The sequence below is a fragment of the Lissotriton vulgaris genome, chromosome 5 (genome assembly GCF_964263255.1).
Source record: "Lissotriton vulgaris chromosome 5, aLisVul1.2, whole genome shotgun sequence".
Taxonomy (NCBI): domain Eukaryota; kingdom Metazoa; phylum Chordata; class Amphibia; order Caudata; family Salamandridae; genus Lissotriton; species Lissotriton vulgaris.
In genome coordinates, this window is record NC_141693.1 from 755717619 (window position 1) to 755861797 (window position 144179).

Consider the following 144179-nt stretch of genomic DNA (forward strand, 5'->3'; position numbering starts at 1 on the left):
TTTTACTGGTGGAGGCAAGTTTCTCTATGGTAGAAACTGGGCAGGCTGTGTTGTGTGTGGTGTTGTTTGGTGGAATTTCTAGTTGAAGTACTGGACAGTGTAGCCTGTGGATGTAGGCTGCATTATTTGTCTTTAAATTCTCTCTTAAGTGTCTTTGCAGTTTCTGCATGATTTGACAACTTAAGAGATTATTTTTGATTGCCGGGGTCCACGCACATGGGCGGGACTATTCACTAGATTATGACTATACACAGAGATCCCCTACTACAGAAGCCATTAGACCGCTGTTAACCAAATGCCTTTCTATATTATTTCATCATCTGGCGTGAGACCAGCTCAGCCATCAACCATCATCTTGCTGCAGGGCTTTCCAAGTAGTGAAGAGAAACACATTTTAGTCCAAATTTGTTAAGCATTATACATGCAGTCACTCAAAGATTAATTTTTTGCCTCTGGTAAACACCTAGAATTTCTTTTGCAGCAGTAAATGGACTTCAATACCCAATCCAATTTCGTTCATTCGAAAAAGGCCAATTGATGTCTATTTCTCTGCTACATATACCCGACATTGCCAATACTTTGTAAAAAGACAGTACATTTGCTTAAGCTCCGGAGTTTGCCTGAAATAACATACGTTTTCTGTTTTTGCTTTTTCATAAAATGTGAGCTCCTTAAAACAAGTAACACTATTCCAGGTTCCCAGCATATTTCTATATCACGTCCTGTGTCACTACATACAGTTATGTCTATATGTCCATGATATCAAAAGTTAAATCCTATGTTATGTGCAGTCCATTTTCTGCCTGATATGAGATAATTCCATTCAGTTTCTACTTTCAACGTGGTTTTGTATTCTGTTTCAAATGTTGCGGCTCAAGTGTGTTCTAAACCAGCATAAAGGTGCGTTTGCATCTAGGATTAATTCAATGTGCAAGAAGGGTCCCCATTGGCTTAACACCATTTGGAAAAGGTTAAGAGTAGTATTGAGAATGTTTGTGCGACATATTTCTCTTTGAGGAATACAACCCTTTAGGTGTACTGAGCTACCCTAAAAGTAATTTAAATTTTTGTAATTCATATGAATATTTGTCACATATTCAGATTCATTTTTAGGGAAAGCGTTTCAATATTTCTGAAATATATAACAAATTATTTTATTGTAAGCCAAGTACTGTAGTAGAATACTTTGCTCAGTATACTAGTAATTAAAAGTTATTTGGTTAATAGTATGGACTAATCCTCACCCGAGAATACCAGAAAGACAGGACTAGAAATAATAATTTGAATCTATGTATGACCATCTTCATCTGGCTTTGGTTGTTATTTGTGCTTGAGAGATGCCCCACATCAGTGTCCTCACTGACTTGTGACCTGAGACGATGAGTGAAAGGAGACTAGCGGTGGTCCACAACCTCTGGTAAGTTCACAACAGAGCCTTCCTCCCCACCAGGCTCTGGATCATGGCAGTATCCCGGCTTGCAAGATATTCTCAGATAGTCCCATATACGCAGGCACCAGTCTATGTGCATCCAAGGGTCATGAGATAATGCTCACACCAAAAAACTAGACATGCAGTAAGAAAATGTCCAGATAGCCCTCGGCACTAGGAGGCCATACCTGTGGCAAAAATAAGTTATAAACATTGTTGTTACAACACGATTACATAATGGAACACCCGGTCAATATTCATCTTAAGAAGGCTATGTGTCCATATTTTATGAACAGCAGCTAGCATTTGATGGGTTCTCTATTGATCTTACATCCTTCCCATTTAACACTTGGCATTAGTTACTTCCACAGTTGCACTGTGTCTTTTTCTACATGCTGAACAAGTGAGGCCCTTTCTGCGCAGGGCTTCACATTTTCTGCTTGCTTACGTTAAATTGGCCACCTCAGAAGGACCTTGGTGAACTGCAAGTTAAAGTAAATGTTTTTATAAAACACTCAACACTGGAGTTAGTGTATTTCTTCCCGAACGCCACTGGAGTGTCACTTTTTCTGCTGCTCCGGTGGCGTTGCGACATTCCCCATATTTACAAGGTGTTGCTAAGCCACTTAATATGGCTTAACTTCACCTTGCAAATATGCCCCTTTCCTGCCGCAGTCTGCTGCAGAAAAGGGGCAGGCAATGGGTATTGCAGTGGGCGTTCCACCACAACACCCATTGCTTTTTGACGCTGCCCCTGTCTTAAAAGGCTGGAGAGTGAATACCTGGTCTTAGAATGGCGATGAGAGAAGAAATTATTAATTTCTCCTTGTATGTGTGCTGCATTCTGCAACACACAATGAAAGAACAAATCGCCATTATTGATTGTTTATGTGCAGGAAGGTGGGGTGGGATTAATTTAAATATTTTTTTTTTTTAACTTACCTTCGCCTCCGGTCACGCGTCGTGTCTCCTCTCTGGACTGCTCTTTGGAGGAAGCAGGCAGCCTCCCTCTCATCACCTAAGCCAATCACAATGCTGCAATGGAAGAGTTGTGATTGGCTGAGAAGCCGCCCCCACAGGAGTCTATGGGGAGGCCATTTTCTCTATGCAGGCCAACCAAACAGTGCCCACAACATTGGGCAAGCCACTCTAAGCCCCCCCTTGCCTCTGCCTGGAGCAGGACTGCCCACCCGCTCTCCCCTAACCAAACCCTGCCTTCGGCTTTCTTGCAGTGCAAGAAGCAGAAACATAATATGGTATTCATAATATGACTAAGTTTCTGCCTCTCGCACTGCGAGAAAGTAATGGAAGCCCACGCGGAGGTGCCGCCTCTAAAACAATCGCCCCTACAGCACAGGCACCCTGGCACTAGGCAGCTTTTTTAGAGACAGCGATAGGGTAAGCACAGGGGTGTGTCTTATTATTGTAAATATGGCACATCCGTGATTTTTGAAAATGTTGGGACGTGGCGTTGCCAAATTTGGACTAAAACTGTGCTCCGGTATTTTCTTGTAAATAGCAGTAGAGTTTTGTCAAATAAGAAATTATAAGGCAGGGAAGCAGGTTTTCTGTTTCAGCAAACCATACTTTGGCTACTGAACCCCATACCAAACCTGAAGCATATTACACACACGGTCCAGGACTCGTAGGTCTGGAGAAAACAGATAATCACAAAATCAATGATTAAGACTTCTTTATTAGGTCAAAAAAACATTACGATGGCAATAACAACCACATGAGCCACTGAGGAGAACACTGGTGCCCCCAGAAGAATGCTTCTGTGGCTGTAACAATCTTGGCAACTCTGCTGAATGTGATTGTACAATGGAGCACAACGGAAAACAAACAGATTTTCATTCTAAACAAAAGCCTCAGAAAAATTATGCATTTTTTTAAAGTGCTGCTGCAATATCAATCTTGTTAAAAGCACCTGATGTAGTGTCTTCGTTTTATAGCAAAACTCAATTATACCATTTCGACACTTTCTCTGTTGTAAATAATATTCAGGACTGATTTTACGGAAAAATAATGACATGTAATGAATCTCCATCTACAATAGAATAACTTACATTCTGTTCTCCCACAAAGACTTGCAGACACTATTTCAAAAGAAACAAACATCAGTTTTCCTGCAAACAGGAGAAGCGAACAAATTTTAAAGGTCCGAATAATATTAAATCTTCAGTGTTAAATGCGGTCACAGTTTGTCAGAAGAAAGCGTTGTTCTGTAGTAAACCTTGGGAAGGAGGTCTGAGCTAGTATGAAACGCAATAAATACTCCAGGACATGAACCAGATCCTTTTTCAGAGCTCAAATGGCATTATAACCCACTGGCACTCGTACAGGCCCTTTCATTTATGATCTGTGTTTGATTCATTGCCGAGAACCAGTCATCAATATCTTCTGTAACCTGGTATCATATCTCTCCAAAGCTTCTAACTGGACTTTTTTTTTGGTAATCTCGAACTAGCTCCTTCAGTTCATCTCCGAAGGGATCCTGCTTCGAGCTTGCGTGTATTAATCTTCAAGTGACTCGATTTTTAAAAACGTTATTATGGATTTTTATTTTGTAACACATTCCATAACTGTGCCAATGGCAGGTTTGTTCTTTTAGGCTTTCCGTATATATCTCATGGTCATGTACACTTTTTTCCCTTGTAACAGAGCGTTCACAATCAATTCACCTATAAGATCTTCGCTCCCCACTCTCTACCAACATCGCTGTCTCTTCCATCCCATCCCTGCAGTCTTGCGATTGTCTGCATGAAGGTTTGTCTCTCTTCCTATCCCCAGGTAATCTGTTCCCCTGCATACTACATGCTCTCTGTCCATGAACTCATATTTTGTGAAACTTATATAGACATCCTCTTGCCTCAATATCTCTTTCAGCCTTCATAAACATATCCATCCCCTGCCTTCATTGCTCCAATGTGGAGTTGTTGACTACCCCAGCGTTTTCTAATGTCAGCTTGACCTACCATTAGCCTCAGTAAGTAGAATACCATCTTGTATCTTGTTATTCCTTCCTGTCCTGGAATCCCAGAAAGACATCTTTTGGTACCAGTTAGATTGATTTGCCACCTACCCCTGACCTCTCTTCCCATGCTTGTTCCCAAAAGTGTTGGATCAACCTGGCTCCCCTTACAATGTATGTGCTTCCCTGTTCCCTCGTACATGTGAGGCAGGTACCGGTTGCAGACCGACCAATCTTATAAAGTCGACTTCTAAGAAAATATGCTCTATGTAATATTTTGAGGTGAATCAGTCTGATATTGGGGTGGATCGCTGCCCCTCTTAGATGCCTCATTGCTTCCTCCATTTCACATTTTCAAAATCTCCTAGATCTTGCCATCTCTCCCACGCTTTTGTATGCTATCTCGAGTGTTGTTAGCAAGTATATCAAAGATTAGCTAAACAACCCCCTTCCCTAGTGCTTCTCTAAAATCCATTTTCTCTTATAGGGGTCTCATCCGAAATTAATGTCCAGTTCTCATTTATTGTGCCCACTGCCTTTCAGTTGCAGCTATTGATAGTACTGAGAGGGATATAGTTTGTACTTTTCCTTGGGTTGGCTACATGCTTATATTCCCTTCAACCCTAAGATGTCTCACAGTAGACCATTTCTGGGACCTCCATAGTCCTAGTCTCCTACCTTGTCCGCTATCCATTTTGAGATCTTCTGGTTCTCACCTTTATACATGCAAAGGCAGCCGTACCTTTTTTCTCTACAGTGGTAGCCTGTGGTCAGGGCCATCTTTAGGTTCCTTGCTAAGAATGCCTCCTTGTCACATGCAATTCACTTCCCCGATGTCTAACTCCATCTTCGTGAACACTCATTCGTGCTGTAATGGATCCCTCTTCTACCCATGTTTCAGTCCTGAACATTGTGGACTTCTGCCAGTTTTGTACCCAAGCTGGCTCGGATGTTGTTGAAAATGTCCAGCAAGGTCAGTATTGCATAGCTTGAATTAGCTCCATAGGAGAATACGGTCTGCATATAGTGAATGTTTTCTCTTTTTGACCTGAATCCCACATAAACCTCTCTAGGGTTTTCTTGATCCAACAGGCTAAAGACTCCTCCATCAGGCTAAAGAGGAGAGGTTATACGAGTCAGCCACATATGGGTCCCATTCTCACCTGTGGTCACACCTTTAAATTTAGTCCCCAAAGGATCCGTGTAAAACACAGATTCCATAGTAAAAACCTTTATCATCTAGATGAGGTATTTATAGCTTATGGACCAAAATGCAATTTTAGCATATGGATAGAAGTACCCTCCTTCCCACTTCCTACAACTAATTTTCCATCCATTTATGTACCCTTCTCAGGTCGAGTCTGGAGGACTTGTTCGGGACGATTCCTGTTTGATCTGGCTATACTAGTCTTGGCAGTAATATAATTCGCCAGAATTCTAGCTGGTATTTTCACCTGCACATTGAACAACTGATTTCATTTTTAAGTTATTTCCTCCTTCGCCAGAGTGGATATTTGGCACCATAATTTTGAGCACAGAGTCCGTAATCATAACTAGGTAAATCTTTTAACGAACAGAATTATTTAGCCACAGTTCCGAGCTCAGTCTGTTATGCACTTCTGCAAGTCAGTAACAAGAGCGCAACTATTTCATCCCCGAGCTGAGTATCTTAAGTGTGAGAAGACACCATTGTCATATACCTCTCAAGACACACAGGTATTGTATGAACTGTTAACCAAGTGCTTGCAAATAAACAAAAGTACAAGCTTCTAACTAAAATGTTTGTAATTGTAACTGTGCTCCACAAGAACTGCTTTGTGCAACCCAACAGAAATGTTCTATTGAAAATAGTTACCACAGTGGGAAGTTTGGCATCAGCTGTCGGGTGACAACTGGAACATGTACAAATAGAGGGAATTAATGTTCAACACCTGGACTCCCAAGTATCCCAAAAATGTACCTATCCAATAGTAGCCCTTAGACTACTTAAGAGACTATTATAAGTTGCCACAGTGTTTCCAATAGCTACCAATGTACTGCTATATATTTTTATTTTTTAATACAGTTTATAATGGAGTATTAAATCATAATACCAAACGTCTGTAAGAGCCCGTAGTGGAGGGCTAGTGTTTACGTCAGTAGGAGGTAATGCTTTATGTGCAGAAAAAGGTTAAACTTTGTCCAGCTAGTGTAACTCTAGTTTTTTTTTTAATGGGGGCAAAGGATTGAGGGCCTTGGAATGAGAACATTCGCGAAGAATCACGTAGATGGAAACTGCCAACCTAGACAATGGTTGGAAGAGGATTTGGAGTTCTTGGGCTGAGGGGTTGTTCTATTCTGTAAATTAGCTGGGCCTCACAAAGAACGTGCAATGTCCTGAACCTTGAAAATGGAATTTAAGTGGTTGCATGATGAAGCAATACTCTCTAGCTTCAACAGTATGTATGCTCCCAACCGTGGAAATAAAATATACAATTATACGGTGGTATTCTGGGATGGACAAATTCAGAAGCAAGAGCAAATGAGCTCCCTGCACGCTTTGTTGTTTTCAGGAGATTTCCCATTTCAGCCTTTAGTGGGGCGAAAACAGAGAATGCCTCATGGGACATGGGGGTAAGGGTGTCCCACTTCAAGGCTCTACCTGATAAAAGCAAAAGTTAGCAGAGATGCTTAAACAGGGCCGGACTATCTGTAGCGGGCATAGCAGATTTTCCAGGTGGGACAGAAGGGTGGGGGGCATTTTTCGACCGGTGGGGGCGGTTTTTGTTACTGTTGGCCATTTTGCTGCAGTTATACAATATCGACCCCCTGTTTATAAAATTTTTTTTTTTTTTAAACAGCAGCGTTTCTCACCAGCAAACCCCCCATCCCCCCTACACCCCACACCCCACCCACCCACCTTCCAGGGGCTGGCCCGACATTATTGCCAAGGCTGGTTTGTGTTCTCAGTTCGGCCCTGTGCTTAAATACGACCCACTCTGTGACTACACCATGAAAAGAGCTATTATAGATGGTTATAACTGATGAGGTTTAGACAATGAGGACGGCCATAGATTGGACATTATCTTTTTTAACTGACAGTAGGTGCCCGATGATTATAGAGTAAGGGCTGACATTCTGCATTAGGCATGTAGGGCATGCTTTATTTCTGACCAATGCATATATGATCATTGGAATATAGCCCTTGCATAAGGCCATCGTATTTGCTGTTTGTATTTCAATGGCCACAGAGAACCCATCGGGATTGGCCTCATATCTCATTTTCACCCTAAAACATTGGGTAGTGTATAGTGGGGTGCCCTTTACCTATTTATGGGAACTCTGCCTCTATTCAAACAACTTTGTCCCAAGACGCTGGAATGTACAAATATTAGGTTGTGTATCAAGCTTTGCAAACATGTAACGTACCTGTTGATTAAGAGCCTATAATAAAGTTGCTAGTATGGAGTCGGAGCCTTCTGAAACTTAATTTGTGTTGTTGGATGCAAGAAATGAATAGGAAGAACAGACATCAGTCACGTCCCAAACAGAAATCACCTATGTGATTTGGGAAGTGAATTTCATCATATCCTGATTCAGGACTCTTCCGCTGTCAGAGGAGGTTTGATCAAATCTATTACGCAATATGGCAAATAAAAAAGGCGTTCCTAAGGAGGTGTGTTTTTGCGTGCATTCAGATATGAAAATGATACAAAGTCTGGTCCCAAACGGATTAAGATTTTTTAAACGGATTTAGATAGTGGTTCTCAAATAACAACAAAAAAACATGCAACAAAACCATTGTCTTTACAGGATCTCACAATAAGAATCTCACCAAATTCTTGTTTTACAGACATCATTCAAAAGTTACTTTCATAAAGATATCAATAGCCCTGATGATAGCCCAAAAGTTTCCACTAGTCCTTATATCCGGACGGTGTTTATTCGCAAGGGCTGGACATTCTTGCCATTGGCATGGCTCTGGCCAGGGCTGAAGTACGAGCACAGTTTGCCAGGAAATTTCTCCCGGAATGTGTAGAGCCAGGACATGTCATCAGCATTGTAGAAAATGAGCAGTCCCTTGTCATAATCCAGGAATACTCCTACCTTCTCCAGCTTGCCCCGTACATTCAGCCGTGTCCAGGGCTCAGTGCAGGCGCTATACTGGTTGCCATCATGCATGACTATGCAGTAAAAGCCACGGCTTGGCTGGATCTGGATGCTCCCCTTCCGACTTACAGCCTCATGTGCCAGGCCAATCATCCACTGTGTTTTCTCAGAGACCACCACCTCCCAGTAGTGGACACCACTGTCCAAAGCTTGTGTGCCCAGGACCGAAACCTCTACATCAAAGCGTTTCGGAGAATCTTGAAGAGGCTGAGGGTGCAGGTTTCCATAGGCCACGATGGTGCAGTCGTCCGACAGGATGAGGCGCTGATGGGCAGTTTGGGGATCAAGTGTGAGTGCAGCTGGAACTGGGGAACCAAGATATAACAGTTTTAATAAAGATGAGAAAAGCTTGTCCCAATCAACAATAATTTAGGTTTTTTACACTAGGGTGGCCATATTATGAAACAAGCATTGGCATAGCCAATAGGTCTCACCTTTGGGGCCTTATAAGTGTTAAGCTAGAGCTATTGACTTTGCCAATGTCTTCAAGCTGTGCTATAGAGAAGTGTGGCTGCTGTGCAGCATGCTGAAAAGTTATGATAAAAAAGTGTCAGAAGCATTTTTGTTATCTTATATATGTACCAAGAAAGCATTATGTACAACTGAACGACCATATTAAAAAAAGTATTTACAATAAAAATGTCCTCAGTTTTCCTTTATTCTTGCAATGCTGGCAACTTGTTTCTGCCTATTCCAATGGTTGTTTGTTAAAGCTTTTTTTGAGGGGGCATAAACAATCGGATGATGAAGGTTGGGAACTAGTACCTGTATTATAACACTAGCAGTGGCCAGACGCTAGCGGAGAATCAACAGATGCCAGATTCCAAGAGCAGGCTGAGGTGGTGCTGAGTGATGCTGAGTGATGCTGAGGGGTTAGTGGTGGTGGCGGTGTGGACTGGTGCGAAGAGGATGCTGAGGAGGTGTATTAGTGCGAAGGCGATACTGAGTGGCGCTGCGGCGGGGCGCAGAGTGGCGCTGCGGCGGGGCGCAGAGTGGCGCTGCGGCGGGGCGCAGAGTGGCGCTGCGGCGGGGCGCAGAGTGGCGCTGCGGCGGGGCGCAGAGTGGCGCTGCGGCGGGGCGCAGAGTGGCGCTGCGGAGGGGCGCGGAGTGGCGCTGCGGAGGGGCGCGGAGGGGCGCAGAGTGGCGCTGCGGAGGGGCGCAGAGTGGCGCTGCGGAGGGGCGCAGAGTGGCGCTGCGGAGGGGCGCAGAGTGGCGCTGCGGAGGGGCGCAGAGTGGCGCTGCGGAGGGGCGCAGAGTGGCGCTGCGGAGGGGCGCAGAGTGGCGCTGCGGCGGGGCGCAGAGTGGCGCTGCGGCGGGGCGCAGAGTGGCGCTGCGGCGGGGCGCAGAGTGGCGCTGCGGCGGGGCGCAGAGTGGCGCTGCGGCGGGGCGCAGAGTGGCGCTGCGGAGGGGCGCGGAGTGGCGCTGCGGAGGGGCGCGGAGGGGCGCAGAGTGGCGCTGCGGAGGGGCGCAGAGTGGCGCTGCGGAGGGGCGCAGAGTGGCGCTGCGGAGGGGCGCAGAGTGGCGCTGCGGAGGGGCGCAGAGTGGCGCTGCGGAGGGGCGCAGAGTGGCGCTGCGAAGGGGCGCAGAGTGGCGCTGCGGAGGGGCGCAGAGTGGCGCTGCGGAGGGGCGCAGAGTGGCGCTGCGGAGGGGCGCAGAGTGGCGCTGCGGAGGGGCGCAGAGTGGCGCTGCGGAGGGGCGCAGAGTGGCGCTGCGGAGGGGCGCAGAGTGGCGCTGCAGAGGGGCGCAGAGTGGCGCTGCAGAGGGGCGCAGAGTGGCGCTGCGGAGGGGCCGAGGGGCGCTGCGGAGGGGCCGAGTGGCGCTGCGGAGGGGCCGAGTGGCGCTGCGGAGGGGCCGAGGGATGCTGCGGAGGGGCCGAGGGATGCTGCGGAGGGGCCGAGGGATGCTGCGGAGGGGCCGAGGGATGTTGCGGAGGGGCCGAGGGATGCTGCGGAGGGGCCGAGGGATGCTGCGGAGGGGCCGAGGGATGCTGCGGAGGGGCCGAGGGATGCTGCGGAGGGGCCGAGGGATGCTGCGGAGGGGCCGAGGGATGCTGCGGAGGGGCCGAGGGATGCTGCGGAGGGGCCGAGGGATGCTGCGGAGGGGCTGAGTGGTACTGTGGAGGGGCTGAGTGATGCGCGCTGCCTCAGGCGAGACCTAAAAATTAATATGTCTTTGTGCAACGTAACTGGTCCTCATGTAAAGCGCTCCGCAACCTTTGGGTCGAGTTTGTGCTATAAAGCAGACGGGCTTAGAAAAGGGGGCGGAAAGAAGAGATGGACATTGAAATGGAAAGACAAGGGAACAGCTGAGGAAAGTAACTAAACAAGGAAAGTAAAGCAAGGAGAGAGTCAACGTGATACAGAAAGAGAAGAAACAGGAATACAACATGCTTTTTTAAATAACTATATTTTCCAGTGTTGTTCCCCGAAGGAGTAAACATAATATTATGCCACTTCCAGTGCATATGTATTCATCTCTTCTGTAGACAACTGACAGCGATGACAGCTCAGCCCTCCTTTCTCCATGTACACAATGAGCATCTTTGTGGGGTTCAGACCCTTGCACTGTAGATGCCCAGATTCCAGCAGCCATCTAATGTCAGGCTAAACGCTTTGAAGCCGCCCCCAGAAAATGCTTTCTGGAATTTTTCAAGCAGTTGAGCTTTAATTCCAGACAGAGCACAAGTGTAACAATTGTACATAAAAGTAACTTAAAAACTCACCTTTATACCGGCCCATCTTTTTCAAAGCGCACATTTTACCACCTTCTGAGAGCCAATGACATGTCTGATAGGAATCTGGAAATGGAGATCTTGACAGCAGAATGGAACTGCATTCTAATCTTTGTGCAAACCATTCCAACTCCCACTGTGATCTTTCACCAAGAATGGTGTCTCTTCTGATGCCGAGGAAGAGATAAGAAAGGCCGATGGCGAAGGCAGGTGGCGGCTGCGCGCGAGCGGGAGGCCAGGAAAAGCTTGTGGGTAGCACTTTGAAAATCCCCTTACTAAAAGTCGAGCAAACAGCGCATGTGCTGCTCTAGGCTCGACCTAAAAAGGATGATAATCGAAATTGGAAATGCAGGAGTTGTTAGCTTTTGACCCTAGTATCTATTGCAATAAAAATATTTATAAATCAGGATGTACCTTTTCTAGTTAAAAAAAAAAAAAAAAAAAAAAGACAAATCGCCCCACTAGTTACAATGCCCCCAGTGAACCATAAAATGATAATAAACATTACCATTATTTTCCATTGACTCTGCAAACTCCCGTACAGAGTCTCAGGAAGGAGGGAAGAGTGATGGGCTGTTCACTTTAAAGTGCACATGTCTATTTGGCCGGCAATCTTGAGACGGCCAGCCAGACATGCACACTTTATACCTCTCATAACAGGAGAGCAGCTTAAGGATGGGTTAGGGGACTTGGCTATGCTCACTGGAGGCAAGAAGAACACCGGAACGAGGACAGAGCTAAGTGATTTTTAAGCGTAACCGCGAGCACAAGCGTACAGAGTGCTGAGAGGTGGTGCACCATGAGGTGAAAACATCCTTCCTTGCCAAACAGAAGTGCATTTACGAAGCGGGCAAAAAGGCAGGGAGACTGCTGGTTTGGATAGGTAGCAAGGAAAGGGAGGGCATGCATATTTGGGAACTCAGACTGGAGATGGGTGAGAATGTACGAAGTAGTAGACAGATAGTGGAAGCATTCGCAGTATACATGGCTACATTTGGTGAACCAAAAGCGAAGACCTTGGAAGAAGAGGCCAGACACTGCGCAAGACTCCACTGTGAAAACCCTGAAAACAGATCAGAGGGCTTCACTGGAGGCGGAATTAACAGAACCTGAGATTGCCCTAGAGTTAACACAAATGCAGACAGGGAAGGCTCCCGGCCCAAATGGGCGGCCAGTAGAATTCTCCTGCAAAATGTCCGGAAAATTGTCCAACCATTGCTGTGGATGTAACTGGACGCCTTCTGCTCTGGAACCCTACAGACTGATATGCAAACAGCGACAATTTTCCTCATCCCAAAGGCGGGGAAATTGAAAAATGCATGCAAATCCTACAGGCCACTCTCACTGCTTAATGTGGATACGAAAATCCTTGCAAAAGTGCTCGCAAATAGATTACGCATAGTGGTGGCAGATCTGGTCCACGAGGAACAGACCGGAATCATGCCATGCCAATCAACTAGGCTGAATCGGACATGCTGCCACAACAGTGTTGGGTGTGGATAGAGCACCACGGGGCAATGTATCATTAGATGTCAACAAGGCATTTCATTCAGTGGAATGACCCTTTCTGTTTGCAACCCTTGAAAGACTAGATTTTGGGCCCGCTATATTAAGTGGGTCAAACTACTATAAAAAATAAAATAAAGAATCAATCTAGTTTAAAAGTCAATGGCTGCCTCTCCTAAGGCTTTCCAGTCGGGGGAGGGACAAGGCAGGGCTCCTCAATTTTGAAAAAGTTGTTCACATTAGGGGTAGAACCCTGGCAGAGCAGATGACAATATACAACGGAATCTTGGGATGGACTGGCGGTTCAGACTGAGAAGAAAGACGATCACTATATGCGGATGACATACTACTATCCTTGACTAAGACGGAACAAATGCCGGCCCGCATTGGTGAAATATTTCAAGTGTTTGGTGAGTTTTCAGGATTTGTGAATGGTTTACTCTTACAGCTAAGAAATGCTCTCATTTTCTTTTATCATGGGGGTGTGAGTCTCGGGGCCACTTAGTATATCTAGTCAAGCTTCACCTCGGCATTTTCATCACACAGAAAGGAGGAAAACTAGCCAACCACAAAGGCTTGCAGATCAAGGCCTCTGGTAGGTACCAGTTCCTGCTATTTTCTTGGCCAGAGTGATTTTTGCAACTCCTCACACCTCAGTAGTGCTCTCAGACTTAAGATTTCAAGTTCCTTTATTCCCGTCCGTTTTGCAAAGCTATGCCTATCTACTCTGGTCTTCCATCTGATCAATCTTTCATCCAGGAAGTCCACATCTTTCCTCATACTGTCTAACTTGGGTTCCGGTCTTTTAGGAGTTCTTCTAAACCTTTTGCCATATCCACCCTCAGATCATTTCTGAAGTAGGCCAAGCAGTCAGAAGATGGGCCTTCAAGGTGAGCCATGGCCAGGACTTGGCCTCTAATTTGTGTTATGGCACCAGAGGGTTATGAGCCAATGTTAGTGGTTAGAAACACTGATGAAGTAGAAAGCCCAAAGAAGTCACAAAGATCCTTTTGAAATTTTTGTTCTTATTTTTAGGCAGCATGAACAAATGAAAGTTGACCTTTATCAAGCATACGCCAACTGCACCAATCCTCTCCCTTAACCATTTAAAACAAGAAAAATTGTATTTCAAAAGGGATGAAAAACGATAAGGGAGGCTACCTCTCAGTAAGTGTCACCCATGCTCTCGGTCTGGAAGATCAAAAACCGTTTGTGCAAACTACACATCCAATAACTCATGGGTACAATCTCTGCAGTCCGTACTGACTGCTACTAATGTTGCGATTATTTTTAATCTATAAAGCACTGCATTTGTAACAGGGTCCAAAAATAACCAATGCCCACTCCAAGCAAATGAGGGGTCTTGCTTCACCGAAGCAGTTCAGTTTTGCCAATATCCACACGCTATCGATCACTCCCATTATCCGGTTTGGAGTGCTCCTAAATTCTTCCAACATCTCCGTTTTATTCTCCCTTAATGGGTTCTACCACCACTGCTCCTTAGGGGCTCCTTCTATGTAGCTGTGGATCCCTCCAATCTTGGAGTGGTGCTCTACGAGTGGCTATGCTTAATTGGTCCTATCGTGTCGATGACTATGTCGTCTTCTGCATTTCTTTCTAACACTGCAATTATTTTCTTTACTCTTAGTTCAATATATGCATATGAGTCCACCCCTCATTGGCCTGGAGTTGACACTGTGTTACATAGGTCTTAATCCTAGTCTGATCTCAGGCATAACGTTGTATGTCCTGATGATGATCCTAATTTTTCACTAAGCATCGCAACGTTGTTGATTATGATACCTTGACTCAAATTGTTATAGTTGTATACATCAGCATGAAGGGGTTGATCCTCGAGATATAGACAGGATGTGTGGAATACAGGATTCTTTGCTGAAATAGGTTATCCCTCTAGAGTCCATAGCATCTGCAAGACTACTGAATAAGACTGTTTCTTCTGGGATACATTGGTCTTATTATAAATGCAAAGAAAAGTGCTGGCAGTGAAGGATCAAGGGTTCTGGGCTATAATAATCCACTTGGTCTGAGTCAAGGATCGGGCAGGAATCAATTTTAGCAGGGTTTGGCAGTCTATGCAGGTTAGGTATTAGATGTTTCGAACTCCATTGGCGTGACCCAAAGTAAACAAAATGAGAGCAAGGGATTAAACCGCTGAGTTTTCAAGTTCCTTGACAAGGCTAGTTGCTAAAGGACATCAATATGCGTCATATTGGCTGCTAATTGCTTTCTCAATCAGAATACATAAAAAAGCTCAGGTTCCTTACCTGGATGGATATCCTGGAAAAGAGACTTCCAGATTGTGTACTGTAAAGGTCCAGTGTACTTGGAGGTAGGAAAGTCTTCGTAAGTCAGGTTTGTCTCGTGGATCTTCCCTTTGAGCCTGTAATAGAAACTAAATATGTTAACAAGCATCCCTTAAATCTTCATGAAGCTTTTGCCAACAGGATCACGAGTTCAGAACACACCTACGCTGTAAGATGCACAGGGACACTGAATCAGTTGGGTTCAATAAAGAATATTTGAAACTGGGTTACTGATAAATGTCAGAACGGATTACTCACCATTCACTATAGCATACACCAATCCCATGAACCACTGAATACCTCCTGGCACCCTCCCCTCACTGATTTCCAATTGTAAAGACAGAGTTGGGGGGGGGATTAATAAGAATGCAGAAAAATGCAAAAAAAATGCAACAGTGGGAACCTTCAAAAGAAAAACCAAACCAACTACAATAGTGGTGGGAGAATGAGAATCAGACCTTTGGGAAATACAGTGAGCACATGTGTACAGGGGAAACTCAGGAAATGGGTATAATTATTGTACAAAACTCAGAAAGAATTGGAATACCTTAGCTGAGCTAAATAACATGTCTAGCCACACTTCTAAAAAAAGTGAAGGTTACTCTAGATTAATAGCAACAAATACACAATGGGTTATTAACAATTTACATCAGCAGTGCAATAAACCACCAACACCTATGTAAGGAAGTACCAAACCTGTGAAATATGCGGTTCCTACAGATCCCAAGCAGCAGTCTACATTTCCAAGGTAGACGTAAGCTAGGCTGAGGGTCAGAAGACATGCACGCACACTGTGATACACCCTGCAGAGACAGCCCAAACAAATAAATCTCCATAACGTCACAAGACCCACACATCATAAACATTCTCTCTGCAGTGAAAACACTACAATAATTCGATGTTACAATTACTGGACAAAAGGCATTCACACTGTGGGGCCCTGCCCCAGGGGCAGGCCCGCAACCACATACAAGATCTGTATCAAAACACCAAGGGAAGTAGTAATTGGTGAATGTGCACTATAAATAAATCATGTTCTATAAAGTTATAAATAAAAAGAAATTTGTGACTTGGTGCACACAAACCAAGTATCACAAGTAAAAATAACATAATTAATACAAATCTATAAATAAACAATTGGGTGCTCAAGGATGAAGGAAAGCCACCAAATGTTCTTCAAACAGGACAATGTCCATGAAGAGAAAGGTCAATCCCTGAGCACTCCAACACACCATTCCACTCTTATGTAAACAATCTTCTTGTGTTCCTTATTCATCAACCACAAACGTTGTATCTGTGTTGCAAATTTCGCCACTTGACTAGCAAACACGTGTATCATTTCTTGCATAATATCCCAGCGGACGTCTTTGGGGCCAACAACAGAAAAGTATTCAGATCACCAACATCTGATTTCAAACACAATTCGTTGTGTATACAATATTCAAAGTGACCAAGCAATATATAAATTTGTTTAGTATATTGAAACAAGTGGGAAAGTACTCAACTCTGTAGCTTCCGTAAATTTATATATTGCTTGCCCACTGTGACTGCTGTATACACAACCAAATGAGTTTTAAATAAACTGTTGATCAATACTTTTGTCGTCAGCCCTGAGCAAATCAGCTAGAATATATTTACGCAGAGACGAAACACACGTTGGCTAGTCTGTGGCGAATATTGCAACACAGATGCAATGATTGTGGTTCATGAATAAAGAACACAAGAACACTGTATTTTGTAAAATCGTTTCTGAAGAATGAAATTCCCACATGACAAGAGCGTCCAAAATACCCCTACACAGCAAATAAACTGTGATGAAATTAAGAGTTAAAGTTCCAAATCTCCCAAAAAGATATTTATAACTTACAGAATTTGGGATGACTGAGAAGCTGAGCTGGCATTTTATTAGCTAGTTGTCTAGATATGATTAGATTTCTACAGATCACAGCATAAGATGTGCGGACACCACCAGCAAAAGTTTGTAAAAGAGTCCAGAGATAGCCCAAAGGAAGAACCTCGACTCTTAAGGGAGCCTCAAAAACTTCCTTTGAAATTTGACGACGGGGACTGAAGTAGTCATCCTTTAGGTCTAAATACATTCATCCAATGCAGATCATGCAGTCCTATGCATGAGTATGGTGTGGCAAACAAAGAAACAAGTAACATCAGATGATCGCAGGACTAAGGTCCTGAAAGCGAATATCTTCCACAAGGCGTCCATTTTGTTTACGATCATTTTTTTGTTAACATCAGTCAGAAGAACATCATAGCGCAATTTCAAATATATAAAAATAGCGTTAAATACAGCTTAACCAGCAAAAGGGTTGCATCCAATTCCTAATCTGTATTTGGTTTACCTTAACTTATTTTGGCTCGCACATTAAGGCTCTTTGGAGCCAAATTATCTCACAAGTACAGAGACCAGTAAGAGCTGCACTGTAATTCTTTGACGCAGACATACAAACTGAGGGAGCTGAAAGATTCAGATGAAGGTTCCTTCACCTAGTTGGCTAATGCCTTATTAAAAGAGAGGTAATGTTCCTTCCTGCTACCTATTAGAAGATATTTTTTTCAGCCACTTTTTAAACACTGTTTACATTCAATGTCTCATCAGTTTTACCAATGAGTATTGCTTAGTGACCCTGGTCAAGAGAAACAGATCCTTCTGGATAGGAAAATACAGTGTCAAGGGGCACATTAATCAGTTTGCACTTCTCACATTAACTAAAAGCCTCGGGCTTGAATCAAAAGGTGACAAAAAACAAACTCTTCTGAAGAAGCAGATTCTTGCTGAATAGTAAAAAAAAAAAAATCAACTTAAGTCAACATCGTGCACTCAGAGCACATCATCTACAACACCAACCTCAGACAAGATATCACCTGTGCTTTGTGAGCAAAGGAACATCACAACCAGAGTTGCCGAAGGCGAAGAGCCATCTATCAGCGCCGCATACTACTTTACTACTCTCCTTGGGAGCCTACAAATGCTTCGAGGGGAGGGGAGGCAAACGATTTTTACAGAGTATCCTTCACCCGATTGATCCAAACACCAGAAGATGGGAAACTACCCCCAAGAATAGGCAATGTCTCCATTGAAGACACGCGCTTACATGTCTCTCTTCTTCCTTTGATATTTCTTCTCTATCTTATGCCCAGGGGCGTAGCTTGGTCAATAAGACGTGGGGGTTGGCTTCATCCTCAAACTAGATATGGTCTTAAATTTGGGGTGGAAGCATCCTTGGGATTTTTAAAGGAGGTAAGCATCAGTTTAGACTGTCTCTCCACAAGTGCTTTTAGATGCATCCTTTGGCAGTGGTCAACCCATGAAGGGGCATCATCCTGATCAAGACAACACAAATACAAAGGGTGTGGTTCAGTCACAGACATTGGTTTCCTAGATGTCGTGCAAGAATTAAATACTGAATACTTCCGAAATGGCAATGAAAAGAATTCATCAAAACCAGCATTAAGAGTTGACAACAATATATGGCTCTGGATCCATCTCAGAACGTTACAAGCACATATGATGCCTTAAAATGGCATGACAGAATTGAGTTTTCCCCTGAAGAAGGGTTCAGCTCCGAACCCGATATGCATTGGGATTGTTAGGTCAAGAATTTTTTTGTACATTTCTATATTCATGTGTAATGTTATGGTATTGATGAATATCATGGTGAAACACTTGTAAACGTGAAATTTTACTACTAGTATGTATAGAATACCTGTAGTTGCTGATCTATTTTTCATTGTTAAAATGATGATTCTCATTTGATAAAAAAATGGAGCATTTGACTAATTTTTGAATCAATGTTTTTTCAACTTCTACATGAGACATCTTTTGTCTAACTAGCTGTGTACTGCCTTGGCTGTGGGTACCCCACAGTCTCCTGTTGCATTTTTACTCACTGAGAAAGAATTGGGTCTCTACTCATACTAAGGTAGTAGCACGCAATCTTAACCAAGTGATTTAGAATTTATGGTACACGTAGAATTTAAAATTGATACGTAGGAGTGCAGGCGCACGTTCTATTTTTTAAAATGGCATTTGACAGGTCACTTCTAGTGGAGGTGCAAGGCACTGATAACACTGTACAAAAGCCAGCAGCACTGATGGGAAAATTTCCTGAGGGAGAGTGTTAAGTGACCTATGCACAGGAGTGGACATCCATTATAAGCTTTGTTCCCTCAGGCAGGGAGGGGAAACAGCAGATAGAAGCAATTTGCCGCAGGCAAGATAGTAGGGAATGACTCCCTGAAGAAGCTCCTTTGAAGATGTACTAAAGTGATGGAGCAGAAGGTCTTCTTCGAGTTGCCGCAGATGAAACAACATGGGTCAAAAGGCATGTCTTCCTGTGTCAATCATAGAGAAGAGAAAACTATTTCAATGTGGCACGGGGTAAAATGGAGAGACAAAATATCTCTACAGGAGGAATGATCTTCAACTTGTATGGTTTATAGCATTGTTTAAATTAAAAAATGTTATTCTTTATTGGGAACATCTTCTGATTCTTTCTTTAGAATATTTATATAAAACCTCCAAACATGCTCCAAAGAAGGGAGTACAGAAAGTGTCCTTTAGCTTATTTATAGGACAAGAGAAATATAAGGAGCGATAATATTTTAGAGAGTAAATAACGGATGAGCTAATGTCCTTTGGCGTGCCTTTGAGAGTTGAGGATGCAGTGCATAAGTAATTCCTTTAATAGGCTCCAAGGAGAAAGATGTGTGGAAGAGGGATTTTCTTAAGAAAGCTTTTGAAAAAAAGGATTGCTGGGAACATGTTCCCGAGACAGCCGCCTACAAGAAAGTGAGAATGTGAAACCAGACCAGCCAAAAGAGTTGGAGATGTTCCTGGAGGTCCAAAAAGTAGAACAGGTGAGTTGCCCTTCAGGACTGTGTTATAGAAGCACTCAGAGAAAGGGACAATGACGATTCTGCCTGCAGGAGAAAAGACAATTGATACATATTTTATTTGCATACAAAGATAAAGCCAAGCGGGGGAAAAAACATTTGACCGTCCTAGACGGGAGAGTGAGAGTAAGGTAGAAATCTCTGGTGTAGCTCAAAAGAGTAAAGGCTGAAAAGGGTGATAAACAATATCAATCGTAGGTGGTACAGGAGAAATATATGCAGTAACATTATGAGACAAAATGTTGTGGGCAGAGTGGCCTGTGTGTACCATAAGAGAAGGAGTTCAGGGAAAAAAAGCTTACAGGTTGATTTCCAGGCATGGTGGGGGAAAGTGGAAATGTATCTGTGGTAGAGCCACAAGGAGAAAGAAGGAAGAGGATATGAAGTAAATAGAGGAGTGGGGTAGAGTGTGGTAGGGTAGAGTAAGGTAGATTGGAGTGTGGTGTATTGAAATGGGTTGACTGGAATGGGGTAGAATGAGGTAGATCGGTTGGTGTAGATTGGGGTGCAGAAGATTGGAGTGGGGCAGATTGGAGTGGGCTGCGTAGTTTGTGGCAGATTAAAGTGGGAGTGTAGGGTAGATTGAAGTGGGGTGGAGTGTGATGAGATGCGATGAAGAAGGGGAGCACTAAATTAGAGTGGTGTAGATTGGAGTGGGCTAGATTGGAGTGGGCATTAATGCGATGAAGTGCACTTTCCTCTTCATTATCAATAGCTGTGTAGGCAATTTGTTTTGAAGAGTAAAAAAAAATACTTTTCTGGCCCAGGACATTTTAAATGTAGGTTTAAAGGTTGCCGGCACACAACAAGAAGTGCATGGGCAGTGAACCCTTTTTCTCAAAGCCTCTTCTCACTTTAAACTCTTTTCAGATTAGGGCTTTATATACTGTTCTGTATGATTTTCTGTAACTCACGGTCTGCCTAGAAAAACATTGCTGCTTCTCCCGCTTCCAATTGCAAAGGGGAAGCAACAACAGCTATCGAGATGGGGAGGAGGGGGGGGGGGGGGAGTGGGAGGGTTTAGCATGCACTCATATGGAGTGCTTAGGGCGGGGGATATAAACAGGGAAAAGTCAGACGGGGCAGAGTGAAGCAGCATGAATGAGTAAAGGAGTGCTTGAAAATAAGCACTTGTATGGAGTGCGTAAACACAATTTAAAAAAAAGCTAAAAAAAAATGGGAGCAGTGGATGGACAGAAGTACTTAGTCCATGCTCTAGGGGAGGGCCAAACACAAGAAGAGACCCGACACATGCATGCCATGGCAAACTGCAATGAAGGATATGAGAGCGACGTTGCAGTTACCAAATGCTTAGCCTTTGGGTGGGCTGTAGCACAAGAACTGTCTTGCCAAGACTAAACATGAGGAGGTATAGGTGGTGACATACTTCTCAGATAAGGATGGGATGCCCCCCAGGAATGCATGACGGTCCATCTCCCCCAGCTTTTCCTGTAGGATCTGTATGCCCTCTTGCAGTTGGCGCAACTGTTGACTGTAGCGCTGCATCTTCTGCTCGATGTCTGTCAGGGTCCGTGCTGTATCTGCCTCCAGCTCCTCTAGCATCGACTTCTGACGTTCACGTAGAAGACGGTGCAGGCGCTCAAATGCCTCGCCAATTGTGGACCGCAGACCCTTTGCAGAGATCTGTATAGCACAATGGGAAAAATAACAGAAAGACACCACAATTTAGACGAATTGGATATGCCTGTACCCAGAAAAGACCAACGCAACAAGTTAAAATGACAGACATCTGGTTTAGTCCAATGGTCATTCCATGGGTTAAGTGATGTACAGTAACGTGGCAAACAACACGTTTAATGTGTACATACATATGATGCGGTGTTGGGATAATAAAAGTCTCTAGTATCATTTACTGGCCATTTGTTTTTTTATGTAAACCGGACCATCCTTCCTTCTTCAAAATGTCCCTCAAGTTCTTTTCTGTCCTGTTACACCCAGCATGAGGGCAACAAGACACACATGCCACTAACAAGACAATTTAACTGTCCCTCCTTCCTTTGCCTAAATTATCTTCTGAGTTAACTAAAGTTCTCCTTCTCGGAGATTTGGAATCTACTCACACTTGATATCTTGTCCACTACCTGTTCCAGCCTTTCTTCTTGATCTCCAATAAATGATCCATGCTCAGTCTCTCATGCTAGCACCATCTCTCCCTTCTGCAGATAGCTTCCCTTCCCTTCTTTCTTCCTTCCTTCCTCCCTTCCCTCTCTCCCTCCCTCCCTCCCTTCCTCCCTCCCTTCCCCTCCCTCCCTCCCTCCCCGCCCTTCCTTCCTTCCTTCCTTCCTCCCTTCCCTCCCTCCTCTTCCCTCCTTTCCAGTCTCTCATGCTAGCACCATCTCTCCCTTCTGCAGATCGCTTCCCTTCCCTTCTTCCCTTCTTCTTCCCTTCCTTCCTTCCCTCCTTCCTCCCCTCCTTCCTCCCTTCCCTCCCTCCCTCCCCTCCCTCCCTTCCTTCCTTTCTTCCCTCCCTTTCCTCCCTCCCTTCCCTTCCTTCCTCCCTTTCCTTCCTCCCTTCCTTCCTCCCTTCCTTCCGTCCCTCCGTCCCTTCCGTCCCTCCGTCCCTTCCTCCCCTCCGTCCCTTCCTCTCCTCCCTCCCTTCCTCCCTCCCTCCCTTCCCTCCCTCCCTTCCTTCCTTCCTTCCTCCCTTCCTCCCTTCCCTTCCTCCCTCCCTCCCTTCCTCCCCTTCCTCCCCTTCCTTCCGTCCCTCCCTCCGTCCGTCCCTCCCCTCCCTCCCTTCCTCCCTTCCTCCCTCCCTTCAACCCTCCCTTCCTTCTTCCCTCCCTCCCTTCCTTCTTCCCTCCCTCCCTTCCTTCCTTCCCCTCCCTCCCTTCCTTCCTCCCTTCCTCCCTTCCTTCCTCCCTCCCTTCCCTTCCTTCCTCCCTTCCTTCCTCCCTCCCTTCCTCCCCTTCCTCTCTTCCTCCCCTCCCTTCCTTCCTCCCTTCCCTCCCCTCCTATGTCAGGGGATTAAAATATGCAGAGGTGCTGTTATAGCTTGGCCAAACTCCTGCCAAAACACAAAAACATACAGTCATAAAGCATACGCAGTTTCTCCCTGCAATTTAGTCAGCCACAATACCATTATTGTCTTTGATGTAAAGGAAAACTCTTACTACATCATTCCATGCTCAACCAAAAATCATGAGTAGCCGGGTTAATAGAACATTAATTCTCACTGCTGTAAGGCTCATGGGAATCTGCACCCCGGGCAATGTGTGGGTGGGTGGGTGGGGGCTACCTTTTTTCATTTCAGATGTGCACATACAGCGCTTGCCTCATATGGTGCAAAATGTTGGAGTAGAGCCAGAAATGAAGGGCAAATACGTATCTGAGCCCATTGTTAATCTATCAAATCCAAAAGATTGGCTACGGAAATTAGGTTGTTGGGTGATTGGGGTGTGGGCAATAGTCAAGCAGCAACCACAATCCTTGTGAGGGTAAAGCACAAGCCAACCCTAAATTAACCTGTGCTCAGCTCTCTGGTAGCTTTGCAAAGAGCAGTCAGGCTTAAATTAGAGGCAAAGTGTAAAGTATTTGTACAACGTAATAAAGTGAAAACACCACACAAAAAGGATCGCACACCACAAGACCAAAACAACAAAAATTCAATCAGTAGAACCTCATGGAGGAAAGTGCTTCTTTTGGCATGGTTATCCCCACATTTTGCCCGACTTTGAATACAGTTTTGACTGAATGATAATCAGGATCCCAGTGCCAGAGTTCTTTCCCAAAACTGTACCTTTGTTTCCATACTGGCACACCTCTGGCTCACATATAAGCCCCTTATAAAAAGGTACCAGTGGTACCAAGCGCATTGTGACCAGAGAGGATCTCGAAGGGCGGCAGCATATATTATGCTACCCTAAGAGACACCTCACCAAACACATGCACACTGCTGCCTGCGTGTGTGTGTAAGTCACCCATACAGCAGGCCTTACAGCCCTGAGGCAGGGTGCACTATACCTCTGGGGAGGGAATAACTGCATGTGCAGATATGCCCCTATAGTGTCCTATCAAGTACATGGGGTGTAAGCTTGTCAATACGAGTTCCACAGCTCCATGATGGCTTTACCCAATCCTAAGATATTTGGTACCAGACATCTCAGAATAAAGAGACCACACGGATGCCAGTGTTGGATTCATTAATGAACAAGTTACTTACCTTCCGTAATGATATATCTGTAAGAGACATATATTAGTTATAGATTCCCTACCTTGGAATTAACCCCAGGTGTTAGACTGGATCCGGAGAATTTGTCTTCAGCAGTACCCCTACGTGTCGTAGGTGGCGTCTGTCGACTCCGCGTTAGTCATTGGCATCATGATCGCCGGAATGACATTGCAGTATCTACTTAAGACGCCGGCCCTGCGCGCTGATGTCTGTTCTTTACACGACATTCCACACCAGAAGTGCAGAGTCATGCAAGACACAGACCACTGGTGCACAAAACTAGGGCCCGGAAAGGGAGGCCCTTGCACTAGAAGTCAGTTTGCAGAACGGGGAAGATGGGTGGGGCAGTAAGGAATCTATAACTAATATAAGTCTCTTACAGATATATCCTTACCGAATTAAGTAACTTGGTCATCTTGAAGGGACTATTAGTTAAGGATTCCTTACCTTAGATTAGATACCCCAGCAATACCAACCATTGAGGTGAATCTGCAAACAAAGTTCACACCAGAAAGTCTTGGAGAACTGAACGCCCAAAGAAGCGGTCTCTCTGGACTTGGCTATCCAGGCAGTAATCTTTAGTGAAAGTGTGCAATGATGCCCACGTGGCTGCCTGGCAGATGTCATTGATGGGAACTCAACGTCCCAAAGCAGTAGTGGCTACAGTCGCCCTAGTGGAATGGGTGTGCAACCCTACTGGAGGCTCCTTTTTAGCCAAGGAATAACAGATTTTAATGCAAAGAAGGACCTATCGAGAAATGGTCCGTTTCTGCACGGCCTGACCTTTCTTAGCGCCCACATAGCCAACTAACAGCTGATCATCCACCCGGATTGGTTTTGTGCAATCCAGATAAAATGATAGTGCACGTTTTGGAACCAGACGGTGGAGCCTCTCCTCCTCTTTAGAAGGATGCAGGGGCGGGAAAAAAGGTGGGCAAAGTGATGGTCTGTCCTATGTGGAAAGAGGTAACCACTCTGGGAAGAAAAGAACGTCTAGCGTGAAGAACCACCTTGCCCAGAGGAACAACAAGGAAAGGAGGTTTAGAAGAAAGAGCCTGAAGCTCACTCACCCAGCGAGCAAAGGTAATGGCATCCAGAAAAGCAGTCTTTAAAGTCAAGAGTCTGAGAGGACAATTATGTGGTGGCTCGAAAGGACCACGTATAAGGCAAGTTAAGACCAGATTAAAGTCCCACTGGGGCATTATGAAAGTAATAGGAGGAATTAGGTGAGTAATGCCCTTAAGAAATCTATTTACAATAGGGGACTTGATAAGAGAAGGCTTATCAGGAAGGCGGAGAAAGGCCGAAAGATAGCCTTTAAGGGTGCCCAGAGCATAGCCCTGCTGGGCCAAAGAAAGAATGAAGAGGAGAACCTCTGAAAGAGGGTCAGAAAGGGGATCCACGACCTTTGCTGTGCACCGTGCCCCAAATTTGTTCCACCTACAGGCGTATACCGTTTAATGGAGGGACGCCTGACTGCCAAGATGACATTAGACTGCAGGAGGAAGGTCAAAACCGGTCAACTGTCGCCGCTCAATCTCCACGGAAGGAGGTGGAGGCGAGGCTGGACAGGTTAAGGTGGAGGACCGTCCCCTGCTGCTGCGACAGAAGATCCTCCCAAAGAGGCAGTCTGATCAAAGGATCCATGGTCATGTTCAAGAGCTTAGGATACCAGACTCTCCATGCCAAATCCGGAGCCACAAGTATGACTTGGGCCTGGTCGCGCTTGATCTTCTTCAGCCCTCTGGGCAGAAATGGTATAGGCAGAAAGGCATATAGAAGACCGCAATCCCACTTGCGACGTAAAGCGTCGCCGCGCGAGTGCCGCTTTGGAAATTTCAACATACAGAATTGGTGACAGTGCGCGTTCTCTTCGGTGGTGAACAGATCTAACCAAGGCTCTCCCCGCTGCCGAAAGACATAGCACCACCTCAGAGTGAAGATGCCATTCGTGATCCCTCATGCACCGGCGAACGAGATTGTCCGCCCTAGCGTTCAGGGAACCTGCCAGGTTTTGAACCACCAGGGACATGCCCTGATGTTCCAGCTAAGTCCAGAGGCAGAGAGCCTCTTGACACAGGGTCGACGAACCCACCCCACCCTGTTTGTTGCAGTACCACATGGTGGTGGTGGTGTACATGAACACCTACACTACTCTTCCTTTGACAGACGGAAGGAATGCCTTCACTGCAAGATGCATCGCCCGGGGCTCCAGCAGGTTGATGTGGAGCCCGGACTCCACCAGAGACCAGAGGCCTCTGATCCCCACCTCTTCCATGTGGCTGCCCCATCCCAGAAGTGATGCATCTGTCACCACCGGGGAGTCTGGTTGGGGAAGGTAGAGGGATCGGCCATTGACCTAATCCGGATTAGTTAGCCACCAGTGCAATTGGTGTGCAGTGCCCTCCGAGATCTGAACGACATGAGCAAGATTCCCCTGATGCTGCGCCCACTGGAACTTCAGGTCCATTACAGAGCCCGCATAATCATCTGGCATGGTCCACCAGCAGGATGCAGGAGGCCATGAGGCCCAGCAGCCTCCGGGTCAGTCTTACCGAAATCCCGGATAGAGGCTGAAACATCAGTATCATAGCCCGAATATCCTAGACTTGCTGCTCGGGAGGATAGGCCTGAAACTGCGCTGTATCCAGAACTGCTCCGATGAAAAGGAGCTTCTGAGAGGGAATCAGGTGTGACTTCAGCACGTTATTAGTGAACCCTAGCGAGTGCAGGAGACAACAGCCTGGGGCGAGCCAGCCTTCAACAACCAGGGGGAAGACTGGTGTAGTAGAGTAGGATCTGCTTCTTATGGTTACCCCCACTTTTTTTCTGATGTTTCACTGTTTTTTTACTCAAGTCTGGCTGGGGCCCTGCTATCCAGGACCACAGCCTAGCTGCTTCCTCTCTAAAATGATTCCATGTACTTTAGGTACCCTCTAGTTTGGGGTACCCTTACAAGTCCCTAGCATATGGTACACCATGTACCCAGGTCATAGGTACCCCAGAGGACTACCAGGGGCTGCAGCAGGTTTTATGCCACCCCTGGGCAGCTTTCCAAAATGATATCACAGGTCTTCTACAGCAGCCAGTGTAAGGTGGTGTATGCACCCCTTACTTAGATATAGGTTCCCTATATCACTACACATATAAACCTATCAGTCACCCCTATGGCATGCCTTATCAATCCTGAAGGCAGGGTGCCGGGTTTTGTGTGAGGGGGTGCCCATGCATAAGGGGGTGCCCATGCATGAGCAGGGTCTCTCTGCAGCCTTCAGAATCTATTCTCCGGGGGGGACCATATAATCTTAAGTGCATTATAACCTTACGGTAAATGCTAACTTTAGAATGGCTGTAAGGAAACAGGTCTTGTTTGGTGTCAAACACTTTGGAATCAAACCCCCCGCCAGTCCTGGCGGCGGGGGTATGATTCCACCCTTTTAGAGGGAGAGACATGTACACACCAGTACATCCGGTACCAGTTTAAAATAACCTTGGCATCACAAAATGGATGCCACAGCCACATACACGAGTCTGGCCTCCTACTGCTGGACGCAACTCCGTCAGGGAAGGCCTGAACAATAGGTTTCTTGTCACAGGGAGGTGTCACCTCCTCCTAGACAGGCTGGGTGGGTGCATTCCAAGAGTGCTTTGAAGTCAGCACTGGGGGCACATTTGGTGCCCCTGTGCATAGCCCAGTTCAAACTGGTTGCAGGGGCGCAAAACTGGCCAAAGGAAATGGGTGTAGCCACCTCTCTTTCCTGACCCTCCCATAGGTGGGTCCCCAGAGTTTGTCCCACCCCTTCCTTGGGTATAAGATAGGAACCCCTGGTAACAGGAATTTAGATTACACCTGGATGAAACTCTGATACTGAATCCTGGAACTTCGACGATCTACAATGCGCTAGATACTGAAGGATCTCCCTTGGAGTAAAGGAGTTACTCCCCTGCTTGGAAGGCACCAAAGACGCATCTGAGCGGTTTGCATCTCAGAAGCTCCCGCCAGACTCCGAAGTATTTGCAACACACGAGGTGGATTTCCAGACTTCCCAGAGGCTGAAGCTCCATCTACCGAGCCCCTGGTCACTGGCAAGTGACCCAGACTCTTTCCCCTCTGCTTTCAGTTTCTTCACATCTTCGATTCAGTTTCTTCACATCTTCGAACCAGGCTTGGATAACACCGGACACTTTTCTTCTCCACAAAAGACACACAATTTATGGATGGAATACAGAACAAATCAAAACATTGACCACCAGTCAAGAGATCTGGGTTAAATCCATCATTCTTCTGCTCGCCATGCCACCCCAGTGTAGACCCGGCCATATGCAAATCAGTCTTGACCCTGTGCCTCATGGGAAAAGTCCAGCTCGAACTGCCAAGCCAGGTCCTCCCTGGACCGGAGACAAGCATCCTAGGACTGGTTTCGGAGTTTCACCCCTCTTCAGCCAGGATAGCTTGATTCCAGTGGCACAGTGAGCCCAGGTCCCACGTCTGGGCATACCTGCCATACTTGTGGCGAGAAAGCAAAAGACACACAAATGATGTCCATCATCTCCTTTGGTCCTGCTTTGTTCGCCCTAAGTTGGCAGGGTATGGCCAGACGTGGGTCCCTTGCTCACTTTGCCACAGGATTCAAGCTAGCCTGGCTGATGACGGTGGATTAGCCAGAAACCGGTCCCAGGATGCTCGTTTCCGGTCCAGGGAAGACATGGCTTGGCAGTTTGGGCTGGACTGTTCTCATGAGGAACAGGGTCAAGACCGATTTGCATATACCCGTGTCTGAACTGGGGTGGCGGATTGCGCTAAAGAATGATGATGGATTGAACCCAGAGCAGTTGACTGGGGGTGAGAACGAGCAATGTTCAACACTTCGTCCATCATCCCCTTTGGTTTAACTTTTCTTCTCCACGGCAGCAACACTTTGCAGCAGATCGCCATTGAAATCAACAACGATTCCAGACACCATTTGACACCTATGCACCCAGCTTCCCTGGGTGAGGTAACTCTAGAACTCTGGTGCTCCTGTGGGTGTTGGCCCTAGAGCCCCTTAAATCTAAAGGGGTTTGCTCAAAGTCCTCTCCTAAGTGTCCTTAATCTTTAAAACTCCAACTGTGACTTTCCCCATAGAAGCCAACGGCTTCTCGCGGCTGTGTTCTCACACTGCAAGCATCCCCTGTGGGTCCCCTGTGTCAATACATTGGGTGATTCCTTGTGGTCCCAGCAATTCTTCAGGCTCTAGGCCTTGTGTCTAGTCAGTCGTGGTTCTTATACCACTTTCTTAATATATGGTTTGGTACCCCCCCCCCCCCCCCCCCCCGAGGCCCAGTGTATATTGTGCTATTTACTGAAGTTCTATTGCATTTTAATTGTGAACTTTGCTCTGTAATCTCATAAAGGGATTACTAGAGAGTGTTTAGAAATATAGACACACACACACAATACACACACAATACACACACAATACACACACACACACACACACACACACACACACACACACACACACACACACACACACACACACACACACACACACACACACACACACACACACACACACACACACACACACACACACACACACACACACACACACACACACACACACACACACACACACACACACACACACACACACACACACACACACACACACACACACACACACACACACACACACACACACACACACACACACACACACACACACACACACACACACACACACACACACACACCACCCCTGTGTGGTTCTCCTTTCATTTAGACATTCAAGAGGTTATAATCTGGTAAACCAAGCTGCTTTACACTCCTTCAAGACTTGGCCTGAAGGCTGCTCTTCATAGCTACCACTAGGATAGCTTTCAATGAAAGATGTCTTAAACCCATCAATAAGGGTTGTTATGACTGGTGCAAAGTGCCCACTATAACTAGAGGACAGCATATGCAAGGCCAACTTCTCACAACAGGAACCCCTGATCTGTGCAGATGAGCTGCGACCACCGACATCCCTTTCGTGAAAACCTGAGGGGCGCTTGTTACGCCCATGAAGAGCACAGTAAACTGAAAATGGCCTACTGTGAACCGTAGGTAAAGCCTGTGGGCTGGCAGGACGGGGGTGTGGAAATAAGCATCCTGCAAGTCTAACACTACCATCCAGACTCCAGGGTCGATGGCAGACAGGACCTTAAGTTAACATTGAAGAGTTCGAAAAATTCACGAAGTGTCTACTTTTTATACTTAAAAGCTAAATTTTACAATACTTATTTTACTTCAATAACGTATCTTTGATTCTAAGTAATAAACATACAAAAAGTAATATTTTTACAGTTGATCTTGGATTAAGTCATTGAGTGTGTGTAATACCGCAAATGCTTAAAACAGCCCTCTGATAAGCCAAACTGTTGGACCTCAAAAGAGAGTATTTAGTATTATCTACTTCAGCCTCTGTAAAGCCTGTGAGGATCCACTGGACTATGTGCACACTATAGCTTACTCTTGTATAGTATATACAGAGCCAGTTTCCTACATTGGAGATATGCAATTTTAAAGATTTTAGTGAAAATAGAGCCTAAAAAGTTGAATGTGCCAACTGTGGATATCTGGTCAAGCCGGACTGGGATAAAGTCACATGTTCGGGCCGACTGCAATGGAGATTAGGCCGGCTGCTACAGGGATGCAGGTAATCAAATTGAACAAATTACTTTAAACCATGGTTGACGAAGCATTGCGCGGATCCACATTGACTAGGTGTTGCGAAGCTGCAGCGATGCGTCGATTCGGGTGTGACGAGGCTGCGATGCGAGGGCCTACGTCATAGTCAAGGAGCCAGTCTGCAGGGCTTGAGATGTGAAGTCAGGCGTCTTGGATTGGCACACAAACGGGTGATGTGTCAGTTCGAAAGAGCTGCAATGTGGAGTCTGGCATAGTCGAGGCTGCCGTTGATGAGGGATGCAGGGCCTGCTCCAAGGATGTGTTGCACAGCTGTAGTTCTGATGTGCTGTGATGCGGGTATTTGCAGCAGGTCCAACCCACATAATAGTGGTGATGCGTCAGGTACGCTGGATCCACAGACTGGCAGACCACCTGAAGCTCACTTCCAAGGGTCCAGGACTGGGTTGGCACCACTTGGCATGGTAGACTCACAGATGGCAGAATCCAGGGGCAGATGGAAGGTTGTTGGTAGCCTGACCAACAACCCGAGGCTTCAGAAGAAGAGTCGATCAAACTAGCGCTTGGAGTCACTCTGGGTTCAAGAGAAAGGAGAGCAGCAGTCCTTTCAGTAGCACAGCAGTCCTTTTCAGTAGCACAGCAGTCCTTTTCAGTAGCACCGCAGTCCTTTTCAGTAGCACCGCAGTCCTTTTCAGTAGCACCGCAGTCCTTCTTCCTGTCAGAATATCCACAGGTCCAGAAGCGTACTGAAGACTTGGTGTCCGAGGTCCACTATATGTATCCAGTTCTGCATTTGACATCAGGAGAAGCTTCTAGAGGCATGCTTCTAAAGTGCACTGGAGCCCTGACTCCCTGGCCCTGGCTCCAAACTAACTATATGGGGTATGCAGCCCTTTGTGTGGAAACAAGACGCAGCCTATTCAATTGAGGGTGGGGCTGGGTCCAGCTCCTCCCTCTCATCCTGCCAGTGATGGCCCAACCAGTCACACCTAAGCTCCCCATTGTGTGTGGCTGTCTAGGAGGAATACACAAAGTCCACCTGTCAACTACACACAGTCAGGCACCAAATGGCTAAAGTAGGGAAACGGCAACTTTCTAAAAGTGCAATTTTCAAAATGGTAGTTTAAATTTAGACTTCACCATTAGTTAGGATTGTAAATTCCAGAGACAATGAAACATGAACTGGTTATCTGTTACCATTTGGAAATTACACTTAAAAAAATATAATGAGTTAACTCCAATGTTATTCTATTAGAGTGCCTTGCAGCAGTAAAAAAGGGACATAAGTTTTACATGTCCCGGTAGTGTAAAAAACGTAAGTACATGTCCAAACTTTTAAATGCATTGCACCCTGCCCTCTCGGCTATCCAGGGCCTATAATAGGGGTGACTTAGATGTATTAAAAGGGAACGTTTAGGCCTGGCCAAAAGGATTACTTTGCCAGGTCAAATTGTCAGTTTAAAATAAACAGGTCTCAGGATTGCCATTGCAGCCTGTGTGTGCAAAGTGCTACTTAAGTGGGTGGGACAACCAGTGCTGCAGGCTCACTAGAAGCATTTAATTTCCAGGTCCTGTGCACAGGCAGTGCCACTTTACTAGGGTCTTATAAGTCAATTAAATATGCCAAAATGGGCATAAGCCAATCAAACATGCTTCAGGACGAAGGCCAGCAAAAGCAAAGTCAGTAAAAACAAGAGGTCAGACAGTAAAATGTTAGGGGGGAAGCCACACTGATGATGCCAGGTCTAACTCTTTATTATTATTATTATTTTCTTTTTTTAACACACTTTTTATGAGTATAAAACTTATGCATTATACAGTACAGTGACCATGGGAAATGGATGATAAAAACATTATATATGCATTATACAGTACAGTGACCATGGGAAATGGATGATAAAAACATTATAAGATACAGTTCAGTTTCACAAAGAGTTGGTACATTACATCACAAAACTTTCACTCTAGCCACGCTCATGTGAAAATTCTTGCACCATCCGGCGTCAGGCCTGCCACCCAACCCACTCTCCCCCTCTCAGCTTTACAAACCCCTATAGGCAGCCCATTGGTGCAACTCTTTCTCCCATTTCTTAGGGCAACCCTAGCCCTCATACACTTCTTTTTCTGCAGTACAACACCAATCTAAGTCAGTCTTCCATTGTCCACCCTCTGTGGCAGGGCAGCTCTCCATGCCCAGGCTAAATTTCTCTTAGCTACCATTGCAGCCACCATTAGCCAGAGTTTCTGGTATTTCGGCCATGTCTGTTCCCCCGTCACACACTGTATATGCCATCTGGCATCTACAGGAATTTCTAGTCCCAGGACCTCTGACATCACCCGTATTACCTTCCCCCAGTAATTATGTATAATAGGGCACTCCCAGTCTTTTCCCATTCTTAACTCTGTGGTGATATCCTAAACAAGTTTAGAATGCAACAGAAGGCACGGTCTTTTAACTTAAAGCTATGTCAACATGTAGAACTGCCTGATAAAACACATCCTGAAGGAAACCTTGAGAGGAAACTATGAGCAGTCAGCAAAATGAGCATGGTGTGTGCCAAAATCGAATCCCAGCATATGTCTGAGTGGTACATACTTGCAGAATGCAAAAAATGTGGTCTAGCACTAGTGGAGAGTTACTCATCACCAGACTGAGTGTCATGCAAGAGGTAACACATGACATATTATTAAATCTGACAATTGTGGCCTTAGTAGTTACTCAACTGACAAAATGGACTATAAAGTGCCATAAGAAGCTGATGGAAGAAGACAGTTTCCTAGGTCCGTCAAGGAAACAGCTGTATTTGAGCCTCACATACAGTTGTGAAGAGTCTAGACAGCCTAGTAGTTATGCACAGAGCGTTAAAAGTATGAAATCCTTCAAATAGAGTTTCAACAATGTCTTTGAAACAAAGGCAGGATAACCTTGTACTGACTGAATAGCACAAGTGATTCATTAAAGGCAGGACGTTTGTTTATATTCTTATGCAATGTTATGGCAACACTAAAGAAGTCTTCCATGGCGGAGGCTTCACATCTCATTAGGCAAACTGGTGAAAGTGCATATGAATCAGGTTAGCTGGGATCCAAATCAAGGTGGTAATAGAATGTCATGCGCCTCTTCGGAAGAACAGATGTAAGAACAATTGATGGACAGAATGCAGAACAATGTCATACATTCACCCCAGTAGATCTGGGCATAAATCCATCATTTTTTGCTCACCATGCCATTCCAGTTTGGACCCAGCCATATGCAAATCAGTCTTTTTTTTGGGGGGAAAACCTTTATTGATACTTCAACCAGTTACAAGTATGGGCCTACAACCACCAGGGTTGGCCGCTAATCAATATCATTTCAAACAAGCAATTAGAACCAGACTCGGCCTCCCGGGAGGCGAATACAGCACGACTTCAATTAAAACTGACAGGATAGAATACTATACGAATAGCAGGATAATAAAGGTTCCATTTTATAATATAAGGATAGAAGGATCAGGTGCCATACAATATCACAAAGGTGCATAAAGGGCCGGCAAAACAGTAGGAGGTCCACAGTTAGTTCGATATCATTCAAAACAGTGGCGCTGAGGCATACGATTCAGGATAAACAAGCATACAATTAATGTTCGCACCAGTGGAGCGCCCGCCCGAAGGTACTGAAGTACCGTGAAAGTATAGGCACAGATAAAAAGTCGACAATTGACAAAAGAATAGACCCACAACGCTGACCCGAAAAAGAAGAAACAAAAGAAAAGGCGAAAAAAGATAAGAAAAAAAGGCCATAGAAACAAATATTAAAACCAAATTCCCCCCCCTCCAACCCCCCACCCTGCACCCTTGCAGATGACTACGGCCTACCCCCCTAGCAGCGTGCCTGTCGCCCCGTAAATGAACCCGAAATATAGAAGAACAAAGGGAAAAAAAGAAAAGGGAAAGAAAGAAGGGACTAAAACCCCGCCCAAAAAGGAGAAATGGAGGAGGGCTATGTCATACGCATTCCCGGACTCTCCCCCCCGTCTTAACGAAGAATCCCCCGCAATCCTAACACGATCAAGCAGAGCACAATAAAACAGTACATTAGAGGAAACTAGAAATCCCGCCCCGTACTCCGTTAACCAAATAAAGCAGTCCCGTTACCGATAAATCAATATTGAGAAACCTCAAACAACAGTCTCAGCCTTGGCCCAGTTGATCAAATTTGCTGATCCCCTCCGATAAAGAGAGCCCCATCGTAAAATTGTCAAAGGTCAAACAGAAGTTGTCGAAACATAGACCATAAGTCGAAGAAAGGATGGCAAGTCCCAAAGCTGACGCTCGAGTCCAACAATGCCCCTTCCCGGCTCTAAGACCAGGCACTATCCCATCCGCCATCTTGATGTACCAGCTGGGAAGGGGGTGCGACACAGTCCCACACAGATCACAATTACGAGCAAACTTCTCCCAATCGGGAAAAGCTTAGAAATGTTCCGCCAATGGCAGTTCCAAAGATTCCGACTTTGTAGGTGCATCGCCAATCTCCACATGTCCGATCCGTTCCACTTCTGTAGGGGCATGGAAAGCTCAGAGCACCGGGTCAAATTGCATCGCTGGGTTAGCAATAGGAAAAGGAACTGGCCACCGGGTCTCGAGCAGCAAATCAGAGTCCGGTCCCGATCCTCTAATTCAGTCCGCCACCAACATCAGATTCCAGGCCTGGGTCTTCATAGTCGCCTGAAGTGCCTCAAGGGCCGCCATCACTGACCGCAATGACGGGCCGCACTGAACCCGCTCCGCCGGGTTTCGCATAGCATCAAGCATATTGACCCCCACGGAGAGGCGCCTTCCCCGGGGTAAGATTAGGCGGAGCAGGAATGAACCGTGAGGGACCGATCATCAATAGGCGTTAGTGCGCACCAAGTCTCCAATCCAACGGCACCGGCACTACGAACGCCAGGCCCCGGGTCTCGGACCCCCCCCCACACACCACATCGGGCGTCACTCGTCTCCCCACCTCCGGTACAGTTCCAGGCAGCAGATCGGCAGCCAAGCAATCATAAAGATGTCTGAAGTTCCATGGACCGGACCCTGCCGCACTCTCCGGTCCGCTGTTGTTCAATTAGGACCCGGCTAGACCAACACTTGAGACCCCGGCTTCCAGACTGGGCTAGGCCTCAAATTAAACCTCGACATAACTCCACTCCACCATGTCGGAAAAATCTCGGGATTGCACCATCAGTCCGCAGAGTAGTTCATGCATCCGGATATGGGGCGAGAAATCAGGATATACGACAGGATCTTCGAGCAAAAGACGGGGGTCAGCAGAGCCGGGAAGCTAAGCGGCCATCTTGCTTGCTGTCGTAGCTCCTCCCCCCATGCAAATCAGTCTTGACCCTGCGCCCAATGGGAACAGTCCAGCCCGTACTGCCATGCCAGGTCCTCCCTGGACTAGAAACAAGCATCCTAGGACCGGTTCCGGGCTTTCAGTCCTCATCAGCCAGGATAGCTTGACTCCAGTGGCATGGAGAGCACAAGGCCCAATTCTGGGCATACCCGTCCCACTCGGGTGACAAATGCAATAACAACAATTGATGGACAGAATGCAGAAAAATGTATTACATTCACCCAGTACAGAGATCTGGGCCCTAAGTAGGCAGGGTATGCCCAGACGTGGGTCCCTTGCTCACTTTTCCACTGGATTCACGCTAGCCTGGCTGATGAGGGCTGTTAGCCCGAAACCGGTCCCATGATGCTTGTTTCCGGTCCAGTGAAGACATGGCTTGGCAGTTCGGTCTGGACTGTTCCCATGAGGCACAGTGTCAAGACTGATTTGCATATACCCTTGTCTGAACTGGGGTGGCAAAGTGAGCTAAAGAATGATGATGGATTAAACCCAGATCTTTGACTCGGGGTGAGTGTTTGAAAAGTTTCAGCACTCCGTCCATCATCTCCTTGTGTTTGCTTTCTTGGGAAGAACAGATCAGACCTGTTAGAGGGCTTATTCGGTTAGTTGTAGAGATGTTCTCCTTGGTCTGTTCCAATAAGTCTCAGCGGCTACTAGTAATAGAGGTGTTTAGTACCACATGTTCCATCCAGGTGACACAGAAATCCATTACATCAGCAACTGAGCAGGTGAGTAGGTCGATACTGTCCGCTAACTGCCACGAGGGTGTGCAGGTTTTTTTTTCTGAGGCTCATACCTACAAAGGCAATGTCCTCATGAACCATGCAATAAAGATGAGCGATAGAAGGAAGAGGTGCATCCCTTTCCCTCCTTTAATGGACAGGAGACCGCTCTTCTGTAGGAAGAGAAAGTGGTCCTTCTGAAACATATGGAGCAGGTCTACAAACCAGTCTTGGTGTGCCAAGTTGAAGCAAATTAAACTATCAAACATTTTGGGTTAGGCCTGATCCTTTGAGAAACTCTCAGGATCACAACATTCATATTAAAGATATATCATCTCCCAATTCAGTCCAACATCATGCTGTTGCCCAGGGATGAAGATCCCCTAACACTCTCTGCAGGGGAGCAAAGTGCCACTCACTTGAATTTCCAATTCAAAAGCATCTCTGGTTAGATGGTTTGATGACTTCCCGGACAATTTCCCATACATGTTCTCTTGTCAACCATTTTCAGCGAGAGAGTAGCAGAAATATGGAGTGCTTTAAAGCCCATTCGCACATATCCAACACCAGGTGGCAGAGCTGCATAGTGGGTACCCTCTTGCTTCTACGTGTTAATTGCCATGATATTGTCTGTGTGCATCATCAACATTCTTCATTTAATTCACTGGAAGAAAACCAGAAAACTGCTTTCCGCTTCAACACACATCTTGAGGTACAAATTCGATTGTTCTCAAAAGGTAGTCAATGAAGGATTCCCTGCAATAAGCCCCCACCCTCCTTATCAAACATACTCTGATGTGTCACTAGGAACAGTGTGCTGTGGACAAGACGGGACATGCTGAAGGGGCATCCAACAAAAAGGTGGCAACACGAGTAAACCATGTCAACAACAGCACCAAGGACTACAGAACTGAGATCGACTCAGACTTTTCACCCAACAGCTGGCAGCAGTGGAGCTTGTCACAGGGTACCACCACTATGCAAAACTCTTCTAGTCCCAAAAGCTTCTGGAATCACTAAAGGGAACCAGTCTTGTTGCCCATGAAGTTATCAGCGGTCTGTGAGCAGTTACACTTTTTTAGAGGAGGAAAAAAGGACTTTGTCAAGCTGATATTAGGATCCAATGTATGTCAAAACAAAACAGCAAAGGAGTACGCAAATACAAACGTAGAAGATGAATGATGCTATTAACAGGAGATGGCTGAATGCCGTAAGATTCTCTTTGTCTTGGAACACGGTTATGTTGTCAGGCACACTAATGGAAACAGTAGTCCTATGATAAGGTGACTAAATTAAAGAGGTTTATGATGTATTATAAACAAAATGTATTCTGCTTTTACAGATTTGTTGTTTTGGCATAAAACAAAAAGGTAATCAAAATGTTAACAGATGTACAATTTGTTACATTGCTACTACTTAAGTAGGGGTGAATATATCTCCGGAACTGCAATAAATGTTGAATGTGCAAATGCAATAAGATTAAGAATAATTATTTGGACTGGATGTACTTTAATTTACTCAGAACCCTTCCTAAAACGACTGTGTAACCCAGTTTAGCCTTTTCTAACCCTTACCTTGGTCTCTGCAAGCTGGCGCTTTAGGAGCTGCATTGCCTCAGCGTGTCCACGTTCACTGTCCTGTAAGGCGCGGAGCTGTTCCTTGAGTTCCCGCTGAAATAAATTATGACAGTGGGTTATATCCCTAAGCTGTAAAGACCGATGCACACTTTAGGCAGGCAAAGCAGTCTGGGGGGTTGATTCCATATTCACCCACAGGCACAGTGTGGTCCAGACCTGTGATCTTATTTCTGAAGTACAAGTGCTCAACACCCTAGAACAGTATGCATCAAAAAATAACAAATAGTGAGGTTCCCACAACGTACTTTCAACAAGTTAACAATGTCAGGACAGAAAAGGTAATTTTAAAGACATCATTTATAATGTTGGTTAATGGTGTTGCATAGAATTTAATGTAATCCGTTCACTTTTGTAACAACCCCTCAGGATAAAACCTTATACATTCTACAAATCGCTAAACGTTCAACAGCCAGAGCTGCATCGGGGAACAGAATGGATGGTTAACTCCTGTAGTTGAGACATCGGGATCCAGGCCTGACTTTTACTCACTACCCACTTATGTCATGGTACTAAAGAGAGGATCAAGACACAAAAGACCTGAGGTTCATATAGGCTGTACTGTAGAAGACTAAATTTCAAGTGAGTGAATGAAATATGTCTCAAGGACTATAAAGATTAGTATGGGATAGCTAGGTAACACCTACGGAGTGTCATTTCCTGCACCTAAAGAAAATACAAAGCTGTTCTACTCATGCACAAGGAACAAGGCCAGGATACATCCTGGCCACAGCGGACGAAAATAATGGCCCACAGCTGAAAACTTTCAGAGCAGTTTCCCTCCCCGAGGTGACGGCCACGCTTGATAAAATGAAAAGTGGCTCCCCCCTGGACCCAGCCCCGGTCAGATTCCTAAAAAAGGTGTCCTCCACCATAGCCCCCATCATCAGGGACCTGATCAACTCTTCCCTAGCTAGTGGAACGGTTCCCCCCAACTGGAAGAACGCAGTCGTGAAGGCTTTGCTGAAAAAGCCCCAACTAAACCCGGACGACATGTCCAATTACAGACCAATCTCACTGCTCCCCTGCATCAGTAAGATGGCTGAAAAACTAGTCAACTTACAGCTATCCCAATTTCTCGAAACCCACAACATCCTGCGCCAATCCCAAACTGGGTTTCGACCCGGCCATGGCACGGACACCGCACTCCTCGCTGTCATCGAGGAGGCAAGGTGTATCCTAGACTCAGGGGGATCAGTGGCAGTGATCCTCCTGGATCTTAGCGCCGCTTTCGATACGGTGGATCACCGTGTCCTGTTACACCGCCTGGCCAAGGCAGGAATTGTGGGTACGGCGCGAGCATGGATCGAATCCTTCCTCTCCCATCGATCCTTTCAGGTGTGGGACGGCAACTCCCGGTCAGATCCTCTTCCACTGAAGAACGGAGTTCCCCAGGGGTCGTCGCTCAGCCCAACCCTTTTTAATGTCTATATGGCGCCCCTGGAAGACGTAGTGGCCCCCTACGGCATAAAAAGGCCACTACGATCTATGGTGTTCAACCACTTTACTTTCAACTGGTCCATTGCCTTTCTCCAAACAAACCAGAGAAAGTCAGACAATCTGGAACAATGGATTCAGACTCACATCTTCAGTCCCTAACTCAGCTATAGCTACATCAACACTCATTTTGCGGCTGTTCCCTTGTCAACTGCTGCCCAAACACGATGTTCCTAGGGAATCCCTCCCAATCCCCCCTTAAAAAGAGAATACGACGACACTAGGAGATAAACCTTCTCCTTTGACATCATCCCTTTGACGTTATCTTCTGCCTCCAACTAAGACTGGTCCCCATCTCTCAGCAACTACAGTCAAGAACTGTAAACTCCTCTTCTGATCCACTTTTTTTATTTCCGGATCCCTTTTCACCTACATTTGTCAAGCTTGTTTGCTCTACTATTACTCCACTCGTGTATTCATGGGTCTCTACTTTGCTACAGTCTTTTCAAACGAACCTCTTTATTTCATGCTTGCTAAGTTAACCCCTTCGCTGCTGATGACGAGCTCAGCTCGTCATCAGCCACGGGTGGCGTGTGCTGATGACGAGCTGAGCTCGTCATGTAACGCGGTATTTTTAAAAATGCCGCACAGCGCAAAAATCACCGCAGCAGCGATGCGGTTAATACAAAGGCACTTGTACATTTGTTACATGCACATGTCTCCATAATTTTAATGGCCTGTATAAACTGTTTCTATACTCCTAAAAGCTAGGTTCACACTATATAAACAGTCCAAATAAAAATATAATAATGCTACAATTTGTAAAATTATAAACAAAAGAATTTGACTCACAGATTACCGTATTCATGCCATGATTTAGCTTGCTCCTGGACATGGTGTACATAGTCTTACCAGAGTTATCTTATTCCAGCTCGCCTTTAATCCAGGTTTGGTCTTAATCCAAAACCCAGTCTTGTGAGAATGTACCATTAACTGCAAACATAAATCTACCCATGTCACCACGTCTAGGCCTAATTTCAAGCATCATAGTTTGATATTTTTTATCTATGCTACAAGATATTATGGCAAAGTTGTTTGGACATTGTATCACGCTATTCAGTACGAGATCCTGCCATTGTGTGGGAAAACACTGGATACCTACCATGCTCCAGCATCTATGTGAACATTGAACTGTCATCGTACTTATCTGTACTGCAAATTCGAAATACAAAACTCCTATCCAGATTGCATAGGTAAGATACCAAATCAAAAAGAGCAGACACAGACATTAATAGGACAACACCAACATAAATGCAGAGACAGCATGACCCTAAATACCAAAGGGAATCATTCACCAGCATCCCTGTAAGGTACATTATCCCCCTTTATATTAGCTGCAAGTATCACAAGCTAGGTGGTTCCGAACCGTACAGCCACAAAAGCTTGATTCTTGATTCCAAGAATATCATGCTCATTAATTCTTTTGTTCAGCCCAACCTAAAGCCTGGGCTCATCTTGTTGTTACAACGCTGTGCACTTTATACGTTTGCTTTCACGTCATTTCGTTTTAGCGATTGGCAACATCTGACCAAAGTATGTAGAAACCTGCAGTTAGTAAATGGTGGATTATCTGATATTAAACTGAACAATTAATAAGAGTAGAGGGTTATTCCAGAAGTCAATGGACGAGGGAAGGTTGTGGGATTCTAGCGCTCAGATAGTCAGCTGAAGTACCAAAAGGGTTTTTTGGCACTGCAGTTCTTCACAAGGCGAGACAAGGAGCCTCAAAGGATCCTCTGAACCTTCTCAGTGCAAAGGGGCTGTTCACAGCAAGGTACAAACAAATCGGACTCAGAAAAATTAATGCGGAAGGAATTGGGTGTGCACCTCAACGTGAACAGTTGTCAATGATGGTACAGAAGCATTTCTTTAACTTCCAACCTCCATCCCTTTAAACAGCTTCCCTCTCTTTCGCAGACACCCCACGGATCCGCCAAACCAACAGTGGCAGATGCCCCTTATCACACATGGTGGCCAAGTCATGGAACAACCTTCCCCTGCACCTCTGGACTGCTCCATCGCTCCAGAAATTCACGAAAGAACTTAAGACCTGGTAGTTAGAATGAATTGCCCACCACACAGTGTTATTGCTGTGTTTTATAATGTTTGGTTGATTGATGCCAGTATTTGCATTGTACTGGCATTAGGACTTTAAGTAACAGAGGTCACCAACCCACAGAAAGTGGCACAAAGTGAATCGGGCATCATGGAGAGGAAGACAGGTTTTGTGAGACTGCCGTCTTCTCCTTTCACTGTCCGCAGACTGCACATTCACAGTGTAAGCGGTCAGATATCGACAGCGTACAGTATGTGAATGGTTACCGCCTGTCCTTGTCAGCTAGCAACCATGGCATTGTGAGTAGCGAAAGGTGGGGAATCTACACTAAACTTCCATTTCGAAAAGGGGTATGTAGTAATGTGTATGTAGTATTAGAAATGATAATCACAAATCATAATGTACTGAAGTATATTATAAATACTTTGCATACACACCACCACCTGAACTGGGTTTAAGGATGCCAAGTCGTTTTTAGCACTAACCCCAAATACTCTATCTGGATTTTTTCAGTGAACTAAATTCTGTAATCTTTTCTCCTTGTACCCTAGCTGCCTTAACAGCAAAAATTGCGAACATTTAGAAACACGGTAACCCAAGATATAAATGCTATTCCATGCTAAAAAGTGGCAAGTAATACCAACTCCGAGGCTTTCATGGCACATTCTGTCAGCGCAGGTCGCTTTAGTGACCTGAAGGGATCTGGGCTTCTATGCAGATCTCTTGTAAGCACTACTGCCTCAACAAAATGTGCCTTTTTGGTCAACAATTATTTTATGGCAATGGCCTTCTTCGCCAATGCAAAATAATTAGGATTGAATTCAAGAGAGAAGGTACAGGAGAACACATCACAAGAGAAAGTAACAAAATACTTTCTCAGTACCTTAAGTTCTCCCTCCCCAATAGGTGTGCTCTATGGAGGGACCCAATCCCCAACCACCAACCGAATCTTGAAGGAAAAGTAGTCTATTTATCTCCATTGAAAAGTAGAAACCAAGGTCATGCAGTGTAACTTGTGGTCCCTGGAGATCATGGGCCTGTCTTTTTTCCAATAGGTCAAATGTCCTGCTAAAGCAGGTAATTCAGTAAGAATTTCTATCGTGGTGAGAAAGAACACTACTCAGTTACTAAAATTTGCAGTTCACTTGCATATTAGTGTTGAGAGTACAGCCCTATTTTTCTTTTTTAATTTTAATATGTTTTATTTTTCCAAACTACATTACATACAAACATATAACATACAGTCGTCATAGTTTTTTCGTTACAGGGTTTCAGCCCAAACTGGCTGATTTAGTGGCGGCACCATTACAGATTATACATGCTTGGCTGTCCCTCTATTCACTTGTCCCAGTGAGAGTAGAGGAAAGCATATGTGGAAAAATTCACGAAAGGGTTTCAAGCTAGACTGAGCCCTACAGCAAACTACATATGCCAGCCACAACCTGTCTTAATCCTCATGAAAACAAGAATCAATCTGGTTCAGCAGCATTCTTTCGATCACACCACTAAAAGAGGATTCCGTGAAGGCGAGGTTATGTACAGGCATTAGTCTGCACTCTAGGATTTGGACATGTTCAACATTTATCCAGATTGTTTAAAACTGACTCCTAAACGCGGTTTGTAAATAATGTACTATAATGCCAGGTACTGCGGAGTCACAATGCAATGCTTCATGCAATATTTCGTATCAGAATAATAATTTATCCACTACATAGACCCACCACTATATTGTAATTTTAAGTATACATTTACTATATTTAATTCCACTTATAATTATATCCCACAGTAAATGTGGGAGGGGGTAGGAAACAGTAAGCATATACATACCTAGCAATAGAATGGTAGGTCGATGCAGTATAGGTTATATTCTTATCGGTTGATAGAAATGACCCCGATAGTGTTGCACAACTGCACGGGGTGCAGCCAGTGAGGAGTGATGGATGATGGCATATTTCAGTGGTATCCGACTGCTTGCATAAATACCAGAGCAGTTTTTTTTCTTTTTAGGATTAAAGCATTGTAGTTTGTCCTCATTTTGTGTAATAAAAAAAAACGGCAAGTGTAGGTTTCTTAGGAGCCTGTTGCTGTAAACATGTCTAGTGAGATTACCCTCATGCCTCTTTCTTCCATCATGCTACACTCTCCCAGACATGCAGGTATTTTTCATTCCTTCCTCCAGTCCTGTCCTACCTGGGAAAGACTATTTGGATTTGCTCAAGATGCGGTATAGATGGTTGTTCGACTTGGCCCTTTTTGCAGGGTCATCCCTGAACATTTTGCCTTTCTCCTAGCCTTTTTTCTGACATTGTGTTGGTGGTTTTAGGACTCTGGGCACTTTAGCACTGCTGTCCAGTGTAAAGAGCGTGTGCTCTCTATGGTAAATATGGTAAGATTGGTCTATACTTGTTTGCCACATTTAATTTACCAGTCAGTCCCTTGTAAAGTGATATCTCAGATACCCAGGGCCAGTAAATTAAATGCCTGTGTGCGCAGTGTTACTGCCGCTGTGAGGTGGCACCTAAAGTGTGTGCCATGTCTGTGACCCCCCTTTTACTGCATGTCAGTCACCCCTAAGGTAGGCTCTAGCTAGCCGTATGGGCAGGGTGCATTGTAGGTAAAAGGTAGGACATGAACCGTAAGTGTGTGACATGTCCTGGTAGTGACATTTTGCTTTGTCACTGCTGCGAGGCAGCCCTCCCATAGGGATGCATTGGGGGTTCCTTGATAAGTGTTTCAGTGGTAATTCCTGAAATGCGAGGAGCAGCGTGGTCAAGTTTGGTATGGTTGGAATAGGAATAATAAATGCTGCGCAATGGTGTGCGCAGATTTATTATAACTATTTTTGAAATGCCACTTTTAGAAGTTGGCATTTCTGTGTGATTTGTGTCTGCCTGTCTGATGTGTTTTGCATGTCTGGCTTTGAAGTAACAGGGGCTGGGGAGGTGTGCGTGGCTCCAGGGAGGGCAGGGTGAGTCCCAAATGATGTGGAGAAAGGTACCACTCATGCCACAGCCACGTTTACACAACCCATCACTCTAGTATCCCATTCGAACCAGACGCGTACCAGTCATATAAACCCGATGGAGGATCTTCAGTTGCACAAAACGAAGGCGAGCTGGAATAGCCACCTCTTTAGGGGAGGCGATCGCTATCTGCCAATCCTCGTCGTCTAGTTCGAGACCGTCCGCAGTCCAGGAGGCCCGAAGCCGCACCAGAAGATCAGCTCTGGTATTAATAAGCTTTTTATAGATCAAGGAAATCGTACTGTCAGGCACGTGGCCATCCAGAATACGATCCTCGAGCGGTGACGAGTTTCTTTCGTTTTTGAAACCTCATAGGAGAAAATTTCGCTTGTAGGTACCAATCAAATATAAAACAAGAATTGGTCTTGCACGAAGGGAAATTAAAATAAATAAATAAATAAATAATGAGCACAATGACTGGGCCGTGTTATTTTATGGGGGCGCGCCTACAAAATGATGCAGTTTAGAAGCCACTTCATGGCTTTGTTTGGTTTTTAAATGTTTATTGGGGTCCAGGTAATGAAACGGGTAAGGTGGGAGGCAGGAACATGGGGAGGGGGAGAAGAACAAGAATGAAGAATAGCGACATGGAGTTGAGCCAGAGGGCAAGGAAGCATGCAGACGAAGAAGAGTGACATGGGAAGGTGTAGACAGAAGCATGCCGACGAACGAAAGCAACAAGGGGGCCACAGAAGCACATGGGTGAAAGGGAGGCACAAAAGCACATGGGTGAAAAGGGGCAACAAAATCACGGATGGGAGGCAGAAGCACAACATTTAGAGAGCGACACTGAATGGGGATGTGTGGCGGGGGGGTAGAGAAGAACATGACTGAGACAGCTCGAAAACACATGTATTCTCATGGAGTACTACAACAAAAAGAAAAAAAAGTTTCCAAAACGGGAGCAGTGGAAGGATGCAAGTACTTCGGCCATGCTCCAGGAGAGGACCAAACACAAGTAGACTAATTGAAGCCAGCCCACTAGAACGTATGAGAAGCACGGAAATTAATTTGACCATGAAGTCAACCAATGGAAGACAATGGGCAGTCTCTTACCACATTTTAAGCTAACAAAAAGTCTTGCAAATGACAGCATATCTGTTCCAGGCGCGACCTAAAAAATTGTTTACACATGCAGCAGAAGCAACAACAACAAAAATCTATAAAACAGTACATGTAAAGGGGGTCTCTAGTTTTTTTGTGCTTGACTTTCACTCTTAGAACTGTTGGTAACTGTAAATTCTAAGGATAGACGAACCAAGAATTTATAGTGAATAAAGAAGCCAGACTATCTATGTATTACTGAGCAGTAAACAATTCAATTGACCAGGAGCATGGCTTTGAAATTACGCTCTTTGATGTGGTCATCATAGCACTTAAACTGTCCGATGGTCAAATGGAAAACAGTTGTACACGCTGGGGTATATACCTCTACTAGCAAGAGAAGACTCACAAAAAACAATAGGAAAGGAGTGCTGGTGCCAAATTACTACAATTACCGTCATGACATGCAATTCATGGCCATGGAGCATGGCGAATCAGGAGGTGACAGATTTTGCCTCATGTGATGTTTGTCTGGAGATGAGCCTTTCAAAAGAAATCAGAGGATAAAAAACATCACTGTCAGTAGAAATACGAGGAGGCTACAAATATGCAGTCACCCACTCGCTGCTAGAGCAAGCATCTCCACATATCAAAAAATCCTAGGCATGTGCAGTCTTCACATCCCACAACGACAAAACAAAGAAGCCTTAGAGACTGGAGAACAGATGCATTTGGAGGACATGCTCAGAAGTATATACTGTTACAAAGCATAACCCTCCCAGAGACTGAAAAGGACTTGGAGCGAAATGGCAGATTAAAAGAGACTAAAGACTAGTAAGGATAGTATGGTGAAGGGTATAGAGGAGTGTTAACCATGCAGGGGCGGCTCCTCCGCTAAGACAGAGGAGTGTTGCCCCACTGCTCGCAGAGCAGAAAAAAATAAAATTACCGTATTATAATGTTATAATGTATAATGTGGAGAAGTGTGGCTCAATGGTTAGACCGGCAGACCCTGATGCAGAGGTCTGGCCCAGGACCAGGGTTCAATTCCCGCCTCGGCGGGTCTTGGGCTCAATTTCCTCGGACCTGATAATTTTTGCCTCAGTGCCTATTCTAATCATGGGTCCCACTCTGCAACTCTGGGCAATAGCTTGCTTAATCTCCACAACGGCCCCAACAGCACTGGGATGCCTGGCTTCACCTTGGGGGTGCCCATGAGTGGGCATTTCACAGGGAAAAGCCAGGAAGGGTTCCACAGTAGTATGTGTACAGCGCCATGACGCCTCAGGGTATAAGTGTGCTATACAAGTACGAATTAATTTCATTTAATTTGCTACGGGCTCGGGTGGGACTGGTACCACAGGGGAAGGATTGGTTTCCACACTCCAAGTGCGCATAATTTCTCATGTGGACATCTTGGCCTGGCCAAACAGTCATGCGCACTTTACATATTCCCCACCAGGCTGTAATGCACAGCCTGTTGAGTAATATGCAACGGCCCCCCAGTACCCGTCTGAGCGTTGAGACCAAAAACAATGCTGCATTGTGAATGGCTATGCGGAGAGTGGCTACCTGTTCGGACGTCGCTTAGAAGAAAAGCAGCAAGACGGCGGCCTTTTAAAAGGAGATAGATAGAGAGATAGATAGATATAGATATTTCCAAAAACTTTACCTTTTGCTTGAAGGTGCACACGACTGAAATAATTACACCAAAGGCGGAGGTATTTTGTAGTCTGGATGTAGATAGATAGATAGATAGATAGATAGATAGATAGATACACACCCCCGTTCCCTGACAGCCGACACTGTAGCCCTGGTCCTAAAGGATACACTATAGAGGGAAGGATATACAGGACTGTACCAAATCTTCTGTAAAATAGATGTAGATAAACGCTTTTATGAATCCATGCAGTCAAACTTCAGCCTAAATTTTCAAAAATACTCGCTAGGATTGAGATCACCAAAAGCGAAGTATTAAACTACGGCAGAGTTAAGTCTATTCTGTAGAAAAAGAACAATAATAAAGCACTAGCAAGGTCAAAACGTTTGGGATTAATGTGCTAGTGCATACAGCATTAGCACATTAGAGGGAGATACGCAGGAGACGTCACCAGCAGGAGCAGATAGAGAGGGCCATAGTTGTAAAGTAGTCCCATATGTAGATGAATTAAATCACTATAAGGGAGGCAGAAGGTCACACCAAAACAACCAATAACATTAAGTGAGAGAAGATTACTCCCCTTGAGTGAGCCAAGACATGGTTGACTAGGTCTCCAGCCAGTGACTAAAAGAGGCTGGTCAAAGAAACGCAATGGTAGAAAGAGGGAACCCAAAAGCCTGCTTTGTGTAGGTTTTTAGCAATAGGACAGATGTGCTGTCAAAATCCAGCTTTAAAACCATACGTGTGAGATTAGGCCATAGTGGTAACTAAGTAGGTCACAAATGCCATTTTGTAGAATGTTGTTTTCATTACACTGTATGACTTAGTAGGACCTAAAGGGGTGCCGCTCGCAGCAGGACTTTCAGTGTTTGCTCGTTTCACTGGTGCTGGACTGTCCCTGTGCTGTTTGCCAGTCTTTGTTGTTTGGAGGCTGGGAATCCGTGGAGGACCCTGATTGATAGGACCCACAGCGGGAGCCCGGGACTGCGAGGACCAGCATACCTTGTATCACCCACAGCTGGTGCCTCTTCCCGGGCGTGTCCCGCCTCCCTCCAGTGGCTTATTACTGCTCACGGCCCCCGCTCCGCGGGAGCCGCTCGCAGCAGGAATTTCAGTGTTTGCTTGTTTCACTGGTGCTGGACTGTCCCTGTGCTGTTTTCCCCGTCTTTGTTGTTTGGAGGCTGTGAATCCGTGGAGGACCCTGATTGATAGGACTCACAGCGGGAGCCCGGGACTGCGAGGACCAGCATACCTTGTATCACCCACAGCTGGTGACTCTTCCTAGGCGTGCCCCGCCTTCTTCTGTGTATTTAACTAACGTTCCACCGCGGGACGGCGCCGGCCGAAGCCCAGGCCAAGGGCGGGCCCGTTCTAGCCCGGACCGGGCCATCCCTCTTGCGTTGGATTTTTGAGGTCTCCATATTGTATGTAATGTATATATATAACTGTTGCATATATTTGCCTGTGTAGTTCTACAGAGTCAACCTTGAGAAGGATGGCCACTCGAGAAAGCAGAAGTAAGGCCGCCAAGGGGGGGGAAACAAACTAACAGGCACTCTTGATAATTTTATCACTAGAACTAATTCAGTAATAGATATGGGTACAAGTCTTATGGAGCAAAGAGTATCACTGGATCTAGCAGTGGCTAGAAGAATGTCACAGGACCCGGCAATGACCAAAAGATCATCCTTGGGCCATACAGCATCCACTTCGCCTTAATGGTAACAAGACGGAAGTTCTTATTGTATGTCCACGTCCTTCCATCTGGACCTCTGCCTGGTGGCCCACTGAACTGGGCTCTGTCCCGGTCCCAGTAGACACAGTTAAGAACCTTGGCTTTCTTCTGGACTCTAATCTTGCCTACACCAATCATGTAGGTAAGGTCGCGGGAAAATGCTACGGACTTCTGAAGGTCCTAAGGAAAATCCTGGACTTATTGCCCCCTAGCTCCAGAAAAACCATGGTACACGCCCTGGTCACCTCCCAGTTAGATTATGGGAACTCCCTCCTATGTGGACTTAGTAAAAAGGGCCTAACACAGCTTCAACGCGTCCAGAACGCAGCAGCGAGGCTGGTCCTCAACCTCCCTAGGAGAGCCTCTGGGAAACATGCATTACGCTCCCTTCATTGGCTCCCAATAAAGGAAAGAATCAATTTTAAAACTATGTGCATCACCCACCGTATAGCTCACAAAAAAGCACCTCCATATCTTCAGGACTTGCTTCCAGTCTATCGCCCTTCACGTCCTTTGAGGTCGATGGGTAGCATGCAATTAGTGGTGCCTCGGATACATAGAGCAAGGATGGGAGGACGCTCTTTCAGACATCATGCCAGCAACAACTGGAATAACCTACCTATCGAACTGAGGATGGAGCCCTCTGAAACCAGGTTCAGACAGAGGCTGAAAACCCATCTTTTTCCCAGGATAAACTCAGCATAGTTCACCGTGCCCCTGTGCCCACCCTCTGTGAGCTCGGCTGAAGAGATGTAGGTAGGGTTGTCAGCGCGGGGACGCACTGTTCTCTGTGCAACCAAGCGCTTAACAAATGTCATAAACTAAACTAAACTAAACTAAACTAGAACACCAGAACGCGCCGACGGCCATGCCCTCATTGTGGCGCTAGCAGAGGTGCATCACACCCCGGGTCCATATGTTCAGACACCACCCGCTAGTCAAGAGTCGTGTCAAGTGTCCAAAGATTCTGTACTCCCCTCAGGACCTATTGTAATGGATGACCAACCAGACAAAAACAGTAGAGCCAGAGGCTCGGGGAGAAGAGGCTACTATAAATCAACTACGTGGGAGGAAGGAGGGCGCCATACCGAAACGGAAACGCGCTAACACCCAGACAAATGCACGGAAAAAAGTAAAGGTTACAAAGGCCCATGAGAATAGGGACCCTCTAAACCAAGATGAGGAAAGAACAACCCCCGTCGCACAGGTTGCACTCAGTGACCAGGGCGAGGTCCAACCGTGGTAGACTTAGACATACAAGAGGGTCTGCAAGATTCCCCAACCCTGAGTAAGATGGGAGACAATAGAGCTGGGAACGCTGATGAGGGCAATGGGATCCTATTAAAGAACATAGGGGAAATCCTAAAGAAACTCCTAACCCCATTGGAAATCAGACTGACACGTATGGAAAATCAGCTACTTGAGGTCGAAAAAAGTATCCTCATATTGACAAGCCTCAATATAGTGGGACCATCATCCAATCACAATGCAGGTGCTGTTTTAACAACATCAGCACCAGCAACAAATGCGAATAAATCCCAGCCTTTGGTTCAGGGACAGGGAGCAAATAAAGCAAACAAAGCCAATAACACCAATATTAGTAATAACATTAACAATACACATTTAAAAATGGCTAACCCTGTAGGCTCTGTCCCAATAGCTAAAGAAACCTCAGTACTTGTCACTAATGCCACTAAGCCCAATCAAAATAACCAGACAGGGCAACCGACGGGGAGTAAACCCAGGGGAGGTTACATCAACTTACCACCAGATACTAGTCCCTATGTTATCGTATTGACAGGGGTCCCTGAGCTATGTAATCAACAGGAAGACCTACTGATAGAAGCACAGTTGTTTTTAGGGGTGGGAAATGTGTTGCCATTAAAGACACATAGTGGCCCAAGTGACGAGATTCTCGTCAGTAACAGACGAGCACTAAAGTGGCCCCACATACTGGAGAACGGTGACCTCCTCGCAGAAATTTATTCACAACTTGCAAGGAGCTTTGAAGCCTTCGTAGACCTCCCAACTGAGGTAGACAATCCTCTACGTGTTATTGCACTCCACAATGAGTTCTTTGCAGCACTGAAAATATTAGTCACTAAAATGCCTAAAAAAAGCCAGCAAAATGTGCATAACTCGTCCAAAAGCAAGCCATGGTATGGCAAACCTTGCAGGGAAACAAAGGGGAATCTATTGTTGGCAATCAAAACAAAATCCCCAGAGGATGTTAGGCTAGCAAGAGAAGCTTACAAATATGTGCAGGTTGCCTCAAAGAGGGAGTGTGAGGAATATAGTTGGGCAGAAATGCTGGCGGCAGCAAAGGCAAATGACACCGTAGAGTTCTGGAGATTAGCTGCTAACGGGAACCGTGAAGGGAGAGTCGTTAAAGATGCTGTGAGAAGTTGGCCTGATATATGATGTCTCCAATTCTGGGTTTTTTATAAAGGAAACAAGCGGTCTTCAGCTTAAAAGAATAAGGGTAAACAAAATGATATAGACCACAATGGGCTACTATATATTTCTCAGTCCCTTGTCCAGCCGGACAGGGAATTTTTAATGATCAAACAAATCGTTCAAGGCAAGGGTACATATCACAAACAAGCATTATGGTTACAGTAGGGCACAGTCCTGTACCGTACAAAAGAGGAAAGTAAGAAGGTCAAAGAATGAAAGAATAACAGGCAAACCGGGTGAGCTTACAGGCCACTGCCATAAATTTAAATTAGCAGTGTGTCCTGGAGTAAACCATACATATAATAAAACAATGGGGTAAAATGTATGATTACTCAAAAGAGTCGACGTTTAGATCCCACGCTCAATTTATAAGGGGATCATCTTCAGGACTTGGGGAATGGTTTTGCCTGAATGAGCGTTTTAAACGCCCGTTAAGGGAAAACAGGGAGGAAAGCAAAAATATTAGGTACAGTCAATTTATGAAGGATTAGAATCATAGTCCGCTCTAGCTATTTACAGTATTCGGATCCTCAGTGAGGGGTGTTGCCTGATGGCATGGGCATTCAGTGCATATATATTGAAAACCACAAATTTATAAAAAATAAAATATTTACAATTCACATGTTTTAACCAATTGTGAGACGGCCGTAGTGTTTGGAAGAATGGTCATCAAGTGCTGGTGAAGGTGGTCTAATGGGGGACATAGTGGTGATTTGGCGTGGCGCCGTGGTGTTGGGAGTGAAGCGGAACTGTGTCTCAAGTCCAGTGGTGGGGGAATAATGACTAGGGGGCAGCATAGGATTGTTGCCGCAGGTTTAGTACATGGGCGTGCAGAAACTAACAGGTAGGATTAATTCCAGTGGTATTACGTGTTTCTCCTCTAAGTAATAACTAACAATGGGAGAGGACCTACCAATTACATTTGAATTGGAGGGATTCAGATCAAATTGGCCGGAGTAATGATTAAAGGCTGGCATCCAACCACACGAGATGTGGTGCAGTTGGAATAATTTTCAGTTTCAGAATCAGTTTCAGTCAGGATAATCCGAGGGCGTTGGCACTGCTCCCACTCTTATAGTAATCTAGTGGGCTGGATCTCCTGCTAGGTCCCTCCTATGGGTGGGACCCAGGAAGGGGGTGGTTACACCCCTTTCCCTTTGTCCAGGGTCGTGCTGGGACTGGGGCTGGTGTGCCCCAGAACCGGTTTGACCGGATTATGCAAGGGAGAGCCTTGTGCGCCCCAGGCACTGTATGGTTTCATTCAACCCACCCTGCCCCAATACACTATCTCCTGTCTGGGGAGGTGGAGCACCTCCCTGCGACAGGAAACCCTTTGTCCAGGCCTCCTCTGCCAAGTTTCGGTCAGCAGCAGGAGGTCAGACTCGTGTTGGTGGCAGCCGCATCCATTTTGTGATGCTGAGGCTCTTTTAGAAATCAACCGCGTTTTAGCAAAGTAACATGTCTTCTCCCTCTAGAAGGGTGAGATGCTATCCCCCACGACAGGCCTGTCGAGGTGATAGTATTCCAAATCGTATGACACCTTACACGACATGTTTGGATAAAGCCAAACCAAAGTTAGCACATAAACGCGATGGATTATAATGCACTTAAGAGTATATGGTATGGCAATATCCCGGAACCGCTAAGGGAGTTGTTCCCGACAGCTGCAGCAGGCTCAGCTCATGCTAGGGCACCATCTCACATAAAACCAAGCACTCTGCCTCCAGGATTGATAAGGCCTGTCATAGGAGTGACTTATAGGTTTATATGTGTCCAGATATAGGTTTAGATATAGGTATACTCTATCTAAGCAAGAGGTGATTACACCAACTTGCCCCAGCTGAGGGATCAGCCAGTTGTGTCAATTAAAGAACCAGCCAGGGGTGGCAAAAGCTATGCTGCAGCCCCTGGTAGGCCTTGGATGCACCTATGCCCTTGGCACATATAGTACACTATATAGGGGCTGACAAGGTGTCCAGTACCAATTTGGTTATGCACCTAGGGTGCATGGAGTCCATTCTAAGGAGAGAGCAGATAGCCTGGGGCCCTGATTAGCAGGGAACCAGGCCAACTAAGTCGAAAACCATCTAAACGCAAGGCAAAAAATCTGGGGTAACCATAGTGAGGTGTCCACCTTCCTACAGAAGTTTACCTAGATGAACTTACGTGGGTTAATCATTTCACGACATTGTACAAAAAATATGATAACACTATTGATGTTAGTAACGCGGCACCATGGCTCACTTTTTCTAACGAGCATTTGGAATTTACAATAGAGGAAAGGGAGGCGGCCATTAATGCAGTGACAAGTGGAAAAGCACCCGGATTAGATAAGATACCAGGGGATCTTTATAAGCATGACCTAAAGATTTGGGCACCATATATAAATTATTTGTGCAATAGGTTATCCCGTAGTCTTGAGTTTCCAGAAAGTTGGCGGGGAGCCGAGATTGTCTTAATTTTTAAAAAGGGTGATCGGTCGGAACCTTCAAACTACCGACCGATTAGTCTAATGGACATTCTCCAAAAAATCTACTCGAGAGATATCCTATCCCGGATAAATGAGTGGCAAGAAGAGAACAAAGTCCTCACGAAGTATCAAGCCGGGTTTAGGAGTAAAATTAGAACAAATCTATCAAGTCTTTAGGGTCTGCTGTCTTCAATGGAAATACATTCACATCAAAAAAGGTCATCTATATGTAGGCTTTGCAGATCTTAGAGCGGCGTTCGATCTAGTGCCACAAGATCTCCTTTGGATGTCCTTACACAAGGCAGGGTTGCCCAACTGCTTGTTGATGCAGATAATAGAGTTGCATGCTGGGAATTTTGCCAAAGTGAGATGGGGCCCCAACGGGGAGCTAACTCAGAACATACCGATTGAGCGTGGGGTCCGTCAAGGCTGCGTTCTAGCTCCCACATTATTTTCCCTTTTTGTGAATGATATTCCTGCACACCTGGAGGGTTGCAATAATGATTCCCCAAAATTAAATGGAGAAAGGGTACACCCGCGCTACTTTTCGCGGATGATACTATTTTAATTTTGCAAACAAAGAAAGGCTTACAGACACTACTTCATTCTTTTAGTATTTATTGTAACAGGAAAGGTCTGGAAATCAACGCCAAAAAAACTAAATGCATGGCCCTAAACCCTATTAAACCAGACAAAGGGTGTCTAACACTAAATGGTAAAAAATTGGAATCGGTCCAAAACTTTCCTTATCTTGGGGTCTATCTTGAATCGAACTTTACATGGAGGCCCCAAGTTGAGAAAAGCAAGTTAAAATACGCACAAAACCCTAAACCTATCTTTAAAAAGCAAAGTTCAAGCATTAGCAAAGCAGTATCACCAGCACTGGAGTTATTTAAATTTAAAGTCCAACCTGCAGCTCTTTTAGGTGCCGAGATCGGGGGCCGCATGTCAAAGGACGCTTTTTCGATTATGGACAACAAATTCATGCGTAGTCTTGTCAGGGCCCCAAAAGTACCCCGTTGTTACCTCTTCAGTTGGACTGAAATGTTAGAAGGACCGATCATTTTACTATTGTTCGGCCATTACTGTTTTGGGTGAGACTCTGGCTGACCCCAGAATTGCTTGACTATCAGAATGCGTTAAAGGAGATAATGTGCTTGGACGTATCAAATTCCAATGTTTGGCTTAAACATGTAAGACTGTGGTTCACTAAAATAGGGTTATTTGACTTCTGGGTGAATTCGGAAAACCTGCCGTTAAATGCAAAAAAAATGGTGAAAATTGCTTTTTGGGGCTTTATCTCCCACCAAATAATAATTGGGAATGGTGGTGGAACCTTAGTCAAAAACTTTTTAACATTCAAAGATGAACCTCTTTTTGAGGCTTTCCTTGATGAAGTTGAGCCTCCACTTGCCAAAACCCTATTTATGAAACTGAGATACGGAAATCTTTTGATCAATTCAACTCTGGCGCGTTGGTCTACAAGAAATAATGATGCTCTCCAAAGGATTAGTGAAACCTGCATCATGTGTGAGGCCAAAAATAAGGAGGATGATTTGCATATCCCTTTCTTCTGTCCCGCCTATGTGTCGGCCAGAAGAAAGTGGATTAAACCCTTATGCAACCTTTTGGGAATTAGATCATGTAAGACGGCACTAAGAATAATCAAATCTGACACAACCCAAACCATAGTATTCAGTGTCAGTAGATTTTTGTTTAGCATTTATTTTGTGCGTAGGAAGAAAGGCTTAAAACTATAATGGCAGAGAGTTGAACATGTGTACTAAGTCCCTTTACTTCCATCGTTGTTCAATTTTACTATTAGACATGTATATTTCAATGTTATAGATCGTTTTTTAATAGCGGACTATTTATTTAGTAACTGATTGTTGTTTTATAATATGAATGAAATGTGCCGTTATGTAAATCTTTTATGGCAAGTTATTGCCGAAATAAAGAATAAATAAATATTAAAGGCTATTTTATAGAATGTCCCATTTTCTTGTGCTGTACAATATAAATAAAAGAGGTAATGAAATAAAGGCATGGATGACTGATATAAGAGTGCCATGGAGATGGAAAGCAAGGTCAGAAACCACATATGGCTATTATAGCCTGAACTGAGAAACTGTAGAATACATCCCGAACAGCATAGTAGGCAAGCCTGGGTGTAAGTGATGAAGATCAAAATACACATTTTTCAGAGACTCCATGAATGATAAACAGTGTGGTAGGATGACAAAGTAGGTAAAGGCAATGAAGAAGCAACGAAGACCACAACCATGGATTAGAGAAAATGGCTGCTAATACCTTTGATGGTCAGATTGAGTAAAGAATGAAAGAAGTGCCAGAATTCTGAAGAACCAGGTAGTAGGGAGAACAGGCCTGAGAGGCTACATAAACGCACACACAATATGAAATCTCTGAAGATGCTGGCTAATACATAAAACGTGGCAATGCTGCAACACCATCTGCTTCAAAATGTGATGCTCTAAAGCAGGTAAAAATGCATACAAAAGTAATTCCTAGGGCTAATGTCACCTTCATTGACCAAGAATAAAACTAAGCAATGAACAGCCCAGAGAAACTATTTAACAGTTAACAAAACGACCATTTTCGAAAGGCCATTATGGGCAAATATAAAACGAAATACTAAACACATCTGCCGAGTTCTTCTTTAACAAGACATAAAATGAATATCATGGTGATTTACAATTCACTGATATGAAGTCTACAAGCGAAGGGCATGAGACTTCTCTGAAAGTATCTCAGCCAACACCATAGAAGCTTCCCTAAAAACCTGTGACCTTCATCTCACAACCAAAGCAACGCACATCTACGCTCACTGGGTCAATATCATAAACTTCTTCCTGTAATAGAGAACGATTTCAGGACAGCCTAAACAAGCACTAGCAAAGCCAATATGCTGTGCCTTTATAGAGAGTGTTGAGCTTTGGGCTTAACCTATGATTGCGTATATTGTTTTTGTTGTTGTTTTTTTAAGTACATTTTTAAAAAATGTAGCTACTAGAGTGAAGGTTAACACATTTTATGTTCTCTCCAAACTATACACTGAATTCACAGTTTCAATCTTTATAAATGCCTGGCTTATTTTTTTTCATATTTTTCACTTCAGAAACTGAACACAATTTAAAAAGAATAAGGAAGTGTTAGAATGTAAGAGGAAACACTTGTCAAGGCCTAATTTACATTAAACCGGATTCAGCCACTTGCTCCTCTGTAGTAGCCCAGACAATAGTTTTATGGACTTTCAGAAGCGTAACCTTGGGTACACCATCAGCTCCGATGCCGGCAGAGTGAAGCAGATGGCCCTTTCCACAGCGCCATAAAAGCCTTTGTCTTCTAAAGCTTGTCCTTTCATGCAATATGTGAAATGCAGGATAGAATGTAGAAAGGAAGACGCTAGCAATCCAGTTCCTTATTTCTTTATTTCAATGTAGTACAAATACAGCGGCACTTCCCTACGACATCAACCTTCTAATATCCCATGCATTCTACACACTCCACACGTGCACACACAAACACGCGCTATCATACACTATCATACCACGAGACAATCCACGCGCACAACACGACACAGACAACCAATACCACATAGAACACTAAAATAACCCTTAAGAGCTGCTCTTCAGCCACACCCAAACAAAAATATCCCTGTTGCCGTACATTCACAGACAAGCTGTGAAGGGTGGGGAGAAACATAGTGAGGTGAGGGAGGGTGTATTTGAATTGTGAAGCAGCACAAAAGAGAGATCTAGAAAAAATATGACTCATGGGCGGCTTAATGAAAAAGAAAAAGTAGTTCCTTAATTGTGAGCAGTGGAAGGATAGTCATTCAAAAGGATCATAAACAGGCAATGCTCCAGGGGATGGACAACCACAAGGAGTGGAAAGCAAGCCATCAAATACGATGCAAGCAAATGAGAGTAACAAAGTCAACCATTGGTAAACAATGGGCGAGCAGTAAACCTGCTGTGAGCTCACAATAGGTCTTTCACAACCAGACAATTTGCACTGTCTGGTAGGTTCAATCTAAAAACGACAAATCAAACCACCATTTAAAAAAACTTGTACTTCAACTATTGCAGATAGGTGACTGCTTACTTGGCTACCTATTGTGCCAAGTAAGCACAATAGGTAGATTTCGGTCATAAAAGAACACATTAAATATAAGAGCCTACTAGATACAAACCAGACGGATTTCAGAGAAGGTGTAGCACTGAAATACCGATTCTATCAGTTATCAAGATTCGGTAAAGATACTATATAAAGGATAGGGCTGCCTCATCGTTCTTATCAACCTAAAACCAGCTTTTGACACCATCAACCACAAGATCCCGTTCAATATACTGAAGATAAAAAATGAATAATAGACATAACTGTACATAAATGGATAATGCCTTACGTGAAAGACAGAACCCACTAAAATGGGAAAACTCTCCTCTGGGCCTTCATCCGCTGCAACTGAAATACCAAAAGGCTTAGCCCTACATCTGCAGAACCCCCTCCACGAAAATAATCCGAACTAAGCCTAAATTGCAACACCACTGAATAAACTAATTTCATTTTAAAACGATGCTATTAATACAAGAAAGGATTCAGATAAAACCATGCAAATACTAAAAGCTCGAGCCAGATAACGTCTGTTTCATTCTCATCTTTTCAATAACATTAATTTTGCCCATAAATCGATACTAGTCTCGAACTCATTACGTATTTACTCTATTTTTTGTAAATAAAGGCGGGTCCTTTGGCTTAGTAACTGACAGACTCACTACATGGACACACATCAAAATGTTCAATGGCAATTTTGCACAGTTCACAACATAAAATACATGGCATCTTTAAAAAAGTGCAAATAAGAATCCAGTTCTTGGTTATCTTCATATTGGAGAATGGAACTGCCTTAATTACTGGCCAGCCAAATTCAAGTCCTATGCTACACCCCCGCCCCTCTGCATCCGCAATTCGTCCCGGTGGCTGCCCGAAATTACGTTCACAGGAATTTGACCGACACCCTTGGAACCAATCAATGACAGCCAACGGCACGTGCCAGTCACAGGGGCTAAAGGGAAGGCTTTGGTTCAGGAGATGAACCAAAATGAAGGACGATGGGTGTCCCTTAGTGACTGCGCAGGCTGCGGGGCAGCAGCTAAGACTGTCTGCAGGATAAACCTGTAAAAATGCGGTACAGCTGGCACCCTAATATGTGCCAAAAGAACACTAAGGGCGGGGGGACTAGCTGCAAGTGTGACAGCCAAAGGTGAACACAAATCTCGATTTAGGGGCAGAGTCTTGAGAAAAATTCAAAAAATGAATAAGCAAGCGAGGCGGATGATTCTTTTTTACACTGGGCTCCTGCCTTCTAGTAACTCACTGCAGCACATACCATCCGTGTGAGCCGTACAACTGTTCAGCGGTACTATTTCCAGAGCAAGGCGGACAGACAGGCTGCACAGACAAGCATTTACAGTGCAATGGTCTCGGCATTATTGAAGGTAGAGCTATTGGCATTGCTCATGAAATTTGTTTTCATTTTTGTTTTTAAACATAAATAAATGGTATTGTCATTTACAATGGCAATAGTTGAGCATTAGAGAGTAGTAGAGAGTATTTGCGGACACAGAGCCACACACACACACAGAACCCCACACACACAGCGAGCCACACACACACACACACACACACACACACACACACACACACACAGCAAGCCACACACAGAGGCGCGGGATGGAAAGTGCCGTTCGGTAAAAAGCCAGGACTAGAGAAAGGTGGCACTCAGCAGCCAGGCCCGTATCATATCAGTATCTTCAATGAAGTGGGTGTAACTCAGACCTTCACAGCTAAAAAACAATGCCAGCAGTGTCTTCAGAGCGCTATCGACCGGCGAGCGCACAGCCATTGCTTTCTCAAGGTCTCGCTGCCAGAACACTTGCAGCCCACCTCTGGCACAACCCAGTGGCGGCGCACAGAGTATGGAAGCGCATTGACACTCGGCCTTTATTGCCCTCTCCCTTCCTCACCCCCCATCCCCGAGCAGCAGTCTCTGCTGGCCAACACACAATAAACCCTGCGGTGTGGGGGAAGGGCACACCACCTCTCGCACAGACAGAGCGCGTGAACCGTCTTTGTGCCAACGCACTCTGGGCAAGAACACAGGCCCACCGACACAGCCAATCACCTGTGCGGCACAGGTAAAGAATGTGTGCACTGGCTCCAGGCAGCCATCAAAGTAGGTGGAGAGGTTGGAGTAAAATAGACCCGCCCAAGCTACGTCATAGCACAATCTGATAGACGTGGGTATGATGGCCCAGATACTCAGGCCACTGAACACACCAGGCAGCGTACAGGGCACATGGCTCCATTGCTGGGCACCATACCCTCACAAATGGGCACCATACCCTCACAGATGGGCACCATACCCTCACAGACATCTGCGCTCACAGGTTCCCGATGTCTGCCCTTTAACAGGCGCTGTAAACACATCAATATTAGAGGAATGTGTTATGCTCTAAAGCTACGCATCCGTCCTGCCAGGCCTCGCTGCCGGGATCTTGTGCTCTGCAGCTGGGCAAAGATCTCTGCACATAAATCCACTATCTGGCAGGCCCCTAACTCTAGGACAGACTGACCAGCTAAGATGACTGGCAATAAAGCAGAGTCCTGGACTGGACACGGCTTCTTCTGCCATGCCAGCTTTTGGGCGCTACGTAGCGCCCTCATTACAGGCTCTGCGGTCCGCGCTATCTTGGGCTGCGCACCCACTTCAAGCACTGCGAAGCCGAGCTATTCCGCCTGTGCCCCAGTTTTGCACCCGCGCACACACTGTTAGCAGGCACGGATCTGACGCCAACGAGAGATCACAGACCCCTTTCCACCGCACCTGCCTCCGCATACAGCACGAGACACGAAACACGTTTACGTCATCCGCGCGCCCCAGAGGCCGTCGCCTTTCCAGGCAGCCAGTCCTACCGGTTTGGGGGTGCAGGGGCTCCCTCTGCCTGACCTCACCAGAGCACAGCCTCTTGCCCTCGGTCACCACAAACGACACGGGCCATTGCGCTACGGACCCACAAACAGCAGAGTTCCAGGTGCTCGATCTCCACCAACACTAAAGGCCCCCATCACCAGAGTCCACTGTGCAAGATTCCCACAAACAGCAGCCCCTGTGCTAGATCCCACAAACCGCAGTTTCATGTGCTAGGTCTCCACCAACACTAGAGGCCCCTGTACTAGATCCCCACAACTAACTGGGTTCCTTATGCTAGATCTCCACAAACGGTCTAACCACGTGTGCTAGATCATCACAAACTGTCTAACCACGTGTGCTAGATTCCCCACCTGTTTAACTGTGTGTGCTAGATCCCAACAAACAGCAGTTCCCATCCCATAGACAATATCCACAGAGTGTAATGCAGGCTCTATGGAGTAGATTCCGGGAAACACAATATGATCTGGTGCTAGATCCCCACACGTCAAAGTTCCTTATTCCCCACAAACTCCCCAAACAAACAAATGAGGTTTTAAAGCCCTCGGGGGAGGAGAGTGTAGTCGGGGGTTGCAGCAGCCGGTGCTGCCATTCCAGATGGCCGCCTCGAAAGTACTCGCAGCCCGGCGTTCCCAGAGGAGGGCTGGCAACAGTGCCCGCCAAGGCACCTTAAAGCCTCATGGCAGTCACTAAGCCTAAATACAAGAACAATTTGTGGCTTGGAAAATGAGAGCTGGCAGCTGTCGCCATACTTAACGGCACCTAAATGACACGGTCAGGATGGCTCATTGAGCAAATCTTTTGTTTTCATTATATTCATCACAAAAGAGCATGGGGTTGGGAGTGTCTCTTACCGGCTGGCTTGCACAATTCACGTTATTATAACGCTTTATATCACCTAGACTTAAACGGGCGTGTCCTGGTGGCAGGAATACACAAGCAACGTGGCACTACCAAGCACAAGCCATCCCATTACTTCAAATGGAGCAATGTTAGATGAAACAGCAAGACAAGGATTAGATTCAGACGCACATCAAGCTACTGAATCTACAGGAAGTTGATGGGTTTTACATTGAAGTCTATGGAGGTGAACGATATTTTTTTGTGCTGCCAGTAAACTATGCAGGATGGGAGACCCCCATCGAAGAGAGGTCATTCAGCTTTACTCCATATATCCGGGGAGATCATTTGCCACCAATATGGTCTCTTAACAGCATGTCACCAACTAAGGATACTACATTTTAGGGAGACTTCCTTTGAGCATCCCACTCTTCTAAAAGCTACCCCCACCTAGGCAGAATGCACTCTCTCTTCAGATGGGCACACTCTTAGCACTCTATTCCTGCATTAATAAGAGCAAAAGATGTGTATATATTTATTTGAAATCTAATATTTGTCTTAAAACTTTTCAGCCCATCCACACACTCACAAGTTGAAAGACAAAACTTTATATTTTGGAACGTAGGTATGCATGACGGCATCGATTTTTGTCACACTCTGCAACACCCTATGGTTAAACGCAGCAGTGAAGTATAGGATACCATATTTGAACTTCACACTGCATCTCCCATACAGGACAGACTACATTCAAATCTCCTTCCATATCTTAGACCAAGGTGGCTCAGCGGCAAAAATAATGTTTAACCTAAGTGCAGCTTTCGATGTGGTATCGCACTTCACATTCATCCATAGGATGATGAAAGTTGGCATTCCTGGAGACGCCATCAAGTGTGGGTAAGTTGGCAATCCTGGGGAATAAGAGCTCCTCACTGAGCCCTACACTCTTTAATTTTTATGCACCCCCCCCCCCCCAGCAGAAATATTACGGTCCCATGGTCTCGCATTAGTGCCGTATGCAAACTAAACTCACATCATCATGGCCCTCACACCTAATGTTAGCCGAACCTTCACCCAACTTTATTCATGCCTTAGGGAGGTCATAGACCGTAAGCCTGCAAGTAGACTGAAACTTAACAGTGACATAACGGAGGTACTTGTGGTAGCTAACAATATGTAGTATCTTTCTATTGTGTTTATAACGTTCCCTTGTTACCTGTTTCCTAGCTGCTCAGCCAGTGGGAGTGTTCTGTTGGGGTGATGGACATGAGTGGAATGCTCGGTGGGCTGGTGTAAGTGTTGACAGCTGAAGATGGGCTGAGCAGCAAGGAGGCTACTCCTGGTGGGGCTGCTACCACCGATTTTATGGACTTAATAAATAACTTTCAAAGACTATTCGGCTACATCTACTACACCTCTATGAATAGAACCTCATCACTACACAATAGATCAGGTAGCTGGAATTATTCTGGCCAGAACAACTAGGCGAGCTGCCAGAGCCAGCAAAATCAGTCAAAAGTCTAGGCGCCTGGATAGACAATAAGCTCACAACAGAGACTCCGGCCAAAAGAAATGTCCGGTTTCGGCATCCTGAGAGCTTTCATTAAAATTTTTCAGACGTTACCAACATCCACAACGAGGGTAGTGGTAAAGAGTCTAATAAATGCACGTCTAGACAATGATAACTCCCTTTATTTAGGGAGTCCTAAATACATGAAAAAAGGCTCCAAGTGGTAAAAAAAATGCAACTGCCAGAAACCTGCTCAAAATACCCAAGCACCAAACAGCAACACCAGCCCAACACTGGCTGGCTGCCAGCCCAAAGGAGAATTCGCTACAAGGCTCTGCGCACCACGCATCGAGCCATCTACGGAAAAGTCCCTCTCATCATCTGCAACTTACTTACCGGTATGTTCCAGGGAAGTCTCTGCGATGTAGCAATCGGGTACTCCTGTCGGTGCCCAATATTAAAAGAGCGAGAAGCGGAGGCCGCTCCCTTGCGTACCTTGTATCCGTGCTTTGAAAAGCCCTTCTAGCACCCCTTAGAAATCAGTAGACGGAAGTAGGTTTCAGAAAATCTTCAAAAACACACCTTTTCTGAAGAATGGATTTCAGTCAATTGGTTCATCATGGTAGCTCGGTGTTGCAACTAGCGCTGAAGGCCCGGTCATGTAGCCATGTGCTATATAAAAACAATTGAATAGAATCCATACACACTTCAAAAGGGAGTCAGGAACCTCTGTTAAAATTGGAGCACTTTATGACCTCCTCAGGGGTACGATTCTGGAATGTAGTACAACCCAATGCATGCTGGGAGATGCCGTTCTGGACCAACGTAAACAATTTGGACGGAAATCCTTATTAACAGGTGTGTGAGAACTACAACCAAGTGGACTGGAAATGGTGCCCTGTTTTATCTGGTAACACTATAGGAGGATGGACGTTCAACGTGGGTGACAAACCCCAAATTATAGCTGCCGAGAGGGGTGTGCATATATGGTTAGAGAGGAGGACGCAATGATACTGAATGTAAAACTCGAGCTTTGTCGGACATTTGGTTACCTCCGTATAGAAATACACTTTCGAAAAATTATACAAAGACTGCCAGAACGGTTTACGCTTGCACCAACTCCACACAATATTCCATAGTGTCAAGAATTCAACTGCTTACACATACATATTTCTCTAGGATTGCATGGTCTGATTGAAATGTGTTAGCATTTTTCCTCCAACGTCGAATTGATGTTTTCCAATGCATAAAATAGGTTCTTCTTATTAACATATGATTTGAACCCTCACTTGTTGCACCAGTCTTCCCACAATGCATCATGGTCGATACAGTTCACATTATCTACTACCGATTGTATAGTTGTACTGTCACTTAATGTAGCGATTTTATGAACTAAATTAGCTATTAACCTGTTGTATGGGCACACCTGGGGTCCATAACGCATACTCATGGTTCAGTGACTGCTCAGAAAATCAAATATTAATAGGATTACCAAAGTCTATATTAAATAAACAAAATGTAAAGAAACATTTTTACGTTCTGTAAATGTGCAGGAATTTGACATTTGAGGCTCCAAAATTAAGTTGAAATCCTGGATTCATCGGAGCAGTGCAAATGCATCAAAGAGAGGAGGGAACTAACACAAATAATGTTTGTTTAGACATATGCAGATTGGGCGTTGTGTGGGATTCAATTTATAATGGCAATGCTGAGTTTCATTTACCGAAGCCACCCCTGTTTGGTGGCCTCATTTTTTTCACTGTACTATTTGATGATGAAAAAAAGAAAATATGGATGTGTGGTCTCAATTGAATTTATAGAAGCTCCAACCTTCCCCATTAATTTAAATTATTTTTTTAAATATCTGTCTAATAATTAAATACAATAATTCATAATTTGTGTATTCGTAGTATGAATGCTTATGTCTATATTTTTGTAGTGTTTTGCAGTTCAAATGATCGAAATTGCTTTGGCTGAGGTCCCCTGGATTCCAGTAATAACTCAGTGTGGACGCTTAATTCCATTTGATTGAGTGGGGTCCCAAAATTCCAGTAATGATTATATGGGGCCCCACAGAAGTCAAAAGATTAAGAACAATTGAGCTAAATAATAATGCGAAATAAACTGAAACGTTATTGCTGCCCGCTGCTGGCTGGTATTTATATGCCCCAACAGGCGTTTTATTTCTTAATTTTACAAAACAGTGTACACAGAAAGGACCCACCACAGTGGCATGGTGAAGTTACTAATCGAGGTACCTATATTTGAAAGACCTTCACTCAGCAACTCTCTAACAAGTTCTCTAGCACCCACATGCACAAACACATTTACAGCCAAAGGTTTAAGACAGTGTCCAAAATAGGTCAAGATCCATAAAATATATTTTCAGAGTATCAACCTACTAGTTAAAAGGAGTTCCATTTGGAGCCTCTAGATATAAGCCTTTGTAAGTGGATATCTTAAGAATAAGCCATCAATCTGGGCCCCTTCTGGAACTGCGTTCAACACCCTTGGGTTAAAGGGGCATTTCATAAGCATGTCCCCCAAATAAACAAAGCAAGGTACTTCCATCTAGTAGACTTAATTTAGGAAACTGCATTTGGTGTATTGGATCCAAAAAGGCTAAAATCTATATTCTTCATAAACTCACTCTATATTTGCATTATTCCTTTCAATGTCTGCGTATTTTAGCTCCTTCTATTGCTTCTTCTAGGAGTTCACTCAAAGTACCCGTCAGGACGCCCTCACTAATACTCATGTTCTCTTGTGAGACCTCTAGTGTCCAGTGGCTCAATCCTCTGTATTTCTTCTTGCGCGCCATCTTTGCTATCCACACTCCAAGTTTGTTCGCTGCACATAATAGTTGGCTGAACGCTCGCTTTCTCACACTACGTAAACAGTCTACTTCTCTCTGTTCTTTCCTTGTCATCTTGTACATCTTTGTGAAAGCATTGCAGACTTCATAAACATACATTGTCTATGTATTACCAATGTGAGAAGGTGGCCTGGTATATGCTGTCCACTAATTAAAGTGGGCACCCTGTACCAGTTCACAGGACCCTTATGATGTATGAGGTCAAAGGTAACCTTATTGAAACCTATCCTAGTGGTAGCTATGGAGAGCAGCCTTCTGGCTTAATCTCGAAAGAACATAAAGCAGCTTGTTTTACCAAAATATCACCTCCTAAATGACCAAATGAAAGGGGAACCACACAGTGTCTATATAAAAATATGTATTGATTAATATAACACTCTCTACTAGTCTCTATGTGAGACTAGGGCACACAGTACACAATACTTAATCAATAGAACCTTCGTAAATAGCACAATACACAGCGGGCTCCAGGGGGGAGACTGAACCATATACTAAAAAAAAAAATGGTATAAACAACAACGACTAGACTCGACTCGACAGTTCCTAGATCACATAGAATCACTGGGACCCCAAGGAACCACCCCGAGAAGTGACACAGGAAGCCCACGGAGGACGGGTGCAGTGAGGAAGACGCGTGCGCGGTACAACTCTATGGGGTTGCAAATTTACAAGTTAAAGACTAAGAGGACTTCGAGCAAACCCTTTGGAATATAGGAGGTTCTAATGCCAACCCACCAGTGAGTACCGAAGTACCCATGTTACCTATCCCAGAGGAGCCGAGTGCATAGGGGTCAAGTGGTGTCGGAAATCTTTGTTGTTTTCAATGGAGAGCTGCAAAGAAGTACTGCTGCCAGGAAGGCGAAGAGTGTCCGGTGGAATCCAAGCCTGGATTCAAGGGGAGAGAAACCTGAAAGCAGACGTGACAGAATCTGGGTCACTTCAGGTGACCAGGGGCTCGGTAGTCGAATGCCCACCGATGTCGGGTGCTTCAGGTGCAAAGAAGCGTTGCTTGACTCTGCAGCCACAGGGACCAGGCGATGTCAAGGACGACCAGGATTCAGAGGTGAGCTGTCCCACAACGGATGTTGAATGCTGAGGGGGTCGATGTCCGGCTGGAGCACCAACAAGCCTTGGCAAATGCAACCCACGCGGTCAGAGGAAACAGGTTACGTTACGGAGTGGACCAGCAAGGTCCAGGGGACTCTCCAAGCAATAGAGAGTCAGGGCATGTCTAGAGCAACCAGGGTAGCCCACGAACAAACAAGGGGACCCTCACCAGGACCCACAGGCCAACAGACCAGGGATCGCGAGGAGACCTCAAGCAAGTTTGCAAAGTACCAGCCCACAGGACACTGAGTGGAGGCCGGAAATCTTCGGTGCAACTATTGCTCGGGGTCAGGACTACACGGAGTCCAATACACAGGCTCGGGAATCGTCACTAAGCATATTCAGCTGCAAAATGTACGCAGTGCACAGAGGTTCGGGTTGCATGGTCCCCACGAGGGATTCTGGTCTCAGAATCGCTGAGAGGACAGAGTGACCTCAGGGACCTTCGGGAACCCACCTCCTGATGCGTTGCTGAAATGTTCAGAGTCCTCAGGATCTCGGGAGAAGCAAACCGGTCAGATGCGTTTAGGTTCCTGCTTTTGCAGGGGAGTAACTCTTACTCCAAGTGAGATTCTTCATTTGTCCAGCGTTGTGCACGCAGTCGAAGTACTCCGTTTCCTCTTAGCAGAATCTTGTCCAGGTAAAATCTAAAGTCCTGTAGTCAGGTAACCCACTTTATACCCAAGGGAAGGGGTTGGACGGAATCTGTGGACCCTCCTATGGGAGGTGCAGGACAGAGGGGTGGCTACACCCATGTCTTTTGTCCAGTTTCGCGCCAGAGCTGGAACCAATGGTCCCAGAACTGGTTTGAGCTGAACTATCACAGGGACACCAAATGTGCTCCCAGTGCAGACTTTCTGGCACTCTCAGAGTGCACCCACCCAGCCCTAATGCACTAAACCCTGTGTGGGAGATGGTCACACCTCCCTGTGACAGGATGCCTATTGTCATGCCTTCCTCTGCTCGAGCTTGGCTCAGCAGCTGGAGAGCAGAATCGTGTCTGTGGCTGGCAGCATCCATTTTGTGCTGTCCAGTTCATGAAAGCTGGTACCAGGTAGACCGGTGACCCACAGAAGTGGTTCTAGAAGGGTGGAACCATAACTCCCACACCAGTTACTGGTGTGGAGGTATGATTCCAAGGTGTTTGACACCAAACACAACATGTTTCTAAACAGCCGTTTTAAAGTTAGCATTTACTGCGAGGTTATAATGCACTTAAACATATGTTTGGCTGCATCACAGACAACCCCGGAGAGTGGACTCCGAAGGCTGCAGAGAGGCTCTTCTCATGCAGGCTGAGGGGCACCCTCTCACGTAAAACTCAGCATCCTGCCTTCAGGGTTGATAAGGCCTGCCATAGGGGTGACTGATAGGTTTAAGTGTAGTGATTGAGATAGATATAGTGAACCTATATCTTAGTAAGTGGTGCAAGCACCATCTTACACAATCTGCAGTAGCAGGCCTGTTGTGTCAATTTGAGGGGCCTCTCATGGGTGGCATAATACATGCTTCAGCCCATGGGAGGCCTCTGGGGTACCTATGCCCTCAGTATATGGTGTACCATATACCAGGGATTGATAAGGGTACCCCAGTATCCAATCTTGAGTGTGCCTAAAGTACATACAAGCAATTTAAGGGAGAAAGTAAATAGACTGGGGTACTGGATAGCAGGATCCCCGTCAGAATAGGCCAAAAACAGTGATACATCAGCAAAAAGTAGGGGTAACCATAGTACTGGACAGACAGGTAAAGACAACTTCCTGAGCTTTGAATGCCAGGCTAATCAAACAAGCATTGGAAATGCCAATAGGTCTTGCCTATGTGAGAGCTATTTGTTATGTCAATGTGTTTAGGCCATGTTGAATGGCTGCATGGCTGAAAATACAGAAATAAAAGCTATGAAGTGGTGAGCGTTAGTCAAGTCATAGTGCTTCTTGTGCTTTAATTTCAGCCATCCTGCACAGCAGCGTGCGGTTATATAACATGGCTAAACAAAACATTGACAAAGCAAATAGCGCTTGCACAGGTGAAACCCATTGGCTTTGCCAAAGCTTACATAAAAACCATTGGCTGAGTCGGGCAACTGTGACCGGTGCAAACGGGCACTCTAATCACAGTTGTCCCATGCCTCCCCACGTTACGTGATCCTCTGCAAATCAGACTTCTGACTCCAATTCCCTGCCCATCAGCATTTGAAGTGCATACGAAAAACCTCACACCCCTACCACTAAGCGTTTTTAACGGAAGGACAGAATGGTAAGAGGGTGCCAGCAGTAACCCGAAGGGGTGATAGGAAGCAAGCAGCAACAAGGAACGATGGCAGAATGCAAGTAGCAATACCAAGGAGAGATTAGTGTGTGCAAGCAGCAACACCACAGAGGGAAGGGAGGGTGCAAGCAGCAACACCACTGGGTGGGTTGGCGACAGGAAGATCGGCAAAGGCAACACAATGGGGCAGGCAACATAACAGAGGGAGGGGCAGTGCTTAATGGACGACAGTGCACACTAAACAACCATGCAGTGTGGTCATGAATTACATCTGTGGCCCATCCAGAACAGTAGGTGACATATTGAAAGTAAACCATCTTCTTTTAATAACCCAGCAGTTATGTTCATGTGCACAGATAGTTTTAAAATCCACTTTCAGCCTGTCGCACTGGCCAAACGCTGCAGTGCCAGGAGAACTGATCATGGCTGCACAATGTAGCAGTGTGGGTTCTTCTGCAATTCTGCTCATCACCCATGGCCCGTTCCTATGTCTGACCATATCAGAGTAGCCCAGGGGTGATTCTGTGGTATATTTCAAACAAATTCATGAATAAAGGGACAAGAGAAAGCATACAACACACAGGGGCGGATGGGTGGGAGGGACCATGCAACAACATGAAGGAAGGGACGGTGCAAGCAGTAACATCACGGGTGGAGGAGGGAGAGAAGGAAGGTTCCAATAACACGCAGTGAGGGTGGGAGGGAGGGTGGCAGTCGCAACACAGGGGGGGGGGGGGGGGGGGGAATAGTCAACACACATAGCTGCCAATGTATCATATTGCCATGTGTGACATTTTCATAATTTCAGTGCAATTATGAGGGACATTTCAATAACTAGGAGTGCCACTTTCTTGTGAGCAAAATCAAGCAAATTAGAAGAGGGAAACATGACTATCAGAAATGTCAGCAATTTGAGCAACTAGAAACTCAAAAGATCTTCAAACTTTTGCATAGCACCAAAAATCATGGTCAACCTTTGGACCCCTCCCTTGCGGCAATCAATCAGGAGAGCACAGGATTCCAGGGCCTCTCTGTCTATGTGACCTGGGACTCCCGCCCAACAGGAAGGATGTGTGAGCCCCCAACATGAACAAGACGGATCCTGGCACCTTAGCTGCTTAAGCTCACACAGTCTCAGCTGACTCGCACGTGGAAAGGCTGAGCACCATTTTGCAATATCTCACAGATCAAGTCCCGCGTAGTAATCTCCCATACAACATAGCCGAGACTGTTAGAAACCTGTCAAAATTACTCACGGCGGTTTTGAGAAATAAATCACAAATTGAGGTGGCCAGAAACACACCCAATGACTGGACACAGCCCGAGCCGCGGTTGTCAGCCTCGCCTGCAGCCATGCCAGGGGGCAATGCAGAACCTCCGAGCTTCATAAGCTGATGTTTGAATATATTTTGACATTTCAGCTGTTTTTCTCCAAAGCTAAAAACCTGCGTGGAAAATAACGAGGCGTTGGGGATACATTACTCTTAATATCACATTGTTACATTACTGTTGGTAGCCTAGTGCACTACAGCGATCACTGCTGGTAATCGTGCATATGTTAGTCGCTAATGTCATACTGTCTAATGCGGTCTTTAATACAACACTTAAAATAGTAGTAGCTCTGGATGATTTTCATTGAACATAAGCAGCTTTTATCACAGAAAAGGTGTCCGGTGCTTGTCATTCTCAATGTGGTAGGTGCAACAGCCCCTACAACGATCACAAGGAGGGTAGGAGTGTCCCAGTCCTGGTGAACATTTTTTACGAATTCTAAACTGAGAACATAAATCATGCGATTCTAGGAGGTGTTTAGCTAAAGAAATTTTTTTGATAAATTATTTTACATTTTTTTTGTCTGCTGCTCATACTGCGTGGCCACAATATACATTCACGTCCTTTTCCCATAAAACGGGTGCCAAATGTACTTCTAAAACTCCAGTTTTCTAATCTAGATTGTGATCTATACTGCCAACATTATACGAATGATAAAATAAAAAAAACTTTCCATACTATGCCAATTTTTTTGTAATTGCAACTTATTAATAACGGGGTGCATGCCCCAACACCGACTAAACCCCAATGACTGCTCAATTCAATCACCCATCACTTACAAACTGTCAGGCATGCGAACATTTTCCATCCTTTCTACAATCATTTTCAGGGATTATTGAAGTACTCCCCACAATCATAAATTATTCCCTGTGCATGATCAGGTTGTGTCACCCATCAATTGGTAATCTCTCTTGGTATCAGCCAATGGCTCTAGTGAGAAGAAGGACAGGGTGAGGTGAGAGGCAGTAACTGATGTAATCCTGCCCCGGCCATGGCACATCCACCCGGATTTTTTTTTGCTCACAGTTCTTCATATTTTCAATTTGACCGATGGCCAAACACGGAAACTGACCTAATCAATCACCTATGTGCAAAGGGGACTGAGTGAGCATTGCCATTCTGCTCCTTTCTCATGCTCAAACTGTAGTACATTTACCAAAGAACTACATAGTAGTTGTATATGAAGGCTTCATTCATCTATCAATCTGTGATTCTCTTTATGTTGGTTTGTGTTCACGTAGCTATATGGCTCTGCACATGAATGACTACATGCCTAAAGAATGGTCTGCGTGGAAGGATGCCTGCATGTTTGTGTATATGTTGCCTGTGGGTGTGTCATCCCGTGTGTGGATGGACGTCTGTGTGCTGCTCTGCCTGTGCACAAACTCATATTTGTGGTCTATGTCGAAGTGTGTCTGAGTGCATGCACTATGCAAAAAATCAAACAATTTGGTTTTGTTAATGTATGACCTATTTAAGTACTTCAATTCATAATCGAATTCAAGAATGGCAACTTTTCAAAATATCTTCAAATAATTTCTTGATTTCATATGCAATGTACATTAACTATCTGCTTTCTTGACAAGCGATCAATATGTATTTGCTCAAGCACAAACTGTGAAGAGCAGAAGGAAATCTTTATGGGTGGCTGAAGTTAATGTTTTTAAACACGGATCTTACTTTTAATTTGCTTTCCAATTAGTAGAGAGCTTCTTTGTCTGGCAAATATCGGTCATCTACAAAAAAAATTCTCAAAAAAATAGGTCTTAAAGTCTAGGAGAAAAGCCATTTTAAAAAAAAGTCGAAATATTAAACTACATTATTCGAAGCATTCAGATCGAATTTTTATCCAAAAGTGAAAAATATTAGCAGCACCTTTATCGATCAGCCATTTTGCACTTGTTCAGGAGCAGAACTCTCTTGGTCAGGTGAAGCTGTACCAAACAGTGCTCCTGTGACGTCCACTCACATTCGATCATGGCTATCTGTCCTTCCTCTGCAGGAATTCTTCACTGCAGCACATGTTCCATCAGGTTCGTAGAGTCAAGTACTGTTATTTCTCCATGCACTGCTATTATGGCAGCCCTATCACTAATGTCATTAACTTCTCTTTCACTGAAGAAACATCTTTTTAACTTTCTTTTGTTGCAGTCACAGTAATTCCTTACCTGGAGCACCATAATAATCTGCACTCCATCTAACACGGTCTTTCTTTACCAGTACGGCAGGACCGGAATAAAACTCACCCATCTGCCCATTTAATGTGTTGTGGCCATCTACCTTGCTAATAGAAGCAGGCCCCGGAAAGATTATGAGCCTTGTACACATCACATCTAGGACTAGTCAGATGGGAGTCTGGGGTCAGAAGGACACACAATCTGGATAGCATCAAGGAAAGGGTGCTCCTCTAGGATCCTCTGGAATTGGAGGAAGCCTAAAAAAGGTTTTAAAATTGCAGCACCCTAGTTGACCATGGCATCTATTTTAGACAACAAGAGGGATACAAGTACTGGGCCGCCTCATACAGTATTGGGTCTGTTCTTTGTCATCTGGTCGTCAAAGAGGCCTGCACCCCAGTGAAAGACTAACACTACTAGAAGAGGAGCGGAACGGCAGCTTCAGTTGGCACTGCATGTAGAAGTGGACCACTTTCGCACTTCCCGTATTTAGGGATAGTGCATGGTGATACAGCATATTTAATGGTTTTTTAGGTCTCGCGACCTATCAATGCGCGCAAGCGCATTGAGCGGAGCGAGATTCATATCGGCAAAATCCTCTTCAAACCACGGGCTTTCAGCCGCGGTTTTCTTTAAGTTCACGTGAATCACGTGATTAAACATGCACGCGCATCGGCAGCATTTCTCCTGCACAAGGCTCGCAAAAGGCTCTCCTCCACCCCCATCATCAAAGGCATCAATCACCCTCCCACAGGCTTCCCCAGCGCTGCCCCGCCCCCTGCTTCAGGCCATCTGTTCCCTGCCAGACCTCTCACACCTCCGTCACAGCATGCCTGTGTACTTCAAAGGCTTATCACTTCACACGGCCGCAGGCCGTGCAACCAGAGCACTTCAGTTGGTGCGCAGCCCCCCTCTCAGCACTGCCTTGTTACGCTCGGCAGCCGTGACTCCCTAAACACTTTTTATATTTAATTAGCAGCAGCAGCATTTCTCCTGCGCCAGGCCACATCAAAGGCTCTGTGCCACTTTCACCCACACAGCACCACTTTCAGACACGCAACGCCACTCACACCCATGCAAGCCCACTATCACCCACGCAACACCACACTCACCCAAGCACCACTCATCCACGCAACGCAACTCATCCACGCAACCCCACTCATCCACGCAACCCCACTCATCCACGCAACCCCACTCACCCACGCAACCCCACTCACTCACGCAACTCACCCACGCAACGCCACTAACTCACGCAACGCCACTCACCCACGCAACTCACTCACGCAACGCCACTCACACCCACGCAAGCCCACTATCACCCACGCAACGCCACACTCACCCAAGCAACGCCACTCATCCACGCAACGCCACTCACCCACGCAACGCCACTCACCCACGCAACGCCACTCACCCACGCAACGCCACTCACACCCACGCAGTGCCACTTACAGACACGCAACGCCACTCACACCCATGCAAGCCCACTATCACCCACGCAATGCCACACTCACCCAAGCAACGCCACTCACCCAAGCAACACCACTCACACCCACACAGCACCACTTTCAGACATGCAACGCCACTCACACCCATGCAAGCCCACTATCACCCACGCAACACCACACTCACCCAAGCACCACTCATCCACGCAACGCAACTCATCCACGCAACCCCACTCATCCACGCAACCCCACTCATCCACGCAACCCCACTCATCCACGCAACCCCACTCATCCACGCAACCCCACTCACCCACGCAACCCCACTCACCCACGCAACCCCACTCATCCACGCAACCCCACTCATCCACGCAACCCCACTCATCCACGCAACCCCACTCATCCACGCAACGCCACTCACCCACGCAACTCCACTCACCCACGCAACGCCACTCACTCACGCAACGCCACTCACTCACGCAACGCCACTCACTCACGCAACGCCACTCACTCACGCAACGCCACTAACTCACGCAACGCCACTCACCCACGCAACTCACTCACGCAACGCCACTCACACCCACGCAAGCCCACTATCACCCACGCAACGCCACACTCACCCAAGCAACGCCACTCATCCACGCAACGCCACTCACCCACGCAACGCCACTCACCCACGCAATGCCACTCACCCACGCAATGCCACTCACCCACGCAATGCCACTCACACAAGCAACGCCACTCACCCACGCAACGCCACTCACCCACGCAACGCCACTCACCCACGCAACGCCACTCACACCCACGCAGTGCCACTTACAGACACGCAACGCCACTCACACCCATGCAAGCCCACTATCACCCACGCAATGCCACACTCACCCAAGCAACGCCACTCACCCAAGCAACACCACTCACACACGCAACACAACTCACCCACGCAAGCCCACTATCACACACGCAACGCCACTCACCCATGCAATGCCACTCACCCATGCAATGCCACTCACCCACGCAACGCCACTCACCCACACAACGCCACTCACCCACACAACGCCACTCACCCACACAACGCCACTCACCCACACAACGCCACTCACCCACACGCCACTCACACAACGCCACTCACACAACGCCACTCACGCAAATCCACTCACACCCACGCAGTGCCACTTTTACCCACGCAGCACCACTTTCAGACACACAACGCCACTCGCACCCACGCAACGCCACTCACACATGCAACGCCACTCACCCACGCAAATCCACTCACACCCACGCAGTGCCACTTTTACCCACACAGCACCACTTTCAGACACACAACGCCACTCACACCCACGCAAGCCCACTTTCACACACGCAACGCCACACTCACCCACGCAACGCCACTCAACCACGCAACGCCACTCAACCACGCAACGACACTCACCCACGCAACGACACTCACCCACGCAACGACACTCACCCACGCAACGACACTCACACCCACGCAGTGCAGTGCACAATAGGTCTCGCAGTAGGAAAGTTGGAGCTATTGGTTTTGTAAATGACAAAGCCCTTTATGTTTTTAAAATGAAAACAAAAATAAAAGGCATTGTTTTTTGCAATTGTAATAGGTCTCGCAGTAGGAAAGTTGGAGCTATCAATGCGCGCAAGCGCATTGAGCGGAGCGAGAATTCATGTCGGCAAAATCCTCTTCAAACCACGGGCTTTCAGCCGCGGTTTTCTTTTCTTTTTAATTCAGGGCAGAAGTAAATCATCCTGCATAAACTCTAACAATCCGAGGCACCCTAGTAGACCTTACCATAAAATCACTCCCGAAAGCCTTGCTCAAGCGTATCAGGAACATCCCTGCATTCTATCTGGTCATTTGGAGAGGGATCTTGATACGTTTCAGAAATGGCTGACCGAGAGGCTTGATGATCTTGCTCCACTTTCTACGCCTCGTTCATCTACCAAGCGTAGTTCGGCTCCTTGGTTCTCAGAGTCACTTGCTCTGGCTCAGCGTAACTGTAAGTTAGCCGAAAGACTCTGGCGGAAGCAATACGATGCGGAAGCCAAGTCCGCCTACAAATCTTCCATCAAGTCCTATCACGCCGATATTCTGGAGGCAAAAAAGAACTATTTTGCCAACAGAATTGAGTCAGCATCAAGCTCCTGTAAAGAAATCTTCACCATCGTTAAGGAGTTTGTCTCTCCTAAATCCAGCACAGCTCAGCACAAGTTTTTGGAACCTTGGGTAAAGGAGCTGGCTATTTTCTTCACTACTAAAATCAAACTGATTCAAGAATCTTTCCCTCCCTCTGTTCCCAGCTCATTTCTCACCGATTGTAATCCATCGTCCTTTTCATCTGATTCCTGTCCCGTTTTATCGGAGTTTCCAGTTCTATCGGAATCTATTTCTCTGGATCTCCTACTTAGGATCAAATCAGGCTCTCCATTGGACCCCTGTCCGGCGACCTTTCTAGCCAGCAACGCCAAGATTCTGAACTCGTTAATTAATCCTGTTCCTAATCTGTCTTTGACAAGTGGCACTGTCCTGCCGGCCTGGAAGAAGGCAATGGTTGTTCCACTCTTGAAAAAACCTGGCCTTGATCCGGAGAAACATGCCAACTACAGACCCATATCTCTCCTGCCCAGTTTAGCTAAGATCGTCGAGAAGCACGTCCACTCTGTGCTCTCCTCCTTCCTTGAAGACTATGGGTTACTCCACCCTACCCAGTCAGGCTTCCGCTCCAATTTGAGCACTGAGACCGCTCTATTGGAAGTAAATGAAGCCATCAAGGAAGCTCTCGACTCAGGCGGAAGAGCTATGCTGGTGATGTTTGATCTGTCGGCGGCCTTCGACACCGTCCCTCATGAGGCCCTCTTGAGGAGACTTTATGAGATCGGTCTCAGAGGGACGGTGTTGAGCTGGCTGAGATCTTGCCTAGCGGGTCGTCGACAAGTGGTCTGGGCCCCCCGTACTCTGCCGAGGTGCCGCCGATGGATGTTGGAGTCCCACAAGGGTCGGTGCTTAGCCCAACCCTCTTTAACATCTTTATGACTCCATTGGCGGTACTGGCGGAGTCTCTGGGTGCCCATATCATATCATACGCTGACGACACCCAGCTTCTCTTCACCTGTAAAAAAGGCACGGAGTTCGACGTGGAGAGCATCCGCGGTTGCCTTGGGGCTGTCTTCGACTGGTTTCAGCGAAGCAGCCTCAAGTGCAACCCCGACAAATCGGAGGTGCTCTTCTTTGGTTGTCAGGTAGACCCGCCTTGCCAGGAATGGTGGCCAGTGAGTATGTCACCCCCTTCTTCCTCCACGGTTGCTAAAAACCTTGCGATTAAAATTGACAACACCCTATCACTGAAATCCCAAATTACAGGTCTCACCAGTACTTGTTTTTGTCTGTTAAAAATGCTACGCAAATTCCTTCCTCTGCTCCCTTTGGTCCACAGGAAGCGGACGGTACAGGCTTTAATTTGTTCCAGGCTTGACTACTCCAATGTCCTCTACCTTGGTTTGCCAGACTACCTCCTGCACAAACTTCAGGTAGTCCAGAATTCCGCGGCAAGGGCCATTTTTGGCTTACCCCGCCATGCTAGGGCATCGGAGTTGCTTCTTTCCCTTCACTGGCTTCCTGTCAGGAAGCGGATTACATTTAAGGCTCTTACATTGGCCCATAAGGCACTCCATTCGGTAGGTGCCTATTACATTCAGAAACGGCTTTCTCTCTATAAGCCCACTCGATCTCTTAGATCTGAATCTCTTGGCCTGGCAACTGTTCCACCCATTCGGAGAGTCAGGATAGGTGGGCGCTCGTTTAAACATCTCGCCCCTAAACTGTGGAACTCCCTTCCCGTCGATCTGCGCCGCATTCTCAATCTGCTGGCCTTTATAAAGGCCTTGAAAACGTGGCTTTACAATCAATAACTGGTATGTCCCCTGTTTCCTTATCTCTCTCTTCTCAGCTACGGGTCAGTGCTTGTCTTAGATAGCAGACGGGCAGCACTTGATACTGGTTCCCTAATAGTGTGCACAACGAAGTGGGGGTTTTGGTTTTAACCCCTTCCCTGCGGGCTTTTTCACCTCCTGTGCGGGGGGAGGGGGGCCGTGTGCGGCGCTGCCGTGCTGGTGACTAGCTCGGCTCGTAATGAGGCACAGCGGAGTTGCACTCAACCACATCCGTTTCAGAACGTTCAGCACAGCGGGGAAATTATCCCCGCGTGCAAACGTTCCAACGGCCGTGACGAGCTCCGCCCATAATGAGTGCAGCTCAACTGTGCCTCATGACGAGCCGACCTCGTCATAAGCACGCAACGGGTTAAATAGTCTGTGTTGACACAGGTTTTCCTGCACAACCGTGTTGATTATGATGTGTGGAATGCATGAGATTGTGGATTGAGAGTGTAGGGAATACCAAATTATTATGGTTACTGCAACTTCAAAAATGTTAGTATTACAGTTCCCCATGCTGGAATCTTCAGTCTAGAAGATTAACCTAACCACAGGTGGCAAATAGCAGGTTTAAGCATACTCATGCGAGCTCCTTAGTAAGAATGGCATTTAGAACTGGTCCACTTTGGCATTTTTAAATTTGGAGATAGTGCATGGTGATATGGCATAGGATATTCATGATCTTGGATATGATACTGGCAACACTTGATGCTGGCTTTGCGATAGTGAGTACCACAAGGTGAGGTTTGATTTTTAAAGGTCCGAGTTTACACAGGTTTTCTTTCACCACTGTGTTTGTGATGTGTGAAATGCCTTAGGTATACTGATAATCATTGTGAAATATTTTTTTACTCAACGAGTTTACTAAAATTTCTTATTCTCCCCCTTGCTGACAAATTCTGCTCAGATATTCATAGCATGGATTTGTAAATTGAGTAACGTGGATACGTCAGTGCCTTCAGTTTAAGGTGTGTTTTGGTTGATGCCTCCTTGGTTTTTTTATAGACAAACACTAGAAATTCTTTACTTACAGTGACATGGGTGACCTTCTCCAAATGTAATACCTCACAATAACGTAAAAGTAATATGCATGATGAACTCTTGCTTTGGTGTATTATCCCATGGGATAATTTATGGATGACAATTACTAGTAAACTCTCAATATGAAATTTTACTCCTCAGCACTTGAGCATTTGAAGAGCTCCGAGTTATGGATGAGTATCTTTGATGTGTTCCTATGAATGTTCACTGGAGGATCTTAAGCATCAATCCCATATCTGAAATTTTCACTTTTTTGGTGATTATCTATTTTTTTTTAATTGTCTTTGAGATTTTCAGTCAATCCAGCTCATACATTGGTGCTAATATATAGCAGCAATATATACTCGAACGTTTCCGCAACATCCGTACAAACCTATTTTCTATTTTTTAATATTGACAGATGCCTTGCTTATGGCATCAATTTTGTGTATATCATCTAACCCTGGGGGAGACTAAGTGATGATGCTGGACAAAACGTGTAAGCTGGAAGTTTTGATTGAAAGAAGCAGAATAAAGAAGGATTGTTGGAATATCATGTCTTTAGTGTGCTTGCAAGGTTTTATTCTAATATTTCAAGTTCATCATGAGCTTGTGGAACTGCTCTTCTCGCTTGTTTTACAGCACCTATAGAACTTCTAAAAGAATCACTTCCCTTCACTTTGCTAGCTAGTTTGTGGCCACTTGTGTTATATTGTGAACAGTGTCCCCCACCAAACAACCGGTCACCCTTGACTTCACCACCTGAACAATGAAGGTGTAACAGTGAAATTGACTAGTGTTGTGCTGTTTGGGTGGTAGGTTTTGTTGGAATACGGAGTTTAAAACTGCAACACTTTTTATTCTTGCCTTGGGACCAATGTGGTACCCAAAGTTGGCCCACTATCCTGACTCTAAAGGAGAAACATCATCGCTAAAGACTTAATGTCAAGCATTCCCGGAACTCCCAATGGTGAACCAAAAAATAACCCTTGGGCATAACACCGACCACATGAACGATGTTATCAGTACTCAAGAGCACAGAGCCAACATGCTAAAAAATAACCTACGAGATTGTATAACAGCTGCAAAAGATACTAGTAATTTCTGTTTGTCTGTACTTACTTTTAGTTTTTTTCCCCCTTGCTTTTAAATATACCCGTTAAATACATTCCTTTTATTTTTCGAAAATAAAACACTGCACAGACAGTGATGTTACTGCATGGCATTGGTTTCATACTGTATTTGAGATTCTAACCTACTCTGGCTCCTGAAGTAACCCATGACCATTCGTTTTTGCTATCCTAAGAGACATTCGTTTTTGCTATCCTAAGAGAGACACAATCTGTTTTTTAGCCACAATTGCTTTCAAGTGAACTTTTGTACCTTCCTTTTCAATCACCTCGCTTCTCTCTCCTTTGTAGAATCACATTCTTATCTTACACATAAGTGAACCGTGGTTCCTGCACTGGTTTCATCTGCTTTCCTTTGTGGTTCTCGCACGTAGCCACTTGTGTGAAGCAGAGTTATCAAAGGAGGCAGATAACCACACCGCCTTGCAATGCAACACAACGTGCCACTAACCGTGTAGAAGGTCATGCACTGAGAGATGAATAGTTTAACCAGAGAGTTCATAAGCAAAGCACTCCGACACCTTTATGAATTATGTCCGTTTACACAATGATGAAGATAGTATTTTATTCTGTTTAAAGGCATATACAAGCAATCTCTTGATGTCGAATAACGTATTTAATATGACCCACAACGTCACTCTTCTTAATGTTTACATAAACGAAATATGTAACCTACGTTCAATAGAAACAATTTCCACCCCCTGCCAGTACAAAACTTTCCCACTCGGAAACCAAATAAATTCACCAGTCCCAGCTGGCGTATGGGCAAAACCCCCCAAAAAAGACGTCCCTGAATCCCGCTGCATCGCTGCTTTTCTGTCTCCACTGCAGGCATAGGCTTCCATACTGCCCAGAGGCCAATCCGGACGCTGCTCACAGTATGACAGCAGCGTCCGGATTGGCCTGAGCACCCTCGATTTGTGCTCCCTGGAAAACTGGGAGCCTGTTGTCTCCAACCCAGCAACGCAGTTCGCGTTGTAGACAGCTTCAATGCGCATGACTGTTTGGCCATCCTAAGACAGCCAGCCAAACTGGCATGTGCACTGACAACAGTGTACTTACCACTCTTCCTCGTGCCAGTCATCTCCATGGCCCTCCCCTTAAACTCCACAGTAGGAGAAAAATAAAAATGATAATAAACATGCTCTCTTCTCGTTTTAATTTTAAAGGTTTGCAGCGGCTGCTGCTGCTGGCTGTGGGGCGATGCTCCTCCGCCATAACGGAAGAGCCGCCACTGAAATTCACAGTATCAGCACTCCAATCCATCAAAAAAGATGTACTATTTACTTCAGGTACAAACAATATTTGATTTGCTGCCCGAATAGTGTACAAATCTGAATGCCATTTGTTTTTTTAGAAAGTCGCGTCAGTACGACTAGGTGGGCCATTTACATCCATTTATGACCACTGAACATGGGAGAAATAGCTATGAGTAATGGTAATACTAGTCGGTTTCCATCCTATTTATTGAAAAACCTCTATAAAAGGCCAATCATAAACGTTGAGCTTATAATGCAAACATGTTTGCAATACATAGATAATGTCATAACTATCTTGCAATAAGTTTATTATTACAGGTTTTAAATACATATTGTAGTCCTGCAGATATGCTGAACAGGATGCAATGCCAGTAATTGTACGTGATATTATTTCATACAGCCAGATGACGAGGCTGCATGAAGACTCCAGAGTGACATTAAGGAACTAAAACGTATTTTAGCATAATATCCTTCGGTGCAGTCACAGGTAGTTAATCTCTATCTAAAACCAGATTCATACATGTGCAATTACACACACATTGAAACAAACAGTTCACTAACTGTAGACTGTTCCTCTTATAAAAATAGCACCGGCAAAGCTAATAGGTCAATATATATTGGCTTTGCCAATGGGTGGGTTTTAGCCATGTTGTACACCAGCATGGGTGCTGTTCAGCATGGGTAAAAGTTAATGGCACAGAGTGGAGTGGGGGTGAGTGGAGAAAGGTAGTGTGGAGTGGTGTAGAGAGAATTGTGGAGAATGTCAGAGTGGAGGAGAGCAGCGCTTAATTTGAGACGATGATTTCCGGTGCTCAGCACCGCCAGTCAATTGTCAATACAGACATTTTATGATAGTCTGCCACATGGTGGCGTGGTTTGTCAAATTTACAGAAAAGCTCAAACAGTTGTTTATTAATATAATATACATTAAAATGACTAACGTGCATCCCAAGCTATTACTATAGCTTTGGAGGCCTGGAATAGTCTGACTTGACACACTTGTAGAAAGGAGTGTGATTGTTAGTAGTTGTGTAGGTATTGTCATTGACAGTGATGTCAGGGGTGGATGCGTGTTGGCAGCTACAGTGGCCTCCTTGCACTTATTTTATGTATTTGTTTTACAAACTGGGCACTGGGGTAGAGTGTCAGAGCGGAGTAGATTATTGAAGAGTGGAGTACAATGACATGGAGATGCATGGCATAGATGGTCCTAGAGAAGAGAAAAATGTTGCAGAGTGGAATACAGTGGAATGGAGTGTTGTGGATTGTCGTGGAGTGGATTGTTGTATTATAGATAGGGGTGGAGTAGAGTATTATAGGGCAGAGAGGAGAGGAGTAGAGTGAGGTAGAGAGTCGCACAGAATGGCATAGTGTAGAGGGGAGGGTTCGTCGTGTAGAGGGGAGGGTTCGTGGTATAGAGTGGAGTGGCATAAAAGGGAGGGCCACAGATTGGCAAAGAGTGGAGTGGCACAGAGTAGAGTGGCTTAGAGGGGGAATAGAGCGGTGTGAGAGTGGAGTAAAGCAACGCATAGTACAGTGGTGTAGAGTAGAGTGGCATAGATTCGTAGTGTGTAGAGGGTGTTCAGAAGAGAGGAGGAAAGTAGTGTAAAGTGTCGTACAGGAGTGTAGAGTGGAGTATGCATGGTGTGGTAGTGTACTGCCAGTACAGACAACACATTTTCAATTAAAATGATAATTACATTTGCACAGACATACCGTTTTACTGAAAACTATACAGCACACAAACCATAATGTGTGGAATTGGCATTACCTAGTGCATTGATCGTATTCAAATATGGTTTTCCAGCACACTTCAGAATTTCCAAAAAAAAGGTTCATTTGTGGTTTCCTAACAGATATGAATGAATGAATGAATGAATGAGGATGTATAGAGCGCGTAGTTACCCGGAAGCATCCCAGCGCTAAACCAGAACAGAGACCAGTGCGAATACCAGAGAAGTAGTTAGAAATGAATAGGGAAGAGGTGGGTTTTCAAGAGTTTCCGAAACACCAGATGGCAGGATTCTGCACGTAGTTTCAAGGAGAGGGAATTCCACAGTTTAGCTGTATTTACTGAGAATCGCAGTCCTCCTGTGCGTGCCTTTTTTACTCTGGGCACGGTGACCAGACGTCCATGATCTGAACAGAGTGGTCTGTTGGCTTTATAGGGTACGACCAAGTTCTTCAGAATGGGGGGCCCCGTACCCTGCAACAGTTTGTGTGCAATACATAAGGATTTTAATTTTACCCTTTCGCGTATCGGAAGCCAGTGCAGCAGCTTGAGTGCTGGTTTAGCTGACATTCTGACTGAAGTGTCCGTGAGAAGCCTTGCTGCAGCATTCTGGATCTGTTGGAGTTTGTTAAATGTGGTTTCCGGTGCACCAAGGAAGATAGCGTTACTGTAATCCAATCTGACAGGATCAGTCCTTGGATCAGCAGCTTCCTAGAAGGCTGCGGAAGAAGTGGCAGAACATTTCGAGCCGATCGGAGGAGGCCAAAACAGGCTCCCGCCATTTTTTTAGCTTGGGTCTTGAATGAAAGATCCTGTTCCATCCAGACCCCCAGGCTTTTGATCTCATTTTTTGGGGAGGGGGGCTCGCCCAGACAGGTGGGCCAGATGTTCGAAGGCAGTGTGGACCCTTTATGCCCTAGTAGCATAATTACGGTCTTAGACTCATTCAGTTTGAGAGAGGATTCATACATCCAGGTATAAATTTTTGATGGGCAGGAGTGGAGGGTGTCCTGACACTGGGCAAGTTGGGATAAGGAGACGACCAGTTAGGCATCGTCAGCGTAGCTCACGATTTTGATTCCAAACGGGGCAACCACCTCCTCCAGTGGGGCCATGTACACATTAAAAAATGTGGGGCTTAGGGATGAGCCTTGTGGCACCCCACACTGGAGGGGAATTGCCGCTGATCGTGAGTTACTCTCCAAGACCTGGAAGGTGCGGTTGAACGTTGGTAAAAATCGTGTCAAGCAAATGTCCTTTGTTATGCGTTGCCCCTGTATTGACCAGTCCCAGCTCATAGGATGTAAGGTCGAGGTGGAGGTCCGTCGCCACCAAGTCCAGAGGGTCATTAAAATGGAGATTTAGATCTCCCAAAATCATGAAATTAGGAGTAGAGGATGCCAGTACTGCAACAGTTTCCATCAGGGCACTAGCAAAATGGCTAGGGCATCCCAGTGGACGGTATACAAGTAGGCCAGAGAGGGAGTCTGTAGGTGATATTTGTAAAGAGAAATAACAGCTCTCACAGTCTGCGGTGCCACTATCTTTTGCCCTACATACAAAATTATTCCTGTACAATATGGCCAGACCGCCTCCTCTACCAACGGGCCTGTTCTGAAAGTGGATTAGGAAGCCTTGGGGGAGAGCACGTACAATATCGGCCTCAGAGTTGTGTGTAAGCCACGTCTCTGTGAGAAACGGGGTATCTAATTTGTGGTCCTGGAAGTAGGAAGTTGATCTCTAGGGAGTGTTTAGGGAGGGTTCTACAGTTCAGGAGGGCCATTTGGAGGGAGTACTGTTCCTTACTAGGGGGGGGGGGGTGAGCTGCATAAATCGCAGTTGAGGAATACCTTTTCTCCTTTATGTACATAATGGCAGTTCGTATTTTTAGAGGATCTGAGTAACATGAGATCTCCTCGTGTATAGCTGATGCGTCCCCCTATCGAATCGGACATAGGTTTTGGCCCTAGGCCCGGCTGGGCCCAGGCGGGCTTACCTTTGGCAGGCCTTCGGCATGCTGGTGACGCGCGTCCGGCCCAGGCACATTCTTATGGGGGCGTGGCCTCAGGACGGTGGGCGTGGCCTCACTTCCCTCGCTAATATCGGCAAATTGTTGGTCTGACCCGCGGCAGCCTTTACATCGGCTGCGCGGTGTGAGATCGGCAAGTTTAGAGGAGGGGGGGTACTCAGGGCAATGTGGAATCACAGGTAAAAACAACAGTTTTGATTATAAATGCTTAAAAAGGTGTCGAGCGTTACTCCCGGCTTCCGCCTTAGGAGCTGTCTGTTTGGCTAATGCGGGCTTAACGAGCAGCGCGACTTAAATAGCAGCCGGGGGGGGGCCTCCGGACGGTGGGCGTGGCCTCACTTCCCTCGCTAATGGCGGCAAATTGTTGGTCTGACCCACGGCAGCGTTTACATCGGCTGCGCGGTGTGAGATCTGCGATTTTAGAGGAAAGGGGGGGGTGCTCAGGGCAATGTGGAATCACAGGTAAAAACAACAGTTTTGATTATAAATGCTTTAAAAAGTGTCGAGCGTTACTCCCGGCTTCCGTCTCAGGAGCTGTCTGTTTGGCTATATTCTGAAATATGTGCACAGGCCATTTAGACATTTAAATTTTGTTGTGTGATACAGAAAAGCCTTTTCCTTCACACCTAGATTATAAGATAAATCCTCTCACTTTGAAGTCAGAGAAAGAAAAGTAAACACCAAGCCACCACAGAAGACCGAGCTTGCCATATGACCACAGTCTTTGAATCCACATCAAATTTGACAACATGAGAACAAAATGTAAAGGCCTGTTTACATAAATTGAGCGCTCTTGAAGAATACAGTAAACAGGCAATGCTCAACATGAGAGACAAAGACGCACTGCCAGCCTGAAACAAATAAAGTCAGCAAAGGAGAGTTACAAATCACAAAGCCAACGGTAAGCAATGGGCAGAATGCATTCTCAACTCAGCTTTCAGAATATCCCATCAAGTCTTCAGCAAGCCTAGGCTTCAATGTAAACAAGGCATTTTAATCACAAAGCAGTGCATCTAATATATCATTCGTGGAAAGTGTGTGGTTAATTAGTAGCGCCTACAAACCTCTTCTGAAATGTCAATTTGTTTAGAGCACGCAATGAGAGTCTTCTCTTGCCGTCTTTACATAGCTCATGTGTACCCTTCAGTTGACAAAAAACACTCAGACATTAAACTGCCAGAGGGTTATGTAGCCTAACAGAGTATTCCCATGTCAGTTTTACTGTTGATGACCAGAAAGAAAAATCTTTATCCCATCCCTTAATACCCTGTCCTATCCAACTCTTCCTTTCCCCGCCTCTTACACCCATTCCTCTTCTTTTCTCCTTTTTTTTAAGCCCCTCTCACTTTAGGACTCCCATCTTGATTCAGTGGGACAACTTGTACTATAAATGTCAGACCCTTTGATCGGATGGATGCATCTGTCTCTCTTGAAAAAGGCTTTTGTTCTGCTCTATGACTATATAGTTTTCAACTATTCCTTGTATTTAAGGGGAATTGATCTCTGTGACATGATGTGCTTGCTGCAGAGTAACTTTTTCTATATGATAATGAACAAATATTGCTCTGCATCCACTTATGGCAGGACACATTGTGCAAATTATCCTGCTGAAGATGGCCAGAACAGAAAGGGGCCATCTATGTATGGATGAGAAGTTTATGTTGTTGGAGCAATTTTGCTCTAGGGATAATGCAAACATGCTTGATGTTTTTATTTACACACCCGGTCGCATAAGACCGCAAAGGATGTTTTACCGAATTTTCCAAATAAGCCACCTGATTTTTCCCCAGTGACGAAATTCATAACCTCTGGCAACGCCCCCAGATGGGTTTCAAGACTCTTTGCCCATGTATCACAATGTAGAGGGGGGGAGGCCTGGCTTGGCAGGCAGAGATGGGCAAGTCTCTCACTTGAATGGAAACATTATTGTACACAAACTAGTATAAGTTCTATGAATTATAGGCGCATATCTATTACATTATAAATATTTCCACCAGGCATATCGTACCCCGTTGCGACAGCACAGGTTAGCTCTGTCTCACTCCTACAGATGCAGATAAGACCACGATTGGTTTCTCAAGCTTGCGTGGGAATGTTCTCAAATTTATATATACTGGCAGGAGGTTCTCCAGGTTGTTGAAGACATGACACTGAATTCTGTGGAACCCGACCCACATGTGACATTACTGGGCTATGTGAAGTGCATTTCACAGGGCATGCGCCGGTTCACTGCAATGTCTCACCTGTTATCCAAGAGCAGAGTGGCTGTGACTTGGAGGAGGATTAGAGTAACCGCTTGCACCGATTGGTTGCTCGATATGACGAATTGTATAATCTTATAGAAATCTATGCCTCGTTTGCAACCTCTCACATCCAGACCACATGACATTTGGGGGTTCTTTAAGTCTTATGACCTCCATGATGAGGGGACAGTCTGATGACTCTGCTGAGGAAGCAATCAAATAGATACTCCACTTATACATTAATGCTCATTGGTCCCAATCTAAGCCAGTTTTCCTTTTATTTTATAATTTTGTTTCTGTGTTTATCAATGGTCCTGTTCTTTTCACTTTATCTTTTGTTTTCACAATCAGTATGCACAATTTGGGCCATACTCTTGCACGGTCATGTACCTATGATCACTTATGATGTACAGTGCTTACCTTTTGTTGGTTGGAACGTACCTGTGTCACGCTTTTAAAAACATACATGATCGCTAGTACTGTTTCTATAGGATTGTACTAGCTATGTTGAATCTGAAAATAATTGCCAAAAAAAAATACAAAAAAGGCGTTGTACTGTTTTAGGACGATAGTACTCTTCCGAATGGATAACAAGGATTACAGAAAACATGCATGGTTATAATGTTCTGGTTATACATTTTCTTACAGTCAAAAAAAGTAATAACTACCTCTTTCTGGCATTAAATGTCCATAAAACATGTTTGAGGATCCTAGCTAGGTACCTAGCGTGTACCTAGACGTGTTCACATTAGGCAACATATGCAGTCACTGCAGAAAAACGGTCCAAGAGTGGACAGGAAAACCTACACAAGGTGGAGTATATTACAGAACAGTAGATATTACATTCCCAAAATGGACTCCCATAGCGTTCTTGAAAAATGCATTAACTGTTCACCGGTCATTCCCTAAAACCTCCCACCCAGCACTAGCCCTTCCCTGTAACCTGCTGACCCTCTCTATCTGATGTACTCAAACCTGTCATTCGGGGACACAGCCTCGACCTTTTTATCCTACCACAACAGCCAGAATAACAGCATCGGTAGCTAAGAATCTTTCAAAATTGAAGCACAATCTCACATCACTGTTCCCTTTAGACAGCATCACTAAGAAATGTACTCACCTCAAAAATGGGGAATTCTGAACTTAAATGGGGAATTTTGCCCAGTTAGTGATAAGCGGACAGCTTACACATAGAAGGTTTATACCTACGAATTATCATCGAAATCAAAATAAACCTCCCCTGCAGCAGCCACAATTTCTAGTTATGTTGTTAAATACTAAGTAGAAATGGCATGTTCCATGCAAAATGTAGGCACCTCCATTCTGGTTCCAGGCCCAAAAATAACCTTCAACACCCCCCTCCCCCGTAGACGTAGGGAAAGCACCTTGCCAACCAGCATTAAACCTTTTAATGTGGTCATTGATGAGTTGTCAGTGGTCGCTGATCAGGTCATCATGCGTGGGGATAAGATAATTCCCCCATTATAACTTGAGCACTGGCCAAAGGGCAACTTTCCCAAATGCGGAGTCTCATGATTCTCAAGGAACTCGACCTTACCAGAGACCCTTGCAGACCAGGATACTTCCTCAACATTTACATGAATTCATGGTAGGATAATTCATTGCTTTGTTCTATGTTCATGCCTCTAACTTACCCTGTATTCTCCCAGTTCATATACTTAATTCCCTACCTGTGCGTAGAGGAAAGGGGGGTATGTTATAATGTTGATTACACTGGGGCTGCGCTCCTCGCGCCACAGTGCGATGTAGATGTCATGACGTCTGATGACGAGCAGCGGCACGCCGAGCTGCCAGTTAACAGCTGCTGGCTGAAGGCGGCGGGTGCGCTGGCGCTGTGTTGTAGTACCTGAATAAACGCTTTATTTTGTACCGTATTTCCGCCTCATGTTATGATTATAACATTACACATACACACCCGCTACCCCTTAGAGTCACTCACACATACACACTACCCAAACACATACCCACACACCTCTCCCCCCACTCTATCCCAGGCAATGGTGGGGCAATCCTCCCTGAAGAGGGGGTGATTCCAGAAACATTTTACACACTCTTTAGATTTTGGCTCTGTAAACACGGAGGTGAAGCAACAGCTATTCTTGTGAGTAGGTGTCTAAATGTGTCCCTCCAATGTCCTTCACGTACCCAGTAACTTGGCAACATGAATGGTTGCCCGTAGACATCACCACGTTGTGCTAACTAATGAACTAAGGGTCCCGACACAATTTTTTTTTTTTTTTTTTTAAACTTCTGCGCCACAGTCCCTCACTCCAGAGATGGGGTCAGCGGTCCTGCCACACATGCGGGGCTTTAGAGGGCAGAGGCCACGCAGGTCTGCACATGCAGAGCCCCACCCAAGCTAACTCAGTCTCGGCAACCAGCTCTCGCACTCAACTGTCTGCAGGTCCTTGAAGGTTCAACTCAAACCTAGTCATAAAATGTGAATATCACTCTTCCACTGTCATTCTAGAACTCGTTACCCCAACAGCTCTTGCATTAACAATTCTTCCTTGAAGAGATACATGGTTAGCTTCCATCCTGGTCACTAAAAGCATCGGACGGATGGAAGCTCACACACGCACCATATTCCAGAAACAGTATATCCAATAGATGAATGAGGTCATTGCTCTTTGAAAGTAAATAACAATGGCTTCTTTTACCCGAGAAAGCAGCTGATTATTAACAAAGGCTCCTTTCTTTCCCTATAATAAAATATTTAGGAGCATCTAAGGCCAGTTGGGATTAATACAGGAATGACTGGGTCTGTGTCACCCACAACTTCAAATCCCGACTAGGGTTGACACTGCACCAGGCTCACCACAAACGTTTCCTACCTAATGTTAGGAGGGATAGTTAACTACCCACTGCTTATACCCATAGTTCAGTTTCCTAAACATTTAATAACATATTTGTTTCTAATTTTGACCCAAATCAAATTGGAAATGAGCGGCGCCATACAGTGGCGTTCCTAGAATGTGGCATTTTGGGAGGGCTGCCTTCAATTACCAAACTCCTTTCCTCCGATATCTCGCAAACAGTACACATTTTAGCAGAGACACAAGGACTGAGAGAAATGATGAGGGAGATATGGACGGATTTTCGATTTTGTCAGAAGATTAAAAGAGTCTTGTCGCAAGATCCGGCTGATGATAGAAATAGAAACTAGAAATAGAACCTCAAAACTTAAAATAACAGATTCCGACGCTCATGTTTCTAACGAATATCTTTTTGGAGTGAGATTTTTTTTAAATCTTTGGATGGGTAGGAACTGAAAGAAGAGCACACACACATAAATTAAGAAAAAAATCAATTGCATGGTCTGAACTATAATCTAAAGTACACAATTTAAGTTCATGGAGAGTATGCAGCGGCATGTGCAGAATGAAACCTTGCATGAAATGTTGATCTGTCTCCTCCTTGCTTTGAAATTTCTGTATGAGGATAGCAGCACGTGAGAATAGGCTATGGAGCTTATGTTTCATACCAAGTGTGTACTGTAGAAATGACTACCCTCTTACTGAGGGTGTACTATCTACTGTTTTTGAATGTGCTAATCTTGAATGGCAACAGTAGAGTTATAGTAATATTCATCATTCTTGGCCAAATATCCAGAATCATTTATTTTTCACAATTCAATTCTTGCATTGCATGTACTTACTGGATCATTCAGGTCTATGGATGAGATGATTGTCCAATGAGCTCAATCAAATGGTAAAAATGTTAGCATTTGAATGAGATAAGCAAACTTTAATCTATAGATATCCTTTCTGGAAAAGGATTCCAATAGATATTTGGTTATTGTTGTCACGCCGTCCCACTTTCATTTAAGAGGTGCAGTAAAAATCCCTAAAAAAATGCCAGTTCACTCCTGATCTAGGCCCATTTTTTTTTAAATCTAGAACTTCCGTTTTCACTACACCAGCTCAGTACACATTTGTTTGCTCCAAGTACCAGTATTTTATTACTTTTAACTCATCAGTAGATTATTTCAATTGTTTCCTATAGCTGCACCTATTTAGCATACCTGTGAGTTGTTCACCTGTTGCTCTTGGGTGGAACCTAAACAGTATTTACTCTGGAATCAAGGCTGGTGGTCTCTTTAACAAGGCTGTCTGTATCCATCACATGCATGTGGGTTGCTCAACTGCTGCTCATTGGGGGACCATTTAGATCATATATGCCATGACTGCATGTGTCCCATGCATACGGGGGGCTGCTCCAAAGTGTGTTCCTCAGAGGCCCTTTGCACAGGCATAGCAATAGGCATAAAGCTTTCTGCATTTCATTCCGGTCTGCATTCCATTCCATTTTCCCCTTGTTACATGCTTAAGCACAGCAACCCTTGTCAGGATAATAGCCCACCATGGTCAGTCATGCAGGACATCAATATGCTTGCCACCTTGTAATACAACACTTTTCCAGGTAAGCACAACCCAATAGTGTAGCATGCTACTCATGTGCCAATGCATTTTGACACCTTTACAGGTTATGAAGCGCTAACTAAATGCATTTACAATATAATGCTGGTACTATATTATGACAACTGCATTGACTGTTAATATTTATATTGAGAGTTAAGCTAGCATTGGAGAATAGCGGTACAGGAAGAATATTCAAACATTTTATAAACAGTGGCTGCCAGGAGCTGGAGGCAACGTTGCCATGCGACACCATAAGTGAGAGATCTTGATTTCATAATGCAAACCTCAAAGAATACACTTGTTTCATTCATATACCATTAAATACTACCTTGAGTCATGAAAGATTACATAATGGCGCTCTATGAACGCGTGAAGTTTAGATTAAAAAAAAACTAAATACACTGAGGTCAATAGAGGCTATAAGGCCAGATAGCTAAAGTACCTTTTCTTCTAAACAGAAACAAGAATGGTTTCACAGAACAGAGAACTTTTTTGTGCACTGGGTGGAAAGAAGTTGACACCCTACCAGTTTCACCAGCCTACACATGAGAAAGCTCCTAAACAAAACGTGTCTGTGGACATAGACTGGGCAAAGTGTTTCTCAGACTGCAAACCAGAGGAATAATGGGAAACGTATTCAAGGTTTTTACTGCACCTCTTAAATTTCCAAACTGTCATTATTAAAAGGACATGGTGCGCCTCTATCTTTTTTACCCCATATTGTTTTTAAACAGTTCTAAAGTAACAGCATTTATCTAGTTCAAGAGTTACTCACTGTATACGGTTTGTGTTTTTCCAAAGACTGTAAATAAGAGATGGGCTCTTTCAGAAGGTTACATTTGCTACACAGTCAGGCTGCAATTCCTTCTGGCATGAATACATTCAATCTGGCACAAACTCATGTTTGCATCCGAGTCAGTAGCAAATGGCTCAGACCAGGAATTTTGCAACGTCCATTTCAGCCAAGTGAAACCTGACACATATACAGCAAATGCGCGATTTGCAAACCTCGGAATGGAGAAACACGTACAGTGTTCGTGTCTTCTTCCCCATTCAGACTTGCAAAAAGCAGAAAAAGCTGCAGAGTGCTCCCCGTTAAATACCAAGCCCCGTGCAATCTGTTTTTACAGCTGCATAATTAGCAGCCGAGAGATGCAGTTTGTGGCTGCCTTGGAATGTGGACATCAGCATTTCTCGCTTTTCCGAGATTGCTACATGAGTAAACCATGCAGTCTACAGAGATAGGAGACACCTTCAACAACCCCATCAATACCCAAAGCGGGACTTATATTGTGTACCAGCAATTGTGCCCTAAAAAGTCTTAATCTTTTACCCAATTCTAAATCCAGCCATGTTCATGCAAAATAAAGGATTCTGCACTCAATAAATAAAGTCACCGCTAAATCAAGTACGTAGTTCCCAAACTGTTGCATCTTACCTGGAGCTCCTCGAAGGCTTCGTCAATGTTGGTCACCTGGTGCTGCTCATGGAGGGACGGTTCGTCACAGAAGAAGCAGACCACGGTCCGATCAGTCAGGCAGAATAGCTTGACCTTTTCGTGGTCCTTACACGGAAAGGAGCTCCTCTGAGCATTGAGGATGGCATCAAGAGGGAAGGCAGCGTACCGCTCGACAATGTTGGAAAGCTTCAGGCTGGGTGAGAGAGTGGGTTCAGCAAACGTCCTCCGGCACTCGGGGCAATCCCGGGTGACTTGGTGCTCTTGCCGGCTCCAGTGCTCCGTGATGCACTTGCGGCAGAAGTAGTGCTCACAGCCAAAGCTCACAGGGTCCTGGTAGATGCTCAGGCAGATAGAGCAAAGCAGTTCATCCTTTAAGCAGCACGCCATCATCGAGGCGAATATTTGACCCGACCCGCAGCTAGCAGAAAATACCTGGTCCCAAAAGTAGCTTCCTTCGCCTACAGTGAAGTAAATTAACTACTATTTGCATAAATATTAAATAAACCACCAACTAGGTCTGTTGTGCAAACTGGGACAATGAAATCCCTGCTATTCACATCGCAATGAACACCCAGTCTATGTCTAAGGCCTCTAGGATCATTAATACGGTTGTGTCTTTATGTCTCCAGCTTGACTTCACCCATGGAAGTCACATTCACATACTATAATTTCTCACTAGATAATTAATATCCGTCACAGTTCATGAAGAATTGGTACTGGGGCTATACGTTAGGTTAAAAAGTGCCTGCTCTAACATAGCAATGTTCTTGCTAGGCTGCTGCAGCTCAAAAGATATGAGGTTACTAATAACCCTTTTCACGAGAAAATAAAACTGCAACATACTTCGAAAATATCTAAAGCTCGATCTGATGACTCAAGTCTTGCATGGGCAATATGGGGCTCATCTGTATGGTGGATTGATTCAACCCTTCCTTCATTTCTACTCTGTAAACATCACAGATATAGTTATATTACTGTTGCCTAGCAATGTAATATATGTGCAAGACGTACGCAGTGCCAGTCGCTAGTGATGCCCAAGCCAGTGACGGGCACGGCAGATAACGGAATCGCAGGAAGCAAGCTGATAAAATGGATGCAAAACAAACACCAGCTATGGGGAAATGAAAAAAGGCGAAACTAACACCACTATAGCAAACACTAAGCTCTTACAGTTCTAGCTGCCCGACAGTCTTGTCTACCCAATGGTTGTTAGCTAAACTGCACTCAAATAGGGACAACCTTCGAAGGCTTCCTCACTGCCACTTAAACACAGCTCAGCCATCACTGCCACATCATCTCTATTCGCAGCTCCCCTAATGCACCCCTTGCTTTTATACAAATCCCAAGCACTCCTCGATCCTTCACAACCATCGAGAACTACTCACGGACACTTGGCTCCAGTTCACCCGTTTAACACATCGCATCCCAACACATTTATAGACCATCTGTCTGCTGCTTATCAGGATCGTCCGCGAATGCAGCCGTAAATCCGTAATTCATCATTTAGCGGATGACATTAGTCTGTGATTTCAGTACTTCCGGGTCGGCATGGCAGCCAATTCCAAGACACAATAGATTCTAGGAGTAGGGGGGCTACTAGTGTGCAAAATGACCTAGGATTGGAGCACTGACTACATCTCAGCCAATCCTAGCGCGCTGCACAGACTTCCGAAAAAACGATTGGTTGTGGCGCCCGCACGTGCCTTTCAGGTTTGTAAACTCTGTCCCAGAGCTAGCAGCCTGCCTCACGTTGCTTTAGTTGGTGGAGTTTGGAAGGGTTTCGCTTGGCTGGCGGCGTACTGTAGCTCATTCACGGACAGGGGAATACATTGAGCCGGGCTGCAGAAGTTGGTCTCGCCAGACACGTTTTAAGGCGTGGGCAAAGTGTGTTGTGGCACAGGGCCCCATTTTTAGGGGCATTTTATACAGCCACCTCTGTTCTGCAGAGCGTTCCCTGATGACATTGAATACTCTTTAAACAGATTGTTTTAAAAACTTTTCCTTTGATTTCATTTTAATATGTGTGATGCGTAGGAGTCTATTACAGACACTTTGCAGAGAAAAGTTTGTTTTTCAGTACAAGGAACATCCATCCATACAAAAAGTTTCTTGTAGATCAAAACAGGACCTCACAAGTGAGAAATGGGTGGGGTTTACAAAGATTATTTGCAATAACATAAGTGAGCTGCTGCTGTATATTACAATATTGAAAACAGGTCTACTATTCTTGAGTATTACATGTAATTACATTTAGAATATGGACCAGTGTGCCTGTGCACTTTCAGTGACCTGGCCAAAGAGGGCACGAAAGAGCTGAAATTAGAAAACGAATCTAAAGCTCTTCCGAACAGGGGCCCCGCAAATTACATTTGGTCCAGGACCCTGAAACCCTTAAGATGTCCATGGGTTTTGCCAAGCGGGTCTTCATGCTTCCATGCCCAACTTAGAATGGGAAGGAGGCAGCTGGCAGTTTGGAACAGAGCTCACCCCCAGTGGCGGAGTGGATTTGCAGTACTAAAATCAGGCCTGGCTCTAGATTCTTGCCCTGGGAGGGCCATAAACAAGGATGGGTTGGGACACAAAGATGAACAGGCAGTAGTACATAGCATTGCTGAGAGCTTATATTTTAGGTATTGACATCTGTCAATTCTATGTCAGGACAGGAGGCTCCGATTATGCTTAGTCTCATTTCTTTACTGACACATAGCAGCCAATCACATTACAGTAAAGAAAAAACAGAAATACGTCACCCATGAACCCAGGGCAACCATAGAGTACACCCATAGTATATAAACAGTCTCAGAGGTAACCACTTCCTCTTTCTTTGCTGCTCCGCAGCCAGTTAAGTGCTTTATATTTACTATCTTACTGTTTCTTGACTTTGCGCATTGTTATTTACTATATGCTTTATGCTGACCTTTGCGCTTTGTTGTCGCACGTCTGGGGCTGTGTCTCCGTTCATTCTTCGCGCGTGGTGATTGCTGCCGGCGTGCAGTTTTTTCCTTTGCTGTCGGAGCGTGTGCCTCACCTCCGTTTCCTTGCACGAGCGCTTCCTAGCTGCTCGCGCGCTGTTCGTGGAGCGGGAGCAGGGGTTCCGTTTTGCTTTGGAGCGCGAGCGCTCTTGCGACGGTCTTCGTGGACAGGCGACAGTCGCGCATGCGCGCTGTCTCATTTCCGGTTGTTGGTGTTTCCTCAGCTGGTTGAGCGACGGCGTATTGACGTTTTGCCCACGGCCTGCCACTGGAGTTAACCCCGTCAGACACCGAGGTCTTTTGAGGGCTTTGGTTGTTATTTCTCGGCATAGGCTCTGCCTAGAGTGTTTTATTTGGTACAGGCTTTAGCTCCCTCCACATTCTAATACTTTTTCGAGTCAGGTTTATTTCCTGCTTCTTCAAAGCCTGCTTTGGGGTCTCAACACTCCCCCTTGACTTGTGTTTTTTGTCAACACTCCATATTATTCAAGTCGTCTTGTGGGCACTTACCTCTACTTGCTGTAGAATGGCTGATTATTATGATGACGCTGAAGACGACTATTGTTATTATGCTGATGAGGAGGAAGGCTCCTTGGAACAGGATTTGGTTGAACAGCTGGACAAAGGTGTTCAGCAATCCGTTAACAAAGCACTTGTACGTGCTATTAATCCTTTGAAGCGTCACCTCAATCTCTATGCTCAGCAGCAGGGCTGGTTGCCGGCTGCCAAGAAGACGGCGAAGTCGCCTGTTAACCCTCACAAAACTGATTTTCAGCGTCTGGCGAAAAGTTTAGCATCTGCGCCATCCACGACTGCTTGTCCTCATGAGGCTGATTCGGACAATGTTTTCTCCTCCGCATCTTCAGACCATGTTTCTCCTCCACCTAAAAAACGGGTCTGTAAGGAGCATTTTGTGGACGCTCCTGAGCGTCCTCCGGTGCTCAATTTCGAGCCGGCAGACATCCTTCATCCCAACTCTTCATCATGGGAGCCTTCTCCGGCTGTAGCTGCCTACATTGAGGCACATATCCGTCAGCCTTTTGAGGCTTCGGTTCGTGCCAGGCTGCGCTCGGAATGCCCGAGGCCTGATTTGTCTGCCCATTTGGCTGAGACCCCAGACGTTGACCCCATGATGGTCACGTATTTGAAAAAATATGCCAAGGACCCAAAGAAGGGCCTGGATAGGTCTTGGCGGTCCTGTCAGGATAAGATGTTGGACGTGCTTGGGCCTCTCACTAAGATTTTGGACCTAGGTTACAGGGCACAGGAAGCTTCTGCCCTTGTGAACATGATCGAATGGGCGCAACGGGCAATTTGCCATTTGGGTAATGCGAATTGTGCAATATCTGCGGAACGTCGCAGGTCCATCTTGTTGAAGCTTGACCCTAGACTCTCTGAATTAGCCACTTCTGAGTCGGGCCCTGAGGCGGACGGCCTCCTGTTTGGCCAGCCATTCCTTAAGGAACTCACGCGCTTTGTATCCACCTTCAGTGGCATCGACAAGGCGCAGGCCTCCTTGCGGCGAGCCATGCGTCCGGTTTTTGGAAAGGCCGGACGAGGTAGGGGACGCTCGTTCGGCCGTGGTTCTGCCAATCAGTCCCAGAGAGGCAATTCCTCTCAGCACAGAGGCTCCTACGACGCAGGTTATTCATCGAGAGCCAACTTTTATCCTTCCAGAAAAGGAAAAGGCCAGTACGGCAAAGGACGTTCCGGTGGTCATCAGGGACAATACCAAGATTCCCACTCTACAGGTGAGACTGATTCCTGCATGCGATGTGATGTTGGGGGGTCGCATTCAGTTTTTTCTGCAGAATTGGCGCATGCTCTCCGGCGATGCTTGGGTGCTACAAACTGTTCAAGGGTTCAGAATAGAATTCTATCACCCGATGCATCAGACTTGTCCCCCTCCTTGTCTGCATTTTTCTCTTCAGGATCAGGTTTGTCTCTCCGAGGAGATAGACTCTCTTCTCAGGAAAGGGGCGGTGATTCCAACCACCCGTCATCCAAAGGGGTTTGCCAGCTCTGTCTTTCTGGTCGAGAAAAAAGGGGGCGGTGCTCGCCTTGTTCTCAACCTGAAAGAATTCAACGGCGGAGTCGTCTATCGACATTTCAAGATGGAGGGAATCCATCTCTTGAGGGATCTCCTTCGAGAAGGGGATTGGATGGTCAGGCTGGACCTCAAAGATGCATATCTCTCGGTTCCGATTTACAAACCACATCGCCGTTTTCTCCAGTTTCTCTGGCAGGGAGTCTGGTACGAGTATCAGGTTCTCCCGTTCGGTCTTTCGTCGGCACCATGGTGCTTCACGAAGCTGTTGCGACCAGTTGTGGAACATCTTCGGTCTCTGGGTGTCAGGTTGATTATTTATCTGGACGATATTCTCCTTATGGCGGATTGTCCACTCAAACTTCTTCAACATCTGGAATTGTCTATCACTCTTTTACAGTCTCTGGGTTTTCTAATCAATGTTCAGAAATCGGTGTTGGTTCCATCCCAGCGTATCGATTTCCTGGGCTTCCAGATCGACTCGGTCACTTGTCAACTTCTCTTGCCCAACCAAAAGATGCGTTATATCAAGAGAGAGTTGACATCTGTTATTTCCAGACCGACTGTGTCGTTGAGGTCGTTGGCACGTGTAGTCGGTCTGCTGGCGTCTTCCATTCAGGCGATTTTTCCGGGTCCCCTGCATTACAGGGCAATGCAGCGCCTGAAGATTCTTCATCTCCGGAAAGGCCTCGGATATTCAGATCAGATTCCTCTTACGGAGGAGGTCCGGTGGGAGATGCAGAGGTGGTTGGACCACATGGAGGCCTGGAACGGCCGAGCCCTCTTCGGTGGGACTCCGGATCTAGTGATAGAATCCGATGCCAGTCGGTGGGGCTGGGGAGCCCGTTGCGGCTCGGTCTCGACCGGGGGTCGTTGGTCCCCTCAGGAATTGACACTACATATCAACTGTCTGGAACTTCTAGCGGGTTCCTTTGCGATCAAATGTTTTTCTCCTCTGCAAACCAGTTGTTGTGTCCTTCTCCGGATGGACAATATATCAGCAGTCCGCTATGTCAACAAACTAGGCGGGACCAGGTCCAGAATCCTGGCGGAGATTGCCAAAGATTTTTGGCACTTCTATCTGCAGAAGAAGATCACTGTTATTGCGGAGTACCTTCCGGGATGCCACAATCAGATAGCGGACTGGCACTCCAGACATCTCCGGGATTACAGCGATTGGAGGCTGCATCCTCGGGTCTTCCGGGCTCTCCATCGGCGTTGGGGTCCTTGCCAATTAGATCTCTTTGCCTCACGCCTCAATGCGCAACTTCCGCATTTTTACAGTTGGAGGCCGGACCCTCAGGCTCTGGCCACGGATGCCTTTCTCCAACAGTGGCCATCGACCCTCTGTTATGCCTTCCCTCCATTTCTGATGATTCCCAGGGTATTGGCCTACTCCAAACGATTTCAGACGGATCTGATTCGGATTGCCCCTCTCTGGAGGGCTCAAGCATGGTTTCCGGTCCTTCTGGAAATGTGTTCGGCTCCACCGTTTCTCCTTCCCCCATTGTGGAATCTCCTGTTGGACCCTCTCGGAGATCCTCATCCCCTGATCCTCTCAGGCTCCCTCCCCCTTCTCGCGTGGAGGATCTCGGGGATCGCTAGTCGCTCCCAGGCCTTTCAAGCGACGCTTCCAAGCTCCTTAGTGAAGCATGGGCTCCCAATACTCACAAACGGTATAAGGGGTCTTGGAAGCGTTGGTGTGATTGGTGTTCACAACACCAAGTTGATCCCGTTTCAGCAGATATCAGCATGATTGTTAATTTCTTGGCCTCCTTAGCCACCTCTGGTCTGGCTTATTCGACTATCAACGGTTTTCTGTCGGCTATCTCGGCGGGTCATGCCCACATAGATGGGAAACCCGCGGGTGAACATCCTTTTGTTTCCAGGTTACTTAAAGGAGTTCGTTTCGCAAAACCTCCCACTCCTAAGTATGTTACCTTGTGGGATGTTTCGGTTGTTCTCAGATTTTTGGAGGCCTGGCCTTCCAATGCTTCCTTATCTCGCAAGCAACTTTCTGCAAAACTAACTATGTTGTTATGTTTGGTCTCATGTAAGCGCGTGTCGGACGTACACGCTTTGGACCTGGCGGGTCGCAGCTTTACTCCTGAAGGAGTTTCCTTTCGTCTCTCCAGACGTACCAAATCTAATACGCCTTCTATTTCTTATCCTTCTTTTCCTTCTCACCCCAACCTTTGTGTGGTTCAATGCCTGAAGGATTATGAGGTGAGTACCGCTTCTTTGCGCTCAGACATGCAGGGTCCGCTTCTGATTGCATTACAAAAGCCTTTTCGCCCTGTTTCTCCAGCTACCTTGGCGCGCTGGGTGCGGGGACTTATGTCTGAAGCTGGAATTGATGTTTCTGTGTTTGGCGCACACTCTGCACGGGGAGCGATGGCGTCCAAAGCCTATTCCATGGGTGTTACTCTGTTTGATATAATGAGGGCTGCAGATTGGTCATCTGCTTCTGTGTTTAAGACTTTTTATTTTAAACCTATCGATAGTGTTGCTTCTGTAGTGGTGGATCAGCTTTAAAAAAGCATAATCGGAGCCTCCTGTCCTGACATAGAATTAAAAATTTGCAAACATTCGTGACAAGAATTTTCAATTCTATTAAGGACTAGGAGGCGAGGATTATCCCACCCGTTATATATGCATGTATCTATTATATTGTTACTATGCAATGCTTCATAGATCTTTCCTAATGAAATGTGATGAATGCTTTGGTTTTTTCTCTACCCACCCTTTATTTGCTCATGATTACACAGGATGTGTATTACGGCTTTGTGTCTCTTTTCAGGCTCTGATCCCAAGTGAGGTTCCTCCGGCTCCGCCCTTGTGGAAGTTCTGCTGCGAGTTTCTACTCCTCGTTGGCCTGCTTCTGTTCCTGTGGCTTTTGGAAGTTCCTCCGCCTCCTCGTTCGGATTTTGGCCCTTTCGGATGATGTTCTCCTTGGTTTTCTGATGTTTAATTGGTTCTTCCTACTGGATTTTGGACAAAGAAAGAGGAAGTGGTTACCTCTGAGACTGTTTATATACTATGGGTGTACTCTATGGTTGCCCTGGGTTCATGGGTGACGTATTTCTGTTTTTTCTTTACTGTAATGTGATTGGCTGCTATGTGTCAGTAAAGAAATGAGACTAAGCATAATCCTCGCCTCCTAGTCCTTAATAGAATTGAAAATTCTTGTCACGAATGTTTGCAAATTTTTAATTGTCATTTTAACACCATCATCACCAACCAACAAGGTAAATATTTCAAACTCCGGATTGGGCTACTGGCTTTGTGGAAGGGGAGCGACGCAGCATTCAGAAGGGCTGCAACATACTCCTGGTCATGTGCAGCAGCAAAAATATTCAGACCTGCCAACTCTAAAATTTGCAGTGTGAATAGGGGTACGTGGCTGGGGTGGGGTTGGGGGGGGGGGCTTTATTTCGATAACCACCTGAGGGGCAGCCTGCCTCCACAACCTCATCCCAGCTTCCAAAAAAGTTTAAAATAAAGGCTGCTGACAATGTCCTGGATTGTTTTAACACCCATTGCTAGACATCGGCTGCTTACAGCATCAAATGACAAGCTGGAAATCCACTCTTCGCAGTGGTTTCCAGCTTGTCTTCCCTGCAACTGTCTTATATCGGTTCCTTATTGGGTGACGTGTGAAGGGAGCCGAAATCGAGTGAATGACAGTGGCACCATATTAGTTGACAGATATGAACATTCCTGCTGCCACACATGTCCCTTTTCAGATTTTCATGTTTTAAAAAAAATTGGCAGCTTTGCACAGTTTTGAAGTTTAAAAATGTGCTGTAAACCCTGGGACTGCTTTGCACATCTCTATCAAATACCGTAATGCAGACTTTGCCATTATGTATCCTCCATTTCTATGCACATGTTCACAAAAAAAAAGTTGAAAACAGACTTATGTTTTTTTCAAACGTGCAAAACCCCCAAAAATCACCAGTTATGGTAACCAATGCACACAATACAGGCCATAACTCATTTGCTCGTTGTTGAAGACGCTACGCCAGGGTTAAGGTAAGCTATGACATTTTATTGAGAAGTACAGTAAACAAGGTCCTCACGCCAGCTGACCAAGTCTCCAACTGGCATTAAGGGAATCCTCAACAGAGAACATAGAATGCACAGCAGCGTTCTGGAATAAGCAACAGTGAATAGAGATAACATCTTTAGAACATACCTTCCTCCTTTAGGGAGAAATAGAAAACATATCAAATAAATGATGTGCATTGACAACTAAATGAAGAAGATAAAAACACAACACTAAATAAGAATATTAAAAGGAAAAAATGGTATGAAAGAAAATAAACTACTATTGTTGGAAGAAAAGAGGATCTCAAGACTAACAACAATAATCGTTTAAATATGCTGGTGGTCTGCGACACCTCGAGATAATAGAAACAATGGTCACAGGAACATACTGGTTGTTTTGTACATTACTAGAATCAGGAGCATCCCCACCACCAACATTTTGTTTACTGGATAAGCTCACAGACGGACTAGAGTCTTCACATGTGAAATACATATAACCACCATTCCCACTGTTGGAAAAAACAGGATGAATAACAACACTGGGAACAGAAACCTCTTTAGAACTAGAGGATTTTTTTTCATATAATGCTACTCGACGAAGGTTCCATTTCTCTCCATTAGTTAAAATATGTAGTGAGGAAACACTTCTTTGACACAAAATGGACCTTTAAATTTAGATAAACCTCTTGAGATTCTTCCTGACTTTATTTTCACATTATCTCCATTGAGATACTCGTGGAAACCATACCATTGGTATTAGATGTGTCTGAGGAATTGTGCTGGTTGTCTTTTCCTTGAGAAACCCACTCGCTAAACCAAGAAGGGGTAAGTTTAGTGCCAGGAGATCTTCCACCCATCAATTTAAAAGGTGACTTTTCATTAATACCATGTACAGTAGTGCGATAAGCCCAGACCATTTCACAAACCATACCTTGATTAAAATTGCCACTGGAACAAGACATTTGAATTATTCCCTTGACAAGTCTGTTAATTCTCTCACACAAACTATTACTTTGTGGGTTATATAATGGTGTACGGTGATGTTTAACACCACAGTTTGATAAAAATGACTGCACGTTATGAGAAATCAACTGTGTGCCATTGTCTGTGACAAGTATGGCGGGGTAGCCTTCCTCCTGAAAAAGGGTTTTGAGAAAAGTTATTGTCGTATCAGTAGTAATATCTCTTACAAAATTAACAGTGAGCCATTTAGAGAATAGATCTATACATACAATTGCAAACCATTGATTTGAAGGAAGATCTTCCATTGGTCCAATAAAATCTAAAGAGATGCTATGCTTTGCTAGGAATAGTTAAATGGCCAGGGGATGATCCAACGGAAATTTTAAGTCTATTCTCACCTTCCTTGCAAGAGGAACACTTTTCAATCCAAGAAGAGACTTGAGAATCTAGACCAGGCAACCAGAAATTTTCTTTTAATCTGCAATGAGTCAAGGTTAGACCTAAATGGCCTTCATGGGCAATATTAATTAATTTGGGTCTCAGGCTAGCAGGAGGAATGAATTTATCACCTCGCATTATAACATTTTCACCACATAAAGATAATTCATCCAACACTTTTAAGAAAGGACAACTAGAGACGTGTACACAACTCTCTCTCCTAGAGCCCAATCTAATAAGGAGAATTACTACTTTGAGAACTTGGTCATTGGTCATAGCTTCACACCATTCTTCACAAGTGATTGTACACTCAATGATCTCCAAGACATGTTGAATAAAAGCAAAAGACTCCTCATCATTCTCAACGTTAAAAGAGTTATCATTAGGATCTTCCCACTTAACTGATAGTCTGGAAAGACAATCTGCTTGGATGTTTCGCCAACCTTGTATGTGTGAAATTTCATAAATGTATTCTTGGAGCCTAGAAGCGAATCTAGCTAGTCTTGGAGAAGTCTTGCACGCACCACCAGGAGACAAGATGCGAACCAACGGCTTATGATCAGTTTTCAGCATAAATTTTGTCCCCCATAAATGAGTCCTAAAGTACTGAGCACCCCAGGCTGCTGCAAGAGCTTCTTTCTCTATAACAGAATAGTTCTGTTCAGACAGTGTAAGGGTGCGTAAGGTCTGTGAAAGAACAACGCCCAAACCCGTGGCACTGGCATCAACCATTAGAATAGATGTGCGTTTGGTGTCAAAAGGGGCTAGAACATTTGCCTCACAGATTTCTTTTTTAATGTTGTTGAAGCAATTATTTTGATCTGAACCCCACACAAATTTTACTCCTTTCTTTAACAAAAGTCTGAGGTGTGTGGTCTTGTCAGAAAAATTCTTTATGAATTTAGAATAGTATTCTATCAACCCCATGAAAGATCTGAGTTGATCTTTATCTGATGGCCATGGAGCTGAATAAATGGCTTGCAAAAGGTTTTTCTTTGGTTTAACTGCTGAAACTAATATTTCATGACCTAGATATTCAATCCTTTCAACCAAAAAGGAACATTTGTCCTTACGAAGAGTCAAACCTGCATAAGATACTCTGCCGAGAACATTTTCTAATACTGCATTATGATCCTCAATAAAGTCTCCGAATACAGGGATGTCATCCTGAAAGTAGACTGCTTTATGAATTCCTCTGAAGATTTCAGTGACCATTCTTTGGAATACACTAGCAGCCGTAATGAGGCCAAAAGGTAGGCGTGCGAATTGAAATGTGCCCTCAGTTGTTATCAAAGCAGTGAGATGCTTAGATTTGTCATGGAGTCTAACCTAGTGGTAAGCACTCTTTAAATCTAATTTTGAGAAGTACTTAGCATCTTTTCGTGTAGACAGTAGCTCGTTTATGTTCGGTAGTGGAAAGGTATTAGCCACTACACACTTGTTAAGTGACCTTAAATCTATCAAAAACCTAAATTTTCTGTTGATTTCTTAGTGATGACCTCCGGAGATACCCAAGATGATGCCTCCACTGGCTCTATCACACCACTTTGAAGCATCTCGTTTAATAAGGACTTAACCTCTTCCCTCACTGAAAGGGGAATTCTTCTAAATTTGTGTTGGGTGGGTATATAATTATCTTTTAATTGAATAACGTGAGAATACCCTTTTAGTTCGCCCAACTAATCTTTGAACACATCCCTAAACTTTGCTAAGAGTGGTTGATCATCCACAACCATGACTTGTGAAGATGCCCTTGGATTGATGATTATGTGTAGGTCATATTGGTGAACCCAACCTAAAATGGGAGGTCCATTAACAGAGACATAGATCTTACCAAAAATCGCTCTCATCTTAAATGTGATATGCGATTCGAAATAGACTAGAATGTCAATTTTCTCCCCCTGATACCCCGTTAGATTGATGTCACTATCAAGTAAAGATTTTTTGCCCCAATGTACTTCAAAAATGGATTTGGGAATGATGGTGTATCTTGAACCTGTGTCCACCATCAGGTAGACCTCACAATTATCGATTGTGAATTGTCTTTTAGGTCTATTGAGTCTCCGATCATTATCTACAACAACATCAACATCATCAATTATTAACATTCGATCTTTCTGTTTACTAAATACTTCTGTAGAGTCTTGAACTACAGCAACCTTTAAGCGACTCTTTGTTTTACACATTTTTGAAAAATGGCCTAGTCTGCCACATTTCAAACATTCTTTGTTGGAGGCAAAACAAAACCTAGACTCAGTTGTGTGGCCATAGCTGCGACAACGTGAACAAACTTTGTTAGTGCTCTTGGCAGCATCCTTGATAGATAAACCTTTCTTGTTGCCAAATTTAGTTTTACTTTTTACAACAAACACTGAGTCTTCATCTTCTTGCATACTTCTTTCAAAATTTTTCCAGTACTTCTGATACTTCCTGTTGTGCATTGGATTTCTTTTGTAATTCTTTCATGCAACTTTCTGATTCTTCAATTACTTTGGCTAAATCAATTGCCGCCTTTAAAGTGGGATTCTTGGCAGCCCATAGTCGCTCCTGGATCTTTTTGTTGTTGCACTGCACAATCAATTGATCTCTGATTAGTTCATCGTACATTGGCACCAAATTTACACTTGACCGAACCTTCTCTCAATCTAGCGACTAAGTCATCAATAGATTCATCGCTTCGTTGACGGTGGGTATAACATTTGTAGGGATTCATAACTAAATTCTCTTCCTTTGAAAAGCATGTCTCTAACCTACAAATAGATTCCTTGTATGCATCAGGTAGAGGCTGTCCATTTGCTTGTAGTGCAGGCGGAATATATTTAAAAATTCTTTGACCTTCTTTTCCTAATGTGCCGAGAAGTAGTGCTTTTTTTCGCTTCCCTGAAAATTCCTGTCCATCTAAGGCATCAAGATAATTATCAAAGATAATGATCCAGTCTTCCCATGAAACGGGAGGAGTGCCGGGTTCATTTAGAAATGGTGGAGGATGGGTAACTGTTATTTGTTGAGACATAACCAATGAGATGTATCTTTAATTCAAATCAATAATAAAATATTGCAAGCAAAATGGCTAGACACTGCACAAGTGAAAAGAAACAAAAGAAATGTAAGCTATAATGATTTGAAGAAAACCAGTGCACTATCTTAAAAATGAATTGTCTCAATATACGGAAATGAGTCAGGGAACATGTACTGCAGAGATACGTGCTTTTAAGAAATGGATGTTACCTAGAAATTGTGAGAGTAATTGAAGATTAATTAGTTTTAAATAGCACGAAGAGAAAGATGAGCAGGTGTGCTCATCACCGTAATATTACTGGTGGAGCACTGTTGCGGCTGAATTATGTAGTTACTGTGGTGAGTGCTGAATTATATAGTTACTGTGGTGTGCGCATCACCGCAGCGAATTTGTGAACCGCTGTTTACATTGAGCTATGTAGCTACTGTCTGTAGCTAGGTAACGGTGAAATACGGGCTTCAAAATGGCCGCACTGACGCTGTCCTGAAGAGGCTTGGACCTCAGCGTATGAAGCAGTGAACCTTGCGTAGTAGGAAGCAGTGAAATTAAGGCTTCAAAATGGCCGCAATCACGCTGACTCCGCCGCTCAGGCTTGGAATGCAGCGTATGATGTAGTGAACCTTCCGTGATTGCGCGTACGTTTAATCAGCGTTGCTAAGAGATGATGACAATGCTGGCTAGTCTGTATGCTAGACAGTGATGCGCATGCGCTGAAGTTCACTTACAGTTTGTTGCAGGTGACGTCAGCAGGCTTGTCTCCAATTTCATTCGGATAACTACTCTTACCCGAAAAATGTTCGAGACGAAGGAGGGCTGGAACGCACTCGTTAACTCCTTACAATGAAGCAGGAAACCGAAATGAGCCCGATGTGTGAGCAACACTCGTAGGCTGTAACTGGAAACTGGCAGAGTTGGAGAAAATGCTGAATTTTCAGTCTTCAGTGGTCAGCTGAACACCAGATCGTCGCCAAAAATTGTTGAAGACGCTACGCCATGGTTAAGGTAAGGGGGGACATCTCTGAGGGGGCACCTTGACTCCTACCAAAATGCCGTGAGGGGACGGCCAAACACCTGAAAGCGCCGTGAGGGCAACGGCAGTAGTTCCATCGGGAACTACATTTCCCAGCAACCCCGGGCACCCCGCACACCTGCCACGAGACCAGCGCGCCAAGAGGCGCTACAAAAGGCAGAGGCTGCACGAGCTCCTGCGGGGGACATCTCTGAGGGGGCACCTTGACTCCTACCAAAACGCCGTGAGGGGAACGGCCAGACACCCCAAAGCGCCGTGAGGGCAACGGCAGTAGTTCCATTGGGAACTACATTTCCCAGCAACACCTGCCACGAGACCAGCATGCGTGGAGGCGCTACAAAAGGCAGAGGCTACTCTCGCCCCGCGAGTCGCGCGCGGGAGAAGCCCGGGAGAAGCCCGGGACAAGGGCGGGACAGTCTACGGCAGTCCACGGCAGGATCAGGCAGGGCTGGGCCGCCCATCGTACATCCGCTGACAAGATGGGTAAGCGCAAAAATGGAGCGACTGTGGATGACGGGGGGAAAAAGGCTAAAGTTGCTAAACAGTCAGACTCTATCATGTCCTACCTCACCACTGCGGTTGGGGCATTGTCCAAAGAAATCGCAACGGCACAGCAAGAACTGGGCTTATTAGCCTCCTCTCCCACCACAACACAACTAACCCCAGTGCAAGTCATCCCCTTAGAACCAGATGTTATTATAATGAAGCCCACTTCTGCCCCTAGCTTGACACAAGCATGTGAACCACAAGCTTTGCAACCCATAGTGACTCTGGACCCACCTGCAAATTCAAAACCGACATGGAAAAAGAGGAAGAAGGGAGAGGGGGACCCCGAAGTCAGAAAAGTGTTGGAGGGCTCTTTGAAGGACCATCTTGACGCTCTTTTTGAGGAACGGATTGAACCTTTATTAGTGGGTATTGCGAAGGACATCGTTGACACTATGAACATATGCCTTGAAGGACTGCTAAAAAAATGTGTTTTGATAGACGAATTAGTTAAAAAATTTGATAGTGCCCACAAAGGTCCCATTCTGGGATCTGAAGGCCTCCCAAATCTGCGGGCAAAACCATTGTTACCATCACCCATTGACAACACCATGGCTGTAAATAGCGTAGGGCCAGGTACGAATGAGAAGCCCCAATTACCCATACCTAAAATTTCACAAGGGGTTCCTCCTTCGGCAAAGAAGCACACACACTCAGAAAGTAGGATTCACCTAAATCTGCCCCCAGCAGTAGTAACTTTTGTGGCAGTTTTTATAGGGGTCCCCCTGCTAAGAAAAGGAGAGGTTGAATCCACTGCTACCCTCATGAGAAAGGCAAAAAAATGGTGTGATGATTCCAGTAGTGGAGGATTTAGCACTTCCTCCAGCATTATTTTAGCGAGAAGGGTGGGTTGGGTGGGGAAGCGAGCCAAAACTGTGAAAAGTGATTGTGTGGTGATAAATTTTGATAACGCCTATTGCCCAAATAGCTTGTTTTGGGATGGGTCTGTATTCGAGATAATGATACCCTTAGAGCGGTCCCCTTAGGGTTCTTTTATCCTCCATTAAGGGGGTATATTCGACCTAACATACACATGAATACAACCCCCAACACAGGGATAGCGGGAAACGGGTGGCAAACAGTATCTAGTAAAGTAAGGCAAAATAGACCTGCACCCTATATTGAAGACCCAAACCTGGATCTAGTAAATAGATTTGACCCATTAGCCGATTTAAATACAAATGACTGACAATCAGTCTCAATATTGACCCCAACACCAGCACTCCCTGAGGTGGTCACTCCATCCCTATGCACATACCTGACCTGGAATGTCGCAGGGACGAGAGCTAAAAGGTCAGATCCAACTTGGGTAAATTATATCTCTAGACACCAGGTGATAGCCATCCAAGAAACTTGGGACACATCATCTACCTTCCTATTGGATGGTTTTTCAAGTTTCACAGTACCAGCAACTCGTAGTAATGCGGGGAGAGCGAAAGGGGGGCTTACTTTACTCTTCTCTTTAGAGCTAGCAGGGTCTTTTAATCAGTTGGACTCAGGTTCACCCAATATCTTGACAATAGAATGGACTCTTTCCCCAGGGTGCACCCTACTTGTTATTAATTTTTATAATGCATGGGGAGGACAAAGAGAAACGGACCATGTGGACCACCTGGAGAACTTTTTGAATAAATATAGTCAAAATACACATATTCCCTTTGAGATTCTCTTGATGGGGGATTTTAACATTCATAAATGTAAACTGTTGTGTCATTTAGATGTTTCAAAGGCCCCTAACAGAGCAGACATCCCTCACTTTGAACACACCAAAACAGGGGAGGCGCTCAAATTACTGCTAGCAAGTTTTAACTTGTATGAACCATTTAACACAGGAAGTAATGAGATGGTACCCACTTATAAAGGCTCGACAAATGGGTCGGTTATTGACTACATATTCATTTCCCCAGGCCTTATTTCAAAGGTGAAAGATTATAAGGCATTTGCCTCACCCCATAGTGACCATAACCCTCTGTTGGTGGAGTTACACTGGAGTGATTTATGGCGCAAGCAAGTGGGACAAACACGGGTTTGCGCCACGGCGGTGCCCAGTGACCAGGGCAGACGGCTTAAATGGGGTAGGGTTGTGGAGGAAACGTTTATGGACACCTTACTGCCTAAAATTGAGGGACCACTGGAAATCTGTATGGATCATACTACTTCAAACCCCCAAATCATAGTAGCTTTTGATTTTATTTGTGCACAAACTGCCAGGGACCTCACAAAACCCTCACTACAATTCCCTCCAAAACCCCATAAATGGTTCGACACTAAATGCTCAAGGTCCCATAGAGCTCTGAAACAGGCCTTAAAGGCCAAGGTAAGAGACAAGGTTGTAATTTCAAACCTGAGGTGGGATTATAAAGCAAATATCAAGGCAAGGAAAAATGAGATTAAAAATAATGCATGGAACGATCTCCTCACCACAGATGTCCTTAGAGACAGTAAACAATTTTGGGACATCATAACTCAAACCATTCTTTCTTTAATGGGGGATGATAATACAGTCACAGATTGTGTGATCCCTGATGAGAAGTGGGTGCAGCATTTTAGCAACATATTTGGTGGTAACCGTAACGAAACAGCTAGAACAATGGAGGGGGACCACTTTTCATCTGCAGTAGAGTTTACCGAAGAAGAGGTCCATAAAGCCATAATGGAGTCCTCAAAAAATAAGGCTGGTCCCGATGGTGTGCCGGCGGATTTTTTAAAATATTGTCCGACACTTTGGTCCAAAGTACTAGCTAGAGTCTTTAGGGCAATAAATGAAGGAATCTTCCCCGAAACATGGGCAATGTCCATCATTGTACCCATTTTTAAAAAGGGAAACCGGGAGGACCCAGGGTGCTATCGCCCTATTTCCCTCATTGACTCTGCCTTTAAGATCCTGGGCAGAGTCTTACTGGCCACATTGAGGGAAAATTTAGAACTGTGTGGGGGGCTCTCGAATACCCAATACGGGTTTCGAGAAAAACAGGGCACTCTGGAACAATGTTCCAACCTGCACCCTTTGGTCTCCAAATACACGGTGGCCGGGGAGGGGTCAATATATCTGGCCTTCATGGACCTCTTCTTGGCCTTCGACCTGGTGAACAGGACCAAGCTATGGTCTCTCTTACTTGAGATAGGGATAGAAGAACACTTAGTAGCTCTTATTGCTAGTTTGCATCAGGACCTCTTTGCTAAAATAAGGGTCACTAGGGACGGAAGGTGCACGGAGAGTTTTAGGTCCGAGAAAGGGGTGCGCCAGGGTTGTATCCTGGCCCCCCTTCTCTTTACCATTAATATAAATGGGCTGGGGAAATATCTAGAAGCAGGAATGGCTGATGTACCGCGTATAGGAGGAGAACAGGTACCAGCTCTCCTATACGCGGATGATGCCGTGTTAATCGCCCGTACTGGCATTGGTCTACAGGTCCTTTTAGATCGTTTTGGCTCCTTTATGGAGAACCTTGACTTAAAAATTAATGTAACAAAGTCACACACCATGATCATAGGCCATAAAGGAAAAAAGCTACATGCTAAAACTTTTACTTGCAAGGGTGAGGTTCTCTCAAGGGTTCCTGTTTTTCCGTATCTGGGGGTCCTTTTTGACCAGAGAGGCTCCTGGGCCCCCCAGATTAAGGCAAAGAGTAGAAGCCTAGCCCGATCAACTTCAGCCCTGTTGGCTTTCACCAAAAGATTAGGGGCCAAACCAATGGAGGCAGTGATAAAGGTATATAATAGCAAGTGCATTCCAATTGCCACGTATGGGTCTGCCTTGTGGGGTTATGCAAACCTGGAAAAAATCCAGAGGGTGGAAAATGGGCTCATTAGAAAATGTTTATCCATCCCCAATTCCACGCCTACTTTTACGATCCATGAGGAAATGGGTTTGCGTTATATTATTGACAAACTAAAATTAGCCCCACTACTTTTCTGGACCAAAACATGGTTGAACTCCGAGCTAACACTAAATCATGCTATCCTTAAGGATGTAATCTCAAGGGATAATGTCATAAGAATACCCCGGCTGAAATACATTAGATGTGCTTTCGCCACGCTTGGGAGACCGGAGCTCTTTACCGATCCAAACAACATCGGGAGGGAAGACATTAGATGGATTAAGCAAGAGTTTCTGGAGAGGGCTCGTCTGGCGAGAGAGAAGTTGGAACTGAGGAAACCCTCGGTAAGGGCTCACATAGTTTTAATCACCACTCCCTCACTGGAACCATATTTAAAAATCGTCACTAACCCACTCCACAGACTCCTGCTAACAAAATTTAGGCTGAATTTAATTCATTACTCACTTGGCAACTTCCCTGTGTGGTCAAAACCTGAAGATGGACCACCCTGTGATTGTGATCAGTTTTCAATCCAGGATACCCTCCATTTTATATTTTTTTGTGGTCTGTATACTACTGAGAGGACAAAATATTTACTTCCTGTTCTAAAGGCTGCTGGATTCATCCAAGTAAGGCCAGCTTTAATTTTCCTCCAATCATTAGCAGACACTCATACCATCTTTAGCGTTGCATGTTACTTAACAGCTGCCTTCAGATCAAGGAAGAAAAGAATATCTGGGAAAGCTTTATTTTAATCTAATTTTAAATCTGGTTTTATCTGCAATTCTAATCATTGTAATTATGAGGATAAATGAAATTAACAATTCATGTCATAAATTAGCAATCAAATCCTTTGCTGTTTTTAATATTTGTATTGTATTGTACCTTGTCCTTTTATGATTTTAACAAAAATCGAATAAAGTGTATTTTGACTGACTGACTGACTGGTTAAGGTAAGCTATGACACTTTATTGAGAAGTACAGTAAACGAGGTCCTCACGCTAGCTGACCAAGTCTCTAACTGGCATTGAGGGAATCCTCAAAAGAGAACATAGAATGCACAGAAGCGTTCTGGAATAAGCAACAGTGAATAGAGATAACATCTTTACAACATGCGTCATGCTCAAAACACATTCTCTACGGGGCCAGGGGCTTTCTATCATCTGTTTTGAGGCCCTCCAAGTTTTTTCTGAGATATTGCTTTTTTTTGGTAAAACTAGTAGGCTTTCCTGTAGTGGCGACACTTTCAGCATTCACATCTTCCTGTTAATGAAAGAAGTAACAGTGTGATTGATCTGCTAGTATTGAGTTGTTGGGATGTTTTATAGTGTGTATTTGATTAGCAAATGTGTAAATTGTACTTACCGTGCACCAAGTAATAAAATAAGTTTTACACAGAGCAGTAAGATTTCCCTTATTGACCGGAGTGATTCAATAATGATATACTTCTATTACTTCATAATCAATTACAGAAGTACATTCGTGACAACCACAAGAAATTTATTTTATTTTTTATTATTTCCACAAAATATCTCCTTTTTAAAAAAAATGTTATCATTCTTTGTAAATGACAAACTTTTTATTTATGTGCTGGTTTTGAAAACAGATAAATAAATGGCATTGTCATTTACAATGCCAATAGCTTAATCTCTCGCAAATGCGAGACCTATTGCATTTGCACACACACACACACAGCCACACAGACAGCCACACACACACACACACCCAGAGCCACACACACACAGAGCATATCCTGATCCTCAATTTTTATGACCGCTCCAATTTATACCATAATCTTCAAAGTGTTTGACTATTTTAAATGTACCAAAGTTCTTGATTAATGTAGGCCTTCTGTAATGTTCTAAGTTCTTGATTAATGTGGTTCTTCTGTAATGTTCTATTTCCATTGTACAGTGCTCTAGCACTTTTCGGTAAAGACCACATATTGTATTGTAATGCAATATATACAGTATAGCAATGCCATCACGTGTAGTGATAATGTTTCCCACTGTTCCCATGCTCAAGCAATCAGATTGGTTCCTCCTAGAGCGTAAGGTTTCGGGAGGATTCTAGGCTGAGCGCCTGCTAATTGTGAGTGATACCGAACAGCAAGAGGAAGTAAATAAATTGTCCTCTTCAACAGAAGCTAGATGTTTCCTCAATTGCCTGCATTACAACACTGCGCTATACAAAAAATGAATGAATACACAAACATTTGCTTCTTTTCTTCCCATGTCGGTCTACCTCTCTCCCAAACAATGTATATTGTCTCAACCAAACCACCTATGGGTTTCAGTGAAGCGCGCTATATACAATTACAATGTCTGTGCCGCGACTCCTGCAATTCCAATGTGTGATCAATTACATGTGGGTCCATATACAATCTCAAACGTGACTTCCATTCCGAGGTCATCTCCAGCACCTTAACATAGTAAGTCAATCATTATTTCAGCCAAAACTTGCAAACATACCTATCACTGCCCAAGCACCCCCAACCCTTCCTTAGATTCTCCAATCCACATTCTTGATGCACTACCATACTCCCGATCTCACCTCCTCGCCCCCTTCCTCCAGGCTCTGGAAGCTCCATTCCAGAAGCACCTGTAGCAAAAGGATCAGCAACGCGGTGAACAGTAGTAGCCGGTACCTTCGGAGGAGCGACTGCACCCGTGCCCGGCCCACCATCTCCAAACGTTGCTGCTTTAGGGTGTGCGCCCGTACTGGTGGTACGGTTGTCGCTGACATAAATGACGGACTAGATGGCACATCGGATTACTGCAAGGCTGTTGATCACTGTTCAGGCAACTAGTGTGCTTGCGTGACATCAACGGAGCGGTGGAGTTCCCCAGTTGGGGGTCTTTCAAAACAATGGAGTTCACCCTAAGACTTCAAATAGGTTCGGGTATATTATTGCGCGCTAACTATCCATGCAATCCGCAGAGGCCGAACATCTGAATCTGAGTAAGCCCTTCTCAAGATGGCCGCCATCGCGGCTCCGAGGTTAAAGCGCCGACGGCAATCTTCGAGGTGTTAGGAGTAATCTTTTGTAATGCTGAGGAGATACTTTGCTGAAATTTTCAAATATGAGCTAACTACATTATATGTTCTAAAACAATATTTAATATTTAAACTGTAAAAGCTTCCTCTGATATCACTGGTGAGTTTCAGAATAGTTAAGAGACTATTGCTGGAAACTTTGGAAATACAAAATGCATGGTTTTCAGTTTCTCTCGGCTTCTCCGAGACACGGACAAGCGCGGTGGTGGGGGGGCAGAACAAAGACACGGACAGCGGGAGGAGGGACGGACAGTGGGATACAACCATGCGGGACCAGGACGATCTTAGCAATGAGGAAAAACATCCATGTTAAAAAAAAAAAAAGTTCACGCCCACCGCCGCATGATGTTGTTAAAGGTGCGGAGAGAGAAAAAATCGCCGGAACGCCCACAAATCTGCTCAGACAATGACTGACAGATCTCTCTTCCAATGGCTAGCCTCCATTTATGGAGCTAGCCAATGGAAGAGACAGGCGGGACAAAGCCCCGTACTGCTAAACAAAAGATTTCGCCAACGCGAGCACTGCTGCGCAGTGGACGCCAGGCGAAACCTAAAAAGGGGTCTAGACACTTTCCAGGTAACTACAGCTAAACAGCTTTACTAGATGTGGCAGGGAAAGTATTTGCATGCAGTATTTTAGATCGTCTTACTAATTGGGTGATGGAGGAGAAAATTCTTCCCATCGAACAAGCAGGATTTAAGAAAAAACACTGCACTTTGGATAATATCAGTATGTTGAAGCTGATTGAGGAGAAGTACACTTTAATCCGGAGGTCAAATGTATCTTTGGCTTTTATAGATTTTACAATAGCCTTTGATAAGGTAGACCAGCCAACACTGTGGAAAAAATGACAAAAAATGTGTATTCCTGCCCGTGTTTTATCTCTTATAATTGCTTTACACTCTCATACGTGCTTCTAGAAGCACTTAGGAGGGGATCAAGGTCTATCTGCTTGTTTGAAATTGGCTCTGTATATACTATACCAAAATGAGATATAGTGTGCTCAGAGTCCAGTTGAACCCCGAAGGTAGTCAGAGGTAAAATTAGATAGCACCTTACCCTCTATTTGTGGTAGTGTGGGCGAGCAGTAAGGCTTTATCAGAGGGTAGGGTTAAACATTTGTTGTACACAGTCAGGCAAGAACTGAGGTCACACACTGAAAGACTGAACTCAGACCAATTTTTTTTATCGAAAATATTATTTAGTTTTTTTATTTCTAGAACCAAGCCAAGCCTGGGGCAGGTAAGTGAAATAATACTTTGCAAAATCTTATGCAGTGATTTACTGATGAATGCAGGTTCAAATGCAGTGGGTTGAGTTACAGGTAAGTCAACCGTTCGAAATAACTTTTTAGTTACTTTACAGATTGCTGTGCACATTACTTCTTGGATTACTTTATTAGTTACTTTTGCTAATCAGTGTGATATGCCTAGATATCACACTGAGACATTTCTTAGACAAAAGGTAAGTAATTCACTTTTAGTACAATTGCAGCTTTTCAGTGTTTCATACAAATCAACTCCACACTTAAAATAATTTTCAAGGTAAATCAGTCAATGCAATCATATGGAAGGAAACAGAGTTAACAGTTTGCAGGTAAGTCATTATTTGTGAGAGTTGGCATTCTGAGGTTAGAACCAGGTTTCTCCCAGGGTCAAGGATGCACTCTCAGAACACCCTCAGCGGCACTAGGGTGGCCGGGTGCTGAGGCTCAATGTTATCCAATGGGGATAGGGGCCCTCAGGCTGGTGGCTGCTCACGAGCAGGCCACAAGGTTGTGAGAGCAAAGCTCCTGGACTTAAACTAAGGCCAAAGGGGGATCCAGTTTCGCACACTAGGTTCACCCACAGCGGCACAGGGGTGGCCGGGTTCAGGGTGCTGTTTTGGTGTAGGGTGCCCTGTTGTATCCAAAGGGAGTTGCTGGTTTGGGGTTTTGGCCGCAAGCTCGGTCCAGGAAGACTTCTGAGAGGAACCAATAGCTGGGCAGGTAAGTTTAAAGGCTCCGGATGTAGGTACACCTCGGGTTCTCATTTTTAGGTTGCAGGGCGGCTGGATGCAGGGGTGTCTTTTGAGGTTGTATTTCACCTTACCGGGCCACTCACGGTTGGTGGCCGTCTCCGTGCAGAGGTGAAGGTGACTTTTGGGAGTCCTGGAGGAGTCAATCCACAGTGGACTTGGGCTCTAGAGCGCTGGGGGACCTCGCTGGGACCGGTAGGCCACCCGGATTCAGGCCGTAGGCGACGGGTGCAGTGGTGGTTCCAGGCATCGGGTTTTTTGTCCTCACAGGCTCCAAGTCTTGCTTTGGAGATTCTTTTGAACAGAGCTGCTGTTCACAGGAGATCCGGTCTTTGTTGAAGGCAGCCAGTCCTCTCAGGGGTTCTGGAGGTCACTGGCTGCACGACAAGGCGACTTGTGGCGCAGGATCTCTGGAAACTGCAGACGGGCCGGTAAGGCTGGTGCCAAGTCAATTTTTCTGTGCAGTCTCCTCTGCTGGGGGTCTTCTTTCGTCCTACTTCTTAGGTTGCAGGAATATGGCTTCTTAGTTTAGGGCTGCCCCCTAAATACTGTATTTGGGGGCATTTTAGGGGTCTGAGGTCAGTAGCCAATGGGTGACTGACCTTAGGGTGACTACACCCTCTGTGTGTTCACCCCACGTGGGGTAGTGGGCACAATCCCTAATCCTGATTGGAGAGTGCCTGCCATCTGCTAGATGGCGGGCACTGAAGAGTAGGCTTCACCTCACCTCCCCCACATGAGGGGTGTGGTTGGCTGAGGTGGGCACAACTTCTGAGCTGCGCAAATCTTTCCCAACAGTCTTCCTGCCGAAAAAGGAGGGGAGATAGGAAGGGGACCTTCTCCTGATAGCAGGACTGGCTGGGGGTCGCATTACAAAGACTATAAGACCTTTGATGCTCCCCTGCCACAGATGGCTCTTCCTGGCCTGGGAAAGGTGTGACCACCTCTGCTCAAGAAAGGCTTTGTTTCTGGGCTCAGGGAGCGAAGGCTTCCACCCCAGGGGTCCAGAAAGATGTCTCGTGGTGGCAGGCTGGTGTGTACCAGTCAGGGAACCCACCAGAGGCGAATCATTTTTCAGGGAACATCTCTAAGATGCCCTCTGGGTGCATTTTTCATTAAATCCTACACTGGCATCAGTGTGGGTTTAATGTGCTCAGACGTTTGATACCAAACTTCCCAGTTTTCAGTAAAGCCATTAAGGTGCTGTGGAGTTCGTAATTACAAACTCCCAGCACCATATACTCTTAATGGCATTACTGCACTTACAATGTCTAAGAATTGGTCTAGACACTGTAGGGGTACAGGGCTCATGCGCCGGTACCCTCACCACTGGTATAGTGTACCCAGCTAGAGGGGTGGCTGACCTACGCCAAGGCAGTGGGTTGTCAGCATGGCACACAGGGATGTGTGCCATGTTGACTCTTCACTTTGTTCTGCACCAAAATATGCAGCCTGCAGTGACAGTGTGTGTGTGTGTGTAAAGGTACAGGGCCTCTAAGGGTGGCACAATAAGTGCTGCAGCCCCTAGAGGGTTTCCCTGGCCACCGTGCCTTTGGTACCCATGGTACGTTTTACAAGGGACTGACGTGGCCAGAGAGGTACCAATTGGGGGTACAAGGTAAAGTTTTGGGAAAGAACACAGGCCCTGGGAACCTAATTGGCAGGAACCCAGGGGAAATCAAGTCAAAGTGCATCAGCAGTCTGGCAAAAAGAGGGAGGATTTCTGCAAATGAGATCCCAGCTTCCTACTCTGCTGTATTACCCCAAAAATGGCTTGAAGCAAGGCTGTTTGTTAGCCCCATTACTCTTCTCTCAGTACGTAGTAGTTCTACCCAAATGCTTCGCTCCCCAGGTGGGTGATGCGCTAAAGATAGGTAGTCGTCCTTTCTCTTGTCTGATGTACGCGGACGATATTGTAATTATGGATTTAACTCCCATTGGGTTGAACAAGAAACTAAAGTCACTCCACAATTATACGGGGGTACATTATCTGAAGATAATTGTTTCAAAGAGTAAAATCTTGATTTAAAAAATAAAAAGAACAGAACGAATAGAACATTTCTTTGGAGAATTGGCTTAGAGAAACTTGAGATTGTAGATTCCTATTTCTGTTTGGATAAGTTGATAGCAGTTACCACAATGGACACATCCCACATAGAACCCTGCTCTTCCAGAACTGCCTCACATGCAAATGGGCTGCAAGCATTTTATAATGCAATTGGTCGAAGGCCTTTTTTGCATATGTTATCTGTTTTAAAGTAAAGGTCCCTTCAATACTACTATATGGTATTGAATCTATCCAAATAAGAAAATTGATCTTTCTCGACAAGCTAGAAGGCCAAATCTTGTGTAAATTATGTAATTTTAATACATCTGTCCCAACTCAAGCTATTCGATTAGAATTTGGTCTAATAAGCTCATTTGTCCAGGATTAGTTAGAGATTAGGTGGGGCTATCAGTTGAAGAATTGTGAACCAAATACAATAAAGGGCTTTTTGAAACTGGCAATATTTGGTGCAAAAGCAGATAAAGACTCCTTCTCTCGTGATTTTACTCTTGCGTTTAAATATTCTGACGCTCAGGAGGAACGTGTGGCTTTCCTTCTATTTTTAGAATTCAAAAATCTCTTAAAAAGTACTAGCTGCATCATTACTTTCCAGAGAGATCTCAAGTATTGTTGGATGAAGAAAAGATTTGAGTTAATATCTTCATCTAATAACCAAAGAGTTGCCCAGAAGTATTTAGCCTGGATCATGGTATTCCCCCTTGTTGATTTTATTTTGCATGAATTTACTGCTGTTAAATGATTTGAAAGCAATTTGGTCTACCCCTGCAAGAACAGGGAAATACTATAATTGGTGTAATTTAGACATCCAGAACCTTAACCATTTCCTGTTTGTTTGCCCAGCCGTGTTATCACATTGTTCATACAGAATAATATTAAAACTGTTGCAGCAGCATGCAAATTTATCTTTAACCCAAAGAATGAAATATTATGCACAAAAATCTTTACATTTTTTAAGGAGTTCTTCCATCTGTTTTAACTGCTCAGTATATTGCTATGTGAAAGGAAGGAGACTATAGGACTGTTATTGTTACCTGCAGACCTATGCTATGGCAGCTAGTATTTTATCTCTACTGCAAAATTTTGCACATAAACATTTGCCGCTACAGGGGAGTGGATTATTTATGTAAAACTGTGTTGTTTTATGTATTGGTTTTATTAAGGAAATTATGCAGGAACACCTATTTACCATCATGGCTCATAGTAACAGTTTTTCAATATTGTAGATTCGGAGGATATATGAAGACTTTGCCACAACTGTTATTGATTCTATCCTCTTTTGAATAATCTCTAGTTAAATCTTTACTACTAGGTGGTCCGGGCTATTTTGTATAAATTGTAACCTTTTATGAATTGTCCATACATGGAAGTTTTACAACAACAAATTAAGTATGCATTTAACTCAATTTATCTGATAGCGGTAAAAGATTTAAATATATAATGTTAATATTATTATATTGATATAATTAAGCTCAATATTCTGTATATTCTGCTCTACTTTACTGTGGACCTCATTAGAAATACAAATCTTAATAAAATAATTTAATTGAATTGTCCGTGATTCCCATGTGCCCTTCATGAGCAATTTTAATCAAGCATGGTCTCAGAATATAAGGAGTAATAAAATTGCCATTTCTAGTGCAGATTTGGCTTTCAATAGAAAGTTAGGAGAGACTTGATCAGAAGCTCTTACATCATCAGAGAGACCAGGAATTGGATGACAACCTTTCCTGATGTATTCCATAACCTTTTTTAGCACTCATCTTGAGAGACCGCTTCCAACGGTCCTTTTCAGAAATGACATTATTAGAAGCAGAAACAGCATCCAAAGTAGCAACCACACATTCACAGTCCTGCTTGATATCATTAATAGGCAAAGGTAAACGTGAAAGGCAATCTGCTCTATAAGTCTTACCACCATGTATATACTTGATTGTGAAATCCTATTCTTGCAGTTTTGAAAGCAAACGTACAAGACAGACAATGCTTTATCTAACCCATTGCATTGTAGAAGAAAAACAAGTGGATTGTGGTCAGTATAGATTTTGAATGAACAGCCCCACAAATACGTTTTAAATTTCTGGACAGCCCAGACACAAGCTAATGCCTCCTTTTCTTTGGTGCTGCAGTGTGTCCCTGCTTCCAGAAGGATTTGGGATGTTGCAAATGCTATGGTGATCTCTTTTCCTTTAATTCTTTGCCCAAACCCTGAACCAATGCCTTTCATGCTGGCATCAACAGTAATAATACACTGTTGACCTGCAACAAAAGGGCTAAGGGCCGGAGCATTCACAACAAGTTGTTTGACATTAGTGGAAGCCTCACTAGTTCTGTCATTTCATATGAATTAATTTGACCCCTTTCTTAAGCAGATTCCTCAAGGGCTGAACCACAGAGGCATATAATGGCACAATGCTTGCATAGTATTCACAGAGACCTAGAAATGACCGCCAAGCATCTCTGTCAACTGGAGAAGGTGCTTTTAAAATAGCCTCAATATTGCAAAATGTAGGTTTGATGCCATTAGGGGTTATGGCGTGCCCAACCTAATCTAAATGTTGAACAAGAAATTTATACTCCTCAGACTGAATTGTAATACCTCTAGAATCAAGAATGCTAAGTACTTTGTCTAAAATCAATAAATGTTATTCTCTAGTATCAGTAAAGATGAAAATGTAATCTTGGAAGTCTTGGACATTCTTGTGATCTCTAAAAAGAATGTATATAACCTTCCGAAAAACTCTGGCCACTGAGGCAATACCAAAAGGCATTCTCAGATACTTATAAGCCCAAACGGGGTTATGAATGTGGTGAGCTCCCGGGATTTAGTACTCAAAGATATCTGGTGGTAGGCAGAGTGTAGATCTATCGTGGAAAACTAGCTTGACCAATGTTAGATAATATTTTCTGAAAGTGAGGGAGCGGGTGGCAATCAACTATTATATTGCGGTACAAAGATCTTAAGTCCATACAGGTTCAAAGATCTCCACTTTTTCCCCCCACTAGAACAATGGGAGTGTAGGCTGTCCGAGTGTCCAACACAAAGGGAACGGGGTAGTCTTTACTCTTTACAAAGTACCTTTATTTTGTTAGGACTTTAGTCTATTTGGCAAGAGAAGTTTCTCTTAGTCACAATGAAGAAAATAAAAACAGAACAAAACAAATGATGAGAAAGGTCGGGTGTTGTCGTCAAGGCAGAGCGTCTACTTCTTGGGCTTGGCTCTTGGAGTTGCTGCTCTTTTGGACTTCTCCCTATCAGGCTCCACGGAAGGCAGAGAGCAAAAAGAGTGGGGGCCGGGATTAATTACATCTGTCTCCCTACCGGTTACAGTGTGCTACCATCACCATGCTTAGTGAAAAGAAAAAGGGGCTCAACAGTAAGATGGTAGGGTGTGTAAGACGGGAGGCCGCCAATACCAGTGCTTCAGCAGTGTTATCCCTTATCACCCCACCAACCCCACCAGAATGTGCCCCTTAATGGCACCTGCCTTGGGCCACGACCCGTCAACAGGGCCGTGGCGTCCGGACCCGGGGCGTCCACTCCCCTCCTTGGGCCACCGGGTGTATGCGCCTGGTATATCCTTGGGGGGCTGTCCTCAGTGCTCCACTACCTCCGTGACTCATCTCCTCCTGTGGCTTCTCTCCAGGTTTCGGTCCTTCTGGCAGCTTGGCTCCGCTTGGCTCCTCCGGCAGCTTCTCTCCTCCTCTCCTTGATCGCTGGGCTCCTTATCTCCCGCTGACATCCAAGTCACGGCGTCCTGACTGTGCCGCCGCTCCTCTGTTGGTAGTGTGTTTTTATTGTCCCTCGTCGGTTTCTGCACTCCGAAGTCACCACAGAGTACTAGACCGCTGGCAGCTTCGGGTCTAGGTTGGGAGTCCTTGCCCGTTGTGTTCCACTTCCGGTTGTCGGCTTCAGCGGTTTCCTGGTCCTTCTCACAGGGAGATGCCCATTCTGAAGAATCAGTGGGAATAATAATTCCTTCTTTGGTGTCCGCTTAATAAGTAATTTTCCCAAATCAGTCCGAGCACTGATCGGAATATGTCTGACCTTGTGGACAATAGTCATTGCATTTTTCTTTAACCTTATCTCATGTTCAAAACCATTAACCGTTCCTATCACATCTTTGAAAACATTCAGAAATGTACGCATTAACCCAGGTAAAAGATCAACATTACAATAATCAGTAAGGGAAAGTAAAGGCATTTCCTCAAGAACAATGGGGTTCTGATGCCCAGATCTAGGATGTATGCCTAACTTAAAACAGGAAATTAAAGATAAGGCAGGGAAATTGTAGGCACACACCTTGATGCACGAGTAGCAAAATTGCTGAAGAGGTTCCCAAGAGATTCCGTTGATGGGTTCAGCCGTGGGTCCAGAATTAGTCTAAATGGCCTGTAGGTTAGCGAAAAGTTTTCACCCCACTCCTGGTACCAGATGTGGTATCAGGGAAGCTGACAAATCCGAGACAGGAGACCGGTATATGTTTCATTATTTTTTTATTTCCTTAAATCTAACTAATAGGAAGAATCCAGTTGCTCATGAGAAGAGAAGGATCAGAGTAACCTACCCATTCTCCTGGCAACCAGAGATGTGTTCCAAATGGAACATAGATACAGTACATGACATGGTAACAATCTATGAATGATACAGAGCATACAGTAACTAAAGCACAGATAACACATATACATAATGTCAAAACCATATGTTTAGAACTCTATAGAGACAAACAGTGGTAGAGAGGGTAAAAAAGATTTAAACATTTACAAATAAAATAGTTCTGGGTTGAGTGTGCTAAATATGGGTAACAGCACATTAAAACGGGACCCACTATAGAGGGCCAGCAGGAGTGGACAGAGAGGGACTATTGCTGTAAAGTAGTCATCCAAGCAGTTCAGTTCGAGCCCTCCAGTGGAGATGAAAGGATAACACAAACAGCCAATAGCATTAGGTGAGAGATGTTTAGTCCACTGGCCTAAGCTGGGACATGGTTGACAATGTCTGAAGCCAGTGGCTAAAAGTGGCTGGTCAAAATAAACAAATGTTTAGATACAAAACATACTCAGCATATTACAAACACAAGGACTATTAGGCAGCAGTGCTATCAAAAAGCAGACCTAAAAATGCATTATTAGATGGAAAAGTGTTAAAGTTTTCTTTAATTAGAAAGATATGTTCTTGATAATATGAGTTATTTGCAAATTAAACAAAAAGGTTGTAATGTGTAGAACGGTGTCTAATGGCCTAATGCTAATGAGGCCTCAACTTCATTTTATAAAACATGGCTGCAGTTTCATATTTATTGTATGTGTATATTTCTCATTGACACTACATGTGTCGGAGATTTTTATGTGTATATTTTTGTGCATCATTCATAACGTGTAGAATTTGTTTTCACACTAAATTACACATGTATACACGGATATAGTACGATTGCATTTGAAACAAATTCTCTATGATATGTGTTAACTAGGCCTCAATTTATGTAGAAACACTATCTTTTCCAAAGGGGCAGTCATTTCTGTTACTCTTGCCTTCTTCCTCCCATGCCTACGTCTTTCCTCGCAAATTTCTCCAACACACAATCAAGCTGAATTATACTGGTTTATTTACATTGTCACTGTTATGTTACTCTTGATGAACCCTCCCCAGCTAAATCACAAACATCAACAATAACTCAAAGGTGCTTCTGCAGGTTCATTCTGCCCTGTTCATTCATATAATACTCTGTTGTTATTGTATCCTGTTTTGTTTTACCGTCTCTGAATGACATTAGAATAAAGGGGGCTGAATAATTATACATGTAGTAGGATAGTGCTGAGGTCTAAAGGCAATTTGATGTTTCATTTTTATGTACTCTGATTTGCCCAGGAATTGATACATTTGGTCAAACCACAGTAATTCTGCAGTTTCAAATGCAATTCTTTTTTATGAAATCCCTTGATTTTGCTGGTGAGCCTCAAGACTTTCTTGTTCTATGATGGATGCTGCCCGTTACACTCCTGATTGTGCTACCCACTTGGAACTTAGAATAATTTCAGATTTTTCATTTCTCTGTATTGCTTTATTCATTTTACTTTTGCATTTTGCAATAATTCCCTTTAACTTTCTATTAATCTACAACTCTGCTACTGATTGAGTCCAGTTATTAAATTGATTGTCTTTTTAAATGTTGATGTATTTGGAGGTGCCTTAACGTGGGGATGCCTTGCCACATGTAATTGAGGATTAATACTATCTCAGAATCAGTAAATGTGGGTATTTTGATTGTGGTAACATTAGGGTATCTAGAATTTCAGGGTACCCCACTTCCACAAATTTTGGCAGCAGAGGATGGTTGCACATTAAAGAGAACCTGCCTTTAATTTTCCTTTTTCCCCAGTCCTTAATGTTAGTTTTCTGAGGAGGATTACCCTGGTGGATTTTCCCAAGAACCTGACTTACAGTGCTGTTCCTGAAAAATTTGGATTGTATGTATGAACAGGGTGGCATAATTCTAGTGACTGAGAGTGTTTTAGGTTTGTTATTGAAGTGTCGAGTTTTGTGCTGAGTGATGAACTGCTATGCTATATTTGAGGCTTTTGGTTATGTGATGGTGATTTTGGGTTCAATTTGTGGTACGGCCACTGTTGTTATGAAGTTCTATTCTTATTTGTGATATGCATTGAAAAGGTTTTGTTTGTTATTGGTTGGTTTCACTATTATATTTGTCGAAATCCAAGATCTCAAGATATTGTGGTTTTACTTGTCTACAAAAGATAGTGTGCATTGCAAAGTGCCAAATAAACACAGAAAGGATGTTCTGAATAAATATTTTTTTCTTTTTCATGAGTTTGCGTGTGTAATCTGAGTTGGTGTCTTTTGCTACTAAGTGCACAAGAGTAAACACACTAGGTAGAAGTGGATTGCCACTCGATGGGAATCACCTTTAGTATGAATTGAAATTAACAAGTGCTTCAAAGGTTCTAGTCTTGTTCTGTTGTTTTCAGGAATTTGTTTTAGTTTCATCTGCTGATTTTCTCCTATGTAGGCTGAGCAGACAAGATTGTAGGAGAGTAGGATCTGCTTCTTATAGTTACTCCCACTTTTTGCTGATATTTCACTGTTTTTGACTTAGACTGGCTCGGATCCTGCTAGCCAGGACCCCATCCTAGCTGCTTTCTCCTCTAAATTGATTGCATTTACTTTAGGTACACTCCAGATTGGATACTGGGGTACCCTTATCAGTCCCTAGTATATGGTTGAGTATATACCCAGGGCAAAGGTACCCTAGAGGCCTCCCAGGGGCTGCCGCATGTATTATGCCACCCGTGAGAGACCATTCGAACTAACACCACAGGTCTGCTACTGCAGCCTGTGTAGGGTGGTGCTTGCACCTCTTACTTCGATATAGGTTCACTAAATCTATTCTAAATCACTGCACATATAAACCTATCAATCACCCCTACGGCAGGCCTTATCAATCCTGAAGGCAGGGTGCTGGGTTTTATGTGAGAGGGTGCTCCTGCATGAGCAGAGCTCCTCTGCAGACTTCAGAACCTATTTCCCGGGGTTGTTTGTGATGCAGCCAACCATATATATTTAAGTGCATTATAACCTCGCGGTAAATGTTAACTTTAAAACGTCTGCTTAGAAACATGTTGTGTTTGGTGTCAAACACCTTGGAATCATACCTCCACAACAGTAACTGATGTCGGAGGTATGATTCCTCCCTTATAGATCCACTACTGTGGGTCACCGGGCTAACCGGTGCCAGCCACAGACACACGTCTGCCCTCCTGCTGCTGAGCTGAGCTCGAGCAGGGGAGGCTCGGCAATAGGTTTCCTGTCACAGGGAGGAGTTACCACCTCCCATGCAGGATTTAGTGCATTGGGGCTGGGTAGGTGCACTATGAGAGTGCCTTACAGTCTGCACTGGGGGCACATTTGGGGCCAGATGTAGGTAAATCCGATTTACCGACTTTTAAATACCGAGTCATACCGATTCGGTATTTAAAAGTTGGTAAATTGGAAGGAGGCAGATGTAGGTAAAAAATTACCGAATCTGTCAGAGTCGGTATTTACAGATTCTGTAAATACCGATTCTGTATTTCCCATTGATTCCTATGGGCCTTGAAGCCCATAGGAATCAATGTGAAATACAGATTCGGTATTTACAGAATCGGTAAATACCGAATCCTGCAAGGGTGCAGGGGGTGTCACTTTGACCCCCTCTAGCACCCCAATTCTGGACTTGTGTGCAATGTGGCACACAGACATGCCCTAAGGGCATGTCTGTGTGTCACAGTGCACAGGTGTGCATGCACAGATGTGCATGCACACCTGATTTCGGTATTTTACCACCCAATAGGATTGGGTGGTAAAATACCGATTTTTAAGGGCCTGTGGCACTCTTAGGAGTGCCACCTACATATGGTTTTCCCGAATCTGTAAATATACCGATTCGGTATTTTACCGATCCTGTAAATTTACCGATTCGGTAACTTTACAGAATCGGTAAAATATAGGCCCCCTACATCTGGAAACCCAAATACCGGTCGGTAACGGCCGAATTCGGCCGTTACCGACCGGTATTAGGGCACCTACATCTGGCCCTTGGTGTCCCTGTGCATAGTCCAGTTCAAACCGGTTGCAGAAGCCATTTGCTCCTGCTCTGGCACGAAACTGGATAAAGGACATGGGTTTAACCACCCCTCTGTCCTGACCCTCCCATAGGTGGGTCCCCAGAGTTTGTCCAACCCTTCCTTGTGTGTAAAGTAGGAACCCTGACTACGGGACTTTAGATTTTACCTAGACTAAACTCTGCAAGCAGAAACCAAGTACTTCGACGATCTACATTACGCTGGATTACTGATGAATCTCCCTTCTAGTAAAGGCGTTACTCCCTTGCAAGGCAGGCACCTTTAACACATCTCTCTGGTTTGCAGCTCCCGAGCTCCTGAGGACTCCGAAGATTTCAGAAACACAGGAGGTGGGTTCTTGAGCGTCCCTGAGGTCGATCTGCCCTCTCAGCAATTCTGAGACAAGTATCCCTCGTGGGGACCGTGCAACCCGAATCCCTGTGCACTGTGTACTTTTGCAGCAGCATATGCCTTTTGGCGATCCCTGAGGCTGTGCTGTGGGCTACGTGTATTCCTGACCCCGAGCAGTAATTGTACTGATGATTTCCAGTCTACACTCCAAGAGTGTTCCGTGAGCTGGTATTTTGTGATTCAGCTCAAAGTCACTTTGCGATCCCTGGTCTGTTGGCCTGTGGGTCCCTATGAAGGTAACTTTGATTTCTCTTGGGCTTCCCTGGTTGCTCCAGATGTGCCCTGACTACCCATATCTTGGAGAGTCTCCTGGACCTTGCTGGTCCACACCGTGACTAGTTCCTCTACGGGTGTGGGTTGCATTTGCCAAAGCTTGTTGGTGTTCAATCCGGACACTGACCCCTCAGCACTCGAAATCCTTTGTGGGACAACTCACTTCCAGACTTTGGTTGTCGTCGACATCTCCTATTCCCCATGGCTGCAGAGTCAAACATCCTGTCATCTCACCTGAAGCACCCGAAATCGGTGGGCATTCGTCTACCGAGCCCCTGGTCACCCTGAAGTGACCCAGAATCTGTCCCCTCTGCTTTCAGATTCTTCTCACCTCAGATCCAGGCTTGGATTCCACCGGACACTTTTCATCTTCCCGGCAGCAGCACTTCTTTGAGTCACGCCTTCAAAACAATGACGGTTTCCGACATCACTTGACACCTATGCACCCGGCTCCCCTGGGATAGGTAACACGGGTACCTCGGTCCTCACAAGGGTGCTGTCCTTAAAACCTTCTATGTTCTAAAGCAGAGGTCTTCAAACTGTGGGGCGCGCCCCCCTGGGGAGGTCGTGGAAACACCTCTGGGGGGGCGCGAGCTCCACCGAAAGATTGCCCTTTACATCACTCCTTCCGACGTCTGAAACACGTTTACTGCAGTGTATTCTAGAGAATCGTGGCCATAAAACAGGACTCTATTTTGATTAGAGGCAGCAGTCAGAGTAAAATAATAACTAAGTGGAAGTGTCAACTCTGCCTTTCCTCTAATCCGAGACACAGCAGCATAAAGCAGGAAATGGCAGCAAATTGCACTTCCATACAAGATTAAACTTAAAAACATTTACTGGTTTGCAGGGGGAGCGATGCTTTTTCCCTGCCCTTCGCCTTACTTGCTGGCGAAGAGCAGGGAAAAAGCACCGCTCCCCCTGCAAAGCAGTATATGTTTTTAAGTTTAATTGTGTATGGAAGTGCAATTCGCTGGCATTTCCTGCCTTTATTGGCCTCCTTGCTGTTGCCTTCTACATAGGTTCATCACACTGCTGTCTAGATATTTGATGCTACTTGTAGGGTGTTTAAACATTTTTCTGCAGGATAATTTCTGTATTCCCCCATCCTCACTCTACTTATGTTTATTTACCACTGCCAAACATAAATTGAGTTTTGCCTCACAGCAGGACACTCGTACAAACATTCTTACTCAACAGGCGTTCACAGTGTCAGACAAGCAGACATTCTTTTACACATAAACAAACACAAGTAGAACATGCAACAGTTCCCCGGACTGTTCACGCATTTGAAACAGGGAAAGGTTCACAAAACTTGGGTGGGTTTAAACACCACCGGAAGGGAAAGGAATATTAGTGACTCAAATAAATATACAGAAACTTAACCCTGTGCTGGTCTTTTCAATTGCAGCCACTGAGTCACTGATTCTACAAATTATGGGTTGCATAATAAGGTAAACCTCTGAGGTCACCTCTGTCGACCTTCACAAGGTAAGAGTGATGCTTTCTTTACAGAGAATCTTTCTAAAAGGCAGAGGAACACCCTGATAACCATACAAAAAGGAACCATTAAATAAAAATAAGCTGAAAAAAAAAATAGATTGCTATGAGGTCTTACACAGGGCATAAGTGCGCCCTGCAAATTTTTATGACCTAGTGTTCTTGCACTTTGTTGTCAAGAGGTCTCATTTGAGAGTCTTATTTCTGGAGTCAATACGTTTTAGCTAATTGTAGTTTGGACTCTGCAAATCTGCTATGATGCAGTCATTTTCAGAGCCCGAGGCAAAATTATATCCTCGAAAGGGGTTGGTTACAGCCCTTTTAAACTTCTGTTTGGACATGCAGTTAGGGGTCTTTTATGTCTAGTGAAGGAGGGATGGGAGTTACCCCTCAAGCCCCCTAAACATGATATTGTGGACTATGTACTTGGCCTCCACTCCAGGATGGCTGAGTACATGAAGAAAGCATCCAAAACAATTGAGGCTAGCCAGGAATTGCAAAAGGCCTGGCATGACCAAAAAGCTGTGTTGACTGTTTATCAGCCAGGACAGAAAGTTTGGGTGTGGGAGCCTGTGGCCCCAGCAGCCCTCCAAGACAAGTGGAGTGGCCCTCATACAATCATTGAGCAGAAGGGAGAGGTTACCTACCTGGAGGACCTTGGAACTCCCTGGAGCCCACATAAGGGGCTCCATGTGAACAGGCTCAACCAATATGTTGACAGGGCAGACATGGGCTTGCTCATGGCTACTGATGATGGACAGGAGGAAGAGAGTGAATCACTCCCTGACCTGCTCTCACATAACCCTGATGATGGTTCAGTAGATGGTGTAGACTTGGCAGGCAGCCTCACTGGCCAGCAGCAAACTGATTGTAGGCAAGTGCTGAATCAGTTCAGACATATGTTTTCACTGACTCTAAGTCAGACTACCTGGTACACTCATGAAGTGGACAAAGGTGGCAGTCTGCCTGTTAAAAATAAGATTTACAGGCAACATGACCATATCAAGGACTGCAAAGGGACTGAAGTCCAGAAGATGTTGGATTTGGGAGTAATTGAGTCCTCAGATAGCCCTTGGGCTAGCCCAGTAGTATTGGTACCAAAATCTCACATACGGAATGGCAAGAGATGAGGTTCTGTGAGGTTCTGATGAGGTTCTGTGTTGACTACAGGGGTCTCAATGCAGTCACTAGGACTGATGCCCAGTTTCTGAGCACATTTGACCTAACAGCTGGCTACTGGAAAATCAGATTAGCTGAGGATGCAAAGCCAAAAACAGCATTCTTAAACTCTAGAGGGCACTACCAATTTTTGGTGATGCCCTTTGGCTTGCATTGTTCTTTTTAACATTAAAGCACAGTTTTGTTTTTGTCTTGCCACTGTGTCCTCCTGCGTGTTCCCCGGTCCACCACTGATTATTCAGATTGTGTGGGGGGATCAATCGCAAGATCCGGAAGTGTTCCCCATACACTTCCGGTGATGAGCAGAGGTCAGCATTCTAGCTGTTCCTTGCACCAACATAAAAGAGCCATGCCTTTCCCCACGCGCAGCGGACGCGCTCAGCGGGCGCGCTGAAGGCGCGCCAAAGGCAAGCCCGTCTGCGCCCGGACTGTCATGCCTCAAGCCTCCTACAACACTGCCCCTTTAAATTTCGCGCTATTTAGGACACCAGGAACCATGGAGCGAAGCTTCACGTTCTTGCGTCTAAGCTCCGTTTGGTTCCGTGTCTGTCTTGTATCGGATTGCCTGACTTCCGCTTTTTGTACTTCCTGCTTTGTTGTGTCGGAGTGAGCTTCCCCGGCCGCCGCGTTCCTGAGCGGCCTCCGGGTTTCTCTCCCTACCGATACCCGCCAGTTCTCTGTGGGTGTTCTCCTTAGTGCGCCCATTTATCGGAGTGCAGTTCTTTTGCGGCATCTCGCGTGACCTGTCTCCCCCGCCCTTGAGTCCCGCCCGGCGGCCGGGTTTTTCCCCGCCATCCGGCTGGGCTCAGCCCCCGTGCTTCTTCCTCAGTGTCTTTGCTCCGCCTGACAGCCGGGCTTGTTCTCCGCTGTCCGGCCGGGCATCTGTCTGGCACTTCTCCCTTGGGTTGCTCCACCCGGCAGCCGGGCCTGTTCTCTGCTGCCCGGTTGGGTTTTCCTTCTTTCTTTTTAGGTAGCTAGTTAGTTGTTTCCCTTTACTCCTCCCCTTACCAGCTCATCCCTTTGTTTGGATTCTTGAACGGGGATTAGCTTCTTGTATTTGCTGGATAACTTGCGTGGACCAGAGTGGGTGCAGCTTCATCTACACTACGTGGAATCACGGTAACAGCTCTTTAGCGCTGCACAATATATTATCTAAAGGGTCTGGTCATAATATATATCTGACTACATGTCTTGTTTCTTTATAGTGATTCATACAAACAACTGTGGTGTTGGCAATAGGTTCATTGTATTTCATCATACAAGTGGATATTTCCTCGAGTCTTCGACTACAGTTAAAGTGAGAAGTGTAACAAGTTATATATATATTGTACTGGCTTGTAGGGAAGTAATAGTGACTCACTGATATGTTATGTCATCTTTGCCACAGCTCCAGACAAGATTCCTTAAATAAGATCCTACATATCACTTCTGCGATATTTCAGAACACCCTTTGGTATGTAATGTTGATATGCATAAATGTGTCAATGTGGTTGTAGGTTTCCTGTTTTGGTTAGATAAGGTTGCTTACTTATCTTTCATTGCAGCCTACCTGTTGTCCAGTTTCCCCATTGGAGTTACCACGCATCCATTCTGAAGACCACCATCAAGCACCTTTTTTCCCCCAACCTTTCCTTGTTTTGTCTCCCTGTTTTCCCCTGGCGTGTCTCTCGTTCTCTAGTGTTTGATAGAGTCGGAAGGCTGTAGGGGAAGGCTGTTGAATAGTCTTTGGATTCCTGATGCTCCTGTGGAACCTACTTGCAATCCTTACACGGACAGGGCCCAGGGCCATGCCCCTTGGCCCTCCGAGACCCTTAACTGGAGACAAGGTGCTATCCTATACCAGCTCCCAACTTATGGACATCAGAAACCCCACTAGTACCCCTCACTGTCCCCACTTCAATCTTGACTCCCTCATCAATTTAGTGTCCACACGTTGTCCCAATTGCTCATAAACACTGGTCTTAGTCATCCGTCCACATCCGGACAACCCATCCCCTCGAGCCATAAAACCTCAACACATCTATTGCGCCCTTATTAACGCTTGTTCCCTCGCAAAACACAAATTTGAAATCTCTGAACTACTAACTAGCCGCAATATTGATCTCCTCTTCATAACTGAAACTTGGGGTGACCAAGCATACGGCCAAGACTTCTGCATCGCCACCCCTGATGGCTATCAAGTAGTCAGACAGGACAGACCCTCAAATAAAAAGGGTGGTGGCTTAGCAATTATTTATAGAGAAAATTACATAACTAAAATAGAACCAATTGACTTCTCACCTGCCGAAGCATTAACCTTCTCGATTGCGCTCTCACACACTCAATCCTTCAAAGGAACCCTTGTTTATCATCCATCGAGTTCCCGGACTGACTTCCTTGCAGCCCTTAACAGCTTAATAGAGCCAATTGCCGCAACCCCTGACTACACCATATTAGGAGACTTTACTTTCCACTTAGGAGGCCCCCAATGACAAAGACTCCTTCGCCCTAACCGCTGACCTTCTATCAGCAGGCCTTCGACAACTAGTTACAGAAGCCACTCACCAGGCCGGCCATACTCTTGACTGCCCATTCACCAACAACAGCCACATTGTTCTATGGGTACAAAAGGGGGTGGTGATGGTGACGTCCATCACCACCCCCTTTTGTACCACTTTTGGCCGCCATAAGTGTGGCAGGGTATGGCCAGACGTGAGTCCCTTGCTCACTTTGCCACTGGATTCAAGCAAGCCGGGCTGAAGACGGCTGGAATGCCAGAAACCTGTCCTCAGAAGCTTGTTTCCGGTCCAGGGAAGACATGGCTGGGCAGTTCGGGCTGGACTGTTCCCATGAGGCACATGGTCAGACTGATTTGCATATAGCCATGTCTGAACTGGGGTGGCAGAGTGGGCTAAAGAACGGTGATGGATTAAAACCAGATCTTTTGACTGGGTGTGAGTGTTTGATTGATTCAGATGCTCCGTCCATCACCACCCCCTTTTGTACCACATTGTTCTATCAGCAGTTATCCCATTAACTTGGACAGATCACTTTGCAGTAATGTTCACCATTCAGACCACTAATCACAAATCCCCACACGCCACCACTCGTCCCCCCCATTCAATTTCAAGCCTGGAAGAACATTGATGCTCATGCCCTACCGACAACCCTCTCATCCACCCAACCGGATGACTCAACTGATCCGCATATAGCCTCTAACAACTACTCTCGCTGGCTACACAACGCCTTCTCCACACTAGCACCATCCAAGAATATTTCCTCTAACCGAAATTCCCCGTCAGCCCCCTGGTTCTCAGAAACACTCAGACTTGAGAGGCAACGATGCAGAGACCTAGAAATGCGCTGGCGCAAGCACTACATTAATAATGACAAAACTTCGTACAAAAATGCGCTAGCTACTTACAAAACGCTTCTCACCACAGAGAAAAGCAAATTCTACCTCACACAAATAGAGTCAGCTCAAAACTCCTCTAGACAACTCTTTCAAGTAGTAACTAAACTATCCTGCCCACCGGAGAGTGCAATCACAGAACCCTCTCAAGCTCTCTGCAACTCCCTTGCAGAGTTTTTCAAAGGAAAGGTCAATGAAATTTACTCTAATTTCCCAACCAAGGACACTACTGACCGCCCAAATCACAACATAATCTCCAACTCCCCCACCACCACATTTTGCGAATTCAGTCAAACTTCGCCGATGCAGATAGCAGAACTAATTGCATCCATTAAATCAGGATCCCCCCTCGATCCTTGCCCTCCTTCCATCCTCAAACCAATCTCAGACTTAATAGGACCTGCTCTTACTAACATCTGCAACTCCATGTTCCTCTAAGGTTCCTACCCATCTGCCTGGAAAAAGGCCATCATCAAACCCTTACTAAAAAAAACAATCTCGATCCTGCAGAATCAAAAAGCTATAGACCCATAGCATCCCTTCCCTTCCCATCTAAAATATTTGAAAAAATCATGAATATTCAATTGTCCCAATATATTGACCAGAACAACCTCTTGGATGACACCCAATTTGGATTTAGGAAGGGCCACGGAACAGAAACGGCCCTCTGAAAGGCATCAGACGAAATTAGGATGATCCTTGACCAAAGGAGCGCTGCAGTCCTGGTACTATTGGACTTGTCAGCGGCCTTTGACACGGTCGATCACACCATCTGGATCGACCGTGTATCCACCATCGGCATCATCACAAAGCTAAATCCCTCCTGACCTCCTTCCTATCTGACCGCACCCAGTCAGTCAAACTTGGAGACTACTACTCCCCCATTTTCACCCTTCCCTGCGGAGTACCCCAAGGATCCTCGCTAAGTCCGACCTTATTTAACATCTATGTGTCGGACTTGGCCAGGGTCATCAAAGCACATGGGAAAAGACTAACCTCGTACGCCGACAATACCCAACTAGTACTGGCTGTACATAACGATGGAGGAGCAATTGCTGACGGTTTCCAAGAGGGAATGCTGGCTATCAGCTCCTGGATGGCAGATAACTGCCTAAAACTTAATTCCGACAAAGGGGAGGTCATGATCTTTGGCAGTCTCACCGCCTCATGGTCCCCAACCTGGTGGCCTACCGATCTGGGTCCCCTCCATCACCAGTCACGAAGGTTAGGAACTTTGGGGTAATGTTTGACGACAAGCTGTTGTTCATCAACCATGCGAATGCTGTAATTTCTTCCTCATTTTACACCCTTAGAATGGTTAGAAAACTCCTGCCTTTTCTTCCGCCTAGCGCCGGCTAGACTCTCATGTGTACCTTGGTGCTGTCCAAGGTGGACTATTGCAACAGACTCCTACTGAATGCCCAGGAGAGATTCCTTAACAAAATGCAGCTAATCCAGAACGCAGCAGCAAGAATTCTGACCCGCACCCCAAAGTTCACTTCAATATCCCCCATCATTCGTCAATTGCACTGGCTGCCGGTCAGAAGACGACTAAATTCAAGTCTCTGTGCATTGCTTACAAAGCTATCAACAATACAGGGCCGGAGTTCCTAAAAAAAACATTGCGCACTTACACTCCTAAAAGATCCCTATGCTCATCCTCGGCCCATCTGCTCACAATCCCCCCGACTAAAAAAGTGGCCTGGGGAGACAGACGATTCATAGTGGCTGTTTCCAGATTGTGGAACACCCTCCCCCTCCACATTAAAAACAGCCCCTCCTTGCTGACATTCCAGAAACAAGTAAAGACTTGGCTTTTCAATCAACAGCCTCCCACCTCAGCGACTCTTGAGTTACCTTCAGCGCCGACACACCCCAGGGTATTTGCGCGCCATACAAATTGCATAAATAAATAAAATAAATAATTTCCAAAAGAATGCCTAAGAAAGTTCAGTGGACAGTTAGCTGTCAAAAGGCATTTGATGACCTGAAGCAGTCCCTATGCACTGCTCTCATTCGGCAAAGTCCTGACTATTCCAAACAATTCATTGTTCAAACTGATGCATCTGAGTTGGGGGTAGGGGCTGTATTATCACAACTGAATGAAGATTGTCAGGATCAGCCAGTAGCTTTTATTAGCAGAAGGTTGACCCCCAGAGAGAAACGTTAGTCAGCTATTGAGACGGAAGCCTTTGCTGTGGTTTTGGCTCTGAAAAAGCTGAGGCCATACTTGTTTGGCATTCATTTCATTATTCAGACAGACCATAAGCCCCTCTTATGGCTAAAACAGATGAAGGGTGAAAACCCCAAACTTTTGAGGGGGTCCATTTCCGTACAGGGGGTGGACTATACAGTGGAACAGTGACCCGGGAGTAACCATGCCAATGCAGATGGACTCTCAAGATATTTAAACTTAGAACATGAAGACTCAACTGGTCATGGTTAGTTTAATGTCCCTAGGTGAGGGGGGGGGGGGGTTATATAGGAGAGTAGGATCTGCATCTTATAGTTACCCCCACATTTTGCTGATGTTTCACTGTTTTCGACTTAGACTGGCTGGGATCCTGCTATTCAGGACCCCAGCCCAGCTGCTACCTCCTCTAAATTGATTGCATGTACTTTAGGTACACTCCAGATTAGATACTGGGGTACCCCTATCAGTCCCTAGTATATGGTACACTATGTACCCAGAGCATAGGTACACAAAGGCCTCCCAGGGGCTGCAGCATGTATTATGCCACCCCTGAGAGACCATTCAAACTGACACCACAGGTCTGGTACTGCAGCCTGTGTAAGATAGTGCATGCACCCCTTACTTAGATATAGGTTCACTATATCTATTCTAAATCGCTGCACATACAAACCTATCAGTCACCCCTATGGCAGGCCTTATCAAACCTGAAGGCAGGGTGTTGGGTTTTATGTGAGAGGGTACTCCTGCATGAGAAGAGCCCCTGTGCAGCCTTTGGAACCTATTTTCCGTGGTTGATTGTGATGAAGCCAACCATATATATTTAAGTGCGTTATAACCTTGCGGTAAATGCTAACTTTAAAATGTCTGCTTAGAAACATGTTGTGTTTGGTGTCAAACACCTTGGAATCGTACCTCCACACCAGTAACTGGTGTGCGAGGTATGATTCCTCCCTTGTAGATCCACTACTGTGGGTCACCGGGCTACCCGGTACCAGCTTTCTCGACCTGGGCTTCACAAAATGGATGCTGCCAGCCACAGACACACTTCTGCCCTCCTGCTGCTGAGCTGAGCTCGAGCAGGGGAGCTGGACAATAGGTTTCTTGTCACAGGGAGGTGTGACCACCTCCCAGACACGTGTTAGTGTATTGGGGCTGGGTGGGTACACTCTGAGAGGGCCTGATAGTCTGCACTGGAAGCACATTTGGTGTCCATGTGCATAGTCCAGTTCAAACCGGTTGCAGGAGCTATTTGCTCCTGCTCTGGTGCTAAACTGGACAAAGGACAAGGGTGTAACCACCCCTCTGTCCTGACCCTCCCATAGGTGGGTCCCCAGATTTTGTCCTACCCCTTCCTTGGGTATAAAGTAGGAACCCTGACTACAGGACTTTAGATTTTACCTGGACTAAACTCTGCAAGCAGAAACCAAGTACTTTAATAATCTACACTATGCTGGATGACTGAAGAATCTCCCGTCTAGTAAAGGAGTTACTCCCCTGAAAGGCAGGCACCTTCAACGCATCTGATTGGTTTGCATCTCACGAGCTCCTGAGGACTCTGAAGATTTCTGCAACACAGGAGGTGGTTCCTGAGTGTCCCTGAGGTCGATCTGCCCTCTCAGCAATTCTGAGACCAGTATTCCTTGTTGGGACCGTGCAACCCAAACCCCTGTGCACCGTGTACTTTTGCAGCAGCATATGCTTTTTGGCAATCCCTGAAGCTGTGCTTTGGGCTACATTGTAGTCCTGACCCAAAGCAGTTATTGCTCTGAAGATTTCCACCCTACACTCCAAGAGTATTCCGTGGGCTGGTATTTTGTGATTTAGCTCGAGGTCCCTTCGTAATCCCTGGTCCGTTGGCCTTTGGGTCCCTGTGAAGGTAACTTTGATGTCTCTTGGGCTTCCCTGATTGCTCCAGACGTGCCCTGACTCCCCATAGCTTAGAGAGTCTCCTGAACCTTGCCGGTCCACACTGTGACTGGTTTCCTCTGCTCGCATGGGTTGCATTTGCCAAGGCTTGTTGGTGTTTGATCCGGACACTGATCCCTCAGCACTCGACATCCTGTGTGGGACAGCTCACCTTCGGACCTTGGTCAACATTGACGTCTCCTGGTCCCTGTGGCTGCAGAGTCAAGCATCCCATCATCACGCCTGAAGCACCCAACATCAGTGGGCATTCGTCTACCGAGCCCCTGGTCACCCTGAAGTGACCCAGACTCTGTCCCCTCTGCTTTCAGGTTCTTCTCACCTCAGATCCAGGATTGGATTCCACCGGACACTTTTCATCTTCCCGGCAGCAGCACTTCTTTGAGTCACGCCATTGAAAACTACCAAGGTTTCCGACATCACTTGACACCTATGCACCCAGCTCCCCTGGGATAGGTCACACGGATACCTCGGTACTCACAAGGGTGCTGGCCTTATAACCTTCTATGTTCCAAAGGGTTTGCTTGAAGTATATATGTAGCTCGTGTCTGTGTTCTCACACTGCACCCCTCCTCCATGGGACCCATTTGTCACTACTTTGGGTGGTTCCTTGGGGTCCCCGCGATTCTACGTGCTCTAGGCACTGTGTCTAGTCAAGTCGTGGTTATTATACCACTTTCTTAGTATATGGTTCGGTCTCCCCTGGAGCCCGCTGTGTAATGCGCTATTGACTGTTGTTCTTTTCGGTGGTTACTGACGCGGGGATTCCGGTAGGCCAGTTCCTTACGTACGCAACGCTAACGCGCATACTCACAGACGCTGGGGCGACCTTGCAGTGGAACCACCACCTCATTTACTGATACAATACCTGCACGTGATGGGGAACGGGTCGCACTTAGTACACTGGCTAGCACAGGCCTTACACATGCATACACAACATTCCTCCCAGTGCTTGTGGGATAAGTGGGCCAGAGACAGGGGACGGGACTGGATCGATAAAGAATGGGGTAAGGCACTAGCCGGAACAATAGATATCCCGCGCAATTCCCGATTTAAAATCATCCAATTTTATGTTATACATAGCGCATACCTTTCCCCTGATAAGATAAACCGCTATTTTGGGCTGATAACGGCGTCCTGTCCTAGATGTGGATTACTAGTTGCAGACTTTTTGCATATGTTATGGGCCTGCCCTTCTTTGCAAAGTTACTGGACGGAGGTCTCAGCCGCACTGGCGTCAGGGGCGGGAGGTGGATTGCCACACACATGGGAGGCTTGTCTATTGGGCCTATACAAAAGGACGAAGCAGTCGAAAGTTCCAGCTAGATTCTGGGATCTTGGTCTCATAACTGCAAAAAGACTCATTACCAAACGCTGGAAAAACGGAGAACCCCCACAGGCCATACACTGGCGCACCTCATTTGATAACTGGGCAACAGCAGAAAGCGTTGCTTTGCATAGGGAGGAGACTGCAGACCTTCGTAAATTCCTCGTAGCCCAGGCCTGGGACGATATCCTTAACTCCTTTCACCAGGTGTATATAGATGCATTACTTAAGCGCACATCCTTCTTTACCCCCCCAGACCCCCGGAATAGCCCTGACACAAGTGATCCACCCAGCCGGCACCCCCACGCCCGCACCCTTTCCAACAGCAACAGATAGCGCTTTAACACGGTCCCATGGAGACAAACACGCAACATTGGAAGCCACTGCATTACCAAAACTTCGTTCCCTCTCTCCCCCCCTCCCCTGCCCCCCCCTGAGGCAGCGGCCCGCGCTCACACTGAACCGCTTATGCAACGATCGGCAAAACACGCACCCCACACGCACACGCAATTGCCCCCAGACCTGTTTTGATTAGCATTTTGTTTGGTTCTTACTTTTTTGAGTTTGGTTTGGATCAAGCATTCCCGGATTGGAATGTTGACGGTTGCATCAGTTAATACTCCTCCCTGGGCTACATGTAGAGATCACCAAAGCGAATTGCATCACACCGATGTTTCAGGGTTCCCAAAAGCGGGAGTGTGTTATTTGTTCGAGAAACGGTTGACGCGATCCCATGAGCAGGGATGATCCACTGGGATAGCTGAGCCCTGAAACTGGGGAGCACACTCAATGTTCCGCACTGCATACGCCCTGGTGTATCATTTACTCAAACATTACATGTTAACAGCATACAGTCAACACCACCTGGCTGGAGATACGCCTCTTGGCTGATATAGACTTTGCCCAGTGCCTGCACTATATGGTTACAGTGTGGTATGTTTCACTTAAGTTCATTTAGCTCATAGGACGTATGCGGTGCCACTGACTGCAACGCTGAACTGTTGTTGTATACGGATGCCAAGGCAAAACTTACCAGATGTGCATGTCTTATTACATTTTTCAATTACTCAGTCCTGAACCACATGTATAGCAAGTAGTACATGCACCTGACCGATTGCTGCTGTTTTTTATCCTACCTGATACATCCATGAAACCTTGCATTGTAAAATGCAATAATGTTAATGTTTAATAACAATAAAAATATTCAAAGTAAAAAAATTGACTGTTGTTCTTTTGATTAATAATTGTGTGCCTTGTGCTCTAATCTCGTATAGAGTTTAGTAGAGAGTGTTTAATAATAAATACATATAATTTATATATCTCTTGTGTGGTTCTCCTTTCATTTGGTTATTCAGGAGGTTCTACTTGGGTAAAACAAGCTGCTTTACACTCCTTCAAGACTTAGCCTGAAGGCTGCTCTCCACAGCTACCACTAGGATAGCTTTCTTTAAAGGTTGTCTTTGACCTAATCATCAATAAGGGTCATGGACTGGTGCAAGGTGCCCACTTTAATTAGTGGACAGCATATACCGAGCCAACTTCTCACAAGATTTTCTATGGTTTATTTAGTGTGTGAACATTGGAAAAGGCTGTGCTGTTGTTTTCCTCATTCACGGAGATCTTGTGCGGTCATTTGTCAGTCAGCCAGGAGACCGTGCTGGAATTGTTGAGACGTCACCACAGAGTGGTGCTGTAATTGGTTGGTTGCTGGCATAGCCGTGCTGTGATTGGTTGACCTTTGGCATGGATGTGTTCAAATTGGTTGTTGATCGCCAGCTTTTTTAGTTTGAATTTCCGATTGGTTTATAAAAATAATGGGTGCTGTGTAGAAAAAGCCCAACACTTCTAGCGTACCTGCTATGGAGAGTCATAAATTACCTGCTGAGGGAACGCCTGCATATGAGATCATGATGGACATTGGATTCTGTACATTTACCTGGATTTTTGAATGGCATGAATATACCTCTTCTGACAAAGACTTGCTGTTTTCTTTAGAGGGTACCCTTTAATATTGAAAAGTGGGATTTATTGAGACAAACCATGAACGAAAGAAAGCGTTTACACACACCTACACATTTTGAGACATTAAATAAATGGATTGGATGACTGTCCAGAAGGAGAAAAAGAAAATGTCAAAGCAGGTGAAGGGTTCATTTAGACAATGAAGGCAAGTGGGAGTGATAGGAGAGGTGCTGAGGGAGGATATGACGGGGGTGTGTAAATTTTGCCTCCAATAATCAAAGAAATGACAGACAAAAAGAAAATCAAGAGGCAGATAGAGAGAAACAAAATCAAGATTCAGATGAGGAGGATAACCTTTTAAATTATCTTCTGAATTCCAGAGATTCTCCATATACAGATGGAACACAGATACAGGTTCCGGCTCCCATAATATTAGATATGGGTGCAGTGGGAGATAATACAAGTGTACAAAAACACGGACCCACTGAATATACGGTTGCTAGAACAATAGTGAGTGCCCCATCTGTGACGGCAATGAGAACTTTGCTGAGTACTGGTAGAGCTAGAACTTTTGCCTCATCAGTTTCAAGCAACATATCTATTACTATGGCTAATGCTGCTTTCGAAGATCCCCTAAAGGGAGAGCTATTAATGTTGGAATTCTTTTATTGATTTTGAGGAAATTTTACGAGGGACAATTAACCTGAATAGATTGTCATACTGTGTTGATGAAATGAGGTACTTGATCAGAGAAGCAGCAAAAAGTGCAAACGAAGCACATGATAAACTTGAGAAACTGGCTGTTGAGTTTGCAGTAGAGATCATTAAAATAAAAAATGTAAGGAGAAATTACAAAATGTATCTAACAAATGATGAAATTAAAGAATTAGGTAATAACCATAAGAGCTCACAACAAGGCTCTGGTTTAAAAGACAATGGAATGGGATGATTTCAAGAAATGCAGAGAAAGATGGAAGAATCAACTAGTGATTCAGAAAT

At 45.1% G+C, this 144179-nt stretch overlaps 1 protein-coding gene across 1 annotated transcript; it reads right to left on the reverse strand.

Moving 5' to 3' along the window:
- Positions 1-3107: 3107 nt before the first annotated feature.
- TRIM62 (tripartite motif containing 62) lies at positions 3108-95868 on the reverse strand. Its single transcript, XM_086922202.1, has 6 exons — positions 95762-95868; positions 94356-94834; positions 38559-38654; positions 21412-21668; positions 15075-15190; positions 3108-8857 (listed from the first exon to the last, which is right to left on the reverse strand). The coding sequence occupies exons 2-6, from the start codon at positions 94764-94766 to the stop codon at positions 8307-8309; spliced, it is 1431 nt and encodes a 476-aa protein (XP_086778328.1). The 5' UTR covers positions 94767-94834; positions 95762-95868; the 3' UTR covers positions 3108-8306.
- Positions 95869-144179: the final 48311 nt, after the last annotated feature.

Excerpts from the sequence above, each read along its gene's own strand:
- TRIM62 (XM_086922202.1), bottom strand. The coding sequence starts at position 94,766 with ATGATGGCGTGCTGCTTAAAGGATGAACTGCTTTGCTCTATCTGCCTG. Across the intron at positions 15,191-21,411 it reads ATCCCATCCTTATCTGAGAA|GCTCAAAGGGAAGATCCACG; the intron begins GTATGTCACCAC and ends TTTCTATTACAG. Across the intron at positions 8,858-15,074 it reads TTTCCAGGATATCCATCCAG|TTCCAGCTGCACTCACACTT; the intron begins GTAAGGAACCTG and ends TTGGTTCCCCAG.